We start from the raw sequence: 144,179 nt of genomic DNA, 5'->3' as shown, positions 1-144,179 counted from the left end.
CTACCTGTTGGCCTCTTAGCGTGGTTGTCGGTTGGCTGGCATAGAGGAGGTGTCCCGGCCTCAACCCAACTCACGTTGAGGCGCCAATTATGTCGTGGCGAAAATGACGAGGACAGAGGGTCAACTGGAGTTGCCACCAGCGGGTCGTGTTTTAATAAGAACAAGCCAACATCAACAAGTTCAGTATATTGAAACGACTCCCAATGTACTGCTCTTCACAGATCATTCTTATAGTCAAAATTCACGCCTCCTTTTGCTACGTTCCACCAATCAAACCTGTCTGTTCAATCAAAACAGGACACATCTGGACTCCTAATCTGGCCAGGTTCCTATTTCATTCTGTGCTCACAGAAAACAACTCCATGTAAGGGGTTGTTTTGGTGCTCTTGAGAGATTAATCACACTTTATCTGTCCGAGAGAATCATTTCCCAAAAACGGTGCTTCGGATCACAATAACACGTTATGTAACTTGTTTTTAGTTCAATTGAAGGGCAGTTCACAGTTATAACGCTGATTTTCTTCTACAAGCCCTAGCTCTTATTTACGTCGCCACCTGAACACCAAGCATGCCAGTGCAAGTAAAAAGCCCCTTACATTTTTTATATCGAAATTGGAGGAGTTACAAAAACAACTTCATTCTCATTCATGTGTTGGGTCTACAAAAAATGCACTACGGGCTTCATAGCTGGTCAGTTACAGAATAGCAAGAAAGGGGCTACCGCACACAATTGCCGAAGACGTGTGCTTGCCAGCTGCCAAAGAGATGGTGGAATGTATGATTGGAGAGAGAGAAGCAAAAAAGTTGGACATGATCCCGGTGTCCAACAACACTGTCGTGCCACATCAATGCTTTGTCCGAAGACATCCTGGCTACATTAGTCGGTCGCGTGAAGTGAGTTTTACAGATGTGGCTAATCTGGCCAATGTTCTGGTGTATGTCCGTTACCTTTTCGAAGGCACGGTGCAGGAAGATTTTTTGTGTTTTTTATCTTGTAAATAAACGCCATGCGCGAGCAAACTGTTCTCTCATTGGTCCGGTTTTTATGCGGCTATAAATAGGCTCTGTTGCTTTTTTTCTTTTTTTATATTAGGTGTGTGCGTAAGGGGGTGTGTGGCATAAAAAGTTTGGGAACCGCTGGAGTAAATTAATTAAATCTGACTTCCAGCTGGTGGAGCTCTGTAGCCATAACAATCAACTTCGCCGATGCCTGAAGGCAGGCCTGTCAGGATCCAGGATCCCTGTCTGACCCGTTGTGTGTTTCCCCTGATCTCCTCTCCTCATGTGTCCTGTCATTCCCCGTTTGTTATTGTGTGCCATGTGCTCTGTTTGTCCTCTGCCTCCAGACACCTCCCATGGCCACACCCTTGATTGTGCACAGCTGAGGACACTCCAGCCGATCACCTCCTGCAGCCTGACACACCAGACTCAGGTCCCACTAATGATTCCCATGTCACTATATAAACTCTGGTCCTGCAGTCTGGGGTTGTCAGGTCGTACCGTCTTTCACCCGCGTCAACCCCGTGGCATCCGCTGCCCTCCTTGTGGTCAATGGATTACACACGCCGTCAAGCTACCAGCCCTCCGGTGTCGAGCCACGGGACTCACACCGTCGATCTGCCTACTCTCTGGTATCGAGCCACGGGACTTCACGCCGTCGATCTGCCTACTCTGGTGTCGGACCACAGGCTCCACACCTTCACACATTCTAAATAAAACCTGTTATATTAACTTCTGTCTCCTGTGGTCTTGCGTTTGGGTCCTACCTGTGAACTCCCGTGACAAGACCTGAGATCAGTGTCTCAGTCTCGGGTCTCGGTCTAGTCTTTATGTTTTCATAATAACCCACAGAAATAAAGGTCAAAACAACAAAACCAAACATAGGCTGTAAAGAAAAACATCAATTTTCCTTTAATCAGAAAGCCATCGTTTGATCGTTGTCAGCCTTTGAGAGGAGACCTGAGAGGGAGTGCCATCGACTCCTCCGGTCCACGGAGCTAAAAGCCTCCAGCTCTTTGTGTCCTCTCAGTCAGTATGTAATCATCCAACAAACAGTATAAAAAGAGCGAGAACCACGGGGCTTCTGAAGGGCCAGTCTCTCCTCACAGGAAGACTGTTGGACACTGAGAGAACAATAAGACCCTGTCCTCGCCAAGCCGCTCTAGAGTCACGATTCTGAAAAGTAGTTTTAAAAACATTTTTTTACAGCCTCATTGAGAGCTGCATCAGTTCGCAGTATCTAACATGTAATTTAATTGCACCCTGAGGCATTTAACATTCAGTGTAGACAACGAGTGTCCTTTTGGGGAGGCATGATTTATACGAGTAATGTTTTCAGCGCAACGATTAATGATACAGATCTTTTCATATTTGATGTACTGTGTGCTGTGATATATCGTCACACTTCTTGCAAATGCAGAAACACGAGGGGAAATGCAGTCAATATGCAGCAGTGCGTTTTAAATGATAACTGAAAAACCAACACGGAGAAGAGCAACAGAGACGTAGAGAAGCATGGGAAACAGTCGGACTGGTAATTTGTCCATTCTCTCGTGTGCATCCTTTAGTTCTCACTCCATTTGTGTGTTTTCTGCACCTGATGCGTCCTGCAGCAGCCTGTCGTGGGAGAGGAAAAGGAAGAGGAAGCCTGAACTAACACACACACACACAGCCTATTCCCGCTCGAACACAATCAGTTTCCTCTGAGTCAAGGTCTCAGGTCGTCGTTCGAGGATCTGCTCTGATAGAACTGGAACAAAGAGCACAACAACACCGACTCACAGTGGCTCATTCAACACAGTGTGTGTGATGACTGTATGCACCGTATATGTCATGAAGAGAGGAATATGCTTCATGTGTGTGTGTGAAGATATATCAGCTGCGGAATTTACCCAAATATTACAAATAAAAACAGTCCTTGTGAAGAATATTCCCTTTGAGAGGTTGCATGATTAGTTAATTCCAATAAGTTTGGTTTCATCACTTCCAGCAATCAACCCAAATGCTGTATTGTTTAACTCAGGAGGACTTTGGGTCAATTTAAAGCCGCATGAGGCAGCATCTGGCCAAAAGTGGTCCAAAATATTTTGAAGACAGCATAGCAACACTCCGTAAAAACACCGCAAAAACACTCCAATTACAGAAAGTGGTTGAAAGTGCTCACAACTACTGAGTCTGGTTTTGTCTTTCGGTGGGTTTTTGCATACAACAAACCTGAGCTTGAGACCAGACACTACCTGAAACTTCAAGGTTAGGTTCACGTTTTTTTCAAATCTTTCATAAAACAATACCCGCATGCCGATATTTAAATTGAAAGCATAATTGGTGGCTGTAATTATTCCTCCTGTTCGTACTTATAGCAAAATAATAGAATGTGAGGCTTCAGAAGTCTGGATGATACAAATCATTTTGTTGGGTATCGCGTCATTGTTAATGGAAGTGTAAATAAAAATATATTCATTCAATGTTAAATAATATGAGCTATACTTGTAAGCTTATATTGCGGAGTTGTGAGGTCACTGTAAGTAGGTCAAAAACTCCAAGCAGGGCATTCTGTCGCCTGTTCGCACGATAGAAACAGATACAGTGGCCCTGAAAGAAACACTTGCTTAAACCACCAGATTAGGGCGGAAACTGCCATCTTAGAGTAGGAGAAGAGTTCTCTTTATCTATTCACACAGAGTTCGACATAGCTTAGAACTGCACCCTTTTTCGGCACCTTAAGTGTTAACAATATGCAGACACACTGACGTTCCAGAGAAGGCGGTCCCGGACGTGAGCCAGTGTGGGCAGAGATGCCCAGTGCTCCAACAGGCTGTCTGAAAGATAGAAACAGATCCGCCTCCAACTTTGTTTTAACCAATAGGCTTCCATCAGAAGAACCTTTAACACGCATGCGCACTCTGTCTAAGTGCCTTTTAGCTTTTCATTCGCTCCTACAGAGTGAACATTTCTAGGTCCGTGCACGTTTAACTGCTGGACATAATACTTCTGTTACAAATAAACCTTATTGCTTGAATTGAGCGAAACGCCTCGACCTAAGTCTGTTCACCTGAGTTTTCTCCTCAACATGAGTTTTATTCTCAACAGAAGCCGGTGACATGAAGCTACAAACTGACGCGCTACAAATCAAAGCGCTCGTCTCCACTTTTGTTTCAGCGCTCCAATGGAACACGGTGAAGCGTCAACCAATCGTATGATTTTGTTTCACCCTTTTCTGTTCCATTTAAAAGAATTCTGTTCTGTATTTAACGATATAATGTCAATGAGCGCTTGAGCGACTCGCCGACAATGTAGCTGGCCGTGCTTGTCCGTTTTTCTGCTTTTGTCGATCGCAGTGTGAACACAGCTTGTGATTTTATTGTGTGTGTTTTGGTGGCGTGATAACGAGCGAATATAGTAGTAAAATGACAGTGAAAGATACCCTTATGATTTTCATTGAAATTGTGTTGGTAATGGATCTCGTGACAGCCAGTGTGGACAGCAGGGACAACTACATTGTCAGAGTATTGTTTAAAGACATCCTTTTATTACCTGGACTTGAGACTTAAAAGCATATTTACAAATACAACATGTACTTACAAAGCACTCATTTCAGAATAACATATATATACATGCATACGTACGTACGTATGTATGTATGTATGTATATGTATTAATGAATTGTAATTATTGACGCATTATTGTGTTCCTCACTTCAATGTTGCAGCTGGTCAATGTGAAGCAAAATTGTATGATTTCGTATACTGCTAAAAGGCAAATCAGTTTTCTGACCTTAACCTTTAATATAGTTAGTTTGTTGATTATATTTTGCATACAGTCACTAAAATAATCAAATAAATGTAGTGGAGTAAAAAGTACATGATTCAGTGAGAGTGTCTAAGAGAATCCCTTAACAGAGCTTCAGCTTTCAGAATAAAAAAAACTCTTAAGTTAGCATGAGTGTGTGTGTGTGTGTGTGTGTGTGTGTGTGCGGGCGCACGCGTGTGTGTGCTGTCAGCCTGTCCTCGCTGTGTCCAGCGGTGACAGCAGAAGCTTTGGTCCTGTCACTGCTCATCGCCGCTTCACATCTGCAGCGCTCACAACGTGTCAGTGTTCCTGTTCCACACGGGGGGGCAGTGGGGCATCATTACCATCTGGCTATAAGGCTATACTGATGTCAAATATAGGCCAGCGAACACACACTCACAGGCGCTCGCACGCCGAACCTTCCACACAGAGCGACCCGAGGGGGGGAGCGATGTGGACGTGAAGGCGAGCCGCTGTGACAGTCCGTCCAAATTGTCCGCCAGCGCTCTGGTGGCAGTTGGCCTGGTTCCTTCTCATTGCTCTGTGACATTCCCTCAATCAGCACTGTAACACACACACACACACACATGCACATGCAGAGTGATATCCTCCAGCGGCCCTCATTGTCTCACTAGACTATCCATATGAGTCATTCTTCCCCTGACTACGACTTCCAGTAAAAATACACACATACACACACACTTTATTCAGCAACAATAAAGATCAACACATGTGGCCTGCAAAAAAAGGTTATGCGACTTTCAGGAAAAGTGTTCATTTTTCAGTCCCTTTATAATAACTGACTCCCAGTTTGAGAGAAGAGGAAGTCTACAATGCTCTGGTAGAAAACTCCATTTGCAATCTTACTGCTGCTGTAGCCTGCCGCCCATATCATCACCTCTTAAGTTGACACAGCAAACCAACATATTCCAGCAGATGTGGAGCAACATTAACACAAATTTTTGATGTGTTGCTAACCACCTGGCAAATAAAAGTCCAATATTCTCCCTCTTTTTAGCTCCGGTTTTGGTCTCAGCAGACTCCTGAGAACAGCTTGGCTCTTTAGCTGCTAAATGCTCCATTTGTTCACGAACAAAGCCTCTCATTTTGTATGCGTGCTGTTTGGTGCTGAGCATACGTGTACGTACGGTGGCTTTACGCTGGATACGAGGTTGATGAACCAAAAAAGCTACGACCCAAAAGAGGGCGAAAACCACTGTGATTTCATGTAGGCTATATGTATCCGATGAAAGACATTGATTAGTGTGTAGGTGTGTGGAAACAAACAAGGAGTCGAGTATTCCCTTTGGCTGCACCATGTGGCCGTTTATTTCCATCCATACAAACATTTTACACATTCACTTCCTGTCACCCTTTAACCCCCTCTGTCACCAGGGTTACACCCCTTCCCTAAAGGGGCCCCGTGAATTCGGTCGTCCCCTACATGCCTCCCCCCAGAATTCACCAACTCCCGAGATTAGTCCCAACCATTAATGTTTGGGGGCCCAGATCAACCGACACGTACTCCAGCTTGCCGCCCATGTCGACCTTGCAGGTTTTGTCTCCGGTCTCCAGCACCCGAAACGGCCCGACGTAGGGGGGTTGAAAGGGTCCACGGTGGCCGTCCTGGCGAACAAACACATACTCCGCTGACCTGAGGCTGGACGGGACATATGACTGCGGAAGGCCGTGCTGCGACGTGGGCACTGGTTTAAACAGCCTGGCTTTTTCCAGGAGCGTTTCCCGCTGCTGGGTTGCAGACCAAGGGTCTGTGACTTTGGGGATAAACTCCCCCGGGACCCGCAGTGGCTCTCCATAGACCAGCTCAGCCGATGAAGCTTGCAGATCATCTTTGGGGGCTGTCCTGAGCCCCAACATGACCCACGGGAGCCTGTCCACCCAACTGCTGTCTTTGAGGCTGGCACAGAGAGCAGCTTTTATCGACCGGTGGAACCGCTCGCATAAGCCATTAGCCTGCGGGTGGTAGGCGGTAGTGCGATGGAGCTTCACCCCTAGGCTTCCTGCAACTGCATTCCACAGCTCTGATGTAAACTGTGGGCCTCGGTCCGAGGAAACGTCAGCTGGGGCTCCAAACCTGGCGACCCAAGCCTGAATAAATGCCCGTGCCACCTCATCCGCCGTTGTTGATGACAACGGGACAGCTTCTGGCCAACGAGTGGTTCGGTCTACCATCGTGAGGAGATGGGTGAACCCACGGGATGGGGGCAAAGGTCCTACCAAGTCCACATTCACATGATCGAACCTCCTTTCTGGCACCGAGAACTGTGCTCACGGGGCCTTTATGTGACGGTGCACCTTGGAGAGCTGGCACACCACACAAGTCCCGGCCCACTTCCGTATATCCTTTTTCAGCCCGTGCCAGACAAATTTTTCTGAGATCAACTTCTGAGACGCCCTCTTGGCCGGGTGGGACAGACCATGAATAGCATTGAAAACCTGCTGTCTCCATTCGTTGGGAACAACTGGCCGCGGCTGGCCTGTGGAGACGTCGCACAGGAGCGTAACGCCAGTTTCGCCAAACGGGACCTCCTCCAACCGCAGTCCGGTGACTGCAGTCCTCAACTCCTGGACGCCCTGGTCTGTAACTTGATCCTCTGCCATCTTGTTATAGTCCAAGCCTAACTGGACAGCCCCGGTGACAGCCCTGGAGAGACAGTCTGCGACCAGGTTTTCCTTGCCCGCTACATGCTGCAGATCCGTGGTAAACTCTGATATGAAGGCGAGCTGGCGCTGCTGGCGTGCAGACCATGGTTCGGTGCTCTTACTCATGGCATACGTCAGTGGTTTGTGATCCACAAACGCAGTGAACGTCCGAGCCTCCAGCAGGAACCGGAAATGCCGAATGGCCAGAAAGAGGCCGAGGAGCTCCCGATCGAACGTGCTGTATTTCCGCTCATTAGGCCGCAACTGTCGACTGAAGAAGGCCAGCGGTTGCCACGCCCCTTTCACCCACTGCTCGTACTGGAAGACGTCTGCGAGACCGGGGCCGTGCTGGATGCCAGTCTGGACAGCCATGAGTGCGATCACTGATGATTCACTTCTTCATTCAGCAACACTGACGGGTGTGGAGTTTTCAAGCAGAAAGTCTGAACAGTTTGTGTTCATTTAAAGCCTTTTTCTTTCTCTGTGTGGAAGTCTTGACTTGGTACTCCCAAAACTCCGGCAGTTTCAGCGAAACTGCGTGCGTCGTCATTCTTTCTTCTGGAAATGTCCAGGAGTGTCAGGGTCACCAATGTAGGTGTGTGGAAACAAACAAGGAGTCGAGTATTCCCTTTGGCTGCACCATGTGGCCGTTTATTTCCATCCATACAAACATTTTACACATTCACTTCCTGTCACCCTTTAACCCCCTCTGTCACCAGGGTTACGCCCCTTTCCTTAAAGGGGCCCCGTGAATTCGGTCGTCCCCTACAAGTGGAGCTTTCAAGTAACAATGCGTTTGCATATTTCCTTACAAAATTTGAATATTACCCATAAAGCTCAGCGTATCTTATTTCATGATATGTCAAAAAGTATATTTAGTAGGACATCATTCTAAAAAGGAACAGGCGCTGCGAACGGTTATACTATATGAGTTGTTTTTTGCATAACTGCTAGAAAACAGATGAATCTACAGCACTCATCCCTGGTGAGTTTCACCTTGCCCAGCGGTCTTATGAGAGCTGTTACTCTCATTAATCTCTTGTTTTCTCTCCCTTGCCTGCTTTCTTTTTTTCCTCTCTCATCCCTCGCTCCTCCTCTCTCCTTTCCAGACAATGAGCCAATTAGCTGTTACCTGCAGTGCCTACAGGTGTGTGTGTGTGTGTGTGTGTGTGTGTGTGTGTGTGTGTGTGTGTGTGTGTGTGTGTGTGTGTGTGTGTGTTACTGCCTCAGTAATTACCAGTCTGATACTCCTGCAACTCAGTAGCCTCGCTCTGAGTTCTGCCTCCATGCCTCACACTGCCGGTGTGCACCGCTCTTTAAAGGGTACATAAGAGCTGTGAACAAGTTCTTTAGCTTTTAATCAGCCGCACTGCTGTAGAAGTAGTGGATGAACTTATGCTGCAGCACTAATGTGGTGACATTATGTGTGCATTTCGGTTTCAGCTCACCTGTAAATTAAATATACACAACCTCGATGATCTGTCCTTCTGGTAAATCCAAGTGACGTGCATGATATATGGACTATGCAATGGGCAAAAAAAGCATTACATAACTTTACATTACTTTTTTATTTTAGTTTCAATTAGGCACTGGTGTTAGTATCACTTCTCAGACTTTTTGTTTTTACTCTTGTATTAATCTGTGTCGTTGTATTTTACTTTATCTGTTGTAGTTGATTTATTTTATTTCTATTATTTATTTACCTTGTTGTTATTGCTATTCTATTCATTTTTACACAGTTGTCAGTATCGTTTCTTTTACACTTAATAATTGTTATTATATTGGTCATATATGTTTATGATTTTATTCTGTTGGGTTATTTTTTGTTGTTCTTCTGTTGTAATCTTTAATAAAACTCTGGCACAAGAATTTCATTTTGGCTTAATACAGTTCTATCTTATCTTATCATATAAAGGCCATGCATGGCTAATGCTAGTTAATGATGTGCTAACGTACTCTGCTAATGTTAGCTCCACAGGTTTTTACATAGAAACCAGTGTGCGAGATGTCTCCGGTCTCTTGATTGACACTTAAGACCCCCTGAAAGCCTCAAAAGCAGAATTTCTAGGGGTCTCTTAAAATCGTAAGACAGCTATTTGCCACTTACAATTGTCACTAAAATGTCTTATAAAAGCTTACAGTAAGTGCGAGAGGCAATTTTCCGCCCTACATGACACAGCCGGCCAGAGCTGCAACAGGTTGCTCGAAGCGAGCCTCTCTTCACGTCTGTTTGTTGGACCTAGTTGGACCCACTTTGGACAAATTCAGGGCCGTTTCTAGGATTCAAAGAAAGGGGGGGCTTAGCCCCAAGGGGAGCGGTATGTTTGTGAGGCAATATTTTTGGGGGCCCATTTGGGGCCGCGGATATCCATTGTTTCAGACAGTTCATAGATTGGTTCAATCAGAAAGAGTGTGATTTTGCTCTGTAGTTCTGCTTGCATTCAGTATATGATAACACAAGAGACAGAATTTCAGGGTCATAGTGAAATTTAACAACACAAATATGAGCTTTTTTCAAATAAAGAGAGAAATAATTTTCCTGCTTGTAAAGGAAAGACGGATAAACTAGCTTTCATATTCGCGTCACTCCCAAATCCTAATTCTTAAAGGGACCGCACACAATGGATGGAGAACGAACCTGACAGTGTCAACTTTATATCGTTAAGTATGATGATAGGCTATTGGATTGTAATTTGAAGGGGGAGAAAACATACAAGCCAGAACGCACGCACATATGTAGCATGTTAGAGTTATAAATAACTTGTTCATGTGAGAAACAATAGTTTAATTTAATGACATCACCAAAATTATTATTATTATTTATTTATTTTTAAAGCCAATAATGCCAAATTATTCGGGGGGGGGGGGCTGAAGAACATTTTAGGGGGGCTTCATGTTAAAATAGGACAAATTTCATCCAGTGCCTTTCGTGAGAACCTGGATTAAAGCAGGACATTGTCTCCCTCTTCTTCTTGGATACCAGGGCAGCAACTCAGCAACTAAAAGAAGCCGAGCTGAGGACTGTGTGCCGGGTTCGAGCGTGTGTGTCCGATTAGCGAGAGAGAGAGAGAGGCGACTGTGCTCTGATACAGAGCGGAGTTGTGTAGTTGTGTGAGTGTCCTTGTTGTTAACGAATTAAGCCAAAGTAATGTGTGTGCAAAGTGTGCATGGCCTAGTTGCCTTGGCTTGAGTCCACAAAATCTTGTACATTAGGACTTCAGCATAAGAGCATTGTCTGTACTAGACTTTGCAATTCCTGGCTCTAACTTGAAATTATATTTATATTAGTGCTGGGCAACAATTCAAATATTTAAATCGCGATTAATCGCATTGTTATGGCAAAGTTCAATAATGAATTATAAAGTAGTGTATTGCGCACTTTTATTTTAAAAGTACTGCTATATGAACAAAGGGGCAATAACATTTGCTTCACGAGATGCAGGTAGCATGTTTCATACTTAATGTGAATATAATTCATACTTTGTTGGCATCTTATTCTGAAAACCGGATGTTCGTCTGAAGAAACCGGATGTTGTCTCACGTTAATCTTTCCGCTAACTTCCAAAGTTCTTCGCGCGCTCCCGATCTGTGCAGTTTAAATGCGTTTACGGTGAGTTTCAGCATATAGGTGCACTAACATGTAAGTGTCTGCTGAGTTGACCACGGCGATCTGAGTGTCTGCTGACTTTACCGCAGCGATGTACAGTAGTCTCCAGGGAGAGCAGCGGAAGTCGCCTTTTCTCTACGGCAACCCTGAAGGGACATCATATTTCTAATACAAAACGATAGACATAAGACAGTCTGACTATAGGATGTTTGCTGGCTTTTATCCCACTGTTCTTGTCATCCTCTTGTTGTTATGTATATGTATTGTCTCTTGTCTTTCAGTTTAAAAAATAAAAAAATGTATTAAAAAAATGTATTAAAAAATGCGTTAACGCGCGATAAAATAATTGTCGGCGGTAATTAATGAATGCGTTAACGCGAAAACTTGCCCAGCACTAATTTATATATTATAAGAAACGGGAAGAAATGTGACACCTGAATTGTGTCATTTCATCAACATAATGAGTACATGTCAAATATCTAAATGTTTTATCAGTAGATGCTGATCACTGATTAACATGTTTCATTTGTATTCCCAACAGAATTAGTTTGTGGCAACTAAAGCAGGACTAATGTTTGTTATGATTCAAAGCACCTGGTTCCGGAATAAGGGAAGTCACAGGAATCAGGGACAACATATTCCAGACAACAGTTACGTTTTCCTCCTTGCATATACATGTGATTTCTAGGGGACACGCGGTCGGTTCAGCGGAGCCAGACGTTCCTCGGTCTGCATGGGTCAGACGCTGCAATGTTCTCTCAGCAGCATCTTTCCACACATTCTCATTCCCCCCTCACTGTCCTCCAGATGCCCTCAGTGTGTTCCCTGCCAGTGACCTCCTCTCCACGCCCACCTGCTCCTCGTTACCTCATTAACTCCTGCAGGAATAAATACCTGGGCCCCGTGCCGCGTAAGTGGTTCAGCAAAGTCGATCAAATGTCCTATTAGCCAGCCTACATTAACGAGATGATTGATGTCAGGCTATCTCGGTTCCTGCAAGGCTGATCCTCTCTCAAACAGTCTCGTGAATTCGAACCAGACGATCGGGATCAGGATGATTGCGCGTGCTCGTCCTACGTCAAAAGGGGGAAGCGTCGATCACCGAAACCATGATGTTCTAACAGTACAATGTTAAATAAAGTCAAAGAAAGAGTCGCTTTTTACTCCGCTGACGAGCAGGAGATGATCATGAACGCATATGAGGATTTCAAGACCATAATCACGGCAAAATCGAACACCGCCACGCTGCGAGGGCTAGACAGGAAGCACGGCAAAACATCACAGACAAGTTAAATGCGTAAGTGTTGGTAAAATGTATCAGCTAATTGTAATGCCTCATCACCCCAACCAATCAGATTATATGTCTTTAAATGTGCCTGCTGGCAGTAGACTTCATGAATGCATCATCGAATGAGATCTTATAGCGACAATAATGATCTCAACTCTTTCAGAATAAGTAGATAAAAACAAGCCCAAAGAGTATCTAACTGATACTCATTAATATGAGGATATATGTACTGTATGCCCTTATGTATCATGTAGCCTACTATATATGTGTATATACATGTATGTGTAGATTACCATACAGAACTAGTTTGAATATGTGTGTGTGAGAATATGGGCGGATGTGTATTATTCATAATCAGACATTCAATCAATTGAAGCAGTGAAAAGAAATAGTGTGATTCTCTCTATTCTTATCATGAGTCCACCTTAATCATTTTCTACAATAATGATGTGCTGGTGTACTAATAACACTGTCATATCATTATGAGTGCTTTAACCCCATGTATGCAACCAGCCATCAAGAGGACATGAGAGCAAGTAAACACTAAGCACACACACAATTCAGAATGGTGAGTCAACACAATATGTGCCATAATGTAATGAACACATCCATAAGTTTATTAAGAGCCAAATAAACTTTGCGAACAGCACGGCATGCAGCAGCTTTCCCCATGTTCTCCGCATCGCCGACACTGTACTAAAATGTACCACTCGCAGAACAGCGCAAGGCTGCATCCAGTCTGTGGGACAGTCAGTGCTCGGCTGCGGCTTGTGGTGTTCAATGTATGGCTCGAAGGTCTGAAAATAAATGATTTCTTGTCTGCAGAATCGATAGCGCTCGTACAGGAAGTCATCATGATGTGATAACGGATCTTGGCGATGTGGAAGAACTCTCTCCCTATAAAACGCTAATCTAACTAATATCCTCCATCAGTGGATCTCTGAGGAAGGGAGCTGTACATTAATGCAATGGAGGCTTCTTAGTTTGCTCAGCTGGTTTTAAGGATCACCATGTGTCTCACTTTACATGCATTTCTGGAACTCCCGTATAACCCCCAGTATATGCGCAAGCGCATTAGACTACCGTATATGACAGGAGCTGCCATTTTTTCCGGGGGAGTGACCAGCTTATCCAGCTACCTTCACTTAGCCTGCGCTGGAGCAGGTTCAAGCTTTTGGATGTGTTGCCGTGGTGATTTTGCCGAACTTGCTTCGTGGAACCGAAAAGCCTGATCTACGTCATCTTATCCTGAAAAATATCCGGCTAACTAAGTTAGAGACGTACGTGGCACGGGGCCCTGCTCTTTTGCCTCTATTGCTAGGTTGTTTCTGTTGCTTTGTTGTCACAGCTTTACAGTCGCTCCTGTGTGTCTCTTGTTCAATCCCTTTAACCCATAAGGACCCACAGCTTTTTGATAAGACCTCAAATATGAGGTAGTCTTTTTTATTTTTAATCAGTTTGCAACTTTTTGTGTTGTAAAACAAATCTGAAAAAACTGTAAAACCTTTTGTAAAATCTTTTGTACAAATGTTTGTACAATTTTTTGTAAAACCTAAGAAGGAAAGTTATAGTTTGTGGAAATGCAAATAAAAAGAAGTTTTGTTCCCAAACAGAAAGAGATTGTCAGGTTGATTTATTTTCCAATGAGGAATAAGTTTACCGTTAACGCCCAATGTGACATATATGTAACATTTCAGATCTTTGACAGTAGGGGGTGGTATTTTGAAAACAATGTCAGAAATGTATGTGGTCTATTTAATCTGTCTTATGTCCCCCATAATGTTCCATGAAGGATAAATGGGTCCGGGTTGCCACTATGTCCTTTTAAATTGATATGGCAATGTTATTTGCATGTCAGCAAACAGTTGCTTTTTATTAGTCACTAAGCACATATGGAACAATAGCATTCATTTGGAGTCCAACTTTCACTTTCCTTTTTACTGTAGCTTTGTTTTTCACCACTGAGGGAACTATCTGGCTCTATAACAGCTTAATGCTCCACTATCTTTACCAGCCAATCACTAACTTTGTCTTTTTGCCATGTGGTGCCAAACAGGTAGTGCAGGGGCGGAATTTAGAGCTGAATGACACTGTGAAAGGTGATGGTGAAACAGAGCAGTAAAAGTTACAGGCCAGACAACCAAAACAACTCAGTATAACTGAGGGTAACTTTGCTAATTCTCCGAAGGTTTATCACTACGAGCCACCCCTTGCAAATGCAAGTAGTTAAGTGATCAACTGTTAATAATAATAATAATAATCATTTTTATTTATGTAGCACATTTCATATAGACTGTGGAGCTCAAAGTGTTGTACATTTAAAAAGAAAAGAAAACAGAAAACCTTCCTTTTACAGAGCAACCTTTTGCACTAACATTTTAAGTTAAAAAATGTCAACAGATGAATAAAAAGTGGAAAACATTTTACATTTGAAATGACAAATAAATAGATAAATAAAAATGTATAGACATAAAAGTGTTGAAAGACATAAAAGATTATTTGAAAGACATATTTGTGACTGTGGAATGCACATAAAGAAATATATATATATTTAAAATGTTAATGTTGAGATATTGATTAGACCTGCTTTTGACAGAAAGTGTCCTCTGTCTTCCCGTCTGTAAAAGACAAAAATGATAATGGAACTTCCTAAATCAATTCTCTGTATGTTTTATATTGGACGATTCTGCATTAGCGCCTCACAACATTCAGTGTAAGTGATGTCACTTTCATGTAGCACTGTAGATCTGAAGGTTTGCAGCCTTTTAACGGTGAAAAAACAGTTTTCTGCACACTGAAAAGCAAGGCCATCGAGAACAGCACTTTTAAAAAAAGCTTTGGGATGGAGTCTGCAGGCTGAGTGATGATTGAAGGCCAACTCTTAAGAGGATAAGTAATCATTCGAAAATGCACCTGCATTGTTATGTAGTGTGCGCACGGGGGTGAGACAGGTGTACTGTATTTTTGTCCGTTTGAAGGTGCATTACCGATCTATTGTCCACCAGTGTCTTCTCTCCTCCCTTTCCCTCCTTTGTCCTCCTCCTTCTGCTCTGCGTCCTCCTGAGCCTCTTTCATCAAGGTCCTCAGGTCAAAGGGAGCAGCAGCTGCTGTGAGGCTGTTTAGGATCCTGAGGGGTTTGACCCGTGACCTTTTTACGCTACGGCGCCGTGCCATCCGTTTACGCTCAATTTAACACAGCAATATGAGTGAAGATGGAGCAGAGCAGGCAGGATCAATGAGGGAGCACGCCTGGAATTCAGCAGCTGGGCTTCATCTTTGTATGAAGAGGAGGGGGTCAGGTTGATGGGAGCGTTTCTATAGTCCCATAACAATTTCATGTTTGGGGATGCTCAATATCAACAGATATTATCCAATGTTTTATTCAGTGTCTTTATTGATAATTTATTCATTATTTGTAATTCACCGAGCTTCTCACATTTTTTGATTTGCAGTTTTTCTCTGTTTTGTATAATTGTGAATTCAATATCTTTGGGTTTGGGACTGTTGGTCGGACACAATAACATAATTTGAAGGTGTCATTTTTCCCCCTGTTTTTCTGACATTTCATACAATAAAAGATTAAATGATAGTAAAAACAAGAACAATAGCTAACAGCTCTGTCTGGCTGGGTTAGGGTTAGCACGGTGATGCTTCGAGCTACGTGCTCAAAAGTCAGCATGCTAAGACGCTCACAATGATAACGCTAGCATGCTGATGTTCCACCAGGTATGATGTTCACCATCAGGTTTTGCCGATTAAAACTAAACACAAAGTATAGCTGAGACTGATTGGAATGCCAATAGTTCTGCAGGTCAGAAAGGATCAAAAGGTGGCAATCCGTTGTTGTTGTGACATTTTAGTCAGGACCAAAGTGATGGACGAACCGGCTGACCATCCATAGAGCCCATCGTGGCTAACAATTGTGAGTTGCAGCCCCAGTAGAATCAATGTAAAATGTTTTATCATATGAAAGTGGATGACACAGTCCCAATTCCCACCCCCAATATCGTGGTCCAATATCAAGGGTATGTGTGTATCCGTCCAACCCTAACCCTGTCATAACCCTGAAGGCCTTTACACACTGGGGGGTTGTGCAATTAATTCACACAGTCAATATATTTCTTCAAACATTATCATCATGAATACTTTCATACAGAACATGAATATTACGTGGCAAAAAAAGCAACGTCATTGTTTTATTTTTTGCCACTCCCCTAAAGGCCTTTCGACATTGATTTCCAGTCTGTTTGGCTTGCAACCCTTTATAGTCAAGTAACACCATCATAAGTTCTATTTTTCTGTAAATCAAAGATGATTGTTACCTTCTAAGATACACTTGTCTTATTAGTTTTCCGAGTCCTAAAGAGGTAAAATGCAGATGTTTAACAAACAGATTTGAGAAAGAAAAACAGACATATTTTTGTTTAAATATTTCCCTGTCTTCTTATACCTCACGGCCCGTCAGACCTATCTCACAGGCCCTCAGGGGGTCCTGACCCCCCGATAAGATCCACTGCCCTTAGTATATATGCCTCGGGCTGTGGTTTATATTGGGCTGCATCACACACCTTATCAGGGCCCAAACTGCCATCATATATTGATTCTTCATTTAAAAAATGAATCTCTCTGCATCGCCTTGAGATGTCAATGTTAAGGCAGAAATGTATTCAAAGGAGAACGAAGGACCTCTTAAACTTTTTGACAAACCTGGTGAGATAAAAATCATATCTGCCAAATTCAATGTAGAAACGAGATCAGGCTTAATGCGGCGGCTTTTGTCAAGCCTGCATTGGTTTTTAGTATTTCTCTGCAAAGTGCTGAAATAGAAGGAGAGGTGTGTGTGTGTGTGTGTGTGTGTGTGTCAGAAAGATCTGCTGCAGATTCCTTTAGAAATATAAGGTTTATTGATGTAGTCCAAAAGCAATTTGACCTTTTGCATGTGCACTTGATCTTACTCACACCACAGGATAATTGGATCTTTTTTTAACACTAGTTGTCATTTTGGGCCAGGAAAGGGGTGAACGACTTTGAGCACAAGCAGAAAATATTTGCTTAAATCTGAGAGTATTAGAATAAGAATCTAAAATATTCGAAAAACAACAGCAGTTTTTGTCTCCTCTGTATTTCTGTGTGTATACGCTCATATACGCTGAGGGTGTGTGTGAATGTGTGTGGGTGTGTGTGTAGGTGTGAGTGGGTGGGTGGTTACCAGGTGTGGATCACACAGAAATGCACAAACACGCGCAGATGGCCAAAATCTCCAGAGTCGTTCATATGCACATGTGTAAACAGACACCATGCAGCAGGAAATCTTACTGTCTGAAAAATATTGGAATAATACGGAATACTTTGTCATAAGCTGAAAAAGCTAGTACATTGGGGGGGGGGGGGGGGGGCTTTTTGTAGTTTGTTCTATGTTAAGTTGAGGGACTCTTAGAGTATGAACCTTTCTTGACTCCTATGATGGTTTAAATATATACAACCAGACAATCCATGATGAGCAGTGCAGAAGTAAATCACAACGTAATAATGCAAAGCAGAAGGAGGTTGTTTATCCTGCTCAACCTACGGCCACTTGCCAGCGATCAATATTTATGTATTGTTTAGAGATGTTGGAAGAATTATTACTGCAGCAAGTGAAAGCCAGAGAAGAAAGTGCATTCAGCGCAATGACACAGAAGCATGGAAAATTATTTTCTTCTATACCGTAGCAACAATAAGGATGCAGTTAACTCTTGGTATTGAACCTAACCTAAACATGGGTCAAAGAGGCCGCAGGTCAACTTTAAAAATAGGTTTGAACTGGTCATGGTAATTAGCCACAGTAGAATAATGACAAAGCACTCTGAGGGGTTCTGATATAGAAAATAATGGACTCAGTGCAATATGAAAATAACTAATAATAGAAACTAGACAATGCATTTCCTGCTGAAAATGTGTTGGAATGCTGAAAGCTGAAATGAATCTCAAAAATATTGCTGAAAATAGATATCCAATTTAAAAAAAATTGCAAAAAGCTGAATAATTCAAAAAGTTGAAAGATTACAAATATGAAGTTATATCACCCCTCTCCTGAAAGAGCTGAACATTTTGATATTCGAACAGTTTCTGTAGCTTAAAAGAATTCCAGTAGTAGTAGAAGTATTATTCGCAGTATAAGTATGAGTGCATTTGAATAAGTACTAGTTGTAGCAGTGGTGATATTTGTAGTAGCAGTAGTAGTAGAAGTTGTCGTCGAAGTATTTGTAATTAGAAGAAGTAGTAGAAGTAGTCGTATCAGCAGTCGTACTAATAGCTGTAGTAGTATTAGTACTGGTTATTAGTACTGGTAGTAGCAGGAATAGCAGTATTAGCAGTTGTGGTATCAGTGATAATAGTAGTGGTAGTGGTAGTAACAATATTTATGGTAGCAGTAATAGCAGTAGCAGTAGTAGTAATAGTAGCAACAGCAAAAGTTGTAGTAGTAGTGGTAATACTCGAAATATTAGCAGCAGTAGTAGTTGTCGCAGTATTTGTAAGAGCATTCATTATTTCAACAAAAAGCCTAATTTTGAGCTTAATGTTTACATACAGTTAATCCATGGGGCTTTTATTTGGAAAGGGTGGGGCTGGGTGGGGGAGGGAGGGGAGAGGAGACATAATCATAATGTTTGACACACATAAACAGAGGTTATTAAATGGCAGGCTTCATCACAAGCAGTTCAGTTAGAATTCACTCTCTGGGGCTTTTATTTTGAAATGGGGTGTGGGGGGTGGGGGAGAAGGGGAGAGGAGACAGAATCATAATGTTCGATAAACACAAACCGGTTATTAAATGACAGGCTCATCACAAGCATTTCAGTTAGGATTCATTCTGTGGGGCTTTTATTTAAAAATGACGTGTGTGGGGGGGGGGGTGGAGGAGGGTGGAAAGACCTCTAAAGATCCCTAAGACCTGAAAGACTGTATGAGAGAGAGAGAGAGAGAGAGAGAGAGAGAAAAGAGAATGAGTGAGAGAGAGTGAGAAGAAAGAGAAGAAAGAATGAGTGTGAGAGAGAGAGAAGAAAGAATGAGTGTGAGAGAGAGAGAAGAAAGAATGAGTGTGAGAGAGAGAGAGAGAAGAAAGAATGAGTGTGAGAGAGAGAGAAGAAAGAATGAGTGTGAGAGAGAGAGAGAAGAAAGAATGAGTGAGTGAGAGAGAGCGAGAAGAAAGAATGAGTGAGAGAAGAAAGAATGAGTGCGAGAGAGAAGAAAGAATGAGTGAGAGAGAGAAGAAAGAATGAGTGAGAGAGAGAAGAAAGAATGAGTGAGAGAGAGAAGAAAGAATGAGTGAGAGAGAGAAGAAAGAATGAGTGAGAGAGAGAAGAAAGAATGAGTGAGCGAGAGAGAGAGAGGAAAGAATTCGTGAGAGAGCGAGAGAGAGAAGAAAGAATTCGTGAGAGAGCGAGAGAGAGAGAGAGAAGAAAGAATTAGTGAGAGAGAGAGAGAGAGAGAGAGAAGAAAGAATTAGTGAGAGAGAGAGAGAGAGAGAGAGAGAAGAAAGAATTAGTGAGCGAGCGAGAGAGAGAGAGAAGAAAGAATGAGAGAGAGAGAGAATGAGTGAGAGAGAGAGAGAGGAAAGAATTGGTGAGAGAGAGAGAGTGAGAGAGAAGAAAGAATTAGTGAGCGAGAGAGAAGAAAGAATGAGTGAGTGAGAGAGAGAGAGACAATCCCTAAGACCTGAATGACTGTATGAGAGACAGAGAGAGAGAGGGAGAGGAGTGTATGTGCACGTGTGTCTGTGAGTCTGTGTGTTTATAAACATCACTAATTGGCTCAATCGCGAATACCTGTGTGCCTGAAGCCATTTGAAAATATTCTCCATAGAGATCCTATTGAAAAAATAAAAAGCTTAATAATTCAAAAAGTTTAAATGTTAGAAATATAAAAAGTCATAGCACACCTTTGGTGAAAGAGCTGAACATTTTAATCATTGAACGGTTTCTGTAGCTTAAAAAATAAAGGAGGAGAAGAGGGGCATGGAAGAAATAGAAGAAGTTGAATAAAGAAACAGGATAACAATAGTTGGAATGCTTAACAGCATTCCAACAATAAAGAAACAGGATAACAATAGTTGGAATGCTTAACAGCATTCCAACAATGATAGAAATCCTAATTGCCGGTGTCAGCTGTGGCCAGAGGCATTATGTTTTCAGGTCGTACGTCTGTGCATCCGGTCCATTCTTGTAAATGCGATATCTCAGGAAGGCCTGGAGGGCATGCATTCAAATTTGGCACAAACGTCCACCGGGACTCAAGGACGAACTGATTTGATTTTTTGAGGTCATAGGTCACTGTGACCTCACATCAGACCCATACCCGTGGACGAGATATCTCAGGAACGCCTTGAGATGATGTCTTCAAATTTGGCACAAATGTTCACTTGCAATCAAGGATGAGCTGATTATAATGTGGTGGTCAAAGTTCAAAGGTCACTGTGACCCCACAAAACAGGTTTTTGGTCATAACTCAAGAACTGATAGCAACCCTGAACAGGATACAATAGTTGTATGCCAGATGGTTTTAGGATAATGCATTCTTTAATTAAAACATTGTCTTAATGTATTTGCTTCCTGCAGGACTTTTTCTTCTTCTTCTCGCAGCACATTTCTGTTATATATTTGTTTTGGATTTTTGTATGCGTTGTTGAATTGGCATCGTTTCTGAAACTGCATCATGTTTTTGTTAGTGGAAATATTTTGGGCCATTGTAACACGTTTGCTCTTGTCGGACACCGTAACACAGTGTTAATCTTAACAGCAAATACAGAAACGATGCACAATCAAGAATACAGAAACCTTAAAATGAAATGCAAGAAAAACACAGCATATCCAGTCAAGATATCTTTGAGGTGGGAAGTAAAGTGGACTGAAGAGACTAAATGAAAAGCTACATATTACTTTTTACATTTGGCATTAGTCTTTTCCAACATTATTTCAGAGCAACAGATTTACGCTATCAGTTTCTTCTCGCTTCAAAAAAAACCGCACCCTTTCATCTGGTTTCTCTCTCTGTTGGGGTCGAAAATCAAGCTGTCCCACTTATTGCTCCTCCTAGAGGCCTGGATGACTTTAGTTGTGTTCACTGGATATGCAGCGTTTTTCTGTGTTGCTATGTGTTTCTGCCTTTGCATCGTTTCTGTATTAGCTGTTAATGTATTTGTTTTTCAGTGTCAACGGCAGTTTTTTTTTTTTACTTTCAGCATGTTTAAGTTGTTGTATTAGTTTGGGATTTCTGTATGTGTTTTTGAAATGGCCCTTGTCGGCCACCGTACAGTGTAGACAAACAAATCACCCGTCTGTTGTTGTCTTCTCTGTTAGTGGCACCCTGTCAAACATTATAGCTAACATATGTGCATGTATACCTCAGAATGCTGCACCTTTTTAATGGAGTCGTGTTTACTGTGAAAGTCAAAAAGTCAGACTTCAATGGTTCATCATAAAAACAGGCCTGTATCCGTCGACGACGAGCCTGTGGTCTTTTAATTAACATGTCTGTGTGACAGTGGAGCATGTGTGTGTGTGTATGTGTGTGTATGCTGGCAGACGAGTGTGAAATTGGCTATGTAGTGGCAGCTTATTTTACCGTCCTTCTTGGCCACTTCTTGCAGGATGTAAAGGGTTCTGACTCGCTTAGACTACCATGTCCAATTTACGTGCTCTTGCAGGCTATACTTTTCTTGCTAGCTGTCCAAAGATGAGGCTCGTAGCTCGTAGTTAAAAGTAGCTTTATTCCATGTAAAAGATAAACAAAACAATTTCCTTCAGTAATAACTGGAATACTAAAACACTGGCGATAACTAAAAAGTCTATAATCTGCGTTCTATAATCTGTAATCTAGAATCTGCGGTCAGAAAAATTGTTGCTCCACACCCTGCTCTATCAAAGCCTAATTTACACTGAACTCACTTAAAGGAGTCAACCAATAAATATCCAATAGCAGGACAGAAAAGAGGAGCCTTTTAACTTCAAAGGGCAAAACACACATTTTACAACATGACCAATTATCTTAACTCTGTTATATGGTAAACATTCTAAAGAGCATAACACACATACTTTTGCAATAAACATAAAATAAAAAAACTGTTAAGAATATAAAATGGCTCTTACAGGCTAATTAACGTGACCTCCCTTTGATCTGGGGAGAATACACAGTATGACATCTGAATTGGGGTGAGCTTGAGGGATGGGAGGGTTCCTGGAAATGTAAAAAAGTGTGTGTGTGTGTGTGTATGTGTCTGTGTGCACATGTATGTGTGAGTGTGTCTGTGTGAGTTCTCAAGCTTGCCGCAGCTTTGAAAACGTGATTTAACACTGTGTTAACTCTCAAGCTGCAAAACACAGAACGGGAGTGCACATGAGCTCAAGTTAATATGTAGACCTAAAGGTTCAGCAAAACAGAAGAGGAAAGGAAAACTCATTTGAATCTTGCTCAAATGTACCCTTTAATGCCCTTAATGTTTGATTGTAATTATTGCAAAAAAAAACTCTAGCCATGGCAACCATTTATTTTTCAAAAGCCTTGTTCTCCTGTGATGAATAGGGTAATGTGGGAAGAATCCTAAAACCAGGAAATTAGTTTCAGTTTTGCACTTCTGGTTCCCTCGTCTTGAAGACATTTGTTTTTTTAATGAGTTTTTGATTAGATGCTTGAAATAAGGTTGGTGGTTAACACAAGCTTAAGAGATTTAAATGTTTTGTTCTACGGTATAAAACACATCAGTAAATACCCCTCTCGAGAATTTTTAAGATTTTACTTGTCTTTAAATAGGCGGATGCTAACAAGTGGCTAAATGACACGACAGACGTCATCACGCCGACTAGTCCACCTTTACAGCCTCGTTGTGTATACTCGTGTTCATGCGACCGTGGCCTAACGTTAGCTTCTTTACTTCTGACGATGGCATTCCAATTCAAAAATCATAAAAGTGGTTTTCATTTGTGAAGATTATCTTGCTGAACAAAACAAGTTTCAGAAATGTTTGAGCTTAGTTTCTGCAATAATCCAAAATCCAACTGCAGCATTCCATTAGCTTTTGTCGAGGGAACCAGTGCGATGCTAACTTCTGGAGTTGGCCACCAAAAATGAGTCATCCCCGCACCGCTCTAGTGACATTTTCTACAAATGACCTTAAATATTCAAAAGACATTTAATGTTCAAAAAATGTTTATTCTAGAAAACATATCATGTTTTCCAAGGTTCAAAAGGAAATATTTAGCAATGACAACATAAAACAATCAGGATTGCATTTGTGCCAACAGCCAAACCTTGGTGTCATTACCGTGGTCAGGCAGAATAAAAATCGATCAACATTTTTGGTGTATCACTTTGGTGTATCACTGTAAAATAGTAGGAGTGAATGGAATAAGAGGAAACAATGAATTAGTTGCTCTGTGAGTGCATCGCTGCACCAGATGGAGGGAGTTAAACACAAAACCGATGGACAATGAACTGCTTCACCACACCAATATGTAACAACCATATTCACAGACTACTGCGATGGTGCCCTCCACAAATACGCTATCAATAGCATTATTATTATCATCTCAGTGTATCTTTTTAATCCTACCAGACTAAGTCTTACCAGACTAAGTCCCAGACTTAGTTTTATCGTTTGGTTATTGGTCCCTGTTTGTAGGGTGGTGCCCCGTTATTATTAATAATCATTAATAATTGTTACTTACATCAATAATTCTATTGATGTCAAGAATTTAGTTTCTTCGATGCTGATAACCCAAACACGCTCCTTTACGTTCCCAACACCTGGGCCTTCACTGCTGTCCTGCAGCTGAAACAGCTACGGTTATTATTTGTTTCGTGTCAAAATGAAGCCAACACCTGTAGATAGAGTGCGTCTCCTCTCTGCTCTGACTGCAGCTGGGACTGCTGCGCCTGTGTGTGCTTTGCGGCAGCGGAGGTGCTCACGGCAGCTCGCGGCGGAGAGGCTCACGGCAGCTCCCGCTGCTCGTTCACGACAGTGCAGAACGTACTGCTTTAACGTCAAAACACCAGAAAAGTCTCCAGATTTGTCACTAGCTTTTGACAAAACAAGTCGCCATGAGGGTTTGGAAAGTCTCCAGATTTAGCGAGAGAGTTGCCAAGTTTGCAGCGGCTAAATATGTCCCCAGAGAGCAACACTGGACGCAACAATGGTTCCTATCACATATTAAACCAAACAAAAATCTTCACAAAAACAAGTTGTACAAATAATAATCTATAAACAAGCATATTTAAAGCTACTGCAGATGTAAAAACAAATGCATTTAACTTACCACAGCTGCTGTTCACTATTTAAAGACAAAGTGCATCCTCCTTTCTTTGTTAATAAAGAGTTTAATCCCACGGTTGTTCAGTACATCCGTGCGTTTTAGTTCCAGTAAGAAGTCCTTCTCGATTCATGGACGCTAGTGAAGACAGTCGAGCCTCCCTAGTTGTATTTCTTGAATACGTTTTAATGTGTTTGAGGCTGAAAATGTCTACTCGACAGAGGCAGCAGATTTTGGGATTGTCACCGCCCCACAAGTCAGGCTAGCCCACTGACCAATCACGTACTTGTAGGCCAGCTAGAAGGCTCTGGCACGTCAAAGAATACGCCCAACATAACATCTAACCTAGAGACACAGAGGTGAAATCTGATTGGATAAAAGCTCTACTTAAAACAAGCTGCACTGGAAGCAGAGCAACTGAGGAAGACAGTAGCTGTGCAATGAGAAAATTAGATAATTTAAGAAAAATTATAAAATTATAAAAATTTTATTTTAATTTTTTTTAAATATATATAGCTTTGTGATTCTGTTTAGGCCAGCAGAGAAGGCCTTGCAGGCCCCGACGGCCCGCCGCTGTTTAACGGTACTAACCAGGTTCGTTGTTTATGTACATCATGGTCATTTTTGGGGAAGTGGCTTTGGAGGGAGACCTGAAATGACTTTTGGAGCAAGTGCTGCTAGCTACTGTCCTTGGCAAGATATTGTAAGCTGCAGCAAGCAAGTTTTTTGTGGTTTGGTCTTATTATTGACTATTACTATTTTCTTTGACATATATCTACAGTTTATAGGCTTACTTTAAAATAACAGGTTGCAGTTTTTTTATTTGTATATTCTTCATATTACATTCACTTTCAGCGCAACTTTTGTTACATTTCACAGCTTTCTGTCTGAGCACCGGACGTACTCCATTCCTCTGCTTATTTTGATTTACACTTCAACGGGCCTCTCCGTCTATTTTACGGCCGCTCACAGTTCTTTCCCCCTCTCTACTTCCACTGTCCCTCATCACTCCTCTTTGATCCTGTCCTCTCCCACACCATCCTCATCTCACTTCGTCCGTTCTCATCCTGTCTCTCTGTCTCTCTCATTTCACGTCTTTCCTGCAGTCTCTCAATGTCTCTTTCCGGTTTCTTCACCTGCGACTATGTCACACCGAGGTCTCTGCTCTTTCTGTCTCTTTTCTTTTTTTTTTGTTTATCTCTCCTGCTTTCTCTGCTTTTCTCCCCACCCGTCCTCTTCATCCTCCCTCGTCTCTCTCTCTCTCTGTTCCCCTCCATCACCTCCTGGGTAATGACAGGGGGGACAGGTGGAGACCAGACCATCACTACCACCAGTCGGTGTGTGTGTGTGTGTGTGTGTGTGTGTGTCATTTATACACACACACACACACACACACACACACACACAGATGGTGGACAGGGGTCCCTGCCGGCCAGCCTGTCTGTCTGGTGATGGGGTGTTGTTGTTGTTGAGTGCACTCAGCCACACATGATTAGCTAGACAAACACACACACATACAAGCACACACAAGCACACACACATATTCCCTTCTACGTAGCACATATGGGGCTCAGCACCAAAACAAGTCACCTGCTATTCCAGTCACACATACACACAGAGAGAGTACAGAAAAAGGATCAAAGCACTATGGGACTGTCAGTACTGATTATGCATCATTTTGTTTTGTGTGTCTCTGCTTTATGTAACATTATCAGTATACTGTAACAAGCCTATAGTCATATTTTCTTACATGAAAAAAGTCCTTGTTTTTGCCATAGCCTGCATTTTGTTGTGCTCTTTCTCGCTAAGTCGCCATCACCGTGGTGGCATATTGTTGTAACAGAACACAGTTTCATGGACTGTGAGAGTGAGAATGTTGATTGGTCTTAATTAGACATGGGAAAAAAGGTAGGCTATGTAAATGAGTATGTTTACCTGTACTTAAGTAACCGGGTTGCAGTCAGCTTGCTCCAGTAAGCTGATTCGTTTTTTCTGGAGAATGGCAATTTCACTGCCATGTGTACAGGTAACAGGGCTTCTGATTTGGCTTTTTACAAATACACGTAATAAAAACACTGCAGACAGGGAAAGTAACTGTGTAGTAGCTCAGTAGCTGAAATACAACAGTGATTTTTGGGATAAGGTCTGGCTCAGTTCCACTTTAACTCAGAGGTGTTGGATGGGGTTGAGGTCAGAGACAACTTGTACGACTGGATTGTTTCACAAGTAGCCAGTTAACAAGCAAGTTCAAAATCAACGATTCGCAAATGGGTTCCCAGTTTGCATTTTGGCTAATTTGTTCCGCCTCTTTTGCTCTCCAGACAGACTGTTTACCTGCATTCAACCAAAGTCTGCTCGAACGTGATTGGTCGGTACTACTTGGACTACAAACGAAAGCCTAGACCGTTTTAGATGCCAAACTCTTGTACTTGCTGTTTGTAGAAATCATATCCTTACAAACCAAACTGGACCTGGCTTTGTGCCAACACATTCTTACCCAAAAACCCAAGGCTAGCACAGTGCTCCTAAGCTTCAAACTATGAAGACCTAGGTACCCCTATTGTGTCCATTTTGGATGTGTCAGGGATGGCGTGTCAGTTTACACTCGTTACATGCATGGTTATTTTCAAAATAAACTTACATTTCCACAGGAAGTTAGTTCTAGGCAACAAAACCACTTAATTTGGTTTAGGAAAAGAGCATGGTTGACGTCAACTTGACTGACTCACGACTCGGAGGACTACCAACATACTAATGGTATGTCGCCCACCTGCTGTATCGTTTGGGGTCCCATTCCGTCTTTTAGTTTGTTGGCCGGATTTCGTGTATCTCAGCTATTATAGGTTGCGAGACTGGTGAGTGACTAACGAGTCACGTGACTAACGAGTCACGTGACTAACAACGTGACAAAATAAGTCACCGCCTACTTTTATTTTCACACAGTCCACGGACAGTGGTCTCCTGGGTGAAAGTCCTGTGTTTGCTTCACCCGTCCACCACCTCTGCCATCCACCCTAAGTGGAGTATCACGAATGTTACACTACGTCTGTTGCTCTGAATGTCTAATATTGACGCAGATGGGCTTGCTGAAAGTATGGTGTGTCGGATATAGATGCTAGGGTGCCTCTGTACATCGGTATCAGACGCTGAGGGACACTGACCAAGCTGTGGTACTTGGCGCATTGGGGCTGAGAACGGGTTGCTTTGTGCACAGGGGGCATTGTCATGTTGTAACAGGAAATAGGCAAACACTAACTGACAGGAAGTGAAAAGGATTTCATCACATGACACAGAAACGGATAATGAAATGTTGGTCATTTTAGAAGATATCTACATTTTTCAAAATCTTTTTCAAAATCTATATCAGATATATGCCATGGACGGTTTGTCACCTTCATACAACAACGACAATACAGGAGAAGACTGGCCTGACTGAGAGATGATGGAGACTGATGAAGATATACTTCTATATGTCTGCTCTCCCCTCTGACGATCATATCAAATGCATTTTTACAAGCATCGGTGACTGCGACACGCTCGTCAGTGAGCAGGTGTGGAGCAAGTGCACGACACCGACCGACGTGTCACCTTCACGTCAAAACTGTTGTCACAGAGAGGTGAAAACGCCTTTGAGTAATAATGCACTTCGTCCCACAACTGCTCTGGAGGAGAAGCTCAGTGGATGAGAGATCAGAGTGTAGATGTACTGGGAAGCCTGAACTCTGACTGGTGCTAAAAATTATTCTTTGTAGTGTTTTTGTTATAAATTGCCATCTGAGCATCATTTCAAGAGCAGTGTCACCAAACCCTACTCCAATCCAATACTGTTCCAGGAAGAGTATTCCCAGGTGTGTGTGCGTGTGTGTGCGTGTTGTCAAAAATAGTTGAGATCCCAGGGAAGCTGCTTTAAATGAGCGAATACATGTTCGGTATGTAAATTAGGCTAAAGCAGGACCGTATCCGGCCCGTTGGGCGTTTTAATCCGCCCGTCAAATATTGGTACAGAATTGTCAATACTATAAGGGCTGGGCAGTATACGGGTTTTTTTTCCGTATGATATGAATTCTTCACACACCATCATACCGGTGCATAGCCGAAACAATTGCCGTCTGCTTTCAAAAGGCAGCTAAATGTATATTTTGCTGCTATTTCTCTGCAGTCAGAGCTAGTTGTCTTATATGTATTGAGAGAGAACTCTATTCATGGTCATAACTTTATACCACAAACAATTAACAACCCACAACTAACAGTCTTTAACAGAGAAAAACACCACAGCACACAACAGTCTGTGACACAAACAATTTGTAACACTAATAATTGTACATTTATAAAATTTCACCGCCGAACTGCATGCTGGGTACAGCTCGCGAGCGAGCCTGCTTGCTAGCACAACAGTCTGCTAACAGCTGGGAGAGGCTCCGTCGCTCCAGTAACGTTACATTAAAGAACAGAACAGAGCGATGCAGGATGAACAAAGACAGACCGGAGATGCACTGATAGAGTTTGACACATGCAACGCTGATTACCGTAATATGCGTGGTATTTGTTATAAATGTACGTTGGTGCAAAGAGGGTGATAAGAAGCTGTACCGGGAGGGGCTTAGGGGAATGTAGGTGAAGGAAACGGGAAGAGACGGAAGACACGCCACGCCAACAGCTGTTCACCGCTCGTCACGATCCTGCAGACCAGTGATTCTCAACTGGTGGTTCGTCGCGGACCCGTTTTCAGTGACCTTTGCTTTATGCAGCGGAGTTATTCACGCTCATTTCCAGCATTTATGGCACTTTGTTCAGCTGTGCAGGAAAATCACCGACCAATGCGTTGTAAATCACGTCACATGATGCAGTTTAACCAATAAAATAATGGTATTCTGATACGTTTCCTGACGCCAGTGAGATGTACCCACACCGTGACACAAGGGGGAGAGACAAGGAAAGACTACAGAGCAGAGCTCTGACAATGTTAGATGTGACAGTCAAATATTTGTATGATCCCTTCAAAGAATCAAACTGCTAAAAAGACCACAGTCATTAACCTTTACACGAGAAACTCTGTGTCAAAAATGACTGCTTAATAAGTAAGTGCATGATAAAATGTGCATTTATGCAACAAAAAAATACCGTGTAAGATCCCAGTTAACTGATGAACACCTCAGATCTGTTCTGAGAATTGTGACACCCAAACTGACACCAGACGTTGATGCACTGGTTAAAAAGGGTGACCAACAGCACTGTTTCCACTGGAATTAAATGCAAGTTACTTTTTAGGTCATGGCTTTTACTTGTAATTTATATTAGTTCACACAAACACACTCCATTCATCTGCTCCTGGCCCGGCCCGTCTGTCAAATTTTAAAACTCAATGTGGCCCCCGAGCCAAAAAGTTTGCCCACCCCTGGGCTAAAGGGACATAAAGCGTATAATTATAGTTTAACGGATGAAATCTAATAATCATTTTAAAGCAAGCGTGTATTACATAACAAATGTAAAGTGATTGTAACAAATGTAAACCTGATAATAATAATAATATGTGTATCTGAGTATAGTGCAGTCTCTGTGTAGAAAGTACGGAGAAAGAGGAAGTAAGCAGGGTGTTGGCTTCAAGGGATGGGGAAATAACGGTGGTTGAGAAGAAAAGACACAAAGCACAATAATGATGAAGGATGAGATCAATAATCATTTTATAAGCAAATGTGTACTAAGTAAAGTGATTAACAACTGTAACTGTGATTATGATAACTAATCTGTGTTAGAAATGTGTGAGTGTAGGAAAAGGGGAAGTACAACAGATGTTGAACACCCAGACACGCGCAGAGCTTGATTCAGTAAGCGCCCAGACAGGGAAGTTGGGGTGATTTCCTCATGCACACACACACAAAAGTTAGGTACTTTTCGAAGCACTGCACCAAATCAATGATGTCATGTTAATCATGGGCTGAGGGAGGCCGTGTTGAGGAAGAGGGGGGAGAGACGCGAGAGGCAGCCCAAAAGTGTTATAAAAGAAGTAACTTGCAAACAGCAAGACGGGAATTCACGATGGGACGCCGACCGAGCCATCCATGGAGAAACACTGGACCTCGTTCGACAGCCGCGTCGGAGGACTTCGTCTCTGTTCACGGAAAGAAGACCGCCATTCGTGGACAAAAATTGAAAGACGGAGAATCACCTCTCCCCCCTGCTTGACTTTAACAACTGGACAACGGATGGACACAGCCGCCTTAAAGACTTTGTACTGAGCCTTGAGGATCGCTGAACGGACTTCGTTTGCTGCGCAGGAGGAGCCTGGGGGGTCTGGCCGAACCTTCGCTCCTAAAAACCCCAAAAGGATTTTTTATCACATCGACAATCCTGCTCCACCGAACCGTCTCGGCATCTAAAACCAATGAGTATAATCAAGGAATTAAAAATACGAATCAAGTGTAGTAACATTTTATGTGAGCTGTAGCTTAACCCTTGCTAACTAACTAAATATAACCTGCAATAAAAATCTAATCTGCATTTAAAGTAAATTTCTCAAGTGCATTTATTTGCTTAAGTAGTAAAAGTTCCTCGTGACAGTAAAAAGTTAAATCTATTGTATGTCTAACAACTGAGTTCTATAAGGTTATCCTAGAGACCGAATCCACTTAACAATCCCTTACGGTTTTAGATGTAATCCTAGCCGTTAAAACCAAACCTGGCAATTTACCAAGAGCCTGGATCCAGAAGAGGGAAGCTGCCATAACTGACGCGACTGGTAGGAGCGCCCGGGGTCAGGGTGGCCTCTCGGCCGAGTGCGCTCAGACCGGAGGAAGCAGGGTAGACGTCTGCAGTAACGGCAGTTAGCAGAGCCAGGCGAGTTCCCTCGCAAGAACACCAGCTCGACACTCTTTTAATAGAGAGCTGAGTCAGTAAGTAGCCCCGTATCGGGCCAAAGAACCCCAGGATCTAACAGTGTGTGTGCGTGTGTGTGTGTGTGTGTGTGTGTGTGTGTGTGTGTGTGATCACCTGGGGTTGTCGGAACAATGGAGCCTGTTTTGTCGAAGCTCATTAGCTTCGTTTCACAGTTTTTATTTCCTGGAGGTATTGTCATTGGTATTGTGTTGGTAACTGACTTGTAAAAATCACTGCACAGGCCATGTCATTATATATTTTCATTCTGTGTGCAATTTCTTGTCATTTGGATCGTCTGCACTGTGCTGTATTTCATTGTGTTGGTTATTCTGTACACATGACATCTACTGCAGAACAAAACATATCTTTATATGCTTTTGTTATGTTGATTGCAGGACTTTTACAGTAGCGGTTTTACTTGTGTCGCCTCATAAAACATGGTTTATTTTTCCACCAGTAATTTACAACCATTTTGATGGCACAGACGGATGATTGTATGCATGTCGTTCTAAAACATATTTTGTCCTTCCATGTGAGGGATTTTTATTGTTCTACCACTGTACATCATTAATTAACCACATATCAATGCAACTCCTGGATTTTAGTAAAACATCCCAAAAACCCTTAAAAAACCCATCTGTGGGATTTGGGGGCACTGCAACAAGACAAGAATGATGGTGTTTGTATGTGTTGTGTGTGTGTGTGTGTGTGTGTGTGTGTGTGTGTGTGTGTGTGTGTGTGTGTGTGTGTGTGTGTGTGTGTGTGTAGCTCCTATCTCTTCGCTCCACAGTGCATCAGCGGGAGCTGTCAGATCAGCATCAGGCCTTGCCAGTCAGATTAAGGATGTTACAGCAGCAGCATCCTGGCCAACAGCCGAGCGGCTGCGGATGGATTTCACATACTCCCCGTTTATCTCTCCTCCATCTCTGCCTCTGTCTCTCTGTCTTCGGTGTCTCGGCAGGACACCGCCGCTGTCGGCTCGGGTCCCAGGGTCGAATGGAGGTGAGCTGAGCTAAGCGGAGAGGTGGCGGGACAGGTGCCGCAACGCACGGTCTCACCCCAGCCACCGATGAATCATGAAAAATGTCCCATTACAGGATAAAATAAATTCATAACTCCGTGCCAGGTGGCGCAAGAGCGGAGGAACTGATGAAGATGAACATAACAAGGTAGAAAGGTCAAATTTCAAAAGCGTGTTTTGCTGGTTTTATTACCACATGTTAATGCCTTATGTTGGGATAAATTAACCACGTAGTCTCTGACAGACACTGGTGGCAGATTCCAAACATGCCAAATACATGTGCCTAAAATGATGCACAAGACATTTAGAATATTGACATTTGATAGAATGATACAACCATAAAACCAAGTTTCAGGTTTATCTTCAATGTGAGTTTTATTCAGTTTGCCTTCAATAAGATGTTGAATAATGTTTTTTGGATACTGTTGATTGTCAATGATCACTCATCTGTCTGTTAAACTGTTGTCATGGCACCTTAGAAAAAAAAGGTGTTCCAGGTCATAACGCTGCTCAATATGACTGTAAATGATTTCATCTGGAGAAACCCTGGAGACCATGTTTTGAATGCGGAGGAGTGACGGCTCTGGAAGTGGTAGCGACCTGTCAGTCACAGTAAGCATGTCCTAAAGCAGTGGTTCTCAACTGGTCTGGCTGCGGGACCCACCATCACCCCTTAATGACAAGCCGGGACCTAGGCCCGGCTCCAGGCACTGATTTGCGGGGTGGGCCTTACGTTGCTTTGGGGGGGGGGCACGTTTTTTTGTTTGTTTTTTTACAGCCTATGATAGCATAGTAGGTCAACTTGTGTATTGAAAGATCAGCAGATAGCAGATTCAGCCACAACAAGACATTTAAAAAATAGGCACATCCAGCAACAACATTAACAACAACAATAACAACACACTCTACAACAACACACTGTCCGGAGTTTGTCCGAAACGGAGCGGAGCACAGCAGCGCAGCATGCAGCAACAACGAAAAGGGCCTACCAACAGCTAGCCTACAACAGAAATTAAGAAAACATTGCTTTACATTACATGTTTGTTTGTTTTTCCAAGAAAGAACAAACACATAGGCCTACAACCAATCATTTAGCCTAGTCCATAGGGCCAGGAGGCTGGATAAAACCAGATAACTCACCATTAGTAGAGCAGGAGACGACGATTGGCCACCGAGTGAAATCTGCGTAGGACAGTGTCCCTCCATTCACTCCTGAACTTCTTTGTTAAGTCCTTCTCGAAAGCTAGCATAATCAGGTTGGCCTTTCGTTTGTGGAGCATCAACTGTCTGTGATCTGAGAAAACATTCTTTAAAGTGGAGAAGGAATTCTCACAGAGGGCCGTGCTTGCACCAAAAGTCAGTGCATGTTTCAGAGCAGTTATTACGCTTGGCATTGCCTCAAGAGGCTGGTGAAGGTATTTAAGAACTTTTGCCTTTTGCCATGTGTCATCCATTCGCGCACGTAGGAACTGGTTAGCAACCGTGTACTCCGTATCCACCACGGACGTGTTGGTGAGCTTCAATAGTGGGGTGATCTTAGATGCATTGAGAAAATCGGCGTCCTCCGGGTCCAGCGCCTCTAATGCACCCATAACCGCGCAGTTGCGCTCTCCGAAGCGCTCTCCGAAGTGCTCTCCGAAGCGCTCCTTGATTTCCCCACACACTGAATCAATGCAGCTGAAATATAGCCTCCACAGTTCCATCTCGTCGTTGGGATCCTCCTGTGCGATTCTCTCCTCAACAATGTAGATGTCAAAGGCTGGGTTGATGGTGCGCCTTCTCTTTTCCATGGGAGGCTCTGCACTCCGGCAGCGCTCCAAGAGAGCCATGAATTTAATTTCAGAGCGCAGGTTCTCAATACACACACACGCAGAATTGACAAGTTGCATACCTGTCAAAAGATCAATGTCCTCTGACTGTAGCATGGTATTAGGGGGGTCGAGGTATGACAGGATAGAGTGTACCATCTCGCCGATGAACCTGAAGCTGGGCTCAGACATGGTCCGAAGCAGACCTGCCGCTTCAACGCGCACGTCTGCGCCATAAGTCCTCTGGCTGTCAATCTCTTTGAGGAGGGTGACCATGTCATCAAATGATCTTAAAATGACAGAGACAGTGCCAAAGTGACCAGTCCAGCGTTGCTCCAAGAGGCGTTTCAACCTCTCTCCCTTGTACAGGATGGCTACTGTTGGTCTCCTGCAGAATTTGTAGAGGATATTGCAGGTGCTGAAAAAATCCAACACGGCCTGTTCTGCTGCCAGGGCATGCGAGACCACGAGATGTAATTGGTGGTTGAAACAATGGACATAAGGAATGTCTTGCTGCAGTTTCTCTTGCAACCGTTTCTGCACTCCCCCGTGCTTACCGGACATCAGAGAAGCACCGTCATACACTTGGCTAATTATTCGCCTCGGACTCAGTCCAGCTTTAGACAATTCCTCCACGATCGTGTCAGTCAGTGTAGCCGCATCCCCTTGGTCAGCTGTGGCAATTGTCAAAAGACGTTCGGTTGGCTCATACAACTCATTAATAAAGCGCACAACTATTGAGATGTTTTCTCTTCCTGTTGGGTCTCGAGTACCATCCACTTTTATCGTGTAAAATGACTCCCCGACCTCTGTCACGATGTGCTCAGTGACCATGGTGGACATGATGTCCAGCAATTCATTCTGGATCTCATGGCTGGTGTATCTGGCATTGTGTGGAATGGACTGGGCAATCGTGGCCAACACAGGATCTTTCCGTAGAGTATACTCAAACATAGACAAGAACAAACCACAGCCATCATCAGACATACTCGCATAAGAGTCATTATCGCCTCTGAAAGGCAAGTGGCTGACGGCGAGAAACTCAATTACATCTACGATTGATGACAGGTAGTATCTATTGCGCTGCAACTGTTCAGCATTAACCAACGTCAATACCTCTCTTCCTGTAGCAATCCTCATTCCCTTGTCTTTCCACATAGTTGCACAAAGCATGTGTTCTTTGGATGCTGCATGTTTGTTCAGCCCTTTCCCCATCTCCACTGCATGCTTCCAATCGGAAAATCCATTCAGAGTAAAGGCAGAGTCCATGGAAGACCCAGGCGCCCGGAACTTTCGGCAGGGGTAACAATATGCAGCATCTGCATTAACTGAATACTCCAGCCAGTCTCTATTAGTGTACCAGGCGCATACCAGGCGCTGTGGAATGATCTCTTTTTACCTGAAAATAGGCTTGATGGGTAATTCTTTATCACCACTTGATTGGGTTGATCAATGCCCAGATCTCCTGCTGGTTCAGATGCCTGCTGTGTGGACCTCTGCTGCCTGCTAGCTTCGACGGGGTGGCTAACGTTAGCTTCTCTGGAGCTGTCAATCTCCTCAGACGTCTGTGCGTATGAGCACCCGGCTTCGCTTACACACGCTCTGTCCCCGTCCTCTGAGACACTCCGCGGTTTATTAAAGAAACGTCGTATATCCATCTTTTATTTCTTTATCTCTATCTAGGACTCGGATCACAACTACTGTTGAGCAGCCTATTCTGTTCGCACGGCACTTCGCAGCCGCGGCCCGCTCTGCACTTGTCATTTCCGTTTTTACGCCAAACCAAAAGTGGTTCAAATATATTTTACATATTAAGTGTAGTATAAGAATAATAATAATTATAGTATGCATTTATTCGGGAAAAGATAGTTATTTTTGTAATTGTGATTTTTTTTTATGTGTGATAAGTGACTGACAGGCTCGTCCGTCCAGGGCGGGCCCAACCGAGTCCCAGGGCGGGCCTTGCACCCCAAGGCATGCCCCTAGCGCCGGGCCTGCCGGGACCCACGACCCAAATTATATATATATATATATATATATATATATATATATATATATATATATATATATATATATATATATATATATATATATATATATGTATATATATATACATATGTATATATATATACATATGTATTGTATTCAAATTATATATATATATATATATATATGTAATTTGGGTATATCTATATTCAAGAAGTCTAGTAACGTCTCTGTGTAGTAAACTGTCAAATAAAATAAAGAAAGTACACATCAATTATATTTTAACAAATATTCTCATTTTTCAAATTTAACTGGATGGATTATAAATAATACATAGAAATACATGAATAAATGTTCTTCTCATTTCAAGTAAAATAACGGCTGGATTAAAGAATAAATTACGTAACACAATTCATTTTAGATAAATTATAGTTCACTGAATTGTCCTGCAGCTTTAAACTCAGTTCATTCAGGGTGAAGTGAAAAAGCCATAATATTATATTTTTCTCATCTTCTAAAAAGAGAAATTAGTGTTATGAGTCTGTCCAGTCAGAGTCTAATGACTCTGGTCTCTCTGGTCATTTCTCTCTTTTGGAAATCATTCTATGATTTGACTTTCACAACTCCGACTTCAACAGTCCTGCTCTGCTGTCTGTGTCCTCGTCTCTCCCTGTGTGAACATCTCACTCAAGTCAGGAAACTTGTCAGAATACCCATATTTGATTGGATGAGCTGCATCACGTGATGTGATTCACAACGCATTGGTCGGTGTTTTTCCTGCACCGCTGAACAAGTGCCGTAAATGCTGGAAAAATTCCGCTGCATAAAAAATGCCCTTCAAAATAAAATCACAATTTTATTTTTTAATTTTTTATTTTGTTTGTCAGGCAAAGGCCGCGACCCACTGAAAATGGGTCCGCGACCCACCAGTTGAGAATCACTGACCTAAAGCATACCCTGCTTTATGGTCTGTTTGACTCTAAATGGGACCATAATTTACTGATTTTGAGAGATTTTGTGGTCTACCAACAAATTGCGACGCATTATTTTTTGTAGTCATAGCTACGAATGCTTGATGAGAACAGCCTGATGTACAAATATATATATATATATATATATATATATATATATATATATATATATATATATATATATATATATATATATATATATATATATATATATATATATATATATATATAAAGATACATCAGTAATCTTACCTCTGCAGTCTGGATGTCTCCCAGCTCTGTACTGTCCTTTTGTTTATTTTCATGACACCCTGGAGTATATTTAATACACCACATGAGCAGGCAGAGCCTATTTATACCACTCTGCTGAACCCTCACTGTTATGTGAGTTTGTTAGACTTCAGTGTGTAACATAAAGCTGTGTGATTCCTGGAGCTCCGTCGCGAGGAAACATGATACTCTAGCCAGTCTGAATTAGGGAGTCCAGGGGCTGAAAAAGCTGCACGCAGTTGCAGCACAGAGGGTTTTTACTGAGCGTGACACGACCCTGTGAAGGTTACTCATCCATGTAAATAATATGGCATCCATGAACAAACACACACTGAGGAACGAGCACGGTGCAGGACACTGATGCAAAGACACACAACGATTATCAGAGTATCAGGTATTAAAATGAATAAATCCATGAACTTGCTGTGAAATAGGAGATGCAGATATGACCCAAGAGAATTTATAGTCAAAAACACATTCAAATCTAAATGAGGTAAAACACACAAAAATACACGTGAATTCAAACAGACACTGAACAGTAAACAGTAATGTACACCTGGGGGTTTACTTTACGTCTTTATTAACATAAAATAAATATTCTTATAGTAAGATTAACTCGAGTACCAAAAAATTGTTGCGTTTTGTTCCGCTGTCTACTCATTTACTTAACATTAAAGATGACCTGCACAATTAAAAGGTTTTTTTTAAGCCGTGAACTTAACAACATGACAGGACTTTGATCAAACATCCTTGCTGGTGTAAATATTGACATTTATTACCATAAGCACCTTATAAAACCTGGCAAATCAGTGTTAATGTGCCCTCCTATGCTATGACAAGAGTGATAAAGCATTAGGTTGATTAGTACGTTTTTTACTCATTCAGCGACTGCGTTGTTAGCTAGCAAACGTTGGCGCGCTGATTCCACAATGCTTTCATGCTAACAACAAATAAGCGGAACAGCATATTGCTATTGCTATTTCAAGCTACTGCAGCCGTCATATTTGTTAACGCTACGTCGAAGCTTTCGTCATAAAGCGGGTGTGGTATCATCAAAATGATGAAGTGGGTGGACGTAGGCTGAGACCTGTGGGTGAAGATACATTTTAAGGCTACACAATTTACCAATATCATAGGTAATAACTTCTTACACCTTCAATTTTATTGTAAAATCAACGGACTGATGTGTTAGCTATATACAGGAAACATACCATGTCAAAATTGTGTAACTTTTAAAAATATATATTTACTACCTGCTTTAATTCACAGCCGTTCATTAACCTCACAGACGTTACTGCCAGTGCAGGGCAGCATTGGCATATCATCTCGCTCTTTCAATTACCATCACAATAGCCCACTTTTTGCAGAAAACACACAAATCTGGCAATTCTGCATAAACTTTACCAGTAACACTATGTGGAGTTAAAATGGCAAGGTTGTTTGAGATCGTTAAAAGTATGAATACGTCTCTGTTTTAGCTTATTTGAAGAACGAAAGAACCTCCATTCCGGAGGTGCGTTTCCGAAACGCTAAAATTTAATTAGACGTTAATTGCCCACTTAAAATATCACTCCCTTCTCGTGTCTGAAGCAGGTTTCCATTAATAATGTGTAGTTTATCACCCCAACCTGAGCTGCAATAGAATGTACTCGGGTCATTCTCTGCGACCTGGCAAACGTTCTAACGTTCTATATGGAGGACATTATGCAACTGGCTTTTACTCTTTACAATACAAAATTCAAAGCTCCATTGAGCAGCCTACATTCTGATTGTGGACACACAAACTTCCACCAAAAGTCTACTAAATTGTTTTGGTCAACACGTTAGCCAACAGCAGTTGTGTTTTTTGAGTTCAGCGGATGAGTGTAGGTCCAATATTCCCTCTCATTTTAGCTCTGGATTTGTCTCCTCCAACTCCTGAGATAAGTGTCCGTCTCTTTAGCTGCTAAATGTTCCACTTTCTTTAATTTGTAAGCCATTTTGGTGCTGGTCAGGTAGTGTACAGTGTGTTGAAAAAAATATTACTGCCTGCTGCTGCTGGAAACTGCTGGTTTATGAAAGCACTGAGACTAAACCATACGGTAACTGTACCGATAAAAACCAAAACAATGAGCTAAAAGAGGCCAAAAAGCTCAGTAGAGCTGCAGAGCAGGGGGTAATTAGTGACCCCTTATATGCTACACGTTTGATTTATTGATAATATATGATGAGCAGATCTTTTAATGTGTAAAATCTGTGAAATTCCCCTTTAAGGTTATTGGGTGGGGAGTGAGGGTCCTCATGGGTATATAAGTTCAAACCTGTGTGTGTGTGTGTGGGCTGTGAAAGGTGTCCCAGCTGCTGCCCATGCACTTCTTCTGGGCCTATGAATAATGCAGAACTCACATTTTCATACCACTTCCTCTTCCCTCCCTCCATCCCACTCCCCCTCCACTGTGCTGTAGTAAAAATAGAAGTGCAGACTTTCGCTCCTGTGTTTACACCATCATGACCCTCCCCATTGCTCTCTCTCTGTCTCTCTCTCTGTCTCTCTCTCTCTCTCTCTCTCTCTCCTGACAGTGGCGTTATTACTCTCATTCATCTCAGCGTGTTTGCTCTATCCTCAGTGGGAGCCTGTAGAGCAGAAACAAGAGTAGAGGTTGCCGTGGCCAGACTGGGAGCAGGGAGAAGGTTCCTCAGGTAGCACATAGATGCTTCATCTCCATATCTTTGTTATGTGCCTCGTAAAAATAGCCCTGCTTAGGCCTCTCTCTGCTGCTCGCCTCCTTTCGCCTCCCACTCCTCTGCATGCACTCAGTCGCCGCTCTGGGGAAATGAGGAGGCTGCTCTGCTCAGACGTTAAATGTAGAAACTGGGATGCACAGACAGAAAAAAATAAGATGCCTGTTCCTTCTCTGCGGATGCAAAGCAGTAATAAAGGTTCCTGTCTGTACACAAATGAAACTCATAGGCTATGGAAGATGTGGGGGAACCAATATAAAGGCACTTTATTTTGTTTGTTTTTAGCATGATCCTTAGAATGGTATCCCGCTTGATGGTAAGGAACATTAAACTGGTCACCGTTTACATTTTTTGTAAATAGTTTTTGAGGAGAGACAGTAAAAACCGGACTGGCTGGTTGCTCTGAGTGACTTAAAATATCAATATGTGCTTTAATGTCGGTGATAAGTAGCTATATTTGCTCAATCTGGCATGTGGACATTATGATAATATAACATAATGTGCAATGTCACTACTAAATAAGTAAACCGATATATTTGTTGTACATTTTCTGGCAACCACCAAACATGAAGCGAAGAATGTCATAAATTACCTGTTCATTAGACTCCTCCCCCCAAACAACAATTGTCCAATCAGAGGTTAACAACCTTAACTGTGCAGGGCAGGCTTGTTAAAATGAGGATTTTGTTAAAGCAGTGTGCAAAACCACAAGAGAAAACAGAATTAACTAAACTGTGTGTTTGTCTGCTCTGACGTAAGCCTCTAACATTAGCATGCCTGGCTAACTATACAGAAGTATCCCAGCATTACTTCCAAGGCCATGAGTTAGCATCCCATATGCTAACTACATTAGTATGTGTGGTTACGTTGGTTTACGGTAGAGAAGGCCCTGTTCACGATTGGCATATTAATGTGTGATTTAAGTGGACTAGGGGAATAGTAAAATTAGGTAAGGCCGGCAGAGACGGTAACATTATTGCCGCCCTCAGTTAAAATACTTTAACTTTATGAAGTCGTCTTTGACGAAATGTACAACCGGCTGTTACGTAGGTCCCTCAAACCAGAGAATGTTGTTTAAGTTGGGAACAGAATATTAAGAGAAAGCTTTGCTTTATAGCTACATGCTATTCATAAAATAATAGACACAAACCATTTTATTTCATATATATTTTATTCCATTTATGCCGTCCAGAAGGTGTTTTCTGTCGACTGTCTACCTGATTCCAGCTGAATAAAGTCGAACAGCCTAATTGTGTGATTATACTTCTGCACAAGCTGTCATCCCAGGACAAAACCTGTGTGCAAAAAATCACGTTAGCATACAACTAAACTGCATTCTCAATTACCATTTCCTGTTTTTCCCGGATTACGGTTGTAAATTTAAACGAAACAAAACGAAAACACAGTTTTAGTAAAGGGTGAAATGGGAATTTGTTATCCATTCATTCACAATTTAAAATTAGATTTGATGCTTCTATCTATATCCTCCATGGATGATTTACTTAACCTATTCGCCAAGAAAAAATGTTGACGTTGTACATTTCTACAAATGTTGACATACGTTGAATGTCAACGTTTTTGGACCAAACTAAGTTAAAGAAATACATTTCGTGTCATGCTTGTGTCACCTGCAGCAACGCACAATGACACATGGTTAACATTGTAAAACGATTGGTTAGGTTTAGGCAACAAAACTGGTTGAAGTTAGAAAAAAGATCATGGTTTGTGTTAAGAAAACAGCGGAAAAACGTAATGTAACAACTTTAACAGCGGAAGTACGTAGATAAAAAAGAACACCCATAGCAGGCTTCGTTAGATAACATTACGGTAACTTTGGTACGTAAGAGCCGTAAAGTCAACCTTTACTTTCGGTTTCACACGGGACACCAACAGAGGTCTCTTGTGTGAAAGGCCTGTGTTTGTTTGATCCATTCGTCATCCCTTATGTACTCCTTATTATACAATATAACTTCCAGTAATGGTCACTCTTTGTACTGCGTCACTTTCTCAGATAGATTTTAAAAACATCCACATTCAACGTATCCGTGGTTTGCAGAAACAAACAGTTCCAGATGTACCTCACATCACTGACTTACTTCAGATTTAAAATCATAAATGATGAGCTGCTTATACTTTGAATGGGATACAACAGCTTTTACACAGCAGGGAACACTAGTCTAGTTAGTGACCACTGGCAGCAGAAAATCACTCTGTTGATAAAGGTCTCCTCTTGCCTCTTCTCGTGTCTCCTCCTCCCTATTAAAGGGCACAGTGGAAACAAGGAGAAGATAGATGGAGCCGACAAAACAGCAATATTTGAACACGGTCCATGTGCCTCGAATGAAAGAGGTATTTGAAGACGCTCCTCCCACTTAGGATTCCCTCAACACAGGCTGACAAAGAGGGAAACTGTGACTTCAGGTATGTTGGTAGGAGTTGAGTAGTTGTGTGTATGTGTGCTGTGCTGATAGAGGAGCGTTAACGGTAAAGCTGCAGACACTGTTGAACCCATCAGTCAGAGAGAGAGAGAGAGAGAGAGAGAGGGATCTATGGACATTTAATGCTCCTAATGGCATTTGCAAGATTCCATTGTGCCAAGAGAAAAACAATAAATATGATAAAAAGTTATTTTTTATTAAAGTTACCAAATGCTTTAGCTTTGCTTTGCTTCCCAGCTTAAAGGGTTTACTGCATCTCTTGTGTCTTGTGGGGTTGTGTTGCTCCGGTAGGTTGCTGAAAAGCAATCATTTATTTTACAAAACAGCAAGAAAAGCTTGAGATCTTTTAGGTAGGCTTGGTGCATCAGGTCCGGTAAATCCAACACCATTCAGTGCGTTCACCAATGACTGACTGGGACCACTTGAAGGATTTCAGTGTTGTTCTGAATGTAACTATGCTGTCATTTAAATTAGATGTTTCTTTCTTCTGTGAAAAACACCAAAATGTTAACTTGCATCCCTCTTTCTCTGAACCATGTGATTTTAGGTAAAGGATGCTAGTGCCAGAGCGGAGAAGATTGACGGATAGAGATTCAAACTGAGGGGAGTTAAGTTCACCTCCACCAATTTCAAAAAGGAAAATGTGAAGCAGCAAACAAACACGGCGGGAAGAATCCACGTCAGTGGCTCTGTTTGAAAGGACAGCAGAACAAAAGCAAATCAGGTGAAAGAAAACACATTCTGTAGCACACTGAAACATGCTGATACATGCCGTTGTAGAGGAATCAAAGCGTCGTTTTCAGACCGTTTGTGAATATGAAGCATATCGCAGACAGACTGTCACACCTTCTTCTTTGACCGTTTTCTGTGGCAGGTTTTTTAAATTACCCCCCCGGACACCCTGCAGTCTCCTAAGCTTTTCAAACAGCTTTTAGTTTGGCTTTTGATTCCCTGCTCTCTCTTTCTCTCTTTCTTTCATGCAGAGCACTTTGGCAGCTGAAAGGGATTGTTGGAGGAGTCCATCGTTATTCAATGGGGAGAGGAGAGGAAGGAAGAAAGGAAACAAGAAAAGGAGAGAAGGGAAGAGAGGAGGCAGTGGGAAAGGAGACAAGGACGTGAAAGTAGAGGAAAGGAGACAATGGGAGAGTACATGGAGGAGAGGAGTGAAAGCAAGGTGAGGAAATGAAAGGGGACAGGAGAAGAGTTGAAAGATATGTAAAAATAGAAACGGAGAAGGGATAAAGGAGGAGAAGAAAGAAAATGTGAAAGGTGGAGAAGAGAAGCAACGAGGAGAGAAGGGGGAAAGAGACAATGTGAGAGGAGACAAGGAGACACTGGGACGATGGGACAAGGGGACATAAGGGAAGAGAGGAAACGAGGAGAGGAAATGAAAGGGGAGAGCATGAGTAGATAGAGGAGGGAAAAGAAATGGATAGAAGAGAGAAGAAAAAAAGGAGGAGGATGAGAGACCAGTCGTTCTTTACCCGGGCTGGAGGGGGTTGGGGGGGGGGGCACAGCGGGGGGTTAGGGAGGTGAAGGGGGGAAGGTGGGCTCCTCATCCTTCTCTTCTCCAACTGAGCCTCCTTCCTCAAGGTCAGTCACACATACACACACACACACACACGTGCACACACATGTACACGTTCACACACAGGCAGGCAGGTTGGCAGACATGGCACACACACACAGACACAAACAGACACACACACATTTAGTCTAGCTCAAGTAGAAAAGACGCCTTCTGCCTGCTTTTCTCTCTCCGACTCTCTGTACCAACCAGCCAAGTCTCAGTCAACCATCTGGAGATAAAAACACCATTCCCCCCCCCCCCCCCCCCCCCACACACACACATACACACACACTGTGTGTTTATGATAATAGACCAAATGCCGCTATTGATTCTTTCTCTTTCTGTGTCTGTCTGTGACTGTGTGTGCATGCACAACGTAGAAAATATCCTATACTCTTGTTTTTTGGACAAAAATCCATTACTTCTCAATCTTAAGAAGTCATTCACTCTCTATTATTGAGTCTTAGAAAAATGTATTCATCATGATGATTTACAGTCTGACTTTACATTTTTTTTAATTAAAAACATCTGAAATGACTATATAAAATGGTTAAAGCTGCTGAACTTAACTGAATAGACACAAACCAGATTGTGTCAAATTTGTGCCCGCCATTTTCGTAGCTTCCTCTCGGATGCGTGCTTAAGGTCTGGCACCTGGTCGCTACGTTTTTATGGAGTTTGACGTCCAAAATCATCCGAGAACACAGGAAAATAATAAAATAATGGTGATGAGGACACGGACTGTGAAGATACTGACACCGCCGCAGGCTTCTAGGGGGTCATATGATGTTTGTATGAGTCAATACATTGTTTTGTTGAAATACACCACTCATTCAGCCAATCCGCATTAGTTTTGCAGCAGCAATTTTTCAACATTTAACTTCTAAAATTTGTTTTTTTCAAGGCAGATAGTGGCACCAGATCAGAAAACTTGTGGTTCTGGAGGGATTTTACAAACAAAGTGTGTTGTCATTTGTCCAACGACCATTCTGCACTGTTCTTTCACGTTCGGTTGTCCCTGACCCCTGAATGTATCTTAAAGTTGCATTTAGTTTTCACCTCCTGAGCATTGCCCAAATTCAGTTCCATCAACCGGTCCAGAGAACGGAGGCAACATAATGCAGAGGTTGTAATGCTCCTGCAGTGGGAGAGAGGGCTGTTAGGGAGGTGTCGGCCCACAACCGCTCACGCTCATAGATTATCCTAGTCTCTGGAGGGACGAACACCTTCCAAGAGATATTCCCTTATTTGGTGTTCTCCCCCACCCCACACACACCTTCAGCCCCTCCACCCTCCTTTATTTTTATTTTGTAACTGGCTGCAAATTCACTGCTGTTCATTACCCAGACAGGGTCAATTCCCCAAACAATGTGTTCGGTGTCACAATAAAAAGGGTGTTTTTTACGGCGCGTTGCAGTAAAATGCTATTAAACAGATAAAACATCGGCAACGAGCATCAGGAGGATTATAAAAGGAATTGCCTTGATAAACTCCGCGTATCTGCGCGATGACACGCCAGCAGCTCTGCTCCTCTCTGTCGCCGCTGGGGAGGAGGAGGGGAGGCAGATTGGAGGAGCACATGGTGTGTGTGTGTGTGTGGGGGGGGGGGGGTTACACGGCACTACGGCGCCGCCATCTGGAGAGATTGAATAAAGCGATGTTATACATTATAAGGCTTGAAAGGGAAAGACGTTGAAAAAACATAATTAAAATGAAATTCATTCCAATGGAAACTTTTTGTTCCTGATTGTGAAGGCTTCTGCATTTTCAGGAATTTGAAAGCTGGTTGGTGCACTTTGTGCAGTGTGTCACATCTGAATCGGTATATTTCTACCTAAAGACATGGTAATGCTGTCACCAGCATTGGGTGTATTTTTTTTATCTTTCTGTGGTAGAGAATCTTGTACCAATGGTTTCATCAAGTTTCCCATCCTGAGACATGCTGGTGCACAACATTCTGTCTCAGGAAGGATTGGATAGTAATTAAAACTGGTTCGAGACCCAAGTTGGTTGGAGCCGATAATTTGGTCAATTGACGCACAATCTCACGTGATGCATGAGAGAAAATCCCGTCATTGGCTTGTGTTTGTCATGAGGTATTCCGCCGTACCTGATCCCATTAAAATGGTCTCCTGCTTCCCTCTGGTGGTTACTGGGAGAGCGCCTTCACTGAGGCATTTGTCAAAGCAGACATTTTGACTTGGCATGAAAAGCACAGGAGTCACTAATAACAGTAGCAATGGATCTCTCTTCTTTTCAAGTGTCCCAGTAGTAAGCCATGACCAGCCGGGACATTACCAGGACCCTGAAACTGAAGCAGCTAAACGGAATAGAGCCGTCCTTCATTTTAATATTTACACCTGTGCTCTGAAATGTGGATCTGTCTTCTGAAAGAACATTTTATTTGTGTGTCCATGCAATAGTGTTGAGTATCTGTGTAGAGATTGTTTACTCAGTTCGTGTCACGATGATGCGCACCAGCCAGATGAATGAATGAATTTTATTTATATAGCGCTTTTCACAGACAGTAGTATCAAAAAGTGCTTAACAGAGCAGATGGTGGCATAGTGGGACAGTGGTTATAGCAGTGTCACTTCACAGCGAGAGAGTCCTATTTTTAACCCGCCTGGTGTGTATACTCTCGGTGGTGGAGTACTAAGTTGCCCTCACGTGCGAGTATGAACGGTGACAGAAAAACTCTCATGGATGGACACATAAAAGTAGCAATACTTACTTGCGAAACTACTAAATTCAGAATCCTTCTTAAGTAAAACAAAAGTAAAAAATATACTTTGAGTACACAAAGTAAAACTACTTCAAGCTTAATCTATAATAATATAGTATATCATAATGTATTACTTTATTTCTACTCTAAACTGGCAAAGTAATTAATAAAAGCACAAAAAGTAAAATGTACAATATTTGCCTCCAAAATGAGAAGAAAGAGGTATAAAAATGAAAACACTCAAGGAAAGTACAGTACTTGAGAAAATATATTTAGTTACAACTTACAACCCTCACTGAAATCATCTACACCTACCATATATATGGCTTATTCAAACCAAAACTATTTTCACAACCTAAAAATATAAAATATAAAAAAACCGTTTTCTGTGATTTAGGTGAACCTTTAAACGCCAGTGAATAACATGCCTTCATGTCCGTGGTGTTTATCTAACATGGTATTGCTGTTGTCGTTACATAATCATTAAGCTGTTTGTTTATTGTAAAATGTCATTTTTCCGAACGCTTCACGAGGCGGTCGTCATGTTCCGCTCCTCCTCGGTATTTTCCGCCCGTCTCCGTCCCCGCGTCGGGCCTTTCCGGCCAGCGTCGCCAATCTGCTTTCTCGTCCTTCTCCAATCTCCGTGTTGTTGTTCCCGGTGACGCGGCGGAGGTGTAGCCTGACGCGGGCTCTTACGTGTCGGCCAGAATAAAAGTGGAGCTCCGGAGGCCCGCGAGTGACGAAGGGAGTCCGTATCGGTAAGGACGGAGCGGTATCCGGGGCTCAGGGAGAGGCGGTACGCGGCCGTAGGAAGTGTCGGTCTGGTCGGGTTCGGCCCGAAGGAAACAAAGAGATCATGGCGCCGCGGTGTGTTTGTAGCAGGAGGGAGGGGAGGCTGCGGCGGTTTGGGAGAAACGGAGAAAACTGTGCGGCTTTTTGTCGCGAACCAAGAGGGACACTTCGTGTGTTAACACGTCAGAAACTGTGATAGGACTTTAGCGGTTTTTAAAAATACACACTAATTATGCTCTAACAGACAGATTAATGCGCACATGTTTTGCGCCGTTTCCCAGCGCATTGAACCCCATCAGTAGTGATATGTTTATTTATTTCTGCTACTTGCCCGATTTAATTCAATATTTTCGAATTTCTGTTTTTTACACGCGCTCACCTTGTCGATAACCGTATCGTTTCTATTTCCCATTCATTGTATCTCGATAGAAATAGGGCTGTTTTTACAGGCCGTCGCGTTTGGCGCACAAAACATGAACTCAAAAGGCCTGGAGATTTTTTTTAACACGCTTGTTGAAGTTTTAAATAAGTTGTATTGTCTCCCGGGGATGTGGCCGGTGTGTGTGCGTCGAGGGGGGCGTTGCTCCGGCCATGTGGCTCCGCTGTCACACGAGTGATGTTTTGAAAAGTAGAGGGAGAAATGTGTGAAGCCAATCATGCGGCGAGAGAGCAGCTACGCACCGCGTGAGATCACCGAGCCACGCGTCCCCAGATAAGTGCTCTCTGTACCGCCCGAGGTCCGATCTGCGGTCCCGAAATGACCTTTTATTGTTAGTGATGAATGCAGTGTAGATTCAGAGCCAGAGTTTAAAGTGTGTCTTCCACAGAGTTAGTTAGTTTCTCCTGTGTAGACTCTGTTGAATCCCAGAAGTTATCAGTGGTGGAAAGTACATTTACTCAAGTACTCCGCAATTTTGAGGTATATATTTACATTTTCTGCTACTTTTCTATGTTTACATGGTTTATTTATTTGCCATTTTACAGCACAGGGGTTGCACAATGGAATATAAGCTGATGCCACTACACGCGCACACACACACACACACACACACACACACACACACACACACACACACACACACACACAGAGAATATGTATACACCTATTATATTAGAATAGAATAATATGAAGTGAAATCAAATGATGTATACAGTTACTTATATCCCAAACCTTATATACTTACTGAGATGTTGGTTTATTGTGGGAGTGAGGGTGTGTAATCTGCAGAACCATCTTAAAAGAAAGTTAAAAAGTAAATTTATACACTACGATAAATACTGTATTGTACCTTTTATTCTGCTTCATTTATTTAATCATTTTAGTTACTTTACAGATTAAAAATGTGATCAACAAATCAGTTATGATGTAGTTAATAATTATTATCCAATGATGTAATACATATTAATCAGAAATGGGCAGTTGTACATAATGTCTACTTTAAGTACCAATACGATACATTACAGTCATTTAGCAGATGCTTTTATCCAAAGCAACTTACAATTCAGAGTCTATCACATTTCTACACCCTAGGGAGCAATTTTGGGGTTAAGTGTCTTGCTCAAGGACACATCGACATGCGACTAGCAGAGCCCGGGATTGAACCGCCGTCCCTCTGATTGAAAGACGGCCCTGCTATCCACTTAGCCACAGTCGCCCAACACTTGTGTACTCTTACAGGAGTAATATTGAATGCAGGACATCTACTTTTTAACACAGTATTGCTACTTTTATTAAAGGCAAGGCAAGTTTATTTTTATAGCACATTTGAACAACAAGGTAATTCAAAGTGCTTCACATAAAACCATTAAAAACATAAGGCAAAATAAAAGGAGATTTAAAAACGATTAAGAACATTCATTGAAACAATAAAAACAGTCATTAAAACACAAAAAAACGGTGTAAAAAAGAAAGTAGTAAAATGCAGGAAATTGATTAATATCCTTGAATCTGGTTCAATTGAAGGCAGCAGCAAACAGAAAAGTCTTCAATCTTGATTTAAAGGAGCTGAGGGTCTCAGCAGACCTGCAGCTTTCTGGGACTTTTTTCCAGATATGTGGAGCAGAAAAACTGAACGCTGCTTCTCCATGTTTAGTTCTGACTCTGGGAACAGAAAGTAGACCGGTCCCAGACGACCTGAGGGGTCGGGATGGTTCATAAGGTAGCAGCAGATCAGAGATGTATTTTGGCCCTAAACCATTCAGTGCTTTGTAAACCAACAGCAGGATTTTAAAGTAAATTATTTGTTGGACAGGAAACCATGCAAAGACCTCAGAACTGACTTTCAATCATTTGTCCTTGAAAACAATTACTTCTGTTTTGTCTTTGTTTAATTGAAAGTACAAGATCTGAGATTCTTCCAATACTTATTATTGTTGTTGTTACAATACAATTCATTAAAAAAACGTCAATCAGTTTCCTCTCTAATTAATTAATTATTGAAATATTTTATTTTTTTACATAAACTATTTGTCTCTTTATAATAATCTATTCATCCAACACAGTCCCTCACAATAGTGATGATTTAAATGCCATAACAGCTTTTAGAGCTTCTTTACTAACCGAGGGAAACATATAAATGTTTGAACTACAGATAATGGGTTTTTAATCTTTATATGAGCTAGTCAGCCAATAGGGTGTCATCACATCTTTTTGTTTCTGTTCCATTTACATTAAAGTCATCCATACTGTTATCACGATAACGTACTTCTCTTTCACCTTTGCCAAAAAACCTGTCCATGCTGGCAACAAGGAAAGCCATTTTAGTGGTGGTGATTTCAATGTATTGCTGCGACGTAGTGTTAGTGTAGCAGTGGAATCACCCCAGACTGGTGCTGGGGGAAATTAAAAGGTCACTGATGATGGTTGGCCATTAAAAGCATCATTAAAAATTATGTTTTTTTACTCCAGCTGGCGTCCTTTGTTCAACATTTAGAAAGGTTCAGGTACAGAGGTGTTTCCTAATACAACTCAGAACAATCTTCTCAATTTTTCAATCCTCTCTCTCTTTTTTGGAGACTGTTGACTTGAGTGAAACCTTGTCACCAACAAGAAATTAATTTATATATAAAATAAATATATATAGCAACACACGGGATTCCAGAGCACGTCATTATCCAGAACAAATGATTTTACACTAAGCTACACATGCTGGAATGCTGAAACAATTCATCCAGACAAACGTGTAACAACTGGAACTCCACGCCTCCTTTGTGGCCCTCCAGGTGAATTCTCATGTTTTCCCACAATGTATTCAATATTAGTACAAATACCTTACAGTGAAATGCAATCCACTGTGACACCACAAACACACAACAGAGTGACTGTAGAGCAGAATCATCACCTCTCAACAAAAAATGAACGCTACAAGATTCATAAATGTAGATTTAATTTTTTTCTCACCATTTTAAACATCTATTGCTCTTACTTTTATTTCATTGGACATTTTACGCACTTTACTGTAAAATGAGGTGAAAACCTCGTAATGCAAGAACCCATTTATTATTTTATTAAAACATAATTTAATGCCAAATCAATCTTTCAGCCACAAATGTATTTGTCTTATGTAAAAAACAACAGCAAGGTTCAGTGCATCACAGGTACCACGTTTCCTCATTTTCAAACAAGAAACAACTTGTTCATAGTGTCGTTAGTGGTGTAATAAACTAAGATGGAACTGTTGGATTTCAATTTACAGATAAAACCACAATAGATACGATCAGTCATCATTGTTCAGGACCAGTTTTCTCACATTTCTGACCAGCGCTCCACCTCATAATCCACCAAGATCCAGATGTTTTTATCTAGCGCGCACATTCGGCCTCCCACACTTTTTAGAGTTCAGCACCTGTGACTCCATGCTGAATTTTACGACTGCTACTGTGGTGGTGCAGCAGAAGACCAACATTCACAATCAAAGTTTCTTTCACCTTCGGCCAGAACAAGGAACTTAAATATTAAACATAAAAGATTTAATGTTTAATAGTTAATAACAGATTCATGGGCATCTGGTCGATATGCTACGGTTTGAGATTGCAGCGTCATTCTGGGTACATCCATCGAGGTTAGGCAAACATTCCTATGTGATGAAAATGGAAGAATATTTTCTTAAGGTATCTGCAGTTCATTTCTGCCGTGTTTGCTTGTATGTGTTTGTTTTTTTCAGTTCGTACCATCTGTGGTGCTGATCAACAGATGCTGGCGGCTGCAGATTTTAACAGCCTCTCCCCGAATTTTCATCCTCAGCTCAGCCAATGAAGATGGAGACCGTGGAGGTTCAGCAGGGACTGGAGGCTGTTGTGACTGAGACCGAGACCCAGCACATCACCCAGGCGCAGATCGCTACTCTGGCACAGGTAACGGGAGACGTGAACACCGCCGTGGGTATCGAACAGGCCATGAGGATCGGGAAGTGCCGCTGGTTTGCCGAACATTTTGAAAGAAAATAACAATTGTAAAATGTAAAATAGAATAGAAAAGATTGGCGTTAAAGTGCACGTGGCAGACAGCCTGATCATGTCACCTGTGAATTTTTTAGGTAACCATGACAACAGGGCACATCTCAGCAACCGGTCCCACGGTAACGCTGGTGCAGCTTCCCAACGGACAGACGGTTCAGGTCCACGGTGTGATCCAGGCCGCACAGCCGTCTGTCATCCAGTCCCCACAGGTCCAGACCGTGCAGGTAAAGCACACACACAATCCTAGTTTTGGCTGTTTTTAGATTTAGCCACAGGATAAAGAGCATGAAGTCAGAGGGTCCGTTGGTTTGTTCCAGATCTCCACCATAGCAGAGAGTGAGGATTCACAGGAGTCCGTAGACAGTGTCACTGACTCTCAGAAGCGCAGAGAGATTCTGTCACGACGCCCCTCATACAGGTAATGTGTGTGTGTGTGTGTGTGTGTGTGTGTGTGTGTGTGTGTGCGTGTGTGTGTGTGTGTGTGTGTGTGCGCGCAACACTTTCAGGAGACCGGCAAAACAATTATAATACCTCATAACTAAAGCAAACTTGGCACGTTTTTTTTCGCTTTGTTATTTACACATTTTAGATGGCATCCAACTGTATCAGTCAATATTTTCATATGATTAATAAAACTCAATATGATACAAAACTGGGCGAAAATTGCATCAACAGTGCAACACCAATTCATTTTTTTCAGCTCTTTTTGATTTTCTCCCCCATTCAGCTCTTTCTATAACTAGAAGATGTATTGATTGTGGGAAAACCTTGTTTGCTGTAAACAGTGATAATAAAATGATTGCAGAAAAAAACCCAAAACCCAGTACCCAAAATCTGGGGATGAAAAGTTGTTTCAACCATCTGGCATATTTTCTTATTGAAAGTACCCAAACAATGAGGATTACATGTATGAGACATGGAAATGACCATTGAGAAACGGTGATACTAAAACTGATGCAATACTTCACATGAAATAGAACTCCCGTTGTCGTTTTCCCCCGACAGGAAAATCCTGAACGACCTCTCGTTCGACGCACCGGCCGTCGCTCGTATCGAGGAGGAGAGGGCCGAGGAGGATTCCACCATCGCCGCCGCCACACATTCGATCACCACCGTCACTGTGCCCACGCCCATCTACCAGACCAGCAGCGGCCAATACAGTAAGTGATGGTTGACTCGGTGCAGCGGTGTCCAAGGCCGCAGGTGGACGACTCGCCCGTCACACCTTGTTCAAACATCAAACATGTGCCCACGATTAGGGATGGGTGGCCTTAGGATTTATTAATCTCTTCTTTTCATTGCAAAAAATATATATTTATTATAATAGTCATTATTATTATTACTATTACTATCATTATTATTATTATTATTATTATAATTAATAATACGAATTATTATTATTATAAAAAATTATAATAATACAAAATAATAGGATTAGAATTTATTTATCGATAAAATATAACAAATATTACAAAATATTGTTTTTTATTATAATAGTCATTATTATTATAATTAATAATAATAATTGTTTTTAATTATAATAATAATAATAACGAATTCAGAAAAGGATTAGAATTAATTTATATATCAACTATAACAAAATATTGTTTGTAACGGGTGCGACAGGAAAGTCAATATACGAGTTCAATATTCTCCCGTGAAACAAATCTTAGTAAAACAGATCATATTCTTGACATTAAAACACAGAGTGAAGTTTGAAACGAGCGAGCTGCGGCTTTAAGATGTTTGTCCATTTACCTGACATGAGCCTCGGTGCACACGTCAGTGAAGACAAAGGGAAACACGCAGAGACATATTGACCATGAGCGGTCGACTATTAGACGACTGGATCTAAGGAGCCTGATTCCACTGACAACGTTGCAGTCGAATCGTCGCAGTGACGGGAAAATGTGGTGATGTCATCGCTCATAAACAACAACATCACAAGGCCACTGTTTCAAAATCAAGGACTACATTTACTAATCACGAGCCCTCACATAAACGCAGCACCATCAGAGCGCAGGAATTTTTTCACATTTATGAACGATCCTCGAAACCCAGCTGCTCGCAGGTTGCGTCTCTCTCTGACTCTCGTCATTGGCGCTCCCCTCCCGTCTGGGTATATTGCTCCAATGGAGAACATGGAATTATGAAGGAAAGCGAGCAAGATAAGAAGCTGTGTCTCTTTGTCTTATCGATCTCTGGTCTGTGTCAGTACTATGGACACTATACCACACACACACAGAACAAACAGTCTAAATGATTTAGTTGTTTTTACTGTTTTTTTATTGATACATAAAGCTATATATATATATATATACACACACACACACACACACACACAACACACCTGTGTAAGTGTGTAAATAGTCAATTGTTCGCTAACTTGTTGCCACAACCACTTTATAAAGTGGAAATGTGCGTCTGTCAGCTTCTTTTAGATAAATATATCTTTTCAATCCGGTTGTGTACTCACCCATTGCCCCGGTGAGCGGTTCTGTTGACAGTGGATCTTACGAACAGTTAGAGCAGGTTAAACACATGTTGACAACGACTGGTGAGCAGAGCTGGACGGCAGAGTATTTCTTCTCTCTCATCATTTCATTCCTGTTCTTTGGTTTGTTCCCTCTCGCCGAACACAGTCGCAATCACACAGGGCGGAGCCATTCAGCTGGCCAACAACGGCACGGATGGAGTCCAGGGCATCCAGACTCTGACCATGACCAACGCAGCAGCAGCCGCCCAGCCTGGAGCCACCATCCTCCAGTACGCGCAGACCAGCGACGGCCAGCAGATACTGGTTCCCAGTAACCAGGTGATGGTCCAAGGTGAGCGGGCTGAATCAATGAAGCGGTGTGTAAAAGGGCTGAAGCGTGTGATGTGTTCATTTTGCATCGAGATCCATCACTTTTTAATGTATGTATTTATTTTTATTATGAATCCTTTCACAAAAAGCTTTTTTCCCTTCCTAATCTTCGTCATTTTCTGCTGTTATTATTTCCTATTTATAGTTTTTTTTTAATTTAAAAATAATATGTGACCACACCTTCCAGCCGCCTCCGGTGACGTCCAGGCCTACCAGTTCCGAGCGGCCCCCGCCAGCACCATCGCCCCGGGGGTGGTCATGGCCTCTTCCCCTGCCCTGCCCACCCAGGGCGCCACCGAGGTAGTCACCCGCAAACGGGAAGTCCGCCTCATGAAGAACAGGTATGAAAAGAGGGGGGGTGTCTGGTCTCAATAGTGGCTTTGCTCTGGCATCAGGAATTCCCCAATAATCAAAAATAAAGGTCAGTCTGGGGTAGGTGATAGATTTATTAAAACCAGACAATAGGATGACGATAAATAAATGACACAGCGTTCACTAAAGTGCCCCCTGAATATGAATAAGACAGCATCCCTGGGCGCCTGTGATTGGCAGCCCACTGTATAAATAATACAAGAAATGTGTCTCTTCCTTCCTATAGAGAGGCGGCGCGGGAATGTCGCAGGAAGAAGAAGGAGTATGTTAAGTGTCTGGAGAACCGAGTGGCCGTCTTGGAGAACCAAAATAAGACACTAATCGAAGAACTGAAAGCCCTCAAAGACCTGTACTGCCATAAATCCGACTAGCTCGTTATCCCGACCTTCCACACGGCTCGCTAATCCAGTCCTACTTCTACTACCTTCTCTTCAGTGGGCTGTCAATAATCATTCAGTTAAAAAATACACACAATCTTTTCAATATCAGTGCACAAAAACAGCAGTTACAATCCAGCTGCTGACAAGTTAGTGGAACACTGTGCTCTTCATTGTAGGGGTACTACACTGGACAGCAGAGTCCAACGAGGACAAGGAGATACTATCCTTAAAAACTCTCCACGGGGTTCATTTCCACCATCTACATGGTCTCTTTTTACAGCCAGATCACGTCAAACCGAATGGTGGACTTCCTCATATTGAATGGCCTCCCTGGACTGTAAGCAATAACGCCCGATAAATTGCCCTTAAAGCATCGCCGTTGCTGCTATGGTTACCTGCAGTGAAAATGTGCGATTGTTAAACTCTGTTGAATGAGTCACATATAATATATTTATTAATGAGTATTTTCACTGTTTAACTTTACAGTCACTATGATGAGTTCAGTGTCAAACAGTCAACTGGCCAAAATTATGACAACAAGAAAAATAACATTGAAAGTATGTTTACAACTTACAGCTTTATCCTAAAACAGTGTCTGATGTTTCGGTTTCAGGATGTGAATGAATTATGATCTTCTAACTTAATCCACATCAACTTTTTTCAGAAATATGGCCACCAGTGTAGCGGACTCTACAATTAATTGGACACAAACAAGTCTTTTTTTAATTTATTTTTAAGATTCTACCAACGGCCGATCTTTTAGGAGGCGGAACTGCGTGTGTCAGCAGACTGTAACTTCTGTCAACAGACGGTTGTTGAGGTGCTAATAAAATGAGACCATTAGCAAGCCGAGGCACTGTTTTATAGGAAGATTATTGTTTTTACGACTTGGGGTTCCATATTTATACTTTTGGCCAACATTTCTATTAGATAAAGTAACATTACTCGCTACCTTCGGTCCAGTAGGGAAGCAACACAAGAGGTGTAATCTGTGTAAACTAATCTGAATGTTGAAGTTATTACGCAACCTGGTTGCTTTGACTGACAGCACTTAACACGGTTCTGCACACAAGTCGTTTTTTAGAGGCAAAGCTCAATTTTAATGATATATATATAGACCACGGTTATATGACAGATACAGCTGGGTGAGTAGAAGGTTGTCTCGTCAAAGATTAGACTCGAAACAGATAATGACCAGGTTGTACAACAGCGCACATTTAAGTTATTCAAACAGACCTAAATGTTCGGTCATCTCATTGTGCCACACTAAACAGTCAGTTTGTTGTCAAAAAAAAAAGACCACCATAATCAAAGTTATCATTCTAACGCGACATTAATTTTTCAGTTTTTTTTTTTTTACAAGGTGTCTGTTTTGCAACGTCTGTGAATTAAATGGTGGTACAACATGGATCGAGATGGCAGAGCCATTTATTGTAAATGTGTAGCAGATTCTTTGTGATATCTGCTACAAATACATGAGTTTAACCCTAACGATCCATGTTATGTTTTGTCGGACTGTGTGTTTGTCGAGAAGATACGTGTGCGTATTTGTCCGTTTATTTTTTTATATAACTACATAGTCTCTACGGCATGTGTAGACCTCGTGTGTTTTTGGTTTGTTTGATATGGGAAATGTTCTTACGGCTTGTACAAAACCAACTTTTGCATATTTGTAACATACATTAATGTATAGTAGAAGACAGAGTACGTGTGTGTTCATGCAATCCACCAGGCCTACCACCGTCATGGCAGCTAAGTGTGTGAGAAAAGGCCTTCGCTGGTTATATTTCGGAGCGCTTTGCTCTGTTTAGGATCGGCTGTGTTTGTTTGTAGAGAGCAGTCAGGTTCCACAACATATATCAGGTGCTTTTTTTTGGGTTAATTCTAAAACTGCACAGAACATTTGTTTCAGACTCATCCACACATGGCTATGTTTTTAACTGGAAATGTACTTTTATCTCAGCAGGAATGTCTCCATTAACAACTGTTTTAGATATCTTCCAATTGATCAAATGAAAGCACAACTTTTCCTTCCTTCTAGGCACTTCATATTTATTTTACTGCAAAATTACACTAGATTTTAATTTAAGTTACAAGATATATCAACTCAATCATGTGCTGATTTAAACCGTAAACTAACCTGAATCCTCTAAACCAAAAATATTTGACAGTTTTGGGGTAAAGCATACTTGTTTGTTATGGGAACTATACATTCTTACTGTTTCCTCCAGCTCACTGTTGTTTGAAACTTAGCAAAGTCATTGAGATGGAGTTACATCCGGAATTGCTCAGTTATTACGAGACCGTGATGACAGGTGGGCGTGAGATGATGAACCCTGACTCCGTTCAAAGACGGTCTTTGGTTTATTTGGTTGAAAGCTCCAAAAGCTAATAAGTGGCACTTGAGTTGAAAAGGTTTTTACCACAAAGTTTCAAAACCTCAAGTCGTGGGCCGAGAGGAAATTTGGGGGCACCGATGTGCTCCTTACAATTTAGTTTTGTTTATTTTATATCACTTAACAAAGATCACCAATTCACGGTAGCTCTGTCCATTTTATTTTTCTAATTTAACATGTTGATATTGTACAGTATATATCTATTTGTAATGTATAGAGGATTAAAGGGTTGAATCAGCTAAAGAATTCACAGCAGCACCTTCAGAAGGATTTGAATGAATCATCTCATATCGATCCATAAGAGGAGAGGATAAATTGAATCACTTATGGAACAACAGTATCCGGGATTTAAATATGCTTGTGTGGCTGCAGAGCACTCAAAACGTTTCAATACCGGTGCCATTATGATACCAGAGATGCTGAGATGAAAACTTTTGTACGTGTATTCTGGCAAAAAAAAGAAAAAAAAGTCCACCTTTTTGCAATTCACATCTATAGTGCTGGTGCTGAAAAAAAACAATCTTTTTGTTTTATTACACTATCTTTTCAACAAAACCAAATGGAACAGTCTATACCCACGGGCCTCACTTGTGCATGAAACAGATTGATATCCATGTGTGTAAAAGTATATATAGAGACTTTCTAGAACAGTAATAATGTTTTTTCTAACTTTTAATGTGATCAGTTTCTATATTGCCACTTTTACAAGTTATCAATTTCAAAATGCCATGTATTGTATCGCATCGTGTAGACGAGGTCACCAAATGATGCGTCGTGTAGCGTTCGTTTCAACGTTGTCACAGTATAAAACTACCAGCTCATTATTGGAAAGTGCTGTTACTCTGACATTACATCCCTCTTTTGTAAACACTTGCTATGTTGCAATAAACTTCTTGAAGATTATGTATTGTGAATTAATTAATCAATCAACAATCCGTTCCTGACAGACACTGAACCATGAAGGGGTCATTTGTTCACATAAATAGACATTCACTTGAAATACTCTATTCAAGTGAAAGTGCAGGTTTCTTTAAATCTTGTTTAAGAGAAGGAAAATAAGTATCCAGTAAAATTAAGTATTAAAAGTGAAACACTCATGCAGACGTGATTTCTTTTTCTTTATTATATTGCATATGCATTCATGTGTACGCAGCATTTTAATGTTGCAGCCAGTGGAGCTAATTTGAACTATTTACATTCTGTAGGGTAATTAAATCTGTAGCAATGCATCATATTTAATAAAGTTATTATATGTTTTGGATGTAAAATATTGTCATCAAGTAACTAGTAACTATACATGTCAGATGAATGCATACTAGTAGAATATTACGCCCAGGGAAGATGTGATATTGCTTGAATGAGGAGAGATGCTGATTGGCAGGTAGATGCAGTAGAATAATAGAGGACGGGCTTCAGTTTCCACCGTCAAAAAAGGGTGCGGATCGGTGACGATACCAAAATAGTAGCGTTTTAAAATACAGTTCATCGGTTTAAATCGCCTTCAACAGAGCTCTTTCAACCACTGTGCGGATCCAACAATACATTGTTTTGAGTTTTCAGCCAATGGGAGTGAATGGAATTTCTAAGTAGGCGGGGCTACAATATCTCCGTGCCAAGTGGTGCCGTGAGCTCCGGCAACAGATGGCGGCAGGGAGTACACCCAGCACAAATCTGACGGGGTGGAGGCACTAATGGGGGGAGTCCGGACCATCAACTAGACTTATTTACCTAATGAAGAACTGGAACACGGCGTAGTCAATCTGACCTCATTGAGAATTTCTTTCTTACAGTCTTGGATTTTTCTCCTTTTGCCAAATTTTTCCACAAGAGGCCGCAGAAACCTCGGGCTAGATTTGGCTACACACCGACCTAAGTGCATAACGTCTGCGGGATTGTTTGGAAAGTCTCGTGAAATGTTTTTTGCCCGAATTTGGCGGTTTTGAATGGTAACATGTTTTAGAGTAAATTGTCGGTACAAGATAGCTGTAATTTATGTGGCGTAGAAACAAAGTTAAGGAGACAAGCTAACTAGTTAGCGAGCCTGCTACAATGCTAGTTAGCTAACGTTACCTAGCAGCAGCGAAACTCTAGCATGTTTGAATGAATGAATTGGCGACTCTCTGCATTTAATTAACAGCTGCTTTATGTTATTATAACAACAAGTCGAATAATTCATGAGACGAAACCGATTTTCTACAACAGGGTGAGCCTGTGTGGCAATCTTCTTTGACTGTTAACGTTACACAACGTACGTTAACCCTCAAATGGACAGGAATGCGGCTCCAGGGAGTTGGTGGACAGCGCCGATTTAGCACGCAAAGACAGTATTGTGCTAATACCGCAAAAGCCTGGTAATGTTCATGAAGCCAGGGGAGGCTAATTTTAGCTAGCTACAAACCTTTTGCACTACTTGGACTTGGCTGCGATAGTGTGACGCTTACGCCCGCTTCGGAATGGGGAACACCGTGTCATGCTGCGCCTCTCCCGAGTCGAGCCCCAAGTTACCGTCGAGACAACCCGCAGAGCGGCTGGAGGAGTTCCATACCAGCACCGAAGTGAGCGACGACGACAACACCGTGCCCTACCTGCAGCACATAAGCGACAGAGAGGTCCCTGACGGTAGGCGTCCACCTGATACCCAGCACACCTGTGACTGATTAAACAGCTTTGAAACTCCCACTTTCCTTTCCTGTAGTAGAGCACATGCACGTCACACCCATGCTGTTTACAGGGAGGTTCATCTTGATCTAGTCGCTGCCTTGATCTAGAAGCTCCTTCACGTGAATCTAAGCATACCGACTTTGATGACAGATAATCCAAATATCCACCACATGTGTGCACACGCACCCGGTTGTGTCAGCATAACACTAATATAGACACACAAACAAGATCAATCTAATGACTTGGTGATGCATTCTCTTTCACGAGTGCAGGGACATGCACTCAGACGCCCTCTTTGGCTAGTATCAAGTTGCCGGATGTGTTTATTGCCATCCCGCCGCCATCAGTGCACTGATGATGATAGTCTTCTCACTAGGTATTTCGGCACTGCAGCATCATGTTGAGCATCACCTCACATCACCCAGTCAGACATTAACAAGGAAAACAAAAATCCCTCATCTTCTCTGCGGCACATTAACCACTTGGAAATGAGCAATAAAAACAAACCCCTCATCATTTATTTATTATTGTCTTTTACCAGCCTCAGTTTTATTTCCGTGGCCTATTATTGAGCGGGGTGGGTGAGAAATACAACTAGTAATAGAGAGGGATCACACCTTACCCAGAACAAACATGCTTTAAAAAAAATACAATGCATCTGTGCACAAACTGAGTCTTGTAATGTGCTACTCAGTGACATTAACTTAGCAGCACCATGCCCACTGCTTCAGAGACACAGTTTAAACTAAGGTTAGCAAATGGGACACGTCTTCAGACAATAATCCCCCCCTCACGCTGTGATACCGGCCCCTGCTGGGGAAAGCATCTCAGAAATGTCCCTGTGATATGGGCCCGAGCTCAGTTTTGTACTCTAAGACCACTTGTGTCGCTGCTCCCAGACTTGCATGGTCTTCATACCATGCATGTTGTTTCCCCCAGTCCTTTATGTAACGCGCTGTCTGCTCGGATTTAGAAAGAGAACACAGTTCTCAAAGTCAATGCTCGTGTACACAGTGCTGTCTGTGTGTTTGCATTGCCTGAATTTAAAGTTCTGTCTGTACAGTATCTTAATGTCCACTTCTGGAAGGAATAAAAAGCATCAAAATATTTTTGATCACTTACATTTATATCTCGGACAAAAGACTGGTTGTCTATTCTCACTTTAAAGAGAGTGAGCCCACTGGGTGATGAGAATTCTGATACAAAAATCATAAGTGTCTCTGGTAGAAGTTCAGTGTCTGCTTTTCATTATAACTGAGTGAAATGAAAGTCATTATCAGAGATATGTACTGACTTTAATCAGAAAGTAAACAGTTTAGGAATGTTAGCCGACAGTACAACACAAACATGCATTATACACCATCCACAAGTTAACATTTATTTGTGGTGTCGAGTCTTTGGCCATCTCCAACCCACAGACACAATCAGATAAGCGATATCTTCCCCGGTCAAGCTCTGCCAAATCTGCACTGCAGCCATCTTTACTTCCTGCTCGTCTCAGATGCTGTTTGTTGTGAGATAAATCCAAAAGACTCGCGTTGCATCATTTCCTTCACGGTGGATAATGACAACATACAGAATCACACTGTTATGTTAGAATCGTTGCGTCGGCTAATGGCTTTCTGTTCTCTCCTTTGGCTTCATCATTACCCACCAGTGAGAGAGCTAAGCCACACACAAGGCGCCTTCTGTTGACAGATTGTCATTATATAGCACTTATGTGCACTTCTTGTTTCCTCAGAGCTGGCCTCGGAGTCCAACCCATCTGACCACGCCCGGGCGAGCACCATCTTCCTCAGCAAGTCCCAGACAGACGGTGAGCAATGAAGACATGGTACACACACCGGAAACACATTGTTTGGCTAGCTTGGCTTTGTTAAACGTTTCTCTTCTTTCACAGTACGAGACAAGAGGAAAAGCAACCACATAAATCATATCAGCCATGTAAGTGTCCCAATCTGAATGTTGATCATCTGATTAGTTGAAGTGATTACATGTGCTATGGCCCTGGAGGTGAGTTTACTCTGTAGATTGGCCAGTTCAAGTTAGTTTTATGAATTAACTGGTGCTTCTCTGTCGTAGATATTTAGTGTTTTGTGTTTAATATCTTAGAGGTTTTTACCAACAATAGAAGCTGTTCGTAATGTAACGTCTTCGGGAACAGCTGTCAATGAGCATAATGTCAGGCCTAGATATTTGAGATGTGGTCAACTATTTAGTTGTTAAGTATGGAACCGGTCTAAAAGAAATGCAGCCACCAGGGCTAGTTCCTGGCCTGTGATGAGTTCAAGTTGTTTGATTGTGTGATTTCAACTTCTCAAGGTATCACCTGGTCCCCTGTCGAAGAAATACAGCTCCTGCTCTACGATCTTCATAGACGACAACACCGTCAGCCAGCCAAACCTCAAAAGCACAATCAAATGGTGGGAGAATCTAACACACAGAAAAAAACGCACACACATACGCACACGGCCGTGTTGTCTAAAAGTCGCTCATCTCGCATGAAAAAATCCCGTTGCATCACAGCGTGGTAATCCTCGAGTAATGCTTCATGGATGCGTGACTAAAACAGATGCTCTTCGGCCTAATTTAGGATAGTCCTCTGAGGACTTTATTTAAGTGAATTTGGAAAAACACATTTCATCAGGATTATCTCCGTGTGTTTAAATACAACCGCTTTGCTGGATGTGGGCAGATGTTTTGGTGTGACACACACAGAGTATATTAGTCTCCAATTGAGATGTTTGTTATTGAAGCTTTTTAAGGCAAAAACTACAACACATTAACACTATTTTTCTTTTCCCTCTTTCTCCAGTGTCACGTTAGCAATATACTACCACGTCAAAAACAGGTAGGTGTCTTTTTATTTGGTCTCAGCCATGAAATGAGTAAAATGTTCGTTGTTTAATTAAAAACTGGTATGTGTGTAAAGCCTGTTGACCGATGTACCTGTGTGTTCCTTCAGGGACTCAGGCAGGTCACTGGACATCTTTGATGAGAAGTTGCACCCCTTATCAGTGAGTATGTTCATGAGATTCCCTCAACACTCAGCCACACTTGAATGTTGAATCTGACAGCTGGCGAACCACGAGCAATCAGCCGTAAGCCAAGATAAGCGATGGGATCTGATTCAACAGCTTACCCCTCGATAGGGCCGTCCCAAGTAACATTTTGGGGGCTTCAGTAATTTGGGGTGTGTGTGGGGGGGCGGGGGGCTATACTACTACAGGCTATACGTTACAGAAAATGCATCACTAATGGAGGCCGGCTCACTCTAGGCAAACTGTATCAACCTCTCACACGCTAAAACACACACACAGAGGAACGAGGGAGAGTTTTAGAGAAGCTTCTTATCCTTACGAGCGTCAGTCGCCGCTACACTTCACTCTGAGAAACAGATCTCAGTCAGATATACAACTACTAGAACAACAGAGGTGGGAGGGGAGAGGACAGCAACACAAGCTGTCGAACTCTCTTCAAACTTTGCTGTTATTGTCTTATGAGAGATGAGGACAAAAAACTGTGCAATAATCACGTCTAATACGATAGCCCATAAGAACAAATTTGCTCTCATGTTGTTCTGTGAACAAATTCATAAATAAATAAACTGTAGCCTACGTCAACATATAGGCCTTAAATTAAATACCTGGCTTGGAGTAATGCATATAAAAAACCTGATACATTCGATTACTGATTTGTACGTTGATTACCATCGGTCAAAGCTTTGAAGCCTTTGGGTCAGCTTTACTCCTCGAGTACGATCTGAGTAAATGTCCACAGCAAAGACGTCTGGTCTTTCTCTGAAATTAGCATCTCCTTTGCTGTGGACGGTTTCTTTTTGTCCTTTCCTTCAATTATTTTCCTTTTGATTTCACGTCCAGGTGAAATGTAGTGGTGTCCCAACAAGCTGCATTCCCTCTTCTTCCTTCACATTGAGGGCTCATAGCGCCTTGTGAACGGTTCAAGAACAAACGTGAACTGTAGTCAGTTATGCATCTTTAAAATGGACGTGATTCACAGCCTAAAGGAACACGAGCAGGACAAATGTGTGCTTTCTCTTGTACTCATTTACAAATGGTTTCCATTCGGCAGCAGACTTGTGACAAGTTGTTTGGGGGGCTTCGCCAAGCTGAGGATGACATCAAGTAGAAGGGAAGTGTTAAAGAATTTGGGATAAAACTGACCCCAACATTGACGATATCACTGTCTTTTGTTAGAAGTTACACTTCGATAGAACAATCTGCTTTTCAGCCAGCGTGATTGTGATGTTGTACATTTAAGATACATTCCATAAATGTGGCTATTGTGGCTCTACGGGTAGAATACGTGGTTCTTACATCAATCATTTGAAATGACGGCCTCTGATCCGAACAAAAGTAAACGCACAAAGCAGCCCGCTGGAAGAGCACTTAGAGCAACACTTGAGCATTTTCCACTTTTCAGACATTTGTTATTGGATTTATTTTCCCCAAAAACTTTATTTATTTGTTTTCCAGACAAATATCAGTAATACACTAAGCATCAAATTGGACTTTAAGTTATTACAAAACAGAAGGTCAAAGAAAGAAACGGAACACATGTATGAGAAAGCAAACAAAACAAGACATAAGAAAATAAATATGAGACCATCTAAGTGTGTGTACAATCGAATCATTTAAATAGACATGGTGAGGACATTGAAAAATGGTCAGTTTGTCAGTTGGGGGATGGTGTTAATGGATTTAAATACCAGAACCAGTCTCACTCTCACATATCACCGGTGAATCGGTGCAGATGAAGCCATCGCCTCGCAGCCTGCCTGACGTGTGTGAACTGCTTGTCCCGTACAGAGAGAGCCAGTGCCGGATGACTACTCCCACGTCGACCCAGAACACAAACTGATCTACCGCTTCATCAGAACTCTCTTCAGCGCCGCACAGCTCACGGCAGAGTGTGCCATTGTCACCCTAGTAAGTCTGTCTCTTCCTGGCGCTGTGGTCTACACACCGTGTTTGTTAATAGAACAACAATATTATTCTTGGCACTCATTGGTGGGTTTAATAGAGGTCTAGTTCAGTGCCAAATTGAGTTGAGGCGTAAAGATAGTCCAAATTTAATAAAGCATAGTTTTTGTAAGAACTCGACTGTCCTAATCAAATCAGACACTCTAGTCTTTGAATTCCTTCAGAATCCAGTCTGATTCTAATGCTGCGTTCACACCGGACGCGTCGATTTTTTGACGCAGGTTGAGATTACATACAAAGTCTATGCACAGACGCGATGAGACTGGCCCACCGCGATTTTGCGATGGCGCGACGCGGTTTTGCGTTGGACGCCGCAAAATCGGCAACGCGCGAGTTGAAATTTTTCAACTTCTGCGAAATAATCACGTGACGCTGTGGCGCGATAGCCTATCAGCGTTGAGTTGCTCCCCCTGTCATCCTGCCATTGTTGAATCACGAAATAAATCCTGTAGCCGTCTGTGTTCACCCAGAGCTCTACGATACCTCATATCAACAGAGACCGGACCAAACTATGTGTATACAAGTTATTTCGGAGTCCCTTTTTGTCGGTTTATTTTCTTTTAAATCACAGCCAAATCAGTTTATGTTGTGTTCCTACAGCTGTAGTAAACAGCGACCTGTGGCTTGCTGGACACAGTGAATACAGCTCGATACAATCCACGGAGCTCCTCTGAACAATATTATGAACCAGACATGACGGCGTTTGGCATTCCGACGTTTGAGGGACTTCCACAACACGTACAAAGCAGCAATTGTCCTTATTCCTTTCACGGTTGACAGCGGAAAGAAATGACGGCCAGATGAACGGCTTCCAGTCGATAAACCACGCCCCCTCTCCGGGGCTACGCGTTTTTGCGGCGTTTGGTGTGAACACGACCGGCGGCGCGTTGGACGCGTTTTTGCGGTGCGTCAAAAAATCAACGCGTTTGGTGTGAACGCAGCATAAGGCCATTTGTAAAGATGGAGAATATTTTTACAGTTCTAAAATTAATTCTAAAAGAGAATTACACAGAACTACATTTGATAAAGTTCATGATTGACTTGAAGAAGAACACACAAGCAAAGTTTTTTATTTTTTATTTTTTTTATTTTTTATTTTTTTTTATTCTTGTAGTTCAAACAATGATGTATTACCATAAACCGGCCACCAGAGGGCAGCAAACTGCTACAACCTGATTGGTCCCAAACGACACTTGACAAGCGAGCGTCTGTGTTATGATCACATGTCACAGTCTCTCCATCAGACATGATCAGAAAGCATCATACATCTGATGTTAAAGACTGAGCACATCTGCTTTTAGAACGTGGCGCTGAAACAGAAATGTAGAACAAAAATAATTTCTGTCACAGTTTCTTTGGTATTTTTTTATTTTGTGTGCCTGGCAATTTTACGTTTAAAACGAATGTTCTGTTTTTTCATAATGGCAAGCCGGCCCAAATTAATGTCACCACAATGTTGTTGATTTTCACAGTTGGTAGCATGTAGTGTGTTTGATCTGCTCTTGCTTTTCCAATGAGTGCAACTACACCATCATCCTCTAAGGCAGAGGTCTTCAACAGGGGGTCCGCGGAGGTACTGCAGGGGTTCTGCGAAATCTTTGGTTGATTACACAATTTAAAAAAAATATATATATATATGTAATATATATATATATATATATATATATATATATATTTTTTTTTTTCTCTAAACATGAATCTGTCCATTATTGTAATAGTTCAGTATTGTATGAATGACAACAGGTATCTTTATGCATGGCAGTGGCACTAATAGGCCATTACTAATTTTTCGTTTCCACGTTTAAAATTAAAACGTCAATTTGAATATCTTGTATCATGCAGTTGACAGACAATGTTGATATTGGCATTGGTATCAGCTGACAAGGTATGTTTATGAATGGCAGTGGTACGGCCTCCCTACTCACTGTACCTTGCATATGTTTAACATGAAAATATGAACCTGTGTATTATTTGAATAGCTTAGTATTGAATGCACAATAAAGAGGTATACACGGTACTAGGCCCAGTTTAATATAAAACACATTTTTATACAATATATATATAGTCGGGGGTCCCTGCGCCATCTCTCTATCAGTTTGGGGGTCCTTGGCCTGAAAAACGATGAAGACCCCTGCTCTAAGATGTTCCCGTTGCAACACAGTTATACTAGATACATTTATTAAGTAGTGGGTATAGTACAGTTAATTGTGTATTACCACGTAATACAGGTAGAGGGGAATTTGCTGGTACACAGTACGTGGACTTTGCTATTACCCAGGGTTCACCTGGCTGTTCTCCCCGGTAGCATATAGGGAACCAATAGGGGAATTATTCAGGATTCAAATGCCAAAAGCTTGCTGGTTCCTCACTTCAAACTTTAAATGTGAACATTCTCCTGACTCCAGGTGTACTTGGAGCGCCTGCTGACCTACGCTGAGCTGGATATCTGCCCCGCCAACTGGAAGCGCATCGTCCTGGGAGCTATCTTGTTGGCTTCCAAAGTCTGGGACGACCAGGCGGTGTGGAACGTCGACTACTGCCAGATCCTAAAAGCCATCACTGTGGAGGACATGTGAGTCTGTTTTTTTGATATCTGATATATTTGCGTGCGTGAGTGCGTGCGTGCGTGCGTGTTGAAGAGGTTGAAAGTGCCTCCCTGTTTTTTTGCAATTTGCAAAGGTGCGTGCACCGCCTGCATGTCCGTGAGCCCCCATCCCTCTCTGACTCTCTCTCTCTCTCATATATGTCTGACCCGCACTCTCTCCACTCTGTGTTTCATTGCTGTCATTGAAGTGTCTTTGTGAGCCTGCTCGGGTCCGGGTGGACTGATGGGAAGAAGGGAGAGACGGAGAGAGAGAGAGAGGGAGAAACGCTGGGGAGGGTTTCTCAAGTGCTCTCACTGCTTCTACATAATGGCCCCCGGCTCTCACCCACTCCATTAGTTGCCCTGGGAGACCAGACATCACACGCACACTCGCGCTCGCTCCTAGCCACCTTTGCTGACCAACAAAGCATCCTAGATGCCGTCTCCTTGGCGACCACCTCCCTTAGCTTTTCTCATGGCAGTGATGATGATGGGCGGGAGGAAGGCTGATGTCGGTGGTAGTCTGAAAAAAAGTGTGTGTGTGTGTGTGTGTGTGTGTGTGTGTGTGTGTGTGTCCATTTCTTTGGTAAAAATCAAATCACCTGCAACCGCAGATGAAGCAAAATGTTTTCATCGGGATCTCATAGGATTGGGATTACTTTTATGTTTTATTGAGTATTATTATATACTATAAAACTGTAAAATACATTTTAATTAATTAATTAATGCACCTCCTGACCATTTGAATAACAATATGTAGCAAACGCTCATATTGATCTGGCAACACACCTCCACAGAAGATGACATTGCTTTTTAGCCCTCTGCTCTTCCTCGGTGTAATGTCCGATGAACGAGAGCTGTCGGCTAAAGTTCTGGTCGGACGTTTTTGTCTGCGTGGAATAACCCTCAGGTCTCTTTCCGCCCACCAGGAACGAGATGGAGCGCCACTTCCTGGAGCTGCTCCAGTTTAATATCAACGTGCCAGCCAGCGTGTATGCCAAGTACTACTTTGATCTGCGGCAGCTGGCTGATGACAACAACCTCAGCTTCCCCCTGGAGCCTCTCGACAACCAACGCGCCCAGAAACTAGAGGTGAGCCGCCCTCCGCAGAAGCCGATCAGTTAAATTCAGTTTATCCCGGTTGGTCTCGTTATGATGCACCTGTAATATTTGCCTGTTTCTGGCCCAGTGCTCATCAGCTGATTCATCATGTTCTGGTTGTGCAGAGCTCTTGAATTAAAACACAACGCTCAATTTCTTTCTCGGTAACTGTGTCTGTGTGTGTTTGTCCGTGCAGGCCATTTCAAGACTATGCGAAGACAAGTATAAGGACCTGAGTCGATCAGCGATGAGACGATCCATCAGCGCCGACAACCTGATAGGTATACGACACTCCAACGCTGTGCTGTCATAGGCCGGAGCTCACCCCCGCAGCCAGGACCCCAACTCACTGGTTCAACGTAGCCGCACGGACAGGGTTCAGGCTTGAAATGCTACTGTATGACCTCAGCATTACGACCGTAGAGCGGCGCCATTGAAAGCTCCGCCACACAACTATTGTTTTCACAAATCCCTTATTTATTTCTCTCTCGTCCCTTATGTCCCGGAGCAAGTGTCCCGTGGGAGTTGCTCTCCTGCCGTTATCTCTGAGGGGTGGTCCTGTCTTTGTATTGTCCGACAAATGTCATTTTTCCCCAAAAATATTTGAATTATCCCATGCAGCCTGAGCGTTATTCTATGTTTTAGTTGTCACCAAATTCCATGAGATGACCAAAACCGACAATGTTGGTCCGTCTCGCTGTACTTTCTGGCTTCCCTACCCTCACTGTGCCACTCAGCCGGTTTGTACTGAGGACGTAAACATTCAACACGGCTCACTATCTAATTCTTGAACGCTTTTTGAGAGGCATCAAACGGGAGGAAATGGTGCATTTGATGGTCTATTTGTAGCGCTGGATTAATACACATTTGGTGCTTATAGTGAGTATTTACAGCAGCAGGCCGGTGCATGTAGGATCGACTCTAAATACACAGTGTGTGTGTGTGTTCAAAGGAATGAAGGAACATGTCGCCCAGTGCAGCAATGTGGCTCATTGGTGTATTTTAACAGTTTTTGTTCAACAAAGGAGTATCAGGCCTTGAGTACACAGACAGCGGATCACTTCAATGTTTCTTTTGGTCTCTTTTTTTGGGGATTTGTTGACTACAAGAAAATATAGAATTAGACATATATTTAATAGGCTGATCAAATCTGATGCAAATCTGTTCCTTGTAGATCAGAGCTACTTTTTAAGAGTGTATAAAAACCATGTTTACCATTAATTCCAGTGTTGTATGATTCTAGTAAATGGACACGTGAATTTGGATGGAGCACACAGCATGTCAGGGTGTTGAACTATACATATTCCACAAGAGTCCAACTTTGAGTCCAGCTGTTGTAGCGAGTCTGAGAATCCGGAGTGCCGGTCTGGGGTCAGTTTCGCTTTCCGGATCCACTTCGGGTGGTCCAAAACAATAATCATAGGGCCGACTTATAGTTTCTGGATCAGTATTGCTTCGGAGCGGCTCCCAGTAGCAGTTAGGTTGACATGGTGACGAGATGTAGGTCCGGTCCACACGGTCCACCCTCAGTATAGTATGTGTACCCTGCCTCAGAGAGCCTGTGCTTGTCCCAGACCCCCCCACCAGAGCGCCGGAACAAACTACATAGACATGGAGGGGGATGAAAGAGACTGGCGGGTACGCTCCTCCTTTTTGCTTACTATGTAGGCTACTTAGCTGTGAAAGTTGTCTTGTTTTTAATTGAAAAAAAATAAGTATTTTAAATAAACACTAATCATGTATAACAAAGACATGGCGTGGTCATTTCAAATTGTGTTTGTGTGTATGATCAATGTGTTGTGTGTGCGGCTCGCTGCGCTGTCTTGGCACAAAGCTGATGTAACAGTACAACCAGTCTGCCACCAGTCACATGCCCGGAAACATCATTAAGTAGTGAATCTACTTTCATGAAATATCACATTATCCTTTCAGAAGAAAAGGTTCATGGCCTTATCTGCTATTTCACACAGATTATGACATTATTATTATTATCGTATATCATCTTCTAATTAAGCTGATCATAAGGCGAGCTATGTCCGGATCTTTCAGGATCACTTTATTTCTCGGCTCAACACTTCCCTGGATTTGTTTTGAGTATTAGCCTTTTTAGCTATCGGGATGCTATCTGCTATTTATTTAAAAATGTGGTTTTTTTATGATGCAAACTTCACCAAATGTCTTCAATCAGAATGCGAAGAAACAGAGCCACACACACTGTTGGTCATTTATTAATAATGTTTTTTAAGTAAAGTAAATGAAGAGTGCAGAAATTCGGAATTTTCTTAATTTTGTTGTTTTTTGACACAATTGTTAGGACTGTGATGTGAGAAGACTGCCAAACGTCATTTTACGCTGTAGCTACATGTGTGTGTCCTGAGCTAATGGTTTTATTTATTTACTGACTATTCTCACACGTCAAAGTTCTGATCTCCGTTTTAAAACCATTCAATGGCAGAAGTTTATCAGATATATTGTCTGTGTGTAACTATCATGCAGCTACTGTAGGAATGTAATAAGTTGGCGCTAAACACAGTTTTTGAATCAATCCAATACTGCTTTCAGAAACTCTTTCAAGTTGGAGTGCTGCTGCTGAGTTCCGTGTGACCTTGTTTGATTATTTATTTTTTTGCATCAATGTGATGATGTGGCGTGATTTGGAAAGTATTTAATTAGCAGGATTAGCCAAAATCATGATATACACATACTGTGAGATCTAATTATCTGTCATAGGTCTGTCATTGATGATTCACAAATGTCCAAAATCTGAATGTACTGCTTATAGCCAACAGGTATGAGTGTCTTGTTGTTTCATTGTATTCTGGTCTGTGATGCGACTGTCAGGCTGTGGTTTAAAGATGGAGGCCGGTGCCAATTATTAATTTCTTCTGGTAGAATATTAGCACAAATTCCAATGTTCAAATACAGTGAGCAACTGGTCCGCACATCCGCGTTCTTGCACACTTGAACCATTGCAACAAAACGAAAAACGAACATGTGCTCATAAGTTGAAACCTTAGAAAACCGTCAAATATAGAGAAACCGTCACGCCAAATATAGAGAAACACACAGAGGTGCTGCAAACTCGAGATAAACTCCGTTTTAATTCCACAATATGAATCATAATCTACAATATTTTTTTCATATCCTTTCAGGAACTCTATCAATAAGAGAGTAGATTTACACGTCAACAAAAAAAAAGAAAAGCTAAATGTCAGTTTTTACCAACACTTGCTGGCATTCATCATCACTCGTACAATCACGTTCACTCGCAGAAATCAGCCTAATAAATTACAGATATCATCTAGCACGTGGACACGCAGCAGTCTCACAACACAACTGGCCAACAGCATTGAATGAAAACATCACCGACACTCGGCAGAAAACAACAAACGCTTAATTTGCACCACGTGTCAGTCGTTTAAATATGCCCTCTGTCTTCTGATGTGGGGACTTTTTGCACAACGCTTTCTTTTTTTTAATTTTTTTTTATAGTTCTTTAGTTTGTACTGTTGAACTCTGAAAAGAAACACAAGATGTGCCCTCTGAGAGGAGGCGGGAGATTCCTTCACTTTCTGTTGTCAGTGCTCCTGAAAACAGGTCGTCCACATTCGACCACAGACCCCTGCTTTAAATCTGGCTCTGCAGAACGTTGATACATACACACCTCTGGACAGATTTACATAATAGATAGTAAATTGTGTTAATGCAGTCAATTGCGATAACAAAAAAAAAAGCATCTTACAAAAGTGCTTGTTGATGCTAAAAGTTATCAAAAATAATGACAAATGTTTAAGTTCCACTTTGAAAACCGATATTTTTTCTCTGGGGCCATTGGTCGGAGAAAAAATATCGGTCCCATTACCCCCAGCAAAAAAACTGACCTCTACAATATTGAACTTAAATATGTTAGATATTTTGAGTTTCTTCCTCTTTAGATTTAAATTGATTATCAATTAGTACTTTTCATCAATTAATTACTAAAAATGTATACACGCACTGTTTCTAACTAATCAAGTAAGAGGAATAATTGGTTTCAAGTCGCAAACATTTAAGTCAAATTGTTCCAATAAAATAATGTATAGAAGCGACATAATGGGTATAAATAATACGTCTGACTTTCGTCTTGCTTGTGGAAATGCCTGTCACCAAGGAGATGTCTTATAATCGACTAATTATTTAACAACATCAGTGTGACTGCAAAATCTGTCCATCCGGAGTCCATGGCATGAAATCACTAGAAAAATATCAGTAATGGTTGACAAAGTGAGGTCTTGGGACATTTTAGAGGTCCTTCAGTTGGTATCGGGGAGTCCACAGCAGCATTGTCAAAACACAAATCATAAAAAGTTACGATTCCAATAGAAGATTTCATTGTAGCTGCTATTTTTATGTAAGTCTGAGTGAGGATGGGACTTATGGGGACTGAGGGTCTGTTGTCTAATGTTGACCCCTCAGAGGGAGTCCCTGATGTGGAGAACATAAAGCGGGCACCTGCACCTTCAACCAGCAGATGGGGGTAGAGGCCAAGTTCAGTTTCATCCCGCAGCTTTAACCTGATCACTGCCCGTCTGTCCACACAACACCAACAGACTAGTTCAGAACCGAACCAACACCGGAGCCTAGAGGTCACAACGGTATCCACTACAAAGGCTGGATTACTTTTTACTTTGATTACCTAGTCTGAAAAAAAACAAACGAAACAAAGGCGGCGTATCAGCACTGTGTCAGTTTGACATTATAAAACACACCAGATACCATCCGCAAACATGACATGAAACGGCACATTTATGTACAAGTTCATACAATTCAAATCGGACCAGATTGGTTTCTCTGGTGTCCTACACTTAGTTACAAACTACACTTACCACATTATACACCTTTTAACAGAAACTTTATACAATATGTACATCAATAAATATGTTTTTTTTCCTCAGTGCTCAGGATGAACCGATAGGAAGAAGCGTGTGTGGTTCCATCATGGATCCATGTAACTCGTAGATTTGACGATTGTATTGTTTTTTTTAAAACTTTTTCTTTTCAGTAAATGTCAAGTTTGGTCAGCTGCATCAGCTCGACTGCTTAGAGAAGCAGTTTCAACTTTTGGGAGTCCCTTTTCTCAAAAGTCAGACTCTTTTTAAATATTCTGTCTAGCTTAAATTATCCAGGTTGTTCATTTAAATGTTTCTCTTTTTACGCTGCTCCATCATGTTTTTTTAATTCAGTCATAATCGCCCAGCTATTTGTGAGAGCTGAAATTCTTTCTCCATGTTTGGATACTTGAGTTCAGGTAACTCTTACCGCGCCAGTCAGTTCATATGTGCGATGGAGCAGCTTTATGGTACATCCCAGATGTCAGCCCGGTCCCAGTATGTCCGGTTAAAGCGGTACTGGCCTCACTATACATGGAGGGTGGAGCGGTGGCTTTCTGCGGCCAGCAGGGGCAACATCGAGCCACAAACCTCCTCCAGGACTCCAGGGTTTTTCCTGACCAAATCCAGACCCCCGAGGTGATGCCCACCACCAAGCACATTAGGTACTTGAGCATGAAGACGGCGTAGTCCGGGCCCACGCCCGAGCGCTGGCGCTCCGACGGGCAGGAGCATGCCAGGGCTCGCTCCCAGCCGGGCCGGTAGTGCTGCTCGTAGACCAGGCAGGCCACCACAATGGTGGCGGGGACGGTGTACAGCACCGTGAAGAGCCCGATGCGGATCATCAGCCGCTCCAGTTTGTCCGTTTTGGTGCCGCCTTGCTTGATGATGCTCCGGATGCGGAAGAGCGAGACAAAGCCGGCGAGTAAGAAAAGTGAGCCGGTGAAGAGGTACACCACGAGAGGTGCGAGCACGAATCCCCTCAGGTTCTCCAGACTCTGGTTCCCCACGTAGCAGATTCCAGCCACAGGGTCCCCGTCCACCGAGCTGAGGGCCAGGACCGCGATGGTCTTGACGCTGGGGATGAGCCAGGCGGCGAGGTGGAAGTACTGGGAGTAGCCTGCGATGGCCTCGCTGCCCCACTTCATCCCCGCGGCCAGGAACCAGGTGAAGGACAGCACCACCCACCAGATGGAGCTGGCCATGCCAAAGAAATACACCAGCAGGAAGACGAGGGTGCAGAGAGCGGGACCAGTGGTGTCATAGAGGATGTGCAGCTGGTCGCCGCCGACGCTGCCGCCGGCGCCGCACGCAACTCGCTCGTGACCCGCCACCAGGCGGATGATGTAACCAAAGGACACGAAGAGGTAGCAAGCAGCCAGGAAGATGATGGGCCTCTCCGGGTACTTGAAGCGTTCCATGTCAATGAGGAAGGTGGCGACGGTGGTCATGGTGGAGATGAAGCACAGCACCGACCAGAGTCCCACCCAGAAGGTGGTGAAGGCGCGTTCGTCAGCCGAGAAGTAGGGCTGATGGCAGGGCTGGGCGCAGTTGGGGAGGGGGCCGGTCTGGACCTGGCCATACAGAGTATGGGACTCCCTCTTGATGGGGACCAGGGGGTCTCGACAGCGGCACTCTCTGTCGCACTGAGGAGGGCTGGGGGGTCTGGTCCGGCCTTTCGGGGTGGGCTTGGGGAACGGTGGAGCCAGGGTGGTGGCCTCGCTGCTGTTCTGGTCCATGCACAGGGTCTCGTCGCCCAGCTGGGGCAGCTGTTCACAGCTCATCCTCTCGGGCCACTCAAAGCCGTACTGGCTCATCAGAGGGGAGCAGCCGCGCTTGGCCCGTTCACACACGGACCGGCAGGGCGGCAGCGGCTTGCGGTAGTCCGGCAGGCAGATGGGAGTGTACATGCTGCACAGGAAGAAGAGCAGGTCCGGAGAGCAGCGGATCCGGACCAGGGGCCAGAACTGGTGCACCTCCAGCCCCACCTCCTCCTGGGTGTCGTGGTTGAACAGGTTGGGCATGTAGGTCAGGTTGTAGCCGATGCCCCTGCACATGGGCACGGTTATGGTCTCACACACCAGATCCTTGGAGGCTCCGAACGTGAGACCAGGAAACCGGAACAGCAGCAGCAGCACGAGGAGTCGCGGGAACACCGGGCTGCACGGCGCGTGCCGCACATTAGATGCCAAATAGAACATGTTTTAGAATGATTAATTTAGAGTATTAAAACAAGAAAAAAATCTAAATAGAGTAGGGTGAAGCAGCTTCAGTTCATCCCAGAACACTTTTTTTTCTTCTGCTGGATGGATCAGGACCAGAGTTTCATTCTGCTTCTCTCTTCCTCTTAATGATTAAAACTATATAAATTAAACTCCTGGCGGTGAATCCAGTTTATGTTTGTCCGTAAAGGTCCACAGAGCGCCGGACGGAGCCTCTGCTGTCAATCATTCACCAGAGCTCCCGCAATCATTACGGAGAAAGTTCATCTCCGGTGGTCACGTTCCAATAAATTTAACGACCTTGTAACATTTTTACCAGCCCCGGCGGTTCCCGACGTGTCACACGCGCGCCAGGAAAAGTCGCATCGTGAGACTCGCGGGCGGCGGAAAAAAAAGAGCGTTTAAAGCTGTCCGAGGAAGTGTGAGAAAACAAATGAATGTTTGAAAGTGAGCGTAAAAGAAAAACAATCTCCAGCCTCTGCGCCCGGAGTATAAAATCCACTTGACGTTGATTCCCTCAGTAACATGAACAGCTTTCAAGCACGGTAGTGGTTGTTTGTTTTTCTTTTCAAAGTTACACAGGTGGCATCTCTGCTGCTTCTAAAGGAAAACAAAATAAAACACAGGAACAATCCGAAGCCTTCAAGGGTAAAAACAAAAATCCAAACGTGTCCTGTGTGATCAAGTGCAGCGTGCGGCTGCAGCCTTCACTGAGCCCCAGGACGGAATAAAGTCCGCCTGGAGCTGCAGCACCTCCTCATCACACACACGCTGCATTCAGGGGCTGTCGGAAATGTTAGATTCAACCGTGAACGCAGAGAGGACATTTCAAGCGTAGCCAGTATGAAAAGGAAAAATAAGCATTTCCTGCATGCAAGGAAACATTTTAGGAATAAGATAGAACTTAGTTTACTGTTACAGTGCAAAGTAGGAACAATTATAAACGTGTGAATAAGCTCAATGAGTAAGGGCTTATGTTTCTCAAAAGTGGATGATTTGATTTATAACGACATGCTCCAAACCAAAATAAATCAACAGCTCTGAGATAAAAGTAAAGACACTGTTAATATCTGACCACACATTTTTTCTCCTCAGTGATAACCAACAATATGCACGTTTGTGTTTAAAGTATGGCAATTAAAGACACTATGAAAAGGAAATCAATCAAGTTGAATAAAATAACAAAATTAGAAAAATTTAAGCAATTCAAAGAAGAAACTATATTAAGAAATAGATGAAAATAACAGTTGATACAGTATTGCAGTTCTACTGCAGTGATTTATTTACTTCAAGTGTCACTGTAGGCTTATTCTGCAGGAAAGTAACTAAATAGATGACAAACACACCCTTTGAGACCTTTGTCCCCCAGAGAGTGTTGTGAACTTTGTCCTACGTGGGATATGGCTGTGTGTGTGTGTGTGTGTGTGTGTGTGTGTGTATGTGTGTGTGTGTGTGTGTGTGCTCAACATATCAGCCAAAACAAGTCGTTCTCAGTCTGATTCACCTTAACTCAAGTTACTTTGACAAATGAAAGCAAACAGCGAGGAGTTCATATGTAAAGCCTGGACGGCATCAATCTCCCATGTGCACACACACACACACACACACACACATATGCACACATACCTGATTACTTGTGGTGATTTTCCCAGCTTTAAGTGGGAACACAAGGAGACCTTCATCAATTGCTGATCAGGTCACTACAAGATACACACACATATTTGAGCGTCTCTGTCTGGGCGGAGCCGCGTTGACATGGTGTCTCACCTCGTCTGTCACCTTAACCTTCTCATTTGATCCCAAACAAACACTTGAAGGAGACTAAAACACCAGCAATAAATCACTTGGAAAATTTCCTCACAACCCAAGTCTATAAGAACACACACACACACACACACACGTGGTGCTGGGCAACAAGTAAAAACTCATTTTGTTGAACATAAACCTACGGTACTTTGTTTAATTTGATGAAAGATTAAGATCAGATTAAAATCATTTCGGACGATGGGTCAGCTAATGCTGATTTTCAATGTGAATTCTTACTTTTGAAAATAAAGACAAAAACAGATTCATGTGATCAAATTCATGTAAATTTTGACAACTGTACAAATGTTAGCTGTAGATTTTAGCAGGATAGCGTCACTCTTTTTTCTCTCTTTGTAGTCAGCTTTGGGTTTTTGCAGTTTTTTAATTCTATTCTTCACTCTCATGGTCTTGTCTTTGGCCAAAGTACCCCTTCCTTAAGCAAATCTCCGAGTATTTTCCTCATGTTTTTATTTTAGAGTTGACAGAGAGGACACATGGGAAGACAAATCCGTGTCCACACGCGTCTTTCTATTGATTTGATTATAGATTCTCTGCTCCTGAACCTCTCTTTGTGTGTAGTCCGCACACACCTTGAGGCCATTTACTTACAAAAGATGCAAACATTACTACAGAACATTTCATTTTCCAATGCATTCTGTAGATTAAGTGGCAGCCACTTTCATGTCAGCGCACATGGAAATCAACAAGCAGAGACTTGTATGAGTGAAGTCATCCGTCACAGTGAACACGTCTGTTTTTGTGTTTGGTGACTTTACTCTTATGTCAGACTTCTTTCTTCTAACATGTATCTATGTCTGGTTTAATTTAGTCTCTGCAAGTTGATTTTAATGTGATGGTGAAATGAATGGTTACGGTTGTCTGGAAGGGAAGGAAAACGCATTGAAATGTCTAAACACATAACGTTAAGTGACACGCATGTGATTGATTGTGAATGAGGGTAATTGAGGTGATCTGTGAGTTTCACCACGTTGAGGTGTTGTTGCAGTCTGAATGCAAAAATCTCTTTCGAACAAACTTTATTGTCATTTTCATCAAGTACAGGTCACATCGAGTCAGTGAAAGGTTTCAGTAGCAGAGTACAACGACGGTATCTGACCATTATTAATGTGCTGGTTCACATGATTTACAAAACATACAGATGTGTATAGTAAAATATGTTATTGCGTCCCTTATCTTGAAGGACCCTAATCTTTTCAGCTAAGGTGAAATAGTGCCAAGTCGAGGTCTTCCCCACCAGAGGCTGCAGTTCACGTCCCGTCTCAGACAGACAAAAGACAAAAGTGAAACTACTTAGAAGAAGAAAAAGTACCACAGCCTTCCTCTCCAAAGTGAAAAGTTGAATTCATAAGCGATGAAACACTCTCTTGCTCCATTCAATACACTCAGCTACGCTTTGCTGCTATATGTAACAGTAGCTCATGGTGGCTAATGCTAAAACTGAACATCGTTTCCGGTAATCATGTAAATTACAGATGACACTTGTGGCCGCTGCTACAGAGTCTCTGGACAAAACAATCGAACATCAATCGTAATCACATGATCTTCATTTGCAAAGTAACTGCTTTCGGCAACTTTTGGAGGCAGCGGAATAGTTGCTCTCTTTTCGCTCTGCTTTTGGTCTCCACCAACTCCTGAGATAAATATCTGTTTCTTTAGCTGCTAAATGCTAACCCATATGCTCACCAGCTGTTTGCTAACTTTGTCTGTCTGCTGCTGGGCAGGTGGGATGCAGTGAGTTTTTAGAGCTTTTTTCGCTGTGAGCAACGCTCCTGAGAGCAGTGAGAGTAAACCAAATCAGTAAAGTCGTGGGCCGGACAGTTATGGTCAATTGATATAATGTTATGGATTATAGTCCCCTTAAGGACTTCTTGTCCATGTTGTTGAAGCTCCACTCCAAATTGCATTCTCAGTTTGTCATTGAATGTCGAGTCTACATGGGGTCAGGGAGAATTTTGGAACCTGATTTGATTTAGTTTAAGCCTTTTGACGAATATGTATATTATATGTTTTGGTCTCATTTTAGTCATTACTCTTTTGTTAGTTTTAGTCTAATGTGTATATATATTTATTCACGTCTTTTAACAGCAGCACAAAAACTACTGTCAGCTTCAGATATTAGAGTGGTAATGTGTCAAAGCCTTTTTGAAACAACATCTGTTCCTCTGTGGTTTCATTTCTCCTCCCTGTCGGCTCATACAGGTGTCTGCACAAAGCGTCGGCCCTGCTGCACACACACACACACACACGCACACTTTCTATGTTGATATTGTGGCAAATGTAGTTGATTTAACCTCTCATCATTCACAGTTCTATATGGATTTTAGTTTATTGCTTTAAGTTTCATTTTTCAGCAGGTGGAGCTACAGTACGTTGACAGCAGTGATAAGTGAACCCTGTTCTGTTTAACTCAGGTTCTTTCCGTAAAAAAATATTTGGCACCCTTCTGTCCATTGATTTGAAGCCCAATCAGTCATTTTTATATTCCTCTACATGCTACAGGTATATTTATTGACATAACCAGTAACCTTTGATTCAGTTCTTACTCATGGATTTGGGGCTTCAGAAATCAGGATAACCTCCCTTTAAAATCATGAAGCCCATAATAAACTCACACAAGTGACACTCAAAAAAGTGGAAAAGCAAAAACGATTATTTTCTGGTTGTATTGACATGATGGCCTGTGACTATGGCTGCAATAGAGATTATTTTCAATACCAATTAATACTTATTTTATATTTCTGGAGAACATGTAAGTGAACAGATTAAACATGTAATTGTGGGATTTTCTTATACACTACCAAAATTGTACAGAGTTTGGTTGGTGGCTACTCAAACTTGTTTAGGTTGTTGTGGTTCTCCTGGGGGAATTTGGATGCATGGCCTCACTATTTGTAAAATTCGTGGGTATGACCCCCGCACTGCAAACTTCAAAACAAATACACCGTTTTTTGCTTCAATTATTCCCTCATTTGCACTGTGTTAAAGCATGGTGAGACGTTTTCTTTAATGCTTAATTGCAAACATATTTTAATACAATTTGAGTCGGGGGGAAAAACAAACAGTGGGTCTACCCTTTAACATTGACAAAAGCACACAAACAATCTGCTCGGCTGAAACCTGCTGGAACCTTGGATGTGGCCAAACGAGCCTCTGAACAACCGGGTCACTGGGAACACTGGGGCCCTTCTAGCTTTTGTGTAGCAGCTCGCTAAATGTCAGGGGGGGGCACTGTGTGTGTGTGTGCCATACACCCTCCTCTCATGTTGGGAGAGCAGAGGCCCAGTCCTTCACTCCCCTGTGACCGTTGCCCCCCCCCCCCTTCTCTCTTTTTCTCTCCTCCGTCCTCTTTTTCTCCTTAAACTGTCTTTTGTTTTCATTTTCGTTGGCATTTCTGCTCCGTCGTTGTTCGGGTCCTAAATGAGTCTTGACTGGCCCGTGGGCCATTGGAGAAGCACAAAGGACTTCGTTCTACTCGCTACAGTTGATCCATTGTGGGCGTCCCACAATGCACTAATTGGCGATGACAATTAAGCGTGGTCGACACTCAGCTTCAATTTGCCCGCTGCTGCGACATACATCACAGGCAAAGGATTCAGCCTCCGAGCCCCCTGCTCTCTCTCAGACAATATGCATATTCACTCAGGCAGGTTTACATGCACCTTTTATTCACATGTCTGTTATTTCTTTTTTTTCTTTCTCTCAGCTCGGTTTGAGGCTGAGCTCATAAGCTGACAACCCAGCCGCAATCTGACACATTATCATTTGTCATCTCAGCAAAGTTTGAGCCAGTTTGGAAGTTCATCCTTGACCCCTAGGAATCAGCAGTTGACAAAACAATGTCACCACAAAGGTCCATTTAGTAGCTGTTCTGGAGCTTTCAATCATATCATACAATCTTCTTCAGCAAATACAGTTTATTTTTCTTGTCATGAAATTGCAGTGGAATGAAAAATTGTTTTGACTTCCATTTGAATATCCATGTTGGTATGCTAGCAGCTCTGTGAGGCGTTAGAAGGAAAGTCAGAAGATCACCAAAGTTTCAGGCCATTTCATGCCGAGGGCGACATTAATGTGTGTACCAAACTTCACGGCAATTAATGGAGTCGTTGTTGAGACGTTTTATTCACAACCACAAATGCACCGAAAGTCATTACAAAGACAACAAAGCCGTCATCAGAATTCATTAAATAGTTGTAGAGATATTTCAATCTGGACTGACCAAACCTAGAGTCATGCTGCTGGCATTGCTAAAAACACCAGTCCACATGTATTAATAAACACAAGTAACCATGAAAGGGATTTGAACTTCAGCAAGAGTTCATCTTCAGTGAATAAAGCCATCCCAAATGTCAAACAATCCCACCTTTCTGCATGTTCTAAACTGCTTTTTTCTGCGTAAGTCGGCCATCATGCTTCTTAAGGCTGATCCCTCACCGTTTTAATGATCTGCCCCAAACTCCTGTTTTCAGCAGGAGATGCTTCACAGCAAGGAAATAATGAGACCTGTTTCATGGGACCTTTAAACATACCCGTGCATCAGTGATACTCTGATTCTAATGGAGGGTTTTCCTTTAGTTACAGATCTGTAAACTGAGAGGATATCGTCAAGCCCAGATGTTGAGTTCAGCACTGCTGGTTGACATTGGCGCCAAAGTGAAGCAGGAAGTGTTCCGTGAATGTCGAGGTCAGCAATTTGCTTTCTTTCAGTTACGGTAGGGATTTGTCTACCCGGGAATGGCGCTTCTGGTCTGTTCCCATCGACAAAACAATCTCACCGCAAGGTTAGTTGTTCTGGAACTTTTGATCAGAACATAAGATCTTCTTCAGCAGATGGAGTTTTCACATTTTATGTTTTGAAATTAATTTCCAACGGCTGATGAAGATTGTGTTATGCTGTTCCTTTGCGGAGGATTGCAGTGGTTGTCAGCTTGACTTCATAACAATCCAGTTTTATGGGGAAAAAATAAAAAGGACTCAAACATGAATTAAAACATCTCAAGTCATTCCTGTTGCCCAATCTACTTGTCGGATGTCAATTGATATGCTCAGTATGTTGCTGAGGTAATAAATACTATACACAGCTTCCATTTGTAGCCAGCTCTGTTCACAGACCCTTCTCTAAGTGCTGCCCCACGCTGCTACTCCGCCAATGGAGCCCACACTGTCACTAATTTCATTCCCTGAATAAATTATCTGACTTATGAAAAACAAAAAATGTATTTCAGAGAGAAGCAGACAGAAGGCTCTACGATATGTGTTTGAAGGATATATCTGGATGTCAAACTGATTCAGCAGTGAAAAAGTTAAAAAGATAAAGATAGATGCTAAAGTTGACAGATTACAGAGTAAAAGTGAACCAAGTCTCTATTCACTGTTATAATCATTACAAAGCCAAAGCAGCATGTGTAGACATTCAGTACACCTTCAGTAGCTAGCGTAGCATAGATGTGGTAAAGCTAGTTAGCAATGTGCTTACGTACTCTGCTAATGTTAGCTCCACAAGTGTTTACGTAGAGCTGGCTGATGCAATGCTGAGATTGGCCAGTTTGGTCAATTGCAGGAAGTCAAACCCAAATGTCCTCAGGCAAACAATAGGAACATTTCTCCACAAATGATTCAAACACCATTTACTATTAAGAAGTTTGTCTTTATTGGCATCAGTGGCTAGCGGACAAAGTTGAACAAAACCAGACAGGATTAAATCAGAAAATCAACTCCCCGTATTTGCATAAGACGTTTGGCTGCAATTAATAGGATAAAAGATGAACAATAACTTAAAAAGTGCAAAAGAGAGAAGAATTACCGTCCAGTTGTTCTACTACTTAAATACTGTACAATATATTCTTCTCCAAACACGTCAAGTAAAACATACTGCAATGATGGAAATGTGCCTGCAACATAAACATAAACATCTTCAGTCGTGTGACAACCTGTAAATACACTTTAATGTACTCATCGTTTTGTCAAACTGGGTTTCACTACAGCGAAAAGATAACAGAGCTTAACAGGAATAAGTTAAACACAATTCATAACAGGTTGTCTGACATGGAAATGAAAATTGGCAATATTGTACGAAGGACAGTCAAACAAAAAAACAACTAAACACAAACCTGCACGAATGAACAGACAAACATACTGCATAAAACAAGCAAATAAATAAATACAAGTTTTAAAGTGATCAGATGCACAAGTCTACAAGTCGGCTACTGTAACGACATAGAGGCAGACTACAGAGCCCAGCAGGTATTTGGGGTCATTTGTGCATAAATTAATAACTCATAATCATGACTAAGCATCAATATTCTGTATTTATTTTTTTCCCACTATATTTGGATATGGTTCGATATATTTTCTTCAGTTTGATGAACCTTGTGAACCCAACAATTACTGACAAATTAGCCTAGCAATGTCTAATGTGATGTCTAGATTTAATATGTGTATAACATAAACTGTAAATGGCAATTTACACTTAGAAAACATCAGCAATATTTAAAAACAAAAAAATAAACATGCTTAGATTTGATCCAGATCATCTAGAACAGTCTGGAGGTAAAACTGAATATATCTAGATTCATATTTTAGCTTCAACATATTTTACAAGCTACCAGTTTGTTTAAAGACCTGTTGAATCAATTACTTCTCTCCCATTAATACATCTGTGATAGTACAGCTGCCTGTATGGCGTAGAGCTTTGAGCTTATTTTCTTTATTTTCTGTCAGTCATCTACTCCTGTGTTTGTCACGTGTTGCATTGTAACATTGACGACATGAAGCTGAACGATAGCGCCAGATTGCAAGTTGGGTTGGGGTCTCAAATGTAGCTGTACCGGTCTGGTTCAGCCAGGTTAGCTCTCCGTTTTAGGACAGTGAAGAACGTGTGCATAAATAAATAAATAACAATGTAACAATCCCTAAAACATGCCGGGCTCCGTGGTACACAAATTAACATGATTTAAAAGAACCCAAAATAAAACATTGACATTCTGTCAAAATATCGATCAAATTTCAACCAAAGGGTTTATAACCCCTCCATCGGTTTTAATGCAGCAGGCACAATCAGTCAACAATAACTTAAACATTACATTTTTAATACCACCTGTAAATGAAAACTAAATAAATGTAATCAACTGACAGATCAGTGCACTTTTCCTGCCACATTTGAAACTACACTCGGTTATTTAGTTTTAGTCTACAGTACCCTATATGCGTCATAAAATTTGTCAGTTTGGTCTCAAAAGTACCGATTCACACATAAACATACTGCAGACTACGGTGGATTATTCATTCACACATGAATTCTCTTCAAAGTTAAAATGTTTTATGGCTCAAACGAGTTTGGAAAAACAGGATGAAGACAGATGAGCAAAAATAAATAACACTGAAATAAAGTCTGTTGGCACTGAGAACGCAGTTTCTCAGAAAAGACAAGTAGCAGGAAGAAACAGCTGCTACGTTTGAAATTCTTACAAATTCAACTCGCTGTAACAAAACCACGGAGTGCAGCTTTCAAAGATCAATGGAAGCAGCATTTACTAAAGGTTTTCAATTTGTGATTGGAGCAACAATGTGTTTCGAGTTGTAGAAAAATAAAAACTCACTGTTTCGGACTTTAAAAATTCTGTTTGTTGGATGAACCACATTAGTTTTGGAAATCCACCGAAAACTTTAAACAGATTCTGAAACAAATATTTTGTTTTCTAAAAATGTCTGTTTTCCTTTCATTTTTGGGCATCAGTTAGCTGATTTATTAGCTAACTAATGTTGATTTTTCTAACAGTTCAGTAAAATTAGCCTGAAAACAGGACGGAAACACAGAATCACTGTAAAGTGTTTCCGGACCTTTACACATGAAAGCAGTGAGTTCTAAAGGCCATCTAGGTTGCATAGAGATACTAAAAGCTAAAGCTGCTATCATGTGTGATCGAGTCTGCATGAAGAAAGCACAACAGGAAGTAGAATCAGAGGACGAGGGGAGGGAAGAGGCGACAACGAAAGGATACGTGAAAGACTGATGGAGGGAAGATGTGCTCAGACAGACTGACAGAGTCCCTTTCTAAATTAAAGTCTGTTTGCAGTTTTACATTAAAATAACACTGATTTAAAATGAGTGACTTCAAAATCGTCATTCATTCCACATGTAAAAGTTAAATAACTCAGTTTAAGGAAAATGAGATCTGATGAAATCTATCTTATTATTAATCCATTAATAATATTGAGTAAAACATCCCAATTTATTTGGCTCCAGTTACATCCCAAATGAGCCCAACATGTAATCAAATATGTTTGGATTTGTTCAGTAACGATAGATTTCACGACAAGTTGTCACGGCTGGAGAGAGAAAATGATCAGAACGTCAAATGAAACCGTCCCTGCAGCACAACCCGTTTCCTGCTGTTGATCCACAGAATAAGACTAAATACACTTGATTATTACAAGTAATTAATAACTTTACTGGGGCTTTAATGAACTATTATTTTCATTGTCGATACTTTTCCTTGATGAAGCTCTTGGTCTCTAAAACTTCAGAAAATAGTAAAATGCCCATCAAGTTTTCTTTTTTGCTCTTTTGTCGAACTAACAGTCCCAAACCCAAAGAACTTCAGTTCATTGTGATGTAAGACGAAGACATATTCACGAGTATCTAAATGTACTTGAGTCTACTGGAGCATTACATGAAAACAGGAAAAGCATTGTTGCATTTGTAATAAATATATTTCTTATATTTACACAGCCTTTTTAAAGATGTGTTTTAAACGATATTATATGAAATGTAATAGTCTGGAACAGACTTAACTCACAGACGGTGAAATAACGGATTTTGCTGCAGTGGTGGTTTGAGGAGCCTCTATTGATGTTCTGATAACTGATGAGAGGACAGGTTCACATTGTTTTAAAGTGCATCTTAAAATAATCCCCAATGTGCATTGTGAAGTTTTTACTTGCTGTAATCATTCCTCCTGTTCATAGTGGCCTTTAAAAGATAAAAATTCAATGAGAGTGATGGGGGACAAAACTCCACAGTCCCTGTTCTGTATAAAAGTATATTTCAGACTTTATTTAAAGTTCATATGAGGCTTCAGGCCGAGTTAGATTGATTTGTCGAGGTAGACAAATCTCATGGATATATTCCAGCCTTTTTTCTACACAATTCCCTTTTTTGGTTCCCTGCAGTGTTTCTTTGCTGAGCTGTGGCGGAGGGAGTGTAACACAAAGATTTATAGTTAACAGACAGTAACTTTGGAAAATAACCACTTGACTTGACTGAGACTGCTAAAAGCCTTGAATTCACTTGCATTTAGACAGGGGTCTTTATAAATGCCCCTGTGATTACATCCAGCAAAACCTGTCCCATTGCTCATATTAGCAACCATACTTTAATATATAGCTTCATAGCAATGGACATTAATGATAGTTGACAACAACTGATATTCTCTGTAAAGAAGGAAACTTTTTGCAGCCACCTATCAAGACTGCAGTGCGACAGTTTGATACTGAAATACTCATGTTCAGTCATTTAATCTGTAAACAAAGACGAAACAAAAAAGGGTGACATGTTCCCAAAATGAGCTTCTTTTGTTTGACCACCAGTCAAAAAAACTAAAAGGAAAACAGCAAATCTTCACATTTGAGAGGCTGGAACCACAGATATTAGATCAATTATTAATCAATTGATAATTCATCTTCTGTCCATTCTTCTAATGGTCTCGTCACTGAACTTGTGCTGGAAGACGTTGGTTAAAATAAACCACCGAAATGTTCCAACTGTTACTTTGAATGTCTCTAGTTTATCAGCCGTGATTTGGGATTAAGTGAAAGTAGTGATGTGGTAAAAGGATGAAGATGGCGGACCTTGACGTGTGACGTTTGAGTACAAAATACAAGCAGTTCAGTCTGTAAAGCCTGGTGGTGTCAGGTGGTGTTCTCCCTGCTCTTCACTGTCGCACAAAGAGGGCTGAGCTCAGGGTGTGCGTGTGTGCTAGCAGGTACACACACAAATAAGAAACACAAACCTGACGATGCAGCTGAACTCTTGTCACAGAATTTGTCCTGTGGTGACACATGATTCAGAAAAACAGGCACTTTGTCCAGCGTCATGGCCTGGCAAGCACCCTAATTGTTTACTGCGTGTGTGTGTGTGTGTCTCAGGTGTCTTGGTAGGGCAGGTGAAAGCAGCCGGGGCTGTCGTCGTCAGGTGACCAGAAGGAGGACGGCCTCATGTGGTGGAGCTCTCTGCGAACACAGCGAGGACACGGCTGCGCTTTCTGCCGACACTCTGCGTGGAACACGGCGCCGCAACCGTCACACCTGGAACCACCAAGGTGAACACACAGGTGAGTCATCGCGCTGTCTGTGGGAGACAGGCCATCAGTGTGTCACAATTCTGCATTACACCTCACAAAAAACACGTGAGAATGCTGAAATTAAAAGATTCTGCAGAAATCCAAAACACATATTATGATACGAAGTGACAAAACGTTTGTGAAGGCCGGTAAATGTTTTTTGAATATTAAACACTCCCACCTTGCGGTGTTAAAACTATGATGCAATGCATTACATTTCTGCGTTCTAAATTACAACAACTACTGCAGGAGTTGTGTGTGAGTTTGTAAACAGATGCTTTGATGATGTTAAATGCTTACCCCATTTACTCCAATTCATCAAGACTTTAGTCAGTTTTTAGATTCTCCTTTAAATGTGGAGGCATGAGAGAAAAACAAAGTTCTCTTCAAGAATTCATGGTAAAATTAGGTCGTTTTGGGGGTGAAGTATTCCTTGAGTATTTAAAAACTACCCCCTTGCAATTTTGTTAACAAAAATGTTGAAGAATATTCTTGACCCTTTTTCAAATCTTAGATTTCGTGACACAATTTCAGATTAATGCCAGTGTTCATTTTGAACGATGAAGAAAAAGATTTGTAGACAAAACTGTTTTCACAACAAAAACAAGACTTAAACGAAGTAAAGAGTATCCTTTGCTAACTTTGATGCAATGTAGAACATTTTTGGTGTGTCACAATTCCGTATTGCAGTGTTAGTTCGTTAACAAAGAAATATATGCATCTACACACTTCTTTCCACTTACAAGTCAGCAGAATTTAGATAGCGTGTTTATGATTTTGCAAAATCTTTCAAGCATTCATTTTGTGAGTGAAAATATTTGTTGACTTACCTTTTTCACGACAAAAACAATATAAAGTAACCTTTGAAAACTATGAGACAATGTATTACATATTTAGTCACCAAATGAAAACTAAATGACGTGAAAGACAAACGGACTAATCACTGTTAACAACCTAATTGTTAATGCAACAACCTGCATGTGTCTCACAAACTGAACATGATCCATTAAGTATGGTACCGCAGGCTGATCACATCCAGGTATTGCTCATTTCCTGCACCGACGGAGTCTGAGTAACTAAGTCAACAGCTCCACTCAGTTCCAGTAAGTACAGTAGGTAGAGCTGTTATCAGTTAAGACTTCACACCTCCTTCACAAGTCATAAAACACAACTCAACAAGGAAGGTGTGTCTGTGTGTGTGTGTGTGAGTGACAGCACAGACTGTGTGCCGGTGTGATTCTTGTAAGAATTCTAGGAATCGGTCCTGATTGCCTCTTATCTCTCTGCTGTCCGTCACTATGAGTTTAAGTGACGAGGCTCTGGACTCTGTTAACTGTCCATGTCGGGAATGAGTGTCGACACACAGCTCTCTCACATCAACTAGTGTGAGGAACAAGCTGCAGATACCCAGAGAGACAACTCACTCACACGTTTCATCTCTTTCCTTTATTCATGCAAAATTTGGTCATTCGTTTCATTGTATACTATTTCATTAAAATGTCATAAAATAAGTCATAGCATTTTAATGCCAAAAAAAGTAATAGTAGAATATGTCATCGTATAGTATGTCACGTCTAAAATGTTATATAGTATGTCACGTATAAAATGTTACGATGAAAACTGTTCACAGCATGTTCTGTTGATTACATAGAGAAATAAGAACATTGTTTCTGCAAGGAGACATTGCTGTTGAATTTTTTTAAATGTTGTTTATCTGCAGTGCTTTGTACCACTGAAGGAAAGTTTAAAAATAACGTATGTTTTCTAACATTTGGATGAACCGATCCATTGGCCCGGAAACAACCCTTTGATAAAGTCAGCAATGACCAAAATGTCTTTCCTCTCAAACTTAAATTGGTCCTCCCAAAGACAGAAGAACATGAGCAAACACTCAGAAACGCATGTAGAAACGCATACTCAACCTGAGGGCCTGGAACAGAAATAAATCGAGCTAGTAGCACAAACAGTGACATTACCACACTTTATGTCCTCTCACCCCTGAGAGTTTCCCTATGGCTCTCTACTGCTTGCTTATTATAAAAGGAGTTCATTCAGCATGTCAGTCTCAAGAGATTGTTTTGTTTGTAATGCAGGTGCTTTGCTTTTAGGTGCACTCTCAGAAGAAGAAGAGTTATTGATTCAACTCATTACCTTCTGAAGAACCTCTCCAGAAGCTTCTGCAGAACAGCATTTCTCAAGGTAGACCGAACATGAAGCAACCTTTAGAGGCAGCACAGACAGTGAGAGACACGAGCTGACACACTCAGTCCAGGAGTAGTCCCCTCCAAATGAAAATGTTTTAGCCTGAGCTACAGATGTGCTGGTCCTCAAGGTGTTTGACGCCACTTCATGAATGTATAGAAACAAGGAAACATATATATAATACCGTAATACAATAATATACTTACTGGTACTTGCATATACATGGTCTAGTACACTGGTTCTGTTTGCTCCAATACTGTTTATATGTATATACTGTATGTGTGTATGTGTATATATACCGTATATGTGTGTGGATACACATTTACTACAGTACTGCATAAACTGTTTACATCACAGTTTACACATTTTACAATAAAAGTACACTTTTATACTACAGTATTATATATATATATATATATATATATATATACATACACATACACACACACACATTGTATATTGTAGTTGCTGCACTTTTTCTGTCTTTGATTCTAATTAGAAATGTCATTGCAAACGACTACTTCTACTACTAAATCGTTGAATGTGACAATAAAGAACTTAAACTCGATATGTCCTTTGGAGCAGTGGTTGTGTCTATACACAATAGTTGTTTTGCTTTTTCATGTTTATTTGACAACCTGACAAAGATCTCTGAATGATCAAATTCACTGAAATCCTGTCTTCTCCAAACCTTTTCCACTGAATCAAGTCTCTACAGATCAAATAATGAATGTCTATGATGAATGAGCAGCCCAAACTTGTTTGGCTAAGTAAATGTTCTGCTGTTCTGTAGAGAAACATTATCTGAGGATGTGTACCTCTTAGTGGCATTCTCCTGGAAGGGGTAGATGACCTGTCTGTTGTGGCAGAGCTCACAGATAAAGCCTTTCTCTCGACACAAACTGCAGCTGAACACGTGGGAGCTGGCAAACTTGATCACCTTAGACAGGAAGGGAGCCAGTTTCCCATCGATCACCTGGAGGGTGAGGAGAGAGGGATGAACGGGGGAGAACAGAAGAAAAGACGTGGTCAACAACAATAAAGCATTAGCACTCTGCTAAAAGTCTACGTGGGTCTGAATTAGTGAGGATGAAATATGAGAACCTGAAGTGCTATTCAAGGAATTTAGTTTGGATTCAGAAAAACCTGTCAAAAAGAAGAACAAACTGCGGTTAAAGGAAGGATGTTTGCTTTTAAAACGCCTTCAAAGTATTCTCCGTCTTTAGAGTTACCAGTAGAATTAGATTTAATTAACTCGCTACAAGGTAATTAAAGGAAGCAGGACATGCATGACGGGGTCAGAAAGTCCAGCTACTGTTTGACAACAAAGATCACAATGTGCACGGTGATCGATGGTATTCAGTTAAATGTAATATATGTACACATAATACATATATAAATAGCACATTGTTGTTATACATGTCTGGCAGATCTTTTGACTTCACATTACAAAAAAACGTATTCTGAAACAGTCCGACTCTTCATGAAAGTGCTGACATGACGGAAAGGAAGGGCCATGACTTCATGGTAGATTTTGAGATCAGTTAAATGGGCTTGGAGGAAAGACTGGAGACAGGAGGAGAGGAAACTGAAGGAAGGAAGGAGGAAGACGGTGAAGGAGGTGAACGCCTTGTAATGGCAACGCTTGGCAAGTTTCTTTAAGAACTCAGGCGTGGGTTCTGGCGGCGGGGGGGGGGGGGCTGCAGTTGTATTGTAGTGAATAGACAGTGGATGACTGAAGAGGACAACACTGTTAGTGAAAAGACACGCTGTGCAGAATCTCACAGAGATATAAAACTGAATATGGTTGTTTTGTCGAGTCATGTTAACAATGCGGTGTATGTGAGACACAGAGTATAAGGTTGGAGAAAGACTGCGGTAGAGATACAATTTACAAGAGAGATCTTGAGAGAGAGAGCGAGAGAGCTTGTATTCAGATACAAGTGGTTCCACCTGGCAGAGCTCTGGACCTCCCAATTATAACCTCCTTCATGCTGTTTGTTACACGACGAGGAGAAGAGGAGGACGAGGAGGACAAGGAAGAAAGCACACAAACAGAGGAAACATGGAGGAACACGGATCCTGTTTACAGTAAATCATAGACTGAGATTAAATGGCCTACACTGAAGGCTTTTACTATAACAGACTTTACGTACAATCTTGATATGAAATGATCAGTCTCAGACCAACATGAGGGTCGTGTGTCCGATCAAATCTCACTAAAAACAAGATATATTCCAGTCAGCCTCTGATTCGACTTTTACAGTAAAACTGATTAGTGATTATTCATTTGGTGTTGTTTTCAAACACTATGCACTGGGCAAGATAGAATGTCCCAATATTAGTCCAGACCTCTACATTCGGCCTGGGTGATAGGGCCAAGATCAATCTCCATATAGGTCATTTCATATCTCGATGACAATATAAATCTCCATACTGCACGTTATTCTGTAATTCCATGATTAAATAGTCCATACAACATTAACAAATGATGAAGCTTATACTTGTGTACGTATACTCCTGTGTGAATGAAATACTTGACAAATGAAATATTAGTATTTTGTCCTTTATAAAGATCTTTAATTTAAAAAGCGGTTTCAAGGAAAATCATAGAGAAAAAATATAAATATATGTCCATATATACATCATTGCTGTATTTCTTGATGAAACAACAGTTTAGCAATCAGCGAGCAAATCCTTCAGTGTCCATAGCTCTGGTTGTATGGAAAACTCACTGAGTGACGACAACCACAAATTGTCATTTTAAAATTTCTGTTTGTGAACAAATTATACAAACAAGTGCTTTAGGGATGCTGGTTTGGCACATTTATTTCTAGCTGTTACGCTAAGTTATGCTAAGCTAGGCTAGCTAGATTGGTAACAAGGTTTGATACAGGCTGCTGGTGTGTGATGAGATCTGAACTTTTATTCAAACATGGTCTCGACAGATGTTTTCTACGTAGGAAATGGTTCCGACATCATGTCTTACGCACACTGAGAACGTTTTGTTTCAAAGGAAAATTCCACAGTGTATCTCCAAGTGTCCCTAATTCTATTTTTGCGTCTGTATGTGAGAACAAGTCCTGTACAAATGATGAATGTTATATGTGTCCCCACACTAAACCTAAGGAGCCCCGCTCAGTCCGGTCCAGCCCGGTCCGCATGACGAATGGCTCTCCTGATGGAGGCTGGCAGGCTCGGTAATTAAGGCCCTCTATAATTGGACTGGGCAGATTCAAACGACTGGCAGCACAGCTCTGGTGGCTGCTGGGTACTCTAGAGGGACGGTGGGAAAGATGAAGGGCGGCACAGGAAGATGGCTGGACGGGGAGGGACGGAAGTAAACGGACAGGAGAGAGCAATATAAAGAAAACAACGTATTGTACATGTATGATGCCTGGACCCAGTCATATATCATAAATTGATCAAAAAAGAACTGGTCTGTGATATTATCAAATTCATTTCTCTAAAGTCGCAAATACTTTCCTCCTTTAAAAAAAATAAAAATAAATAAATGTCCATATATTTGCCATACTGCTTGCTATAAATATCCGCTGACTATTTTATTTGCTACTCCAAAGTACCAAAGCCCCGTTGGGTCACACTGGGACAATCATTCAGGCAGGAACCTAAATTTCAACCCTATTAATTTGCACACTTGCTCGCGTCCAACAAGGACAACTATGAAGTCAAATATTGATGGCTGTCCCGAGTGTCTGGGCCAACCAGCAGCGAGCCCGCTGGCAGACCTCTCAGTGCTCCGATGGGAGTTCAGGGTCGGCTGGCTCGGTCTAACTTCTGTCTCCACAACGGACAGGGTTTGTTGACATGTGGATCCCGCAAAACGATTAGAGTCCCTATGAGGGGGTCGGCAGTCGGCACAGGCCCCGAGATAAACTGAAGGGGTTCTGAGATGATTAACAGGATGAGAGAAAATAAATATATTCTGTTAGACTACTGTTTCTCTAACTTGTATTTTCGTTATTTTTCCTAGATGGTTTAATGTCTTCAGGTGTCTAAAATGATTCAAAGGAAACAATCTGAGAATGTAAAAGAGCTCTTTGATGAGGGGTTGAAAGCAGACATTGCTCAAAAAGGTTAGGAACAGCTGCCACTGACGTAACAGTGTGACTGCAGGTTTCATGACAATACATTTATGACGACAATATTCCTTTAAAAAAAAATCATCTCCATTGTGGAAACACAAACAAGAATGCTCAAAGTTACAGATTTAGTTCCTGATTTTCATTTAGTTCATGGAACAAATGGAAAAGAGCTGACATCTCTGATTCGGGTCAGTGTACCCTTATTAAAACATTGCAGAGGAAAAAAACAAAACATATGTCAACAGAATATGTTGTGGATTTCAACATATAAAAGCATGTGCAAGACAACAGTATCAGTACCGGGATTAAAAAAACAATGTTTATTGTGAACAGTGCAATGTTCACAATATGATTCTGGTGCAGCCGACAGGACAACACCCCCCCCCCCCCCCCCCCTTAATGCTCTTCCCCTCCAAACCCCCCCAACACACACACACTTCACCTCCTCTCCCTCCCTCCATCCTCTTAAACTCCTCCCCCTGCAGTTCAACCTCTTTTTCTGCTCCATGCAGTCTTTGTGCTCCAAAACCTCCTAATCCCCTAAAACTGCTGTTTAACAGCCGTTCGCCTGCCCTCCCTCCCTCTCTCTCTCCCTTCCACTCTCTCTCTCTCTGTCTGTCTCACACACACTGACTACCACAGCTCCATTGAGGAACTAGGAAGCCAGCTGGGATTACATGACTGGAAAGACCAGCTCTGTTTGGATAACACTCACTCACTCACTCACTCACTCACTCACTCACTCACTGAGAAGACTTGATGTTGATTGTCACTGTCCGCATCCTCGAGTCTCGAGGTTCCACAAATCTTTGAGGAACATACCGGATGATATATTTTTTAGATTAATAAAGAAACTCTAAATATGTGTCTATGTCAAGTATTAAATGAAAAGCAAACAGTTTCTGTTAAAAGTTAACAAAATTAAATAATGAAATAAAAGTAGCTAAATTGCAATTGCAATGATACATCAGTATCGGTGTTGTGTGTGAGCCTGTGCTTCAGTGATCTGAGAGGACTTGAATCAAAGGTAGGCGAGTCCAGAAAAGAAACGTGAGCTTTTCAGTTGTTATCAGATGCTGTTAGCGCATTTTGCCAAAGTTGTGCTGCAGGAAAAAAGTTGAAATGACTCTACAATGACGACATCTACAATTCAGCTATATAGAGATTATTACACAGAGTTGTACATTCCTTTGATGGACAGGTAGATCTGATGACTCACTAGCCCAAGGCTTTGGTGGAAGAATAAGCCCTCAAGCTGTGCCATAGTTAAACCATATACAACTCAGCTGATGTTGGCCAAAAAATGTTTGTACAAATACGAAACAACATGCCACTAAAGTCAATTTGACGCTGAAGTTGGTCGTGGACGCTGAAATTAACTGGCTACTTAAAGGTTCACAAAACTGAATCCAGAGCACATCTATTGCCTCCACACGGCTCTCAACATGGCGACGGCTGAGCCGGCGGTTAGCAGTAACAGTGCTTACGGTGCTAACAGTGCAAACAACCGTAACAGTGCTTAAACAGTGCTTACCTGAAGGGGAGGTGGAGAGTGGGCCTTACGCTTCTGCAACGACAGCGTTTTCAGCATTAACCCTTCATACCAGGTCAGAGCGGGTCGGCCGGTAGCCAGCCAGAGAGAATCGCATGCACTAAGAGGCGGTGGGCTATGTAAACAAAGCAATGAGAAGCTCAGATTACAACACACACAGACGGAGTGTGACTTCTCTGCTTCGGTATAAATTGCTCCACTATATCTTTACATAGCTATTGGGTGTTTGCTGCTACATCAAGTCTTTTAAATTTAGAATTTAGCAGCTTTCATTTCTTGTCATTTCAGACATCAGTGCTCTCTGGTGGAGAAAAAGTGTCAACATTGCATTGCTGACACTTTCTAAATCACGATAAACCTACAGACAAAGAGAGGTCCATGAGCTTAGTTAAAATGCCTTTATTAGTTTAGGGCATATCAAAGTAAAAATATACAAAGAGAACGTCGACCAGTCACCTCAAACCTAGTTTGGTATTTCTGTACTGCAACTTCTTTTTACTTATTGGATTCTGAATATATATTGATACCGTGCGGTGCAAGAGTATTAATATACTTCTAGCTGTAGTTGAAATGTGGTTGCAAGAGGTAAACATTTGTTACCCAATTTCCAGGATAATGAGGATGATTTTCATGTTGCCCAACTTGATCCGATCATATAACTCTAACACCGTGCATATGAGGGTAAAAGCTACTTTTAACATTTACTTAAGAGGCCACTGTGTCTGGACAAGTGTGAGTGGAGAGGGATGCCTGGCACAGAGAGAATGCCAAAGTATCACTGTGGGAAGCCTGCTGCACGCACACACAAAAACACACGCGCACACACACACACTTACTTTGCTACTTTAGTCCTCACATAAAACCCTAGAAACAATCCTTAAAACCAGCAGAGGAAAAGGGCAGAGCGTCCTTAGACAAACACATATGTTTTCCCCAAATGAACTGGCTCCTAATGGGGGATATGGGTGGAGGCTATTTGTCGGGAGGTGAATAGACTTAGTGTGGTCCAGGGTTTAGCCAGGGGAGTTTAGCCTCCACTGACCTCTGAGCTGGAACAAAAAAAGCCACGTTGATTAAGAGCGTCATTTTATTCAGGAGGTGAATCAAAAGAAACAAGCTTGTTAATATGGAAAACCAATTAAGGGGCAGAGTGCTTGAGATACTCGGAGAGAGGGGGGAGATGGGGGAGGTTAGAGGGGGGAGGGAAGGCGAAGAGGGAGCGGTGCAGTCTCTGCTTATTGTTGAAATTAGTGCTAAATCACGAGTTTGGTGTTTATGAGTAAATCACAAAGTTTAGCAGCGACAGAGAGTGAGGCGCACACACACACACACACACACACACATAACACATGTGTGCTGAGCGTGTGTGAGGCCAAGGGGATGTCGGGAAGAATGGAGGGATGTCACGCTTTGTTTTTCTGCCTGTTGATTCTGAATGTAACCAATTAGTGAAGCAGAGAGACACAGAGTGTGGGAGTGGAGGAGGAGGACGAGGAGGAGGAGGAGGCCCAATCTCTTTCACCGTGAGTCTGTGGCCGAGCTCTGAGTCAGAGAAGGGGGGGTTGAAAGAAGAGAAATGGGGCAGGGTACAACATAATGAACATAATGACAAACAAAAGAACTTTTCAGTAATTCGTGGTCGCTTTCCTCTGACCCCCAAACTCAGTTCGCGGACTAGATACTGAACCGCTGAAAGGCCAGGCTGTTTCCTTTTTTAATGATCACTGCTAAAAAAGAAAAAAAGAATTTCTCTACTTTCATGTTAAACTGAAGACATTTAAATTGTCCAAAAACAGAGTTGGGCGGCGTAACTGGCATTAGCGGCAGGCATGGTAGAGATACGCCGTTTGATAAGAAAATCTGCTGATTAGATAAGCGGCAGAGTTAAAGATTTTCACAATGCCAGATATGAATTCTTTCCACCGACACCATTGTTTTCTTGGATCAGGACACTTGAAAGAGCTAACCCGGCTATTAGAGGGTATTACCCTCTCTTAACACTGTTATGACATGGGCTCTTGCCAGAGATACAAGGGAGAGGTTGTACACTATGTAAGGCCAGCAACATTCTATATTTTTCAGTTTTTCCACAAATCAAATAATAAACAATGCATTAGTTTGTCTCTCAGTATTCTTTTACTGCAGCACCTTTAAAACCAAGTCACAAAAATAATGTTTCATCATAAAAAAGGAAATAGCTTAAAAACCTACTAAAGCAATCGATTATCGGGCATTCAGAACATGTTACATTGAATTTGTTGGAAACTACTTTAAGCGGTGGATCAATCCATATTTGGTGCTCTAGTGCAGTGGTTCTCAACTGGTCTGGCTGCGGGACCCACCATCACCCCTTAATGACAAGCCGGGACCCACGACCCAAATTATAGATATATATAGATATATATCATTTATATATATATATATATATATATATATAATTTGGGTAAATCTATATTCAAGACGTCTAGTAGTAGTCACGTCTCTGTGTAGTAAACAACTGTCAAATCAAATAAAGAAAGCACATCAATTATATTTTAACAAATATTATTCTCATTTTTCAAAGTTAACTGGATGGATTATAAATGCATAGAAATACATGAATACATGTTCTTCTCATTTCAATTAAAATAACAGCTGGATTAAAAAATAAATGACATGATGAAATTCAATTTAGAAAAAAATATGTTCACTGAATTGCCCTGCAGCTTTAAATGCAGTTCATTCAGGGTGAAGTGAAAAATCCACAATATTATATTTTTCTCATCTTCCAAAAAGAGAAATTAGTGTTTGAAGAATTCACCTCTATGAGTCTGTCCAGTCAGAGTGTAATGACCATCTCTCTGGCCATTTCTCTCTTTTGGAGATCGTCCTATGATTTGACTTTCACAACCCTCACCTCAACAGTCCTGCTCTGCTATCTATATCCTCATCTCTCCCCCGTGTGTTACGGTGTGTGTACATCTCACTCAAGTCAGGAAACTTGTCAGAATACCCATATTTGATTGGCTGAGCTTCATCACGTGATGTGATTCACAACGCATTGGTCGGTGTTTTTCCTGCACCGCTGAACAAGTGCCGTAAATGCTGGAATAATTCCGCTGCATAAAAAATGCCCTTCAAAATAAAATCACAACTTTTTTTTTGTCAGGCAAAGGCCCACTGAAAACGACTTTTGGGTCGCGACCCACCAGTTGAGAATCACTGCTCTAGCAAGTATTTGGGGCAGCGGAACAGTGTACGAGTGATTGAGTTAAAATAAACTACAGTGTGTGTTCACAGTAACGAAGTAATGTGCTATCAAGTGCAACAGTGTGGCTTTGAATAGTTTTTGTACAACAATGGTTCCTCATGGCTGGCAAACACTTTCAAGCTAACTAGCTAACTTATTAGCCTAGCTGCTGTCTACTACTGTACTCTAATGTCTTCTTTTTTATCTTTTACGTGGAATAAGAATTTAACTAATGCTTTATTATAACAACAGATGGAAAAGAGTGGGATTCTGTCAGCTAATGTAGCTAGCTAGCAAATGTTCTCTAAAATGGCGATATATATATATATATATATAAGATAAAATAAGATAAAATAATTATCTAAACTAATACATATCATAAAAAAGGTTCTTTGAGAATCAGTCCGGTCTGAGGTCTAAAACGAAAACTGATTAATGCAACGTCAATTTAGTTTCAGTTCATGTTAGACATGTGAATGGCGTCACTATTACTGTACACATAAAAGCATGTAAGCATGTGTGTGTGTGTACCTGCTGCAGGTCAGCCATGGAGTACAGGTGGATGTGCTGTAGCAGGTATTCCCTGGGGAAGATCCTGTGAAAAGACATAAGAGAAACATGTCTTGATACGTCATTCTCTGTGAAGCAGGTCATGTGTCACAATATTCAGCATATTCTCTTAAATGCCACAAAAAGTAATCAACACATTACCCGGTTCTATCAAAATAATAACCACAATTCTCAGCTTCCTTTACCAACAAAACAGGTCAAGGTAAAATAAATTATCTTTTCTTGTCACTGTTTCAATATGTTATCCAGACAAACCCCATTATGTGCTACGACGTACACAATAAAGAACAGAGTACACTAAATCGTGCCACTAAGGCAGAACAACTTAGTTTGGAAACGAATAAATACAACAAAAAACATAAACCGAGAAAATGTAATGAATGATAATAAAGTACAATTTCACATATATGAATGTGCATTTCGTTCATTATATCCAATAAAATTGACTTTAAATAGAATTTATGAAATATATTAGCAATCATTTAAGCCTGTCAATTATAGACATATACTGTATGATCTGCCAGACATACGAGTTCAAACTGTTTCATGCTTTTAATGTTGTGACTAAATTGGTGTTCAGCTAAATGTAAATTTAGGTTCTTATCTGTCTGAGCTATAGGTGACCGAATGCCTGAATAAATACAACTCTGATTAAACACAAACTGTAAGCACAAATGCAACTTGAAGCCTAAATTTTCTTTATAAATTAAATTGTGCAGGCCAGTTTTAAAATAATGAACTCAATCTTTGAACTCAAACGTTTAAATATGGAAGACAATGGTCACATAAATATAAGCATTACATTGACTTGATGTTAAACCACCAGTCAATATCAATCTGGGAGTCTGATGCACTCCATCTTCAAACAATATGTGACAGGACTGTGTGTGCGTGTGTGTGTGTGGCCTCCTCTGAGACCACTAAGATGGATGGCACCATGTTAAATCCTGTCTAAGCTGTGATGAGTGTCACCAAAACACAAGTATGTGCGTGTATTCATATGTGTGTGTGTGTGTGTGTGTGTGTGATCCAGACACCTCATGGTGATAGGCACCTGATAAGCTACTCTGTTAGGTATGTTACCAATGGTTACCACAGCAGCATTCACAAGACTACAAACAAACAAACACACACACACACACACAGGTCCAATAATCAAACACAGACTGGCTCCTTGTTGAGTGTGTGGTCGGTGCCAAGATGAACACACCTTAAAAGTGTGTGCCGATCTTGATAAACGTACTTGAAAACTAACACATTTTAGGATTAGATTACAAGCAGAAGATACACAGATTCATGCATATATGCAAACACACACATATGACAACGAATAATAGTATTTGCAAAAGACCGGATGGTATTTAATTCCATATTTCATTTCACTATCCTCTGTGTATTTCTACTGCAGCAGACACACCTTTGATTCAGATTTTGTTTCCACTCGGTGATTATGATCGTGAAGGAGGGTCTGACCTGAGTAAGTGTGTGCGAACCTGCAGATGTAGGATGTCCTGCAAATAAGTGTGTGTGTGTGTGTGTGTGTGTGTGTGTGTGTGTGTGTGTGTGTGTGTGTGTGTGTGTGTGTGTGTGTGTGTGTGTGTGTGTGTGTGTGTGTGGAAAAAACAAACACATTATAATCTAATGCAAACCAAAACTAAATCTTATCTTTGTTGAACATAACGTTCAACTTGTGTTGACACAGTGTCATGGTTGAAAAATGCTTTCGGATGCTGTAGGTTTGTGGTGTTAATGTTTTGAATGATGCGATTAGTATAAAGTCCATCGAAATGAAAGTTTCTGTAGTTCTACAAAAAAAAAAAAACACCTACATTGGCAACTTGCTCTTACCACTACTAGTATACACGACCTCCTACAACTACAACTTATCCTACCACTACCTTAACCACCTAGTACATCTTCACAACCTCCTAATAAACACTTTAGACACACTAAGAACCACCTTGTACATCCCAGCAAAGACTATAAAAGACCTATTAACACCACAGAAACCAATTATTACACCACAGCATACAACAGACCCCCCCCCCCCCAACCCCCAACAACCACAAATATGTGCCTAAACCATCACACAGCGTCATGGCAAGTGCTGTTTGCTTTTTAATCACTTCTTCATAACATTTTGGTTATTATATGACCAAACCAAGAAATCTTGTATACACAGACATAATTATTCTGCAAAAAAGCCATAATAAGTTATATCCTCACTTATATAAATGAGAACATACATACACACCTCAATACTAATAAATCCCCCCCAAAAAACTAGAAAGAAAAATAAAATAAACAATCTTTCTGAAAAAATAACAGATGATCACCCAACAATTTCCGACACCTTGGCAAACACGAGTAATTATCTAGCAAACTCGGGGCAGTGACTCACTCCCAACCCGAAGTGCAACCTGTTTTCCGGCAGAGAACCATGGCCTCAGACTTGGAGGTACTGACTCTCATCCCGATCGCTTCACACTTGGCTGCAAACCGCCCCAGTGCGAACTTCGGGTCACGTTCTGAAGGAGCCAACAGAACCACGTCATCTGCAAAGAGCAGAGACCCAATAAATCCAACACTCTCCTCCATGAAAATCACAGACAGGATTGGTGACAAGGGACAACACGCACTGGAAACATGTTTGACTTTATGCAGACTATACAGCCAAAGCTCTCACTTTGGGGATACAAGGGCCGGATGGTTCGTAGCAACAAGCCCGGTACGCAATAATGCTGCAGTACCCCCCCACAGGACTCCCCGGGGGACACAGTCGTAAGCCTACTCCAACTCCACAAAACACATTTAGATTAGTCATTCCCATGACCCCTCCAGGGTAAAGACCTGGTCTACTGTTCCACGGCCAGGACAGAATTCGCATTGCTCCTCCTGGATCTGAGGTCCGACAGTCAGTCGGAGCCTCCTTTCCAGCACCCTGGAATAAACTTTGCCGGGTTTGACGGCCTCCTTCACCGCTGGCGTCCACCAGCAGATCCTTAGGTTGCTGGACTGACAGGCACCGATGACCTTCCGGCCACAGCGCCGAGCAGCCGCTTCCACAGCGGACGCTTTGAAACCAAGAATAGCAACCTTGAAATAACACTCTAATATCCACATCAAATCATCTCAGGAACAAAACAAAAACAACTCACCGTTTCAAGTGACACACATACCGAACGTTCGCTTTCTTAGCTCGCTAACTAGAGCTGATGAAATCTGCTAGAGACAGTTGTCATTTAAACCAACAAAATGAACAGTTGCTGGCTAGAAATGAGAAGCCTTTTGTTTACTTCTGTCTGAAATCAAGGATTGTTCCGTTGGTAAATCTGCAACCATTGTAAACATTATGTAGCATGCTACAGGAACATATAGCACAGTACATGCTATATGCACCAATATAGCACGTACCATGTTACATTACCAAAAGCCTTCTGTCATTAAGACATTAGACCTGCCTCATTCACCACAAACAATTACCTAATTCCCTGAGATTTATTCATACAGTCACCAAACTTTGACAACAAAACAACAAAAGGCAGCTTGTATACTGAATATTAGGCCGATCAAAGATTACTTTGCAAAGCTATCAAAGATGTAATCCCCTGTTAATGTTTGAGAAGTGCTGCACAGGGCCAAAACTATAGTGCTCTCTGACCTACAGACTTTGGTGCCTCATGTGGTTGTGAGTGCGATTGAGTTTCCATGACTTTATGCATGCATGCAACAGACATCTCCCTTCAGATCCCCCCCCCCTCCTCCTGAAGTAGACTGATGACTAGGGAAGGTTTTAGCGCCACGGCCCTCATCAATCCTGCAGTGTTTGGAAGTGGCGGGGCACCAGCCGGCACTGGCTAATGGGACAGGAGTAAACACAGAAGGAAATGATGCTGCTCGTCTCTGTGTTGCAGTCGGGGACGACTAATATGGAGGTCAGAGACAAAAACATTTCAATCGTGGCGGACATTAAAACTCTCATTGAAGACCAAAAACAATGATATAATAATCAGATTTCATCTTCTGTTGACATTCATTGACAATCAGTGTGTTATTCAGAATCTATAGCTGGCATCTGACATATGTAGCCTTTAACATTTTGTCTGTAATGTATACTTTTTTGACAGCTTAGTGAAATTATTTATTGATATACTACTTATCTTTATTTGTGGTAACTGTGAGGAGTACAAAAGCACAAACAAAGCACAAATGATAGAAATAGTTTAACGTAATATAAAGATTTGAATATAGACCTACTAGCAAAATGTTTTTTCTTTTACTTAGCCGGAAATTAAAAATCAAATGTAACAATTAGATTTCAGTTTGAATTGCATTACTGTAATCAAAAGGGTTAACCAAATTCTTTTCAGAAACAATGTTCATGTTACTTTGGATAATCCACAGACCTGGCTGTGAACAGTCATTTTTGGAATAATTTATACCAAAAAATAAGTCTCTAAAAATGATTGGCATGGTTAGATACCGTTACTGGTGGGTGATGATCATGATAGAGTATTAATTACATTCCAGCCTGTCTGCCGAGGTGGATGCTTCTCCTTTAGAAATACTTGGATCAGAGTGTATTAGTGACCTGGACAAGGATCATCCATCAGCTCACAGACAAAGCTTTCAGTGAGGGACCCCGCTCAGATAAACAGTACCCCCCCACCCACCCCCGATCATCACACACATGAACATGTGCACACACAGGCGCACATCCTTTATGTGTATGCAGTGTATAAACAGACAGGAATGCATGCAGAAAAAAGTTATGGCAATACACATGCATGCACTCAGACACACACATGTAAACACGGATCATACGGGGAGATGTTAACAGCCTGTGTCGTCCATCAATCACCAGAGGAATAATAACAGGGTATCAGTCAGTATGAGCTCCTTGAAGGTGCTTGTTGTTGCTCGTTTTAAAATATATTTTCAACCTATGTGCAGGTGAATAAGTATCATCTTTTAAAACTCTATACAAATCACATTTCTAATATGTAAAAGATGTGTGTTAAGAGCCTTAATATTGCCTCAACACCACAATAGACTTCACCGCCAACCTACCTTCGTCTGAGGTCCTCTGCAACGGTTGCTCGGCAGCTGAACAGGTAGGCACGCAGCGACTGGAGCTGCTGACGGAGACGCAGCACCGTGCTGAGAGGCTCACAGTGCTCATACAGACAAGGGTTGAGCTGCTGGACGTCCAGCAGAGGCTCCTCGTACACAAACTCCAGGAACTCCTTGGCCTGTTTAGACACCTGGAGGAGCACATTAGAGTTTCCATCAGGGCCACTGCACCAAGGACAGGAGACGAGAGGGACAATACCCAACAAGCTGGATGTCCCATGGTTGTAATTTGGTTGATGCGGGGCTAAGAATCCGTACTAAAAAGCCTCTGAGACGAGAAAAAGCATCAGCAAGCTACCCTGCTGACCCTCGAGTCGCTCATAAGAAGTTATAGATCAATAGTAAGAATCATATTTTGAGAGACGGTGGTTGTTTTTTCATTTAGTTGTGTGTGTATGTGTGTGTTTTCTCCCACCTTGTGCTTACTGGTGTCCCAGTTGTGCAGCAGACGTGCTGGGATGAGGAAAGAGTTGTCCTGATGGCAGCTCTGGCAGTAGTACCAGCCGCTGTAGTAGCACACCTTTGCCTTTCCTCTGGAGAGACCGACCGGACGCTGACAACCTGAGGAGAAAGTCGTCGGGTAAGTATGTGTGTGTGTGTGTGTGTGTGTGTGTGTGTGTGTGCTTATATCTCATTAATAAACAAATATATGACACTCGAGAGTCTCTGAATCAGGGCTCGACATTAACAGTTGCCAGGTTGCCATTGAGTACCAATCCATGGCCTTTGGTTCCCATTAGTGGCACCTGCTTTTTAACATGAAAAATAAGAAAACAGGAAACACATTTTCCTTAATACATTTTGTGTTGCATTCGGGATATTTGAACATTGCAATTACAGCAATTACCGTATATTTAAACAACCATTGCATCATCATCTTTATGACTGCTGGCTTATCACCCGACCTTTGAGTGTGGCCTTTAGGAACAGCCATAAACACTTCTGTTACTTGGTCACCAATTTTAGACGAAAACTATAGTCTGTTGTATTATTGTGGTATGAATCTATCTTTATATGTCAACACAGCAGACTTCAATGAGAAAGTGATTTGTAGACCTAAAAGTCCAACAGAATGCTACAATTGCGTGGGTGCATTTACTCGCACCCGCCAACATCACAAACCAATGTGCAAATCGATTCAACGGACAAAGAACCAGATGAACCGAAACGGAAAAACCGTAAGGAGATTTGTGAAGTCTTGGGAGGAAAAGTATCCCAGCATCTTTGAGCTGGATGGAAAGAAGAAGAATTCTGTTTTGTTACTGTAATAAAGCTTTTCTTCTGTCAAATTGACATCATTAAGCTGATGTATAACTGCATGGTATCGTGAGTAAAAACAAAACAAGTGACTAAAAATGGCAACCGCATCTTCAGTTTCGCCAACCACTTCTAAAAGTTATTGTTGAGCCCTGCTGAACGTCTCTTTAACCACGAGGAAAGCATTTAAACCACTTTTAAGAAAGTGTCATGAGTGGAAATCAAACCAACACAACAATCTTCTTAATGTGGAACAAACACGGCTGTGTGCTGAGGTGTTGCACAAGTCTGTGCTTGGTGTTAACAGTCTGCTGGAGCCAAGATCAGGAGATCACAAAGGTTGTAGAGCAAATGACTTGGCGTTAATATGTGTCAGTTTATTGCCCCGCACTGAATACTGTAAGAAATTTGAGCAAAAAATGGGGTGTTTAGTAGATATAATAAAAGTGTTTAATAATTAATAATTAAGAATTCATAATTTGTCATAATCATAAGTGTATTGGGAATGCATAATTAAGATAAACATAAAGTGTTGTAGGATTAGGAGCTAATAAGACATGAAGCTTCTGCCAAGTTGCAGAAGTTTAGCTTTTATACTGAAGGATTATCATAGAAGGGAGTAAGTCATAACTGACAGGATTTGAATGTGTTAGCTGCTCAGGGAGAGAGAGATGTGGAGACAGGCGTTTACTGAGGTGTGTAGAGAAGTTAGCTAATAAAAATTGAGATAGACAGAAGGGGAGGAGTCGCGAACAAATATGTGGGGGGGGATATAGAAAAGAGTTTTTCTCTTCCGGTTATTTTAGGGTCCTGGGGAAGACGTGTTCTCCTGGGACTGGGAAGAGTTTTTTCCAAAGTGGGTTAATAGTGTAATATTTCATGAGATTAATGTACACCATTGTATAACTGTAATTGCAACAGCAGGATTACAATCCTTTTTGACGGTAAACCAGTTTCGGTAACGTTTTTAGCGCTGTGTGACTGAAAAGCTATCAGTCCACGTGTGCTGGCCTGCTCCACTCTCATCGTGAGGAGTTTTTTTCCTCCACAATACCACACTAATCCAGCCGAGTAAACCCGCTGATAATAAACCAGATAGTCCATGTTTAAAAAGGCACTCGGAAGATAATATGTTGTATCGTGGTGGATGTAACCGGGACAAAATAACTGGGACAGCTGATTTTACTGAATTGTATGGACATGGAGGTGTTTTCTTAAGGTCAAGTGTGTGATCTCCAACCTGTTTTTTTTTAAAAGTTTTACAGTTAATAGAAAACATGTACAGCACACAAAACAATAAACTGATTTTGGAAAGAAATCGAAACATAAGCTCTGCATTCACCACGAGCAACCGAGAGACACCGAAAAGTTCAAAATGTGTTTCTTCAAGAAACAGCAGTCAATAATTCAAGTCAACAAAGACATTACACTTGTCTGAGTGCTCACATCGACAAAGCAAACCATCAGGTACCTTTTTGCCCAGACTTTCGCATCTTTGCAACACTCTGAATGTCTCCCAGGTCTGAAAGTGTATCTCCATTAAACAACCATTGCATCACTCCCCTCTTTATGACTGCTGGCTTCTCACCCGACCTTTGAGTGTGGCCTTCAGGAACAGCCATAAACACTTCTGTTACTTGGTCACCAATTTTAGACTAAAACTATATTCGAGTCTGCTGTATTATTGTGGTATGAATCTATCTTTATACGTCAAGTCTCTATCCACAAAACTAAATGTGGTGTTCTCTCTGGAGGAGTGCATAAATGATGTTATGTTTGACTGCTGGTGATGAGCTATTTCATCATGGGTTGTTATATGCTGGCGATTCAGGGAATATCAAAACCATAACTTTTGGTTAAGTCCACCTAATTTTCATATGTCCACACCCACCATCAAACTCCCGAATCCACATGTACATCCTTCAGTATGTCTAAAGCTGTGTGCAATATTTTACGGATTATTTTCCTCCTCTTGTTCAGTGCATCTTCTACTATTAATATCCATGTTAGCCTAAATCTACCTGCCTTTCCCTTGAAGCTATCCCTCAGATAACAGAGTCCTGGTTCTTCCAGTAGTCACAACACAGCAGACTTCAATGACAGAGTGTTTTGTAGACCTAAAAGGCCAACAGATCCTCAGCTCCATTCAGCCCAAAAGCTGCCCCACTGCAGGCTTTGTCTTCCCCGACTCTTTAAAGTTCACTCCTCGCCCAAACACCCGGACCTGGTCTGTGATCACACACACACACACACACATACAGCTGAGTGCCACACCCTATGCGACAGGTGTCCCCTATCCAGCACCATCTCGGAGGACGTGGGGCCTGGAGGGAAAACAGCGAGCGAACAGAGGTAAAGAAGAAAAGAAAACGGGAGATTGTTATCACGGTTTTAGAGAACAGAGAGCTACAGAGAAGGCGAGCGGCAGAGAAAGAGAGACGTGTGTCAGCCTGTTTGTCAGTGGTGCTTCAGAAACAAGCACAACGCACACTGACAAAGGGGAAAAGGAAAAAACAGGCTGAATGAGTAAAAGGCTATTGAGAGATGAGAGGAGCGACGGAATCGCATAAAAGAAAAGACCGAGATCAAACAAGGACAGATGAAGGCAGACAATGAAAGAAGAAAAAAGAAGTCAGGTCAACTGCTTTTATATCATAGACGAGAATCTGATGTCTGAAAAAAACAGATGACGGTCTTATCAGCACTGAGAGCTGAGATGAATCCGCTTTAAAGTTGGAGCATCAGTCAGCCACGAATGAACCTCGATAAACAGATTCTGCATTGATTTGTAGAATCCAAGATTTTAAATCAAAATTGTTCTGCTTTCTGTTTACAGTCTGAGTAGTATTGACCAATCACGTTCCAGCAGGCTTCGGGTGAATGCAGGTAAACAGTCCGTGTGGAGAGCAAAAGAGGCAAAACGCATTGGCTGGAATGCAATCTTAGAACCCACTAGCTACCATGTGACGATGATTTTGATTTTTATTGGTTCAAAATTAGCTCGCAAACTGATCATACATGTCGTCTCTCAACTCCAACTCCAGTCTCACGTCTCAAGTTGATAATCAGATTGTAAACAACAAGCAGCGTGCGTAAAAGGAAGTCTTGGCCCAGATATCCACTAGCTACACCAGATCCCCAAAAATATAGTCCCTTGCCTCCTGAGGCTTGTCATCATCAGACCAATAGCCAATGGGTTCAGAGATTGAGCCACATATAGACCGAATGGCGGACTGGACTAGAGTTGTAACCATCGATTAAATAACCTGTTGATTGATTTATACATTATTGATTCATCCTTTGGTGAAAGTGAAAAAAGGTGAAGTCTTGACCAGTAGTCAAAAAACTGGTTCCGGTTTATTACAATTATTCAGTTTTTGGTTATCCAATTTATTGATGATAGTAATTTGCTGATCGATGCAGATATACAAAAATTACAAATATATCGGTATTGTATTTATTGTCGATCAGTAAGTTCAAAGATATTAATAAGCATTGTCTTGATTTTGCCGACACTGTAATCCAATCTCACTATGCAAAATAGGTGGGTGGGGCTGGCAGACTTGCCAATAAACATGACGTGTCCCACCCAGGTTGAAGGGAAGCTACTGTATGTGTGACATGCATACAGTGTGGACGGCGAGGGGCGTGAGTGACAGATAAGACATCACCTGATCACAGTGGAGAAGTGGTCCAGCACTGGTGCTGACTCAGCAAACCCCTCTCAGTGACATGGTCCTTAACTTAAATATTTAAGTTATAGAATGTGGCTAAACTGTGCAAACTACATTTATATCCGTCAGACATTTGATCACAGTGCGAGTCAGACCACCTCCAGATGTGGTCTGGCTGTTGTGATCGCATTCTGATTGCAATGCTTTTCTGCCATTTTCACTTTATCCCTAAAACCCTTTATTGAAGAGCTGTGACAAATCATCTATTTTCATTGCTTTCAACAGTGGATGCTTTTTTATTTTCCTTTGGTTTAAATTGCTGCTTGTGGATAAGACGGAAAACAACAAAGTCTTATCTCACTGAAGCAGCCAGTGATGGAATACACATGTGTCGGCTAATTACAGCAGTGAGCTCATGCTGTTGTTGGGGTGGATGCTCTTTCAAAGGAACCACAGTCCACTGGTTGGGAGCCAGCAGGCCGAGTGGATGGTCAACAGTCGGAGAAACACTGTGTCACTTCGAGGAAAGAGCTGACCACCGAGCCGGCCAGAAGTCAGCTGGCCTCGCTGGCCTCGACTCTGGTCTCCCGCCGCTGGGACCAGAGGAACAAAGACACATACGTATGTAGCCTGAAAACATTTGCAAACTAAATAACAATCTTTAACCCTGAACCTCAAATTCTATATCATGAGACGAGAAGAGAACGCGCCCACACGTACACACACACATGGAGGTAAATACTGAGGCAGTCTATAAACAGCTCTGTACTGTAAAAAAAAAAAACTAAAGTGAAGCCTCAACAGATAATGCATTTGGGACTATGATACAAAGGATTAAATAACACCAAGCGTATCAATTTGATGCTGACCTTATATATATTTAAAAAACAACTGCCCTCTGCTGAGAGAACATTTAAGTAGACTGAACAGATTGTGATGTTGTATGAATAAAATATAAATACATTATGCATTTGTTTTGCTTTAGTTTGAGTTAGTAAATAAGGTATGTAGCATAAGAATCTACGTAAATATAAGAATATAAGTATATAAAGCATACATGTATACACTCAGTGTCCCCTTTATTGGGAACACCTGTGGAGTGTAATGTGATCCGATCATTTTATGCCATAGTCTGACTTGTGTAATAACTCGCCAAATTGTCAAAAAGTTTCACTTCATTTTAGCCACATTTTGTAATAATCTGCTGCATTTTGTGATAGAGAGCTTCAACGCAACATGAAATAAATGTCCTCCCACGTGTAATAAATGATTACATTTTACAGCGGTTATTAGGAAATGCGGGAGTTGCACTTTTCTTTTTGAAAATGTAGTAATACAGACATTGTGTGATAACCAACCAAAACAGATATCTTCTCCACTGCTTTCTCTCCTCGTCTCTGATCTTTCACGGCTCTTTCCTGGGACGAAGAAGAAGCGGGACACAGGGAAGACATGAATGGGAATTCAAACGTAGCTCAAAGGTCTACCGATTGTACCGCGGCTCTCTGTAGTGAGAGAGGGTCACTTTGACCTGCCTGGGGTGAGTGTACGGTGGGGGGGGGGACAGAGAGACACACAGAGAGAGATGACATCAGGGCAAAAAAAAAAAGGGGGACTCACGCTTTTATCTGTCCGCCGCTGGTTTTAAACCAGCACACCTCTGTGTGAGTCACTGGTGTGTGTGTGTGTGTGTGTTATGTACACGTGTGCGAATTAAAACTGAAAAGACGAGAGAAACTAGAGCTTTGATGTGTCCCGTTCACACCGACCAAACACTCGAATGAAAACGTGCACAAATGGAGAGTACTATGGGTAAGACTGTGTGTGTGTGTGTGTGAGACAGAGAGAAACTGTCTATCTTTTGATGTGAGCCCACCTCCTACTTCCTCGATTCCCTCATATCTACTGTTTTCCACTTCACCCGAATGCCCCCCCCCCCCGCCCACCCCTGTCCAACAGATTCACATGGTCCATCGGGGGCCTGAGAATGTGCTCCAGTGCAATGACAGGGGTCACCAAACCTGAGGACGCACTCTGCACTGTGTGTGTGTGTGTGTGTGTGTGTGTGTGTGTGTGTGAGATGGGGAGGCACGGTCTTCAAACGAACACTAACAGTTTCCTTCAAAAGGATTAAAAAACGCAGCAATTCCCATGTGTAATTAGCTGAATACATTTGTACATTTTGATGTTAAATTACCAATCACTCAATAGGTATGGATGGACGTAGCATGCATATGCAGGTGGGCAGACATGAAACAAGTTCAAAGAGAGACCAGTGGAAACTAAAGTAGCGTACTGATCATCAAGAGATCTTGTTTAGTTTAGAGGCTTCATCTATGAATAATCCGACGTGCATTTAGGTAAACATAGTGGTGGGCTGTCAGGGTCTATGGCCTAAACAGAATCACAAAGTTATAGCTATTTTATCATTTAATAATTTTTCACAAATGTACTACATGTATTATAATTTTTTTCCCATTAGCTTATTTTCTCATTGCACAGCTAGTTGCTCTGCTTCCAGCCTGCAGCGCTGCTTCCAGTGCAGCTTGTTTTAAGTAGAGCTTTTATCCAATCAGATTTCACCTCTATGTCTCTAGGTAAGAAGAGAGGCCCGCTAGGAAGCCTTTACAGATTAAAGTAAATGGGAATGACATTGATTGTCATCGTGTCAACCAAACAGATCTTTAGTTTGACATGTTGGGCGTATTCTTTGACGTGCCAGAGCTACCGAGGTAGTCTACAAGTACGTCAGCATTAACGTGCAGCTCAGCATTAACGTGTTTTTTTAACACTCAATGGCTGAAGGAGGAGTAACGGATTTGGGAGTTACTGGCAACGCCTTTCTGGAGAAGGACATTTCCAGACAAGCTGGATATCGTAAAAAAGGGTCGGCCAACCCCACAGCTAGCAGCCCTGACCCAGCCAGGAAAAGGATTTGTACAAACGGTATTCCTGGCTGACAGCGTTGGAGAAGCGTTTCACATGTTATGGCTAAGAATGTGTTTTATTTGCAACTGAGCGTCTTGGTGTTGTAAGCTGGACTTCATAACCTGAGTTGGCTAACCTAGGCAGCAACAAGACACCATAGCAAGGCAGGAGACTTACAAGCGACGGTGCTTTTGAAAACTTTTGCAGAGACCCAATACGTGTTGTAGTGCCGCAGGTTTACTGGATTGATTTGTCATGCTTTGTTGTCATATAAATATATATGTGACTGGTTATTGTGAGGTTGTTCTTGTCATTGTGTTAATTACGTTGATTTTGACGATATGCATTGTTCGTTAATAACGAAGCATCCTGTCATGCACGTATTCATGTATCTGTTCTATTTTACAAAGCAGGAATTATGGTCTGGAGAAATGGGGATTGTGTGGCGATTGCTTTAGCCCTGTTTGAATCAGTAGGGAACAGCTAAACGCTGCGGGGAGAGTTTTCAGCGTGTGTACTGCTGTTCTTTTCCTGTTAAGCTAATTTAGCATAGTGTGTCTCCCAGAACACACGTGGCTCACCAGAGCACAATGTTTTTCTTCCGCGGTGGGCGTGTCAGACAGCACTTGGGTGGGTTGCCAAGTTGAGCGCTGTGGCTTCACCGAAAGAACATTATATTTCCCACAATTTAAGTTTCTGCATTTCCCAAACACACTAGTAATATTCAAACGTATCGTTCGGTTCGTAAGCCTCGCACCGAACAGTTTAATACGAATATATGTATTGTTACACCCCTAGAAACAAATAATAACCCATAGCTGTGGCGTCATAATGAGGTTATTAGGAGGTGGTTCAACTGTAGTAGGACAGCACTGAAGGCCCAGGTATAAAATGCACAGCCCGCCACTGGGTAAACAACAGAAGATGAATATTGTTGATGAATTATTGTTACAGGGGTTTGAGGGCCAATCTACGGCCTTTCGATCCATGGCAAACTTTGTAAACTGGTCCTATTCTGCATCAAATATAGACGACAACAGTCAAAGCACCAAGTCTTGTTACGAACACAACTGTTACACTAACTTAAATTATAAGGCCGAAATAAAAGAAAAAATCATATTCTCAACAAATCCCATAAAAATCAACTAATAGATTTATCAACTCCAATTAAATTCTTAAATTCTGGCAAAAATAGAACTATATAGTCTATAAAATTTTGTCATCGAATAACATGTTGATTGTTTTTCATTAAATATTTAGTTGATAAAATGTCCTCAGGTCCCAGTGCTCAAGTTGACATTCGATCAACGGCCCGAAATCTAAAAACATATTTAATTCACAATTATATCAAAGTGAGAAAAGCAGAAATTCTTCACATTTGAGAACCGTTTGGTACTTTTGATAAATAATAAACTAATTCTTATATTTCACTCCAAATATATCACTGACCCAATACATCATTCACTCCCCTCCTCAGTGTATTTGTGGCCATAGAGATGTATTTTTATTTAGCACAGAATAATTGAAGTGTAATAAAAAATAGGCCACATCTCAATAAAGAAAAAGGAGTTGGCATGCTGACGAGGAGAGGTAAGAGGGGAGCTTTATTTAAGGTTCTTATATTTAAGCTGATGAGAGTGAAATTTATAGATCGACAGTGTGATAAAAGCACAAACAATTAAAACTATAAACCTATAAAAACACAAGAACTCTAACTAATGGGCTTAAATGCACTTTAAGGCCTTGAAATGGAATGGTGTAAAAGCTTTTCTTTTTTTCAGGCGCTGCTATGTAACACTGCAGGAGACTAAGAAGGGATACAGTCAAATAAATGAAAAGGGGGAGGGGGGGGGGTGGCAGAGGGGGAAAGGGAGACAAAAAGAGGGAAAACGCTGCAGGTCTGAATGAACTGTTGAAAGGAAAAAGAAAGAAAGGGAGGAAAAGGAGGGAAGTAAACGGACTGAGCGAGCAGAGGTGTGCTCTGTATAGAAACAGCACGTATCCAGCTGTCCCTCCCATCCAGCTACCCAGAAACCCTTCAATCAAACAGCCGCAATCGAGCCTGACCACTGTAGCATCCCCAGGCCGCTTTCATTCGCTCTCATTCATTCATTCACTCGTCCATTTTTCCTCTCCTCCGGTGCTTTAAGCCTACCAATTATCATCAGCGGGCCCCAGACGGCCTCTGTGCTTGTTCCCGTTTCAGCTGGCCTTTCAAACAGCCCCTGCATTAATAAGCCAGTTGTTACAAATAAAAAATAAAAAAGGGAGGTGAGGGGTGATTATTCAAAGCCCTCCTAAAAAGAGAAGGAGGAAGCCCACGTTTCACACCCAGGGGAGAGTAAAAGCACCGCCTGCCATTTATGGGGCTGTCCAAGGGCCTGGTATGGAGGCTAACAACGGTGGTAATAAAGGAGGGAGAGCGGCAATGGCTCCGGACATGAAAAAGCTCTAGATACTGAAAAACTGGGGGGGAAAAGTAGCTGACTGACAACAATAGGTAGATGCTTTTAAAGAGGCAGCAGCCCTCATATATCAAAGCGCCAAAAAACCCGCAATGTTTCATTTCATAAATCATGATCCGGTTACTCAAGATAATCTACAGACCCTGTTGTGAGAAATATCTGTGTTTCTGATTTTGGGTTGAGCTCTACCTTTAAATAAATACTTAAATCCAGTCAGGTATGTTCCCTGACTGTGATGTTTCTCTGGGTTTAAGACCTGGACCTGGTAGCAGCAGGACTTTGTGACATCACGGCTACTTTGGAAGCCAGCTGTGGTTCAATATGCCAACTCATGAAAGTGTGTTGTGGAAACGTGGACTTTACAGTGAACAAGAAGACAATATTGTGTGCAGAAGTTTGAAATGAAAACTATTCAAATTCACATTTTCACAGAATTAATACATTATGGATGAACGGAGAATGACAAGAATTTCTATTGGAATTCTTTGGTAGAATAAAAAAACATACCAGCAGAGTATTTTGATGTCTCTACACATGTGGATGTTTGTCAAGCACTGTCGGCTAGTTTTGCTTTGCTTTTATATGTGAAGCAGAGAAATCTAATAAAAGTAAAAAGTTGCAAAACAACAACGTGATAATATTCTCTTATACTGAGTAACAAGATTATATTTGGCCGGAAATAATTGTTGGCTGCACTTTTTGTTTCTTTTCTTTGTGATACAAAATGATAACGTGTATATATTTTGTGTATAGTCGTGCATGCTTCATAGAAGTATCCATTTGAAACACAGCTTTGTATTTTATACATAATACTGTGTTGATACACATTTTTGAACAAACAAATAAGAACCCTCTGCCAGTCAGTAATACAAATTTGTTCAATTTTCAACCCCTATCCTAAAATACTTCAAAAAGGGGGAAGAAAAATATTAACATGCCACTGCCAAACACATATACTCCCATTTTTGCCCGTTTCCTCTCCTCTGTTTAGCACTCAAACAAACAACGCCTGTGGGCAATGTTCCCTCTAATTTTTCATGTGTCTGGGCATACACACAAGCTCCCTGAGCACACTGAGGACCACTGTGAGCAACATCAGATGTGCACGCTGTGGCCACACACCAGTATCACACCTGTTCAAAACCTTGGATCATAGCAAGTTACATGGCTTATTAAAATAATCAAATTACAGCAGCAATTTTCACTAGTTTACTTTTAATATAAGTGATTTGACAAACTTTAAAGGAAAAAGACAAAAATCTTGTTGTTCATGAGATGTGTAGTATGTTTTATGTGAGAGTCTTGCTTTGGCCATGGGAAGAGTCTTGCTTTGGCCTGTGTGAGGTCCTGTTGTGGCCTGTGTGAGGGTCCTGTTCTGGAAGAAATGATACATATACACCTTTCAGACATAACATTTTGTTCACATTAAAACATTCACATTTTGCACAATGACGTGTGCTGTAGCTTGTGATACAGTGTAAATTCCTGTAACTCTGTCTGTAAAATATGTAATTACTCAGTTTTTTATTATCATTTCTACTACCCATAAATTATCTAGTAGTAACATAATTTAATGATTAATATCCATAAGTAAAAAATCTTAATAAATGTCACTAGAATATGCACAAATCTGACTTAAATTTTACCTTATTTTTCACGTCTGTCATTCTCACTTCTCCAATGGTTGTACACTTTGTCCAGGTTGATGGCTTCGTCTGCTTCTTGCTTTGACTTTATGTCGCTGCCCGTTCGTTTCGCCATGATAAGGGGGGATAAGGGGCATTTGCAACTCGTAACTCCGCCGCACTGTTGTTAGCTAGCTAACCTGCACGGCGCGAATGGGCAGGGCAATAGTGTCAATGCTATGATTGGCTGCGTAGCGTAAGTGAACCGAATCGTATCATTGGCTGGACACCTGTCACTCACTGAGTTACGTTGCAAAATAGTACAGAAAACAAAATTATTATTATTATTGGTTTAATTGATTAGATAAGATTAGGACTAATATTAGATATTAATTAATACGTTTATGTTGAATTTTATTTTATGCGCTGCATAGATTTTCTTGTGCGCTGAGAATGTGCGAGCAGTGCGCGATTGCTCAAGCGCGCAGCTTAGAGGGAACATTGCCTGTGGGTAAAGGTATCTGTATACCTTTAATATACTGTCTGGGGAGCCAGTTGAGGAAACTTGAGATTGTGGATGCCATCTTGAAATTTCTACTGTTTGTGGGTAAATTTGTGTTGGAAAGAAAGACAACCTCATTAGGCTAAAAGAAAAGAGGAAAATAGAGAAAAAATCATTGTGATAGAAGGTGTGTGTGTGTGTGTGTGTGTGTGTGTGTGTGTGTGTGTGTGTGTGAGTGAGTGAGAGAGAGAGGTCATTTACCTGCACACCTGAAGCTCTGAGCCGTCAGTCCCTTCTCCACAGCCAGACAGGTGAGAATGCTGAGGAAACTAGTGGTGACTGACTGCCGCTTGGCTCTCTGGGCCTCCCGCTGCCTCCTCTCCCTGGATGGTTTGGATCTCAACAGCACTCCCTGGAGGGCTGGCGCTCCTTCTCCCAACTCTCCCGCTTCCTCTTTGGCTGGCCTCTGCGCTGCGACCGCGCCCCGCAGGGCGTCCACCCATTCCCGGGCCTTGAGCTGATCGTCCGCCCGAAGTCTGAGCACCTCTTTGGGGAAAACTACCTGGAAGCAGTCCCCCCTATCTGTCCACGGCTCCCCGTTTTCCGGCTCCTGATTGTGCCGCACAGCCAAGCAGGAGGCCAGGGAGAACTGGAGGACGGGCTGGGACACAGACCCGCGGCCCTCGGTGGGGAAGGCCCGGAGGGCGGATCTGGTCAGGATGAAGGTGAAGGCCCGCGAGTTGTTCTGATCCATCAGCTGGCGCAGCAGACCAGCTTTGAGGACGTCCTGGCAGCGCTGGGTCAACAGAGGCAGGGTGGTGGGTCTGCTCAGGACGCCAGGGTTAGGCTGAAGGGGGAGCGACGCTTCCGACGACGTGGGGGTGTCGCTGTCACTGTCGGGCCTGGTGTCGAGGCCCGACGGAGAGGGCGACGAGGACGGCGAAATGGCCACGTGGAAACTGACGACCTGTTGCTTTTCCGCTTCGGTCTTCCGCTGATGGTTCTCCTTCCTCGCAGGCCTGGCCGCCTGCACTTTATCCCACATCAGCCGCCTCCACTCCACGGCCTCCCATTGGTTGGCCGCCCTCAGCTGCAGGCGCATGCTGTTGAAGAACAGAGCCTGGAGCGTGCGCTGGTCGGCGGGCTGGCCACCGCAGGGTGCTGGTAAGATGACGCTCTGGCAGTGCGACAGAGAGTAGGCGGTGCCCAGCTGGCGGTTGGCGCTGCTGTCCAGAGTGTACAGCCGGAGCTCACAGGGCGTCAGCTCGACGTGGCAGGGTGTCCAGCGACCCCGGGGCCCCTCGCGCTGCTCCATCGCACCCTGCTTCACCACACTGCTACTGCTGCTTTTATCAGCTGGACAGAGATAAGGAGGCGGAGGGGAAATAGGGAGAAACAACACATAGATGAGTAATGTGAGTGTGCGTGTGTGTGTGTGTGTTCAGGATAACCACATTAGAGTCAACAAGCGGTTTTATTCAGAATGATCATAACAGGTCAGATACTTATGTCCTAAACATGTTTTTAATCATTCTGATACGAACACATTATCACAGATTAAAAGTTTTAAGAGTACTGCACTCAACTTTCGAGTATCAAACATTCACCCACTGTAAGCTTGACATTTGGATCGGCGAGATTTGTATCCTTCGTTGATGGCAGCTGTAGTTTTGGGATGTTTCAGTAATTACTAATTGCGTTTTTTCCACCTACATACTTTTTAGGGCAGCCCTTCTGAACAATATAATGTATCTCCTGAGGTTTTCTTGATAGTTTTCTTGATCCATTAATAGGATAATTGTTTTGTTTTTTTAACCACATGGATATGGAATGGGTTACATAACACACAATTACAATTTTTTTTTATTTAACATCATAGGAGACACAATACCCCTCGACAGAAGTAGTGAATTTGGGTTTGTTGTGAGGAAGAAACTAAGAGTGTTTGGAATATACGGATCCATGTTTAAGTGTATTATGTTGTAGAGGTGGTGTGATCTTTTTAATGCTTTTTGCCATGACTTTGGGTCTCCGTTGGAATCCATTGTAACTGCTGAGCATCCAAGCTGGCTACAGCTGCTATCCTACATGAAGCTGTAAGTTACCTATTTTCTAAAGTCACCTTTTGACTGGTTGATGCTCAAAAGACATTTTCTGTGGCGTATTCCTTTAATGAAGTGCATCTATAGCATGTATATAAGAAGAGGACGTAGTCATTGTGACGTCACCCATTGACTGTGGTTTTGAAGCCCTGAGTTTGGCCGTCGCCATCTTGTTTTTTTTTCTACCAGTGAATAAAAGTAACTACGGACATTTTGGACATATTAATAGTGACACTGAGACACCGTATACAACGACCTGTCAATCTCAAGGTAGCCCCGCCCTAAAGCACACCCTGCTTCATGGTCTATTTCACTCTATGGACCATAATTTACTAAATGAACATCATTGAAGAAGACTTGAAACTAGAGATTGAGACCATAAACTCATGTTTACTGAGGTAACAAATCAAGTGAGAAATAGTCATTTTATCATAGACTTCTATGCAATCTCACTTATTTTTGCAACCAGAGGAGTCGCCCCCTGATGCCCATTAGAGAGAATGCAGGTTTAAGACACTTCCGCATTGGCTTCACTTTTCAGAACTGGAGGTTGCTGCCTGCTCTTTAGCTTGAAGTCAAGAGCACACATGGGTCACTGTGAAATCCTTACATCTCTAATTGATCTACGAAACCTTAGTCTAGATGGGCCAGTTTTCGACACAAAGTAGCTTATCGGAGGCTTGTGGCTCCGACATGAGCGTTGGTATTTTGGTGAGAGATAGCTGTGGACTGGTGCTCCTCTGAGAACGTTTCTTGTCTCCACGGCAGGAAGAAACAGTGTTGTTATGGAGCCCACAGGGCAAACTGTTCCACTTTCTTAATCTGAAGGCCGGAGGCACACCCTCTCCCTATTTTGGCCTTTCCTCTCCATTCTTTCACCACAGGAGGTTTGTTTTACCCTCATTTATGTCTTCTCACGTCTCCTCCTGTGATTGTGGTGTGTTTTTTCTTTGACTAAGGAGGCTTCAGACTCGGGTAGAAGCGTGAACTCTGCTTGTCTTTATTATGAGCCATGCTGTGTTCACAGCCATGCAGTGAGTTTTTCAGACTAGACGTCTGAAAAACGCCAGCCAAGAGAAAATATATTGTAATTAACAAAATGTTTCATACTAAATGTATAACAGGGATCACAACAAGGTTCTTTAAAGGACCTGTGTGTAGCATTTAGGGCAGTAAAGTAATTCATTTTAGAAACATCTAAAAAGATAAATCAGTTAGCATGGACTTTATCTGTGGTTATTAAACCACTTGTTTCAGCTCTAGTCTCTCTGTTAACATCATTGTTGGGACAGTGAATTCATGCGTTAGGATTCTGATCATTTTGGGCTCTGAGGTTTATTTTCTGTGTCTTCATTTAGATGTGAGTGGGTACGTTTGTTCAAAGGAGTTGTGCTTTGTCTCGTAGTGCGCTTCATTTGCCGCTTTTATCAATAGTTACGGTTTCTGAACATATGAGATGCTGGATTTAACTGCCTGCGGGAAGAATTAACATGGAAGAGTCTGTTCATTCATGCTTATAAATTATATTCTCTCTGAACACGTTTCTCTTTTTGGAGAATGTCATGTTAGATAACCTCTCTGATTAGCGCAATGTTCCTGCTCTTGTTTCTATTTCCTCGTCTCTCCCCGTGTGTCACGGTGTGTGTAAACCTCGCTCAGTCAGGAAACTTGTCAGAATACTCACATTTGATTGGCTGAGCTTTACAACGCATTGGTCGGTGTCTCCTGCACCGCTGAACAAGTACCGTAACGGCTGTATAAGATGCGCCGCTTAAAAGTAAAAACTCACTGCCTAATATGTATGATTCCGAAATATCGATTTTAGGTCCTGGGTCCGGACGCAACTGCGTCTGGGTCCGGATCCGGACCGCGGTCCGCCAGTTAGAGACCCCTGATTTAGGGGGATCTTTTGGAACAAATGGAATAAAATATTATAAATAAGTTTTCTTTAGTGTATATTTACCTGAAAATAAGATTGTTGTGTTTTCGTAACCTGATGCTGCGTTCACACCAAACGCGTCAAAAAATCGCGTCCAATGCGCCGCCGGTCGTGTTCACACCAAACGCCGCAAAATCGCCGGAGAGGGGGCGTGGTTTATAGACCTGGATCCGTTCAACTGTCCGCCATTAACCATGGAAAAAATAACCTATATTTCTACGTGTTGTGGAAGTCACAGATATCCCGGGAAACTAAACGGAATAAGGACAATTGCTGATTTGTACGTGTTGTGGAAGTCCCTCAAACGTCGGAATGCCAAACGCCGTCATGTCTGGTTCATAATATTGTTCAGAGGAGCTCCGTGGATTTTATCGAGCTGTATTCACTGTGTCTAGCAAGCCACAGGTCGCTGTATGAACACAAAATAAACAGATTCGGCTGTGATTCAACGGCAATAAACCGACAAAAAGGGACTCCGAAATAACTACGTAATGATACCTATTTGTAGGCTACTTGTCTTCTCAAAAAAAAAAAACGCTGGCTCTAAATATGGCCATTCACGTTTTCTCGTCGACGACCGTAGTTCTCCTACACACTCGGCACACAGGAGAAGTTTCAGTTGATTGCAATCTGCAGCCTCAGCAGTAGATGCCGCCAATCCTACACACTAGTCCTTAAAATAAAAAGGGAATTTTATCTCCATTTGTTTGTTGTTTCTTTGCATAACGCTAAACTAGATCAGTGGTCTAGTTTTAAGAATTGACTCTTCAGTATGTTTGTTCTCTCAAAGAAACAATTAGAAACGATTAGAGCCTGATGGATATTTTTGAGGACAATACATAAACACATTTTGTGACAGATGTGCTGATGTAAAGATGTTTTACATTCAGGGATGGGTCAAATGCAGAGACAAATTTCCCCCTTAAAAAGGGATAAAGATAGTATACATTCTATTCTATTCTATAAGATAGTACACTTTGAACAGTAACTTTAATTTGAAATTACTAAAAAATGCGCAGTATAATATATATATATATATACACACACACACACAATAAACTTGAAATAGGAACAAATCTAAATGAATTCTACATAACAATGCAGCCTAACATGTATATCATATTTGCCAATATCTGCCCGATGATTTATTGTCGAGGCTCAAATGAAAATAATTCTTCGTAAAGTAGCACTTTTCTAATAAAAATTTAAATTACCGAGAGCATTTCAATCAAGAGCGAAAAGAAAAGTGCATGATTTGAAAAGATAGTATTAGGAATGAACACCCAGATGAAACCACATGCTGGACAAAGGTCTCATCATACTTGAGGGTTTCATTTTTGTTTCAATATCAGCCCGCTGTGTCTCCACTGAGGGAAGAGGAAGAGAGAGAAGCACCTGCTACACAGACCAGGCCAGCAAGAAGTACAAGCTACAGTATGAGACTTGTGACCAACAGATGAATCCTCAGGATTTATGACGGGACAGCAAAGACTAAAGACTTGTAAACTGTGACTTATTCAATGAGCTGTGTGCAAGCCACCAATTTGGTAATTTGCAGGTCAAAAGACATGTAAACATCGAACATTTGACACATTTGGATATAAGTGAAAGTTTTTAAGTTAAGGATGTACAATCATTATGTAGACAGTATGTCATCTACTTTTTTCAACATGCAGTTAGGACCTGCTTCACATTAACATGGATACTGAAATGCTGTTAAAACAATGGGTATATGGAACCTGGACTTTTAAACCGTTTTTTTTTTAAAGTCTACATCAGCCCAGTTGTAACCTTGTTTGTAGACGTCTTTTATTGAGTTGACAGGTTTTCTTAAAAATCTCAACAATCACCGTGCGCTAAAGCAATCCAACAATCTGATTGAATTGTAAACCCCCAACCAGGAGCAGTCTAATTGGCAGACATTGCACTTTGTTTCTTTAACGTGCTAAATCACTCAAGGGGGAAAAAAGAAATCCTTCACAGCTCCGGTGGTGGGTCGAGTGCCTCATCAATCTTATCAAAACGGCAGTAGACACGGTGTCGCTCCGGGTCTCGGACTTTGCATGTTAACAAACCCTTTTCGCTAAAGGGCCAAATGAATATGCAAATAAGTTTGCAGCTGGAATCAGATTGGCAGTCGTCACGCTCGGGAAGACCGAGATGAAAATTAGGCATCGTGGCGAGGAAAAAATGCTCCGTTCAATTAGCCTTCATCTCCACCTGGTAGGTTTTCACATCACACTCTGGTAATAGTCTACGCCGTCAACCAGAATTACCTTTTTTTTCCTCAGGACTCCAAACAAACTATCAAGCCCTGCTGCCTTTAAGTCAATCAAGACCTTTAGCAAGCAACCTCACGTGCTGTTATGGTAGCATACGATAATATTACAATCTAACAGACTCCCACGGTTTCCTGGATACAATATGTACACGAAGACTGCAAATATGAAAAAGCAGAAGAAGGCACCTGCAGCCACACACAGAGGTACACCATCCACTTCTAAACCACAGCCTCTGTCCTGTTCAGGTTCATAGCGGCGCGAAGCTATCCCAGCATGCACCGGGTGAGAGGTACGGTCGGGTTCTGGAAATAAGAACCAACACATCAGTCAACGTCAGCATCTAAAAGCTGCATTCAAGTGTGTGTGTGTTTCATCTGGGACCGAATACAGTTGAACATCCCAATGTTGAGTGAGGCCAAAAATTAGGGGGGAAAAAAGGATGTGTGTCACGAATAGGGTTGGGTACCGAAACTCGGTGCCAATATGGCACCGGTTCCTAGAGAGTGGTCTCGCTGACATCACGATCTCCTTAGATACGAGGTCTGTCCGCCATGTTGGAGTACATACAGATCCTACATGGCGGCGAGTAAACAAGGAAGTGCGGCAAAAATACCATACTTTGAATCACTGGATAGTGCATTAAAGGTTCGCTACCTGGCCAAATTGAAGGTTATTGGTAATTTGGATCCCTGTACGATGAGTGCAGATCGTTTCAGTGCCGATCCTACTTATCTTCCATCGGTAAACTACGGCAACATCTACACGTATCTCGTGAACACCCCCAGTCCTTACACAAAAGACGAGTTGGAGTGCTACAAAGGGCTCGACGCTTCTAATCAGTTTGTCAGTGGATGGGTCCGAGACGTCAAAGCAACGGTCGTCGACAATTCTCATCTCGTCATTGGAAGGGTAAATATATACAGATCTGGTCAGATATTTAGCAATATTCAATGTTTACTCAGTGCAAACAGACACGTGTGTTTGTTTACATTGTACATGCATGTCATTGTGTGCGTGTGTGTAGGAATTAACTTTAAACTAACCCCTAACTTCATCCCCCCCCCCACACACATATATATATATATATATATATATATATATATATACATATATATATATATATATATATACATATATATATACATATATATATATATGATCTGACGTTAAACTCATATCAAGCAATGCTGAGGCTGCATCTATGTGTTTCGCCTGTTGTACACGCTCGACACGTCTCTGGTACCGACTGCTGTCACGGGCCGATGAAGCTTCGGTAACCTTCTCATGTCCAAGTTTTAGAGACGGAGACCAGTCTGGATTATCGGCATCTTGGAGAGTAGAGAGTTTACCTGAAACAGTTTGTAATAAACATTGAAATACAATTTTACCGAAGTAGTCTTATCGGATGAATTTATATTTCCTTTATTAAATACTGTTCACAAACGAATTTGTAAATAAAATCACTGACCACTTATAAAGTGATCCGCACATACTCTAGTGTACGCCAAATTCGATTCCTTTATATCTCGAGAGATGCGTGACAGCCATTTCTCGCGACGTCGCTTGGATAGCTCCTACGTGTCATTTCCTTGATGTGTAATGACCGCTGGCAAACGAAAGAATGATTTCTTGTCTCTATCAGCTCTGCTGCCACAACCAAAGACAGCACAAAAGTTCACCATGATCGATAGGTTATGCGACTCAGTCGTGCATGCCAGTGGCTTTGTGTGTACTCCAACATGGCCGACAGCTAAAACTGTGACGTCACACGAGATCGCTCTATACGTCCGGTATCTACCGGACCGAAACGCAACGCAGATTTCGGTGCCTGAGCCGATTGAAATACTTTTTTCACACTACTCTGATGACTCCGTCCTGGCAGCAGGACTCGGTCCTCCGCTCCTCACTCATAGTGTTATTACAACGGGGTACTTAGCGTTGTCGCTCATGAGCACAACAACACAGGCACGCAAAAGCTTCTTCTTCTTTGAGACCAACTGGCGGTTGGCAAACGACGAATTGCCGCATTACCGCCACCGACTGGTAAAATAAAATAAGTCATGAGACGTGTCGTATTTTGCCAGAGAAGGAAAATATGCTCATATTTCTGCAAAATAATTGCTGAAGTTTGAAGCTGCAGTGTGTGTACACAGTGTGTGTGTCTTTTGTATTTATTTATATTTATTTAAGTATACTGTAAACTGTTAACAGTTAACATATTGTTTGAAGCTGTAGTTTGAAGCCAAGTGTTTTGTATTTATTTATATTTATAGTATACTTTAAACAGTTAATATATTGTTAAATTTGAAGAAAAAAGTATCGGTTCAGGCACCCGTATCGTTTTAAAAGTATCGCTTTAGCACCGGTATCGGAAAAAACCCAAACGATACCCATCCCTAGTCACGAATGATGTGATACGAGGAGTTCAGAGACGACAGGATTTGAAACACAGAGACTGCATCAATGCAGTCAAAGTCAGCAGAAAGACTTTCATAAACGTGATGAGAGGCAGATCGATTCGAGGAAGCAAATACTGAGAAAATTTGAATTTCAAAATCAAAAAAATTAATAAATGGTACACACTATTATTGTAGAGAGGCAGGAGCAAATAACACAGAGACAAGCCGGTGGGGAAAATAAGTGAAATAACTGAAACTGTTCTGAACGACTATGATGAGACTTTCCTTTATTGTTTGCTGTTGTATACTGTTAGTCTGGGAACATGTCCATTGGCTTCTTGTGAATGATAAAAAAGAAACTTCGGTGGTCAAACTTGCACAAATGCATCAATCCATCCTTTATCTGTAAGCGCTTATCCTATTCAGGGTTGCAGCTGAGCATTCTGATTGTGTGTTATATGAAGTCAGTGCCTCTTTTGCAGCCATTGTTTTCTGTGGTTGTTTGTGTTTATGTCTTCTTTTCTCTCTTCAATTTATTAATTGACCCTTTGTTAAGCCCCGCCTCTCTCTGCTACTCCGTCAAGCTGTCAGAGTTACCATGGAGCCCACACTGTCATTAACTACACACATTGTGCATTGGCAGTACCAACACTAGTTTATGATGTGCTAACGTATTTTGCTAACGTATGTTGCTAATGTTAGCTAGTTAACGCGTATCTCCTTCCAAGATCTCTGAGTGACGAGTATCTCTATCACACAATGTTTAACTATGACTCGAACCAAATCCACAAAACCAGCCTGAAAATGAAAACATCTGAAAACATTGCATGAGAGGCCGGTCGATGCTACGCTATGACTGGCCAGTCTGCGTTGCAGGGGCGGGACTTAGTGAAGGGTCAAACTAAAATTCCACAGGGGCCCAAGGTGACACCTTCAAATTTCATTTTCTTCTGAACTAAAAACATTATGATATTTAATTTGGAATAAAACAGAGAAAAGCAGAAACTTCTTAAATTTTAAATATTTTTTGTGATTCATGTTTGGTTAATTGACAAATTACTTCATCTCAATAACCCTGCCTCAGTACAAGTGGCTTCGGAGAAACTTGGTGAGTTGACCAATTACTTTTTTCACAAGCTTATCTGTTCATTATACTCTTTACCGTTTGAGTAACAGGTGCATATTTTGTTATATTAAAAGCTGCCAGCAAAAAAATGGTTTCCTTGCATGGACCCTGAACTTTGAAGAACACAAGTTTATCGAGGAATGCTCGCAACAAAGATCAAAGTATGCAAAAAATAATAATCAACAAGAACAATGGCACACAAACAGATGAATGTCGCTTTGGCAATGTTATAAAAGACAAAAGCTACATGCAGCTTGTTTAGTCTCATATATACATGTTTATTGTGTATATAATCATTTCCATTTACCATCTAAACATCCCCAGCTGTCACTAATGGAAAGGCAAACAGGCCACTTTTTTTTTCTCAATGTGAATGAAGAGACATCGCGAATCCGAGCTAAATCACTCTGCCTTCTGCTTATTACCGTCCTTTTCCTACTTCTCTCCTTTCAATGCACGTCGAGCCAAACTAAATAGCCTGATGCCTTTTCACACATATGCTAATACTAAATAATCCTGCCAGTATCGGGGGCCGGGTAATTGGGTTGCCTCTTCTTTCGCCTCATTTGAGTCCATTTGCTGACAGGATTACAGGCTATTATCCCTCAGGATCCCTTAGGATCTCCTTAGGCCTTCAGATGGCCAAAACACACACAAACAAATGCTGTGTGTGTGTGTGTGTGTATGTGTGTGTGCGTGCGTGTGCGTGTTGGGCTCTCTGCCTGAATACTGACTGTCATAGCACAGCTGTGTCATTTCAAGTTATCATCATCTTCTATCATTATTGCTTTCTCAGAGGATGCTTCAACATAAGTACAGCATACGCCCCGATCTGCAGCACAAATAGTCAGAGACTTCCGTCCTCCGAAAAGCCTCTCAAAGGCTGAGAAAGCCTTGCGGTGAATGGACGGTCGATCAGAGCAAAGGAGGAGGGGGGATGTGCATGTCTCCAGGTCGGGACCGAACTGATGGTCAGCGGACATGACACCGTCTTTCTGGTGTCAGAGCACGAAACAGCTCTCCGTTTTACAAATGCCTAATTAGGCAAATCCGATGCAATTAAAAAGGGTCATTTCACAAAAATTAAGATGCATTTAATTTACCACTTAGCTTTGCAAATGGAGGTAACGTTTCTCAAGGTTTTGACACAATGGAGGTCAATCAGACAGCAACCTCAGACAGCAATGCTGAAGTGCCTTAAACCTGCATTCTTTCTAATGGCCATCAGGGGGCGACTCCTCTGGATGTGAAAGTCTGATTATATACAAGTATCACTCACTTGATTTATTACCTCAGTAAACATTGTAAACATGAGTTTATGGTCTCAATCTCTAGTTTCAAGTCGTCTTCAATACAGCATGACTGATGTTCCTTTAGTAAATTATGGTCCATTTAGAGTGAAATAAAGCAGGGTATGCTTTGGGGCGGGGCTACCTTGTCACTATTACCTAGGTCACTATTACGGCAGTGTCCGGTCTGGAAGTTGTCCGTGTTTTCTTCTTACAACTTTAACCCTTTCACAGTGCGTTTTTAGTTCATGAAAGTTAATTATAACATTTTGGTGGCCTAAAAATGTCTTATTCAGCGTTCGGTTGTACTCAGCCCCATCCTCTAGTGTCCTTGTCATTGCAAAAACCAAGATGGCAATGGCAAAAATGGCAAAACTACCGCTACCGACTACCGCTTCAAAGCGGTAGTCCACAAACTGATGGGTGAAGTCAGTGACTGCGTCCACTTAGCAACATGTGTTTTAAGAAACAGTGTCCCTGTTACTCTGAATAATCCGTTATTATACTCAACATTTAAGGTTTTAAATTTAAAGTTTTTCTGCTATAAGTCTCTGGTCGGTTTCTGTAATATCTGGTACGTCATAATAATCACCAGAGAAAATACTTTAGGATATCAGAAGCCTATGTAAAAACTGGATGCTATTTGTTTCGTTCCAAAACTTTGGAATTGATCGATCCAGGGACCTCACTGTTAAAAGATTTCACAGTTTCTTTCATCTTCAATATCAAATATTGTTCAATAGGGACAGGCAATGTGGATGGAAGTCGAGTCGATTTCATTTACAGTATATCGCCCAATATCAGAAATCCCAAATGTCCGTTGATCTGATACACTGTCTGAAACCCAAAGATCATCATCATCTTTTCAGCTCAATCATAGACCTGAAAGATTTGGACTGACAAACACCTCCTGCATCATATCACACAGAGACTCACACTGTGCATGTGAACTCACCCTCTGGCTGGTGGTTGAGGATCATGTTCTTCAGAGTGTTGCAGTCCAACGTGGGCAGTCCGTTGTCGGTGTATGCAGAGGGCCGGTAGTTGACGTCTGACCTGGACCGGTTGTGTCCCTTCTTGAAGGCTGACTTGGACGAGGAGTTGGCCGTGTTGTTGGTGCACTCCTTGGTGTGGGCCGCCAGGTCGTTCGTAGAGCGAGCTCTGCTTCTCTTGCCGTGCCTCAAGCCCATCCCCAGGCCCAACACGCTGAAGTTGTCGGCCCAGGCCAGGCCTAGAGGCCCCACCTCCGGCTGCTCTCTGGCCAGCAAGCCCCATACGCCGCTGGAGCTCAGCTTCCCCAGCGCAGCGCTGGAAACCTCCTGCAGCTGCTTTGGCGGCCTAGAAGGCTGGAGGGTCCCCGTTTGAGCTTGGCTCGGACCTTGGCCTTGTATCCCACCGATGCAGTGGATGAAGTCCTCGGTGGCCTCGAGGGCCGGGCTGATATCGCCGACCATGTCGAGCTGCTCAAGACCCTCCATGGCTGGGCCCCTTCCCCTTGAGCAAGAAGTCTCACAACTACCGGTAGATGGTTTTCCAAAATGGGCACAAAAACCCAGTGAACATCATTCACATGTCCAACGAACCATGCTGGCTGTCAGCCAGTCGAATGCAAGCTAAGATCGGGGTGAGGAAGATCCAAGCAGCCTGCGGGCTTCACAGACTGCTGTCTGAAGCCAAGTCCTGCTCTCCTCCTCAATACAGGGCCTTCATCCAAGGTTACAGTCTTCTTTTTCAGCGGTGTGCCTCCAGCGCTGGAGGGAAAGTCGACTACCTCTCAGGGGAAAGCTGCTGCGGCTTCATGCCAGCGCTAAACAGGACTGGCAGTCGCCTGGGACTCCCGAAATCAAGCCAATTTGGGTGGCAAACTACGTTACTTAGCTCCAGATACACTTTGGCCAAGAAAAACGGTCAAATCCCCCTACACAAGCTGATACTCTCAGGGGCGGCTTATTTTAGTCCATCGGGTGGCTGTGAAGTCATCAGATGGAGACTATCTGTGGCTTTACTGTGAGAAACAGAAGAGAGAAAGGGGAAATGGTTTAGAGGAAGCATGCCGTACAAAAAGAAAAAGAAGGCAACACGTCTAACAGTAAGAATGGAGTGATTCAATTACAGATAAAACAGTTGTGTTCCAGGCGCTTTCTTAAACGCTAAATACAGGGCTTGCCAAGAGAACAGTCAGATTATAGGACAATGAAGCCACTATTTTAGAAATGCTGAATTCACAATTCAGAACACATCTATTGCCTCCACACGGCTCTCAACATGGCGACGGTCCTAACAGCGCTAACAGTGCAAACAACGGCAACAGTGCTGGCAGAGCTAACAGTGTTTACCTGAGGGGGGGACGGCGTTATCAGCTACAACCGCTGTATGAGCGTAGTGCAGAGCAGTGGCCGTGAGCTAACCAGCGGGGCACGCTCACGTGCACTAACATGCACTAAAAGGCACGGCTAAACAAAGCAAGGAGAAGCTCAGATTACCACACAGAGAGAGAGATAGAGTGATTTCATTCTCTGCTCAGGTAAACATTACTCTCCTCCATCTTTACACAGTAAATTGTTGTTTTTTCTGCTACATTAATGCTCGGAAAACGTCATAGAGAACCTTCAACAACTTTAAGCATCAAACTACCGACCCACCTACAGTATCTTCATCACACTGACACCGGAGCTTCACCGATTCCTCCCCAGCAAACAGAAACGATCGTGCTCCCTCACACGTCCTGATGAAATAATACTTGACTTCCTCCTCAGCTGCTTATCACCAGACCGAGCAGGCAGAGAGGAAGCAGGCCTGGGTGGGGTTCACATCCTTGCTTGACCGCCTGTCTCTTCTGACTCTCTCTCTCTCTCTCTCTCTCTCTCTCTCTCTCTCTCTCTCTCTCTCTCTCTCTCTCTCTCTTCTCCTCCACAGCTCATCCTCTTTTACTTTTCTCTACATATGAATAATTTAAAGGCCATTACATCACAGTCGGGCCCAGGCGATACGTTGAATATTCACAATTTATCCGTGATGATTTGTTGGGGGTACAAAGGGAAGATGTCATCCAACATATTGCTGAGAGTTTAATGCTCTTTATGGATTATATTTGAGCATTTATTAACTTATACGCATTATGCTGCAGACCAGTACTGCATAGCACCAGGATGAACGAAAACACTACATCACTTTTTATCTTAAATGTGTTTTCCATCTAATTTGATTTAACGATAAACAAGAAGAGGAATTGTCATCGTGTGACTTATCGAGCCTCTTGTTGACTCACACACTCTGTCAGGCTCATACGGCCGACATCAGCAAGGGAAACTTTACAACCATTACAATTGGAGTCATTTTGCTTTTCAACCAACCAAAGCTAAATAGCGTTGATATACAATCATAGAAAACGTGAGCACAATGTGGAATGTGAGGTGGAAAGTCAGAGCGTTCTGCAGAGGTTAACTTCCTGTTATAGATCTTAGGCTAAATGTATCAGCAATAGTTACATGTGTATTTTCTCTTTCATGCAGCCCCTTGTGTCTTATGGTTTACTGCGTAATTCATTATTAATTCTTACTCTCAGGCTGCTGGACGATTTATAGCCATTATACTCAACCACACCGTAGTTAACATTGTTACTCACGCGTGTATTGCTACTTCATACGTATGTGTATAAGTATGAACCATCTTGCTTCATGGTTTTACTTTACTGCTATGCACGTGATCTGAATACACAGGTACAATGAAAGCACCCTTACAATTTGGATGTGTCTTTAATGTTTTGTCAGCTGTTGTTTATGTTTTCATATCATGGCCCTGGGAGCAGTTATCTCATTCAGGGAATAGTAAAACTTCAACTTCAACACAACTACAAACTTTTTTTGAAATACAAGTAAATGTTAATGGGTGGTTATCTCATCTTTAAACTCCTAAAGTAACGTTACACAATAATGCTACTTGAGTTTAATAAGGATAGCAGCAACCATAAACGAAAATAACAACCGGGTTAAAGCCTCAGCCCTGTTTGTGTTCGTCTCTGTATCAATAAACACACAGTCAGCAGCTGAGCAGTAAACACTGACAGAGGTGAAGCCACGGTCAGCCTCTCGGGTAGCTACACTAACTTGCTACGTAAGCTAGCACGCTAACACGTCCCGTTTATCACGACATTTTCACTGTATAAAGCGACATGGATGAAATAATTAACCACTATGAAAACGGACTGAATACGGCCTGTTTTTACCCCTAGCTGATGTGATGTCAGCCGGGGCTAGTTAGCTAGCAGCTAACGCTAGCCTCTCTCTCTCCATCCTTGATCAATGTCACTTTAACACACGATAGAGCTGGTGGCTCGCTCGTGTCTTCAGCATCACGTGTCAGTGGATGTATACTGCTAATGTGTGGTGAAACTGGCACGTTCGCAAGCAATAAAATAGAAATCGAGACTCACCTTACTGTGTTTACCACCATGTCATTTTGACAGTCCGTCGGCGATAAAGTTCCCTGAAGGCAACTGGGGTTACAGGATAAAGGCTCCGTGTAACGGTTCAACCCAAAATGTAGTTTACTCAATCTTATACATTTATTACATACAATCAATACATTATAGACGTACTTATGAGACAATAAATACATACAAAATATTTTATTAATCGTTGAATTGCTATAAATAAATACAGAAGTGACCAGAAAATGGTGAAATAATTCAGTAAATTATTAAAATCCAACTCAAGTCAATCTTTTAAATTGGGTCACATTTACATGTCACATGTTTTTTAAAATGTTTTACCTTCTCTCCTGAAAATATCTTCCTCGGTATAACAAAAGAGAAAGAAACAAAATACTTAAAGAAAAAACATATAATGAAATCATTGTTATGGTAATTATTGAGGCATACATGACCAACAAAATAAAATATGTCCTCAATGGTGAAACAACAACATCATCACTGATGACTAAATTATGACTAACTTCATCATCCCTATTGTCCTTACTTTGTAGCCATTTCTTTAAAAAAAATTGTTTCAAATATTATGGTGGCATTTTCCCAATTAAGTTTGTGACATGTTGGAAATATGCCAAGACATTTTTGTTTTTTCAATTCTTGATTATAGCTGTATTTCTCCATGCAGAATCTCATTAGCTTTTCAGATTCACCCAACGCCTATTCTCTGTCTCTGACTAATGTGTTCTGTATTATGGCATTCAACTCATTTATATGATAATGAAATGGAATAAATTCCCTTAAAGCCATGATCAATACCTCGGTTGAAAGCAGGAGGTGGTGCATTTATTTAGTTTCACAAAGAAAGGTCGCGAGACATGTCTTCATGGACAAATCTGACCAAGATGGAAAGAGGACCAGAGAGTGGAGGACAAAGCAGAGGTGGAGAATAGTTTCCCTTTAATGGGCTGCTTGAAGCTGCTCCAAAACCCAAAGTGTCAGTCCAGCAGAGAGACACGTCATTCCGGAGTAAATCTCCTCCAACCTGGGATCCAACAAAGGGCTCAATCAACTAATGGGGCAAATAAACAACATTTTCATTAAAAAGACGTGAATCAATTGTGTCCATATACCCAATATCATAGACATGCATTTTCATTAATTCGATCTGAATAAATATGTATTAAAGCTGTTTAACGGTACACTGCTCTGACTGACTTTGAGAAAACCTTAAGAAAACTAAATAGGATTATGTATGTGTGTAATGCTACAGTTATGCACCCTGTGCCACCTATAGTTATATAGGTGAATGTTTGGTTTGGTTGTATGCACTAACAAAGCAAAATAAAAACTGTAATGCACTGAGGTCCCATCTTTCAAAACCTAATTCTAATGTACAAACTTATATTTAGTTGTATATGTTATCATATAAGGATAGGTAACTCTTTGTGATGAAAATGTAATCAATAGATCATCGTGGTTTCTCAATAACCTGCATGTTCTCATCTGAAACCATGATTACATGATTGTACTGTAGTTGAAAATGAGTTTGTGGATGTGGTTGAACTCACTTATGTCCTGTTTCTTACATGTTTTTAGTTGTTTGTTTAAAAGGGATTGTCAGGATCCCTGTCTGACCCACTGTGTGGTTACCTCTGTTTCCCCTCCAATCTCCTCTCCTCATGTGTCTGTCATTCCCCTGTGTGTGTTTTGTTATGCCATGTGCTTGGTGTTTTCTCGGACCTGCCTCCAGACTCCTCCCACTGCTACCGCTCTGATGGATGCCAGCTGCGGACAATCTGGCTCGTTACCCGGCAGCATATAAGCCCTGGTCCTGCAGGCTTGGGGCGTCAGTCTGTATTGTCTTCTGCCTCGGTAGCGTCCGCCGTGTCGTGAGTAAACCCCATGGTATCTTCCTGTGCTAATCTCTCTCCTCTCTGCTACGGGTGGAAAGTACTGGGCGATCTACGAACTCTCCGGTGTCGAGCCACGGGACATCACACCGTCGATCTGTCAACTCTTCAGTGTCGAGCCACGGGACATCACACCGTCGAGCTACCAGCCCCCGGTGTCGAGCCACGGGACTCACACCAGCCACCCACCTGTCTACCAAATAAACCTGTTTCATTGGACTTTGTCTCCTGTGGTCTGCATTTGGGTCCTACCCGTGAACTCCCGTGACAGAACAGACTGACCATAAAATGGACGCAGCGACCACAGGAGCAGCTACGCTGGCCGGACATAGCACGCAGCTGGAGGCACACCAGCAGATGCTCATGGAGATGCGTCAAGCCCTGCAATCCATGGCAGGTGAGGTCTCTGAGGTTGGCCGCATCTTGCAGGGACTGGTTCGGACAGGCCAGCTTCAGCCGGCTCCAGCCCCGGACCCATCACCTGCACTCCCCTCTCCAGTCCTCGCCCCGCCGGTTCGGGAGTCCCCCGTGCCACCTCCGGAGCCCTATGACGGAACGCTGGGGAGATGCCGGGGCTTCCTGTTTCAATGCGGGCAGGTGTTTGACCGACAGCCCCAGATTTTCGCCTCAGACAGGTCCAGGGTTTCTTACGTGGTCGGCTTACTGCGGGGAAGGGCTTTGGACTGGGCCACGAACACACTGAGCATCGACCAGCCTAATCTTGTGGATTATGTCGACTTTGTGGAGGATCTGAGGAGGGTTTTCGACCACCCAGTGGACTCCGAGGATGCAGCTCAACGCCTCCTCCGCTTGCGACAGGGTCAAGCGAGTGTAGCGGAACACTCAGTGGACTTCCGCATTCTCGCCGCCGAGTCCGGGTGGGGAGAGACGGCGCTCAGGGGAGTGTTCCTTCACGGACTATCCGAAGCCATGAAGGATGAACTGGCAACCTGTAATAAGGCCGGTTCGTTGGAGGAGCTGATTAAGCTCTCGATCGGGCTGGATAATCGGATGCGGCAGAGGCGACGTGAGAGGAACTACAGGTCCCTAGGGGCATCACCCGTGACATCGCCCTCTTCCAGCTTCCGCCTGCGTGCTCCGGCGTCAGCCTATCCGGAGGAGCGGAGAGGGCCTCAGGCTTGGGATTCGGTCCCCTTTTCCACGCCGGAGGAGGAGCCTATGCAGCTCGGGCGTGCCCACCTTTCGCCACGGGAGAAAGATAGGCGGATCAGAGCAGGCGAGTGCCTGTACTGTGGCCGCCTGGGACATTCCCTTTCCTCCTGTCCGGTTCGGTCAAATGGGGGCGCTCGCCAGTAAGGGTTGGGATACTGGTGAGCGGACCCGAGCCTTCTCGAGACTCCCTACCAAGACTGTTGTTGCCGGCATCTCTCTCGCTGCACTCTCGCTCTCTCTCTCTCTCGGCTCTGGTGGACTCTGGAGCAGAACAAAATTTCATGGACACTGAGTTTATCGCCAGAGTCCAGATTCCCTTGGAGAAACTAGAGCGTCCGCTAGTGGTCAATGCCCTAGACGGCAGCTTCCTAGCCCAAGTCACTCACCGGACCCAGCCGCTGCAGCTCATCCTGTCCGGTAATCACAGAGAGAGACTTCAGTTTTACGTTTTTCCTTCTCCGCAGAACCCCCTAGTTCTGGGCCACCCTTGGCTCACCACCCATAACCCTCGGATTGACTGGGCGGCAGGGAGGATTGCCGCATGGAGCCCCGACTGTCATGCTAACTGCCTAAGATCAGCGCAACCCCCTGGAGGGCCTCTCCAGGACTATCACGAGCCTTTGCCAGATCTCGCCTCCGTGCCCACCGCCTACCATGACATCGGGGAGGTGTTTAGCAAGAGTCGGGCCCTCTCCTTACCACCTCACCGTCCCTACGACTGCGCTATTGACCTCCACCCGGGCGCTCCGCTCCCTTCCAGTCGGTTATATAACCTGTCTAGACCGGAGAAGGCATCCATGGAGGAATACATCTCACAGTCTTTGAGGGCTGGAATCATCCGCCCGTCCTCATCACCACTCGGAGCTGGATTCTTCTTTGTCTCTAAGAAGGATAAGAGCCTCCGGCCCTGCATCGACTATCGGGGTCTGAACAGCATCACTACCCGGAACAAATACCCTCTGCCACTGATTAATTCTGCGTTTGAACCCTTGTCTGGAGCCACAATCTTCACCAAGCTCGACCTTCGCAATGCATACCACCTGGTGCGGATCCGAGCAGGAGATGAGTGGAAGACGGGGTTCAACACCCCCCTCGGTCACTTCGAGTACTTGGTCATGCCGTTTGGACTATCCAATGCCCCAGCAGTTTTCCAGGCGTTGGTAAACGACGTACTCCGGGACTTCCTGAACCGTTTTGTGTTCGTGTACATCGATGATATCCTCATCTACTCTGCGGACCTTCTGGAGCATCAGCGCCACGTTCGGTTGGTCCTCCAGCGCCTACTGGAGAACAAACTGTTTGTGAAGGCGGAGAAATGTGAGTTCCATGTGACCTCAGTTCAGTTCCTGGGATTCATCATTGAGAGGGGTCAAGTAAGAACGGATCCAGAAAAGGTCAAGGCGGTAACTGAGTGGCCGACTCCCTCCTCCCGGAAACAGCTCCAACAGTTTCTGGGGTTTGCCAACTTCTACCGTCGATTCATCCGGAACTACAGTAACCTCGCAGCCCCGCTCACTGGGCTCACCTCTTCCAAGACCATATTTGTATGGACACCGGAGGCCGGTCGGGCATTCAAGCTCCTCAAGGAACGGTTCTCCTCCGCCCCCATCCTGATTCAGCCCGACGACACTCGTCAGTTCGTTGTTGAGGTGGACGCCTCTGACACAGGTGTGGGGGCCATCCTGTCTCAACAGTCGGACTCGGACTCGAAGTTGCGCCCTTGCGCCTACTATTCCCGCCGGTTGAACCCAGCAGAGAGGAACTACGATGTGGGAAACCGGGAACTGCTGGCAATTAAGCTGGCTCTCGAGGAGTGGAGACACTGGCTAGAGGGGGCTGTTCATCCGTTCGTGGTCTGGACAGACCATAGGAACCTCGAGTACATTCGGACGGCCAAGCGGTTAAACTCTCGCCAGGCTCGGTGGTCATTATTCTTCGGACGGTTTGACTTCACCATCTCCTACCGCCCAGGCCACAAGAATACCAAGCCTGATGCTCTCTCTCGCCAGTTCTCTCCCGAGGGTCGCTCCTCCAGTCCTGGGACCATCCTCCCTACAACCTGTGTGGCAGCCGCTCTCACCTGGGAGATCGAATCAGTGGTGCAGGACGCTCTCCGAACCCAGCCAGATCCCGGAGGCGGGCCTCCCGGCCGCCTCTTTGTTCCCCTGTCCGCACGCTCCCAAGTGCTCCAGTGGGCGCACACCTCTCGGTTCTCCTGTCACCCTGGCGTCAGACGCACCATTGATCTGCTTCGGAGAACCTTTTGGTGGACATCGCTGGAGGCCGATACTAGAGCCTTTGTCCTCGCCTGCTCAACCTGTGCCCGCAATAAGGCGTCACACCGACCTCCCGCCGGCTTGCTGCAACCCCTCCCAGCGCCTCATCGTCCCTGGTCCCATATCGCCCTGGACTTCGTCACAGGCCTGCCACCCTCTCATGGAAACACGGTCATCGTTACGGTGGTTGACCGCTTCTCCAAGGCGGCTCACTTCCTCGCTCTGCCCAAGCTTCCCTCAGCTCAGGAGGCGGCGGATATCATGGTCAGCCAGGTGTTCCGTCTGCATGGGATCCCGGTGGACATTGTGTCGGACCGAGGCCCGCAGTTCATATCCCAGGTCTGGAGAGCCTTCGGCCGGGCCCTCGGCGCAACCATCAGTCTGTCCTCGGGGTTCCACCCCCAGTCCAACGGGCAGACGGAGAGGCTTAATCAGGAGCTCGAGGCCTCCCTCCGCTGCGTGGCAGCATCGAATCCCTCCAGCTGGAGTACTCACCTGCCTTGGGTGGAATATGCCCACAACTCCCATACATCATCGGCTACGGGCCACACTCCATTCGAGGCCTCCCTGGGTTACCAGCCACCTCTGTTCCCCGCCCAGGAGGTGGAGATAGCTGTTCCCTCAGTGCAGCGCCACCTTCGTCGCTGTAGGAAGGTGTGGAGGGAGACCCGGGCCGCCCTTCTCCGCACGGCGGAACAGAATAAGCGTTTTGCGGATCGCCGCCGCATCCCTGCTCCACATTACCAAGTCGGTCAAATGGTGTGGCTCTCCGCCAGGGACATCCCATTACGGACCGAATCCCGGAAGTTGTCTCCCCGGTTCATCGGTCCGTTTGAGGTCCAGGCAATTATCAACCCGTCCGCAGTTCGTCTGAAGCTTCCCTCATCCATGAGGATCCACCCGACGTTCCACGTGTCGCTGATCAAACCGGTGTCCACCTGTGCCCTGTGCCCTCCGGCCAGACCCCCACCACCCGCCCGACTCATCGACGGAGGTCCAGCGCATACGGTCAACAGACTGTTGGATGTTCGCCCTCGGGGTCGGGGTTTCCAATACCTCGTGGACTGGGAGGGTTACGGTCCTGAGGAACGCTCATGGGTGCCCCGGTCTAGGATCCTCGACCCCACTCTAGTTCGGGATTTTCATCGACGGCACCCGGACAAGACTGGCAGACCGCCTGGAGGCTCCCGTTGAGGGGGGGGTACTGTCAGGATCCCTGTCTGACCCACTGTGTGGTTACCTCTGTTTCCCCTCCAATCTCCTCTCCTCATGTGTCTGTCATTCCCCTGTGTGTGTTTTGTTATGCCATGTGCTTGGTGTTTTCTCGGACCTGCCTCCAGACTCCTCCCACTGCTACCGCTCTGATGGATGCCAGCTGCGGACAATCTGGCTCGTTACCCGGCAGCATATAAGCCCTGGTCCTGCAGGCTTGGGGCGTCAGTCTGTATTGTCTTCTGCCTCGGTAGCGTCCGCCGTGTCGTGAGTAAACCCCATGGTATCTTCCTGTGCTAATCTCTCTCCTCTCTGCTACGGGTGGAAAGTACTGGGCGATCTACGAACTCTCCGGTGTCGAGCCACGGGACATCACACCGTCGATCTGTCAACTCTTCAGTGTCGAGCCACGGGACATCACACCGTCGAGCTACCAGCCCCCGGTGTCGAGCCACGGGACTCACACCAGCCACCCACCTGTCTACCAAATAAACCTGCTTCATTGGACTTTGTCTCCTGTGGTCTGCATTTGGGTCCTACCCGTGAACTCCCGTGACAGGGATACACTCCCAGCTTTGGACGATATAGCTCTTGCTCCTATGGTTTGAATGTACTTATTATAAGATGTTTTGGATAAATTGCAGTGTGATGGGTTCACCCAAAAATGTTTTTGATGATGGAGCTAAATGTCAATATGCCTGCACTTTTGCAGGTTTGATCTTGAGGACTTGTTGCAGACAAATATTAAACCAACTTTGAAATCTGGAAAACTCGGTTATTCCCGAAGAACGAGGCCGTCGTCTTTGAAAATTAAATGAAACAATAAATTTGTGTTTGGTGTAATTATTTTAATACTATATCACTCTTGTTGTCAGACAATACTGATAATGACCTCTCAAATGGATTTATCATGGATTTGTCCCATGATAAATCCAGATTCATAATGAATTTGTTCAGAATAATGGTGTCAGGAAAAATACCGCAGCATTTCTAAATGCTTCGTTAGGGGAAGGGGAAATTTGATTATTCCAAATATCAGAACAAATAACTGATGATCAGTAGCTCGAATCCAAGAAATATTACCAGTTTCCATTTGAAAAAACCCAAGTCGGGCCTCCTCCTCTTCCTCACCATCGTCCTTTCTCTGAATGCTCTTTGTCTGAATTTTCTTCATAAGTTCTTTCCAGTTAAGGAGAGGCGGGACAGGCCACCCTAATGGGCTCGACTGAGCTACTCTCCCTGCAGCATTGTTGTAGAATAACAGTCCCGCATATCTCAGAAAAATTTATATTTTATTTGGAAACATGTTCAGTAAAAAACAAATAAATGATGATGGGAACATCTTATCCCAGGATTTGAAATTATATTCAACACATTTCTATTGGCAAATAAGTTGCTCCTACCAGTGAGCACATTTTTGTTAACTGAAGAAAGATGTATTACGTTTTGTCTTTTTTCACTCTCCATGTCCATTCGGCTTTTGTTATTTTATTTGTCATAATTATACATAAGAAAAGGCATGAATGGAGGTATTGGAGCTTATGACTGAGTCCACTGTCTTTGCAGCAGTGTGTAGCTGCTCGTGACCCTCAGAAATCCTTTTAGACTAAGTGCCTCATGCCTGGGTATAGATGGATGCAACAAATAAGCTTCAGCTTTAGGAATAAGACCATCTCTGTCCACGAGGCTCCATCATTTTCCATCTAACATCAATCTACCCCCCCATCCTTTGACTCATGCACTCAGTTCCCTCTCTGTCCCGTCTTGCCTATTTCCTTCTTTATTTTGATCATCTTCTAGTGATGACTAAATTATGATTAGATTTAAGGATGTGCAGTGCTTTCATCTGTCTAGTGCGTTGTTTAATGCTGCCCCCTCTAACCCCTCTCGAACCACAACCCCGACCCCCCCAAACACACACGACACAATAGCATCGACCTCGACTCACTCGCTCGCTATTGAAGAGCAGAGTGGCTGCTTGGTTCCCATGGAAACTCTGCCTGTGTTTTCAGATTAAGTTGGACATGCACACACACACACACACAAACACAGGTTAATTTTTTTAAATATGCAAATAATCTCCAACGCTGCTGCATTTTAAATCTGCATATGAACTGAGAAGTTATAATAAGAAGCAATAACTGTTTTTTTCGATGTTTGTGCCCCTGGATAGGCTCTCAATTTTTCAAGTCTGTCTTAAAACAATAGTCAGGCGTCCATTTGAACACCGAAACACGTTTTGCTTGCTGTGTTCATTCCTAATAACTTCTTGTGTGTTTTCAATATAGGGGATGGGAAACAAAACCTACAATTCTGTAGAAAAAATGGATTCCAAAGTTTATCTGAATTTTTGAGGTTTCACCCGTGTGAGTTGGACTGGATATCTTCCAAAGTATTAAAGTTTTTTTTTTGTAGAAAACTCTGTCTGCGTTTTCCTGTTGAGCTGCAGTGGAAGAATAATAACACAAAGAGGACATGTTTTAAAGATACTTTATATTTGGAAAATACCCACTTCATTTATCTGAAGAACTAAAGCCCAATGTAAAGAGTTTGGAACACATTTTTGACCAAAATGCAACTCGACAGCCTACAGTTGGGTCGGAGAATCAGGTGTTATTAGCAGCTAATGTAGCCTAGAACCAGTGGTGTATAAAGTACCCAAAAGCCATACTTGAGTAAAGGTAAAGATACCTTACTGGAAAATGACTCCAGTAAAAGTAAAAGTCACCTATTAGAATACTACTTGAGTAAAAGTCTTAAAGTATCTTATATTTATTGTACTTAAGTATCAAAAGTAATTTTCTGATATTAAATGTACTTAAGTATTGAAAGTAAAAGTACAAGTAAATGCTGTTAATAAAAAAGCAAAGGGTCAGAATTTTGAGAATTATGAAGTTTATTCTTTTAAGTGCTGTGGCACCATGACCAAGGACATGGAGCTGTGTTGACAATAATTGGGTTGCTGTGATCCATTCAGGAGCAACAATGTTCAACATAATATATTGTACATAAGTATACTTTTGCATCTACTATGAACTTATCATCATAATTCTCCGAAAAGCAATATGACACTATGACTGAGTTGTAACAGTGCGTTTATAAGTATGCTCATTCCGACTAGAGGATGTAGAGGGCCAATGCATAATATTGTGTTCAGCAAAAAATATCCACTTGATGCATCAGGTCAGTGTTTTGAGAAAGGACACCTGCCTTGTAAACTCCTGTGGGCCTGATTTGTACAATAGGCAAAGGTTTTGCTCAAGCTGAATCTGCAATTGGGCGACTGCTACCATCATAACTCCATCTGATCATCCACAACATGACTCAAATATCAAAACATGATCAATACTAAAGCAGCACCGAAATTAACCCAGTCATTACTTGAAACTGAAAAATGTCCTGTTCATCTTCAAAAGACAATTCTATTGGAATGTAAAGAAGTTACATTGTATTAGAATGTAACTTCTTTACATTCTAATAGAATGTAAAGAAGCTACAGTGTATTAGAATGTAACTTCTTTACATTCTAATAGAATGTAAAGAAGTTACAGTGTATTAGAATGTAACTTCTTTACATTCTAATAGAATGTAAAGAAGTTACATTGTATTAGAATGTAACTTCTTTACATTCTATTAGAATGTAAAGAAGTTACATTGTATGAGAATGTAACTTCTTTACATTGTATTAGAATGTAACTTCTTTACATTCTAATATAATGTAAAGAAGCTACAGTGTATAGAATGATTCTATTGAAGTTATTCTTTTTTTAAATGTTTTAGACGAGTCACTATCACTTTAAAAGAGTGATTATAGCTGATTTGACTTACAGACATGAGATTGATCTTCTCATGTCACTCTCTTTATACAATGATATAAATTCATCCCTGATATCTTACGAAAAGTTACTCCTCATTT

General features: G+C 42.4%; 4 protein-coding genes across 4 annotated transcripts; 2 read left to right on the top strand and 2 right to left on the bottom strand.

Annotated features, from left to right (window-relative positions):
- Window positions 1-47,670: 47,670 nt before the first annotated feature.
- Window positions 47,671-59,130, top strand: creb1b (cAMP responsive element binding protein 1b). The gene is made up of 8 exons (XM_079276384.1): window positions 47,671-47,771; window positions 52,049-52,158; window positions 52,341-52,487; window positions 52,581-52,681; window positions 53,269-53,423; window positions 54,906-55,091; window positions 55,317-55,470; window positions 55,728-59,130. The coding sequence occupies exons 2-8, from the start codon at window positions 52,057-52,059 to the stop codon at window positions 55,870-55,872; spliced, it is 990 nt and encodes a 329-aa protein (XP_079132510.1). The 5' UTR covers window positions 47,671-47,771; window positions 52,049-52,056; the 3' UTR covers window positions 55,873-59,130.
- A 786-nt stretch (window positions 59,131-59,916) lies between these two features.
- Window positions 59,917-71,369, top strand: ccnyl1 (cyclin Y-like 1). The gene is made up of 10 exons (XM_079276499.1): window positions 59,917-60,896; window positions 62,680-62,754; window positions 62,839-62,882; window positions 63,261-63,361; window positions 63,754-63,789; window positions 63,904-63,955; window positions 65,768-65,887; window positions 68,347-68,513; window positions 69,455-69,617; window positions 69,823-71,369. The coding sequence occupies exons 1-10, from the start codon at window positions 60,731-60,733 to the stop codon at window positions 69,937-69,939; spliced, it is 1,041 nt and encodes a 346-aa protein (XP_079132625.1). The 5' UTR covers window positions 59,917-60,730; the 3' UTR covers window positions 69,940-71,369.
- Window positions 71,370-74,937: 3,568 nt separating this feature from the next.
- Window positions 74,938-76,695, bottom strand: fzd5 (frizzled class receptor 5; the record flags this gene model as incomplete). Its single annotated transcript, XM_079277713.1, has 1 exon — window positions 74,938-76,695. One exon carries the CDS (start codon window positions 76,693-76,695, stop codon window positions 74,938-74,940), a length of 1,758 nt encoding a protein of 585 aa, XP_079133839.1.
- Window positions 76,696-88,043: 11,348 nt separating this feature from the next.
- plekhm3 (pleckstrin homology domain containing, family M, member 3) lies at window positions 88,044-131,141 on the bottom strand. The gene is made up of 7 exons (XM_079276357.1): window positions 130,219-131,141; window positions 118,388-119,482; window positions 106,091-106,236; window positions 105,613-105,806; window positions 100,504-100,567; window positions 91,904-92,061; window positions 88,044-88,848 (listed from the first exon to the last, which is right to left on the bottom strand). The coding sequence occupies exons 1-7, from the start codon at window positions 130,739-130,741 to the stop codon at window positions 88,686-88,688; spliced, it is 2,343 nt and encodes a 780-aa protein (XP_079132483.1). The 5' UTR covers window positions 130,742-131,141; the 3' UTR covers window positions 88,044-88,685.
- Between the last annotated feature and the right edge of the window lie 13,038 nt (window positions 131,142-144,179).

This window comes from Melanostigma gelatinosum (genome assembly GCF_949748355.1).
Source record: "Melanostigma gelatinosum genome assembly, chromosome: 10".
In the NCBI taxonomy this organism is placed as follows: domain Eukaryota; kingdom Metazoa; phylum Chordata; class Actinopteri; order Perciformes; family Zoarcidae; genus Melanostigma; species Melanostigma gelatinosum.
Note: the sequence above shows the minus strand (reverse complement) of the source record. Positions and strands in the feature narration are given on the sequence as shown.

Bases quoted from the DNA above. Each gene is read 5' to 3' on its own strand.
- creb1b (XM_079276384.1), top strand. From the start codon at position 52,057: ATGAAGATGGAGACCGTGGAGGTTCAGCAGGGACTGGAGGCTGTTGTG. The intron at 52,682-53,268 runs GTAATGTGTGTG...TTCCCCCGACAG, and splicing joins TCACGACGCCCCTCATACAG to GAAAATCCTGAACGACCTCT. The intron at 55,092-55,316 runs GTGAGCGGGCTG...CACACCTTCCAG, and splicing joins TAACCAGGTGATGGTCCAAG to CCGCCTCCGGTGACGTCCAG.
- ccnyl1 (XM_079276499.1), top strand. From the start codon at position 60,731: ATGGGGAACACCGTGTCATGCTGCGCCTCTCCCGAGTCGAGCCCCAAG. The intron at 63,790-63,903 runs GTAGGTGTCTTT...GTGTTCCTTCAG, and splicing joins TACTACCACGTCAAAAACAG to GGACTCAGGCAGGTCACTGG. The intron at 68,514-69,454 runs GTGAGTCTGTTT...TCCGCCCACCAG, and splicing joins GCCATCACTGTGGAGGACAT to GAACGAGATGGAGCGCCACT.
- plekhm3 (XM_079276357.1), bottom strand. From the start codon at position 130,741: ATGGAGGGTCTTGAGCAGCTCGACATGGTCGGCGATATCAGCCCGGCC. The intron at 105,807-106,090 runs GTGGGAGAAAAC...GTGCTCCTCCAG, and splicing joins GGGACACCAGTAAGCACAAG to GTGTCTAAACAGGCCAAGGA. The intron at 88,849-91,903 runs GTACACATCCTC...TGGTGGTTCCAG, and splicing joins CAGGAGAATGCCACTAAGAG to GTGTGACGGTTGCGGCGCCG.